The sequence below is a fragment of the Phodopus roborovskii genome, unplaced genomic scaffold (assembly GCF_943737965.1).
Source record: "Phodopus roborovskii unplaced genomic scaffold, PHOROB, whole genome shotgun sequence".
NCBI classification, from domain to species: domain Eukaryota; kingdom Metazoa; phylum Chordata; class Mammalia; order Rodentia; family Cricetidae; genus Phodopus; species Phodopus roborovskii.
In genome coordinates, this window is record NW_026126588.1 from 3,233,575 (window position 1) to 3,374,438 (window position 140,864).

Below are 140,864 nucleotides of genomic sequence, written 5' to 3' on the forward strand. Positions count from 1 at the left end.
CAGCCTCCCACCCCAGTGCTCTGTACACAAAACACAGCCTCGAGGCTGCAGAGATGGCTGCAGAGGACCTAGATTCAATTTCCAGGACACAACAGCTTAAAACTCCAGCTTCAAGGGATCTGATGCCCACTTCCCCTGGCCTCTGTGGGTACCCGCAGATATGTGGTGCAAATACATACACACTCAGGCGTGCGCGCACGCATGCACGCACGCACGCACACACACACAAAATAAGTAAATTAAAATTATAAAGTAAAAGGGAGACTAGATGAGAAGGGCTCCAGAGAGGTGGAAATGACTAAAATGCATCTGGATAAACATATGAACTTATCAAACAATTAATCTTTTTTTAAGTAGAGAGGGAAATGCAAATGTTAAGGCCCCAAATAAACATGCTGAATCAGAGGCTGGGAGTAGTCAGTGTTTTAACAAATTTTCCAGGTAATTCTGACTCACTGGCCTACATAAGTGATACATCATACAGGATTCATGGATTAGAAGGGCTAAATATTACAAAGATGTTCATTCTTTCAAATGTCCACTGGTAGATGAATGAATAACAAAATGTAATGCATTCAAAACTCCCCACTGCCAGGACACACTCTTTTTTCTTGCTCTCCTCATAGGAAACCAGTTCTGGTGAATCCTAGATACTCCAAGACAGAATAGCCAAGAGGCTATTTTTGATTTGTGCTTCCTACTAGTACTTCTCAAACACACATTACACATAAAGCCTGTTACAACAGGATAAGCTAGATCCCAGGGTTCCTGGTCCCGAAATCTGGAGTGGCACATTGTACTGAATGTCTTTCTGTCACCCCCTCCATCCCATAAAGCTGGGTCCCTTCACTAAGCTGCGCACTCTGCAACAAGCTGCCCGTCACAGTTATCCAGGACCCAAACAAGCTGCCCATCACAGTTTTCCAGGGACACTAACAAGCTGTCCATCACAGTTATCCAGGACCCTCCTGATGCGTTTGATGTTGCTTCCAGGTTTTCAAGTTTAGAAATAAAATTATGACAACCCACTTAAACATACACCTACTAGGATGCTTCTGGCACTTCAGGGACTGGGAAGGATTGTTTATGTGTTTATTTTAACACAGGGCTTCTCCAACTCTTCACAATCCTCCTGCCTCAGCCTCCTGAGCGCTAGTGTTACAGGCATGTGCGTCCTCGCCGAGCTTCAACCACACTTCTGTACAACCCTGATTCACACCTCTATTCTTGGTGTGGATCCTCTGAGCTGTCCATGAATTGTCATTTTTGTTACCAGTCTCTTCGAGGCACAATTGCCTTCGTCCTTCCAAGGATGCCTGTGTTCACACAGCGAGCAGCTGCCCTTTTCGTTATGGCCAGTCACGTGAGCAGAAAGAGAGCCTCACTATCTCCAGGTTTTGATGCAAGAGGATTTGGGCGGGGCGAGCATTTTCTCCTTGTCAGTCATTTGTCACTCCTTTTCTGTCCCCAGCTCAGTCCAGTTTTCTGTTCCTTTTCTTTGTTGACTTAGAAGAACCCACATTGAAAAAGAAAAAAATGCCACTTGGCTATTTGCGTTTAGATTTTAGGGCCTGGGCTGAGGGTGCAGCTCAGAACATAGGGTGTTTGCCTAGCACACGCGGAGCCCTGGGCTCGGTCCCTAGCACCTCGTGAACTGAGTGTGGTGATGTACACCTGGACCGAAGAAAAACAACCAGAGGGTCAAGGTCACTTTCCACGTGAATTCCAGGGTAGCCCAGGCTAGAGACCCTGTCTCAAAACTGGGGGTGGTGGAGGGGTACGGTAGAAATAGGGTATTACATTTAAAGCTGGCTGGGTTTTGTTGTCGTTGTTTTAACTCCTTCTGTGACTCTCCTGTTTGTCATACTGCCAAAGGTTCTTTTTTTTTTTTTTTTTTTCCTAATATTTTCTTCTAGTAATTCTATGGTTTCCTTTCTGCATTTATATCTTTGCTCCATCTGGGGCTCACTTCAGAAGTGGGGAAGCCACTTTAGTATTTTTCCTAAACAGCTAGCCAATTATCTGATTTGATTGACTCATGCATCCTTTCTCCTCTGATCCAAATGTCATCCTCTCCTTTATTACATTTGAAGCTGTCTGTGGGTGTGTGTCTGGACCGACTGTCACTTTGATCTGCCTGTGATGGGAGATGTCATTCTGTATATGTTTCTCATACTGGATAATAATAAAGCACTGTTGGCCAATAGGAAAGGAAGATAGGAGGGACTAGGAGACAAGGAGGAAATAGGAAGTAGTAAGGAGGAGTCAAGATGGAGAGTCTGGAGAAAGCAGTATGCCGCCGGCTCCCCGGTAAGAGAAAAACATAGATCAGCAGAAATGGGTTAATACTTAAGACAGAGCTAGCCGATAAGAAACAAGTAGCTGGGCCAACAGTGTTGTATCAAATACAGAGTCTCTGTGTATTATTTGGGGCTGGCGGCGCAGCAGCAGGACAAGACCAGCGGTGGCGGGCGGAAAAAACCATACACGTTACATGCCTGCTTGTTCTCATGTTAGTGCCCAGCTCTTTCATTATCTGAGCTTTGGATGGCACGCTTGTCACCTGGAATACGCCTTCAGTCCCAAGTTCTTTTTGCTTGTTTACTTCTCCAGATGAACCTTAACACAATTTGTCAAACTCTAAAGATCGTGCTCTTCACATCTAACAGATATGATTTTTCTGCTTTTTCAGTCAAATTGAAACAAGCCGAGAAGGATGGGGTGGGTAGGAGGGTCTGCTGGAGGCCCCAAAATGAAGGCTGTAAACTGGCATATCCGAGTTTTCAAGATTAGAATTAAAATTATGACAACCCACTTACACACATACCTACTATGAATGCTTCTGACACTTGGGGGACTGGGAGGGGTTAGGGTTAGGGTTTTTTAACACAGGGCTCTGCAACTCAGAATCCTCCTGCCTCAGCTTCCTGAGTGCTAGTGTTACAGGCATGTGCCACCATGGGCAAACAGGGTGATAGAGTTAAGGAATCAATCAACAGATTAGTTTTTAATTTATCTATTTTTAGTGCACTGGTGTTTTGCCTGCATGTCTGTATTAGGGTGTCAGATCCGCTAGAATTAGTTACAGACAGCTGTGAGGGGCCATGTGGGTCTAGAACCTGGAATCTCTGGAAGAGGTACTCTTCACCACTGAGCTGTCTCTCCAGCCCAATGGGTGATTTTTTAAAGTGGACAGAAGAATAGTAGAAACAGAGATCAGCACTTGGGAGGCTGAGGTAGAAGACCACCAGTCCGAGGCCAGCTTGGGTGGCACAGACAGCCTGGGCTGCTCAGGCAGTTGAAGGCCAACCTGGAACCTTCTCTTCAAAGAACAAAAATAACTCCCTACCTGGACCCCCCCCCCAAATAAAAAGGCTGAAAGCATGAAATGGGTCTTCAGTGTGAAGCTCTGACTTTCATGGCTAGCACCAGGAAACTCTGGACACAACCACAGCCCAGGGTCACAAAGACTCAGATGTTCCGAGGCCTCTGATTAAGAAAGCTGGGAAGTGTAGTAATAGCCACTTCTGTTTCCAAAATCTCTTTTTAAGGTTTGAGATATTAATGTCTGGAAACTACTATGGAATGGCTCATTCTTGGATGATGACATAAACATGACAAGTAAGTAGGATCTACAGCTTTTCTGGAAACCCACCTCGAAATTCCAAGCTGTTGCCAGCACTGGCATTTTGAATTCACTCTGCCCGTGGAAATAAGAGTTGAGGGAAATGTTCCCAGCCCTTGAGCCAATGAAAATAGTGGGGGGGGGGGGGTAGGATTTACCTGTTTCTGATGGTCCCTGAAACAGAGGCTCAGAGAGGTCAAACAACTTAGGCACGGTCAAGTGTGTGTGTGACAAAGAGCCCTCGCACACCACTGATCAGCGTCCCTCCAAACTCATCTTACCCTCAAGAGGGCCAGAAGCAGTTTATTCAAATGTCCCTTTGTACGCACCCCACCTGCCTTGCCAAGTGCCCAGAGCTAGGCAAGCCCTCACAAAAGTGGCATGTGAAGGAAGCAGGGGGCGAGATGCCAACCTGGGCCACGTTGGGAAGGGACGTCTAGATTATTTTACCTGGCAGGTTCGGAGAGCAGGGATTCCGGAAGTGGGGAGGGTGCCCCTGGGACTGAGAGGGCGGCACGTTACAAACTCCCTGCTCTCCCAGAACAGACTCTGTGTTCACCCTAACACACCCTTGCCAGCAGTGTGGGCAGAGCCCAGCCAGATCCCGGACCCAAGGGAGTAGGAGCTGTGCAGGTGGCATACCAAGGGAGGAAGGGACTGGAGAAGGCAGGAGGGAGGCCAAAGCCCTCTGGGTTTGCATCCCCAGGCCCTTACAGGGGTCTTCAAGGAGCCTGCCTTAGACGCAGGCAACCGTAAGTGTGGGAGGACGAGCCCCTCCAAGATGAGCGCCGGAGGAACCGTGGCTGTCTCTTATGGCCAGGGACCAGTGATTTCAGCCCTCTTTCGGCTCCTGGTGCACTATAGGGCAGGGACCCTCTGGCCAAGGAAGACGAGCCAATCGAAGCATCCCAGCACCCACCCCCAGAAGGGCCTACTACGCGCCAGGGATAGTGCAATTGAGGCGGGAGATTTAAGGGGCCAGGGTAGAGGTGGCGCTGGCCGTGTGCGGAGAGAGCCTGGAAGAGGGGCTGGCGGCTACCGCTGAGCATCATCACCAGCCCCGCAGCCGCGCGGGGACAAACCGCGCGCTCCGGAGATTGGCGCGCGCGCGCGCTCCGGGCTGCGGCGCCGCGCACGCGCGCGCTCCTCCGCTCCCCCGCCCGCGCGGCCCCGGGCTCCCGCGCGCGCGCACTCGAGGCCTCCCTTGTGCGGCTCCTCCATTCGCTACGTGCAGAATGGGCCGTCGGCAGCAGCTGCAGCGCGGGGTGGGAGGGGGAGGAGGGGAGGGGGAGGCGGCGCTCGGCCTGGGGGGAGGGGCCGCGCCGCGCCAGCGGGGAAGGGGCTGGGAAGAGGGGCAGGACCCCCCCCCCGAGCGGGGCGACCAGGGGGACAGTCCGGGTGGGCTCCGCGCTCGGCCCGGGTCCCCCCTCCCCCTCCTTTCTGCAAGACCATTCCGGCCATCCTCCTGCTTCCTTCCGGGGATTCCTGGAAGGGAGTGGATCCAGAGGGTCCCCCCCACCCCCGGCTCGGTGTTGATCCCCTCCCAGAACCCAGAACCCCAGACTCAGGAAAGAACGGCCCCTGCTGCCCCCCACCCCCGCTCTCTGTCCCAACCACATTGTCAAGCTTTTGTGTGAATCGACCCAACTGGAACCCTTGGCCGCTCGGCCTACCACGAGGTAGAGTCCCTGAAAGGTGCTTCGGCCTCGCTCCCCTCCTCCCCCCCTACCCACCTGGAGGCAGAATGGACCCCAGGACATAGGTGCCAGCATTTCCGCGTGGGAAAGGCCAGCAAGCATCACCCTGCTCCCAAAAGCAGAGCCACAGAAATGTCTAGTGGAACCTGCTGCTGCCCAGCAATGTCAGGACGACCGAGGAGACAGAATTCGGTGGTGTTACAACTAAGTACCCTCTCAGCAGGTGTGTGCCTGTCTACATAGGGCTCCCCGGGAACGTAATGGTGAGGGACCACCAAGAGCTGAATCCTGTAACCCATGAGCTGTCTTGCCAGGATTCCAGATGTGGCCCAGATGTCCACAGCAGAACCTCCCATAGGGTGGGACACAGCTACTCTATGCAGCCCCTCCCAACCCTTCCAAGGTCAGGGAAGGAAAGCTGGCCACCTCCAGGGCACCCTCCCCATTCAAGAGGCAGGGAGAGAAGATGATGTTCCCTTCAAGTTCTTCCTGCCCAAAGCCACCTAGGTTCATCCTGTGGTCTAAGTTCAAACCCTATACTGGCAGGTTAAGTCTATATCTCCAGAAAGAACGGCAAACTTCCCAGGGTCCATTCATATCTCTCTCTCTCTCTCTCTCTCTCTCTCTCTCTCTCTCTCTCTCTCTCTCTCTCTCTCTCTCTCTCACACACACACACACACACACACACACACACACACAGAGACTGGACTTACTAGCCCTAAGCCCTACGCAAGGAAGGATTCTCGCCCATGTCCCTAGTGGCCTCGGTCCTTGGGCAGCGCCCTCTGCTGGCCAGTGCAAAGTGCAGGAAAGAACAAAGTCCTACACATGTACTTAAGGTCTGGGGAAGGGGACAAGGGGCAGAGAAACAAGTGAAAACTTTAAGCTCCGCTATCAACGGCCCAAGCACACATTAAGATGAGTCCCTAGATGTGAGGAAATCATGACCGGCTTTACTTTGGTTAGGGGATAAGCAAGCTGGCAAGCAGGGCCTTTGACGTCCTAGAAATGGCACTTCCTGCTCTCTGTCCCTGAAACCCTTGTACCTGCCAGAGGGCCTTCCCTGCCACCTCCTACCAGGGCAACATCTGGAAGGCCAGGTCTGACACCCTGAACCTAGGAGCTTAAAGAAAGGGGCACCCCCAGACAGAACCCTGAAACTGGCACTCCAGCTTCACAGACAAGAGCTCCAAGCCCAGATCCCTGCTACGGCAGGACTCGAGGTAGAATTAGGCCCTGAGTCACAGCCTGGCATGAGCTTGCCTGACCAAGACAGGCCAGCTTGTCCAGAGGTGAGACTTGGGTCACAAGCCATCGTCCTACCTCCAATGCCAGGTATCCTCACCCTCACGTACTGCACGTGGGGTCAGGGCGGGGCCTGGGATGGACTGGGCTGGGCTAGCGCTGAGGCCACTAAGGGGCGGAGCAGAAGAGAACTTAGAAGGGGTGGGAAGGAGCAAGGTTAATGAGAGGAGGGACATTTGGAGTGGCCGCCCCCGAGTGCTGGGTGAGGGAGGCCACAGTGTCCCCAGAAGACTGGTGGCTTCTGGGTTAGGCCCTGACGTTTGCTCCTCTGGCCCTCAGGCCCTTCACCCAGGTCTTACCTCTAGAGGTCGCCTCCACTCCTGACCTTCACCGGCCCATTAGGGCCTGCAGCCCAGGCCAGACTTCAACTCCAAGCCTGACCTAAGCAGAGGGCCAGGCTGTCTGCACCACTCCCCATGAAGCACAGGACGCCGAGGCTGCCTCCCTTAACCGAGTCACTGATCCACCTAAGTGGCCAGGTCCCCTTCCAGACCCAGGCAGCCTGGGAAGACTCCCAGGGGCGGGGTTGAGCCCAGGAGGAACAGAGCTAGGCGCTTTAATTGGAGGTAATTAGTTAATCTACTCTGAAAGCAGCGGGGGAGGGGAGGAGGCTTTGGGGAAAGAGGGCTCCGGACCGGCAATCTGGTGAGTCTTTCGGGGCACGTGCACCCACTTAAGAGGCCTCTCTCTTCAGCCCGGAACAGACCGGGGCAGCTTTGTACACAGAGAAAAACCAGGTGCCCTGGGGTGGGGGGAATCACCTTCGAGGGTAAGCCGAGGAGAAAACCAAAGAGAGCCAGGGAGATGCAGGGACTCTAGGATGTCACCTTTGCTCCCACCCTCCCAAGGTCACACGCAGACAGCCCTCCCTACAACTTAGGAGACAGTGCTCTCCCAACGCAAAGGCTAACTTTGCTAGTCCAACTGCAAGAAGCCATTCCCATAACGGGGAAAAGGGCGCGGGAGGACAGAGCCCCAATCGGGCCCCAGGGGGCGTGTCCTCGGCTCCAACGCGACGCCGGCAGGCAGCGTGGCGGGGACTCTGGCCGACAGGCTCCCGCGCCGACCGGAGCAGCTGACCCGCTGGCGGGCGGCCAAGGTGCGGCGGGCCTAGAGGCAGCAACGTGCGGCGCGGCATGTCGCGGGCTCCGAGACAGGGAGCTGTGGGGGCGGACCGGCGCGCCGCCTTCCCCCTCCCGGCCCGGGCCCATTCATAAAACCCAAAGGCATTGCCCGGGCCTGGCAAGCTTGGACTCCTAATTGCAAACTCATTAAGGAGTTTGCATCTCATTTGCATGGAAATCATTTCCTGGGCCCTCAACAGAGAACTGTCCTCTCTATCCATCAAGCATCCTGTGCTCAGTTCGACCCATCCACAGACTGGGACAGAAGGGGGCCTGTCTCTTGGCCAACACCCCCTCCTTATCCTGCCCACTGGGAGTCCGGGGAAAGGGGGTGGTTGGCAGCACCCACCAGCAAGGAATCCTGCCTGCGCCCCAGGTGATCTGGCTCTGTCCCAGTGGGTCCAAGGGAGGGAGGTGCTCGCCAAGTCATTTGCCCCCCGGCCTGGCCATGCCCAGAGAAGGGAGGAGGCGGTAGGCATTAAGTCCGAAGCAGCTGGTCGTACCTGGCAAGACTAGGGCTGGTGGGTGAGGCTGTTCGTGCCCAGCCTCACGTACCTCCCTGCTACAGGCTGTGTCCCCACCCCCACACCCCTTACCCCACAGAACAAGCGCTTAGTGACTCCAGACACAGACACCCAGTCACAACGCACAAAGGCACCCACAACTGGGCCAGCCATCATGACCACCATCCTGGCAGCCACTCTTGATGGCAGACAAATCCTTCAGAAGCCACTTTGTCCAGGGTTGGGGGAAAGAGTCTTGTACTGAGGAAGGGAGGGGGTCCCTTATGTACCTAAGATGTGACCTCCTGCCCCTTCTTTCCTGCAATCCCTTTTACAAGTCCCCAAGTGCTGGGTCTTGCAGAAGAACCTGCCCGGGCCATAGGGGCTCTCGAGGATGGTACTTTTGGACTCCATCAGAGCTGGTCTCTGTCTTGGCCCTTCATGTATGTAGTTGAGAGGGTGCTTCCAATATGCTCTGTGTGGGGAAGGGGTATACTTCACAGAATAGCATGTCTAAAGCCCATGAAACCTGGTTTAGATGTCCTGGACTGTATCACCTGGGACAGCAGAAATGAGATCCCTTTGTCCAGCATCCCACACAACCCCTTACCCCAAGATGCAGCCCTGCTCACACTTCCCGCCTGAGGTGCCTGAGGTGCCTCCCTTCAGCTGCCAAGACACAAAAGGTGGACAAGGCAGCCATCCTGAGTAAGTCCGAACTGCCCCTACTTCCTAGTTGCTGCAGGATTTAGGTTTCCAGTAGAGAATGTTTGTCTGCACACTGCAGGCACGCTGAAAGAAAGTACTAGAACACCCCTGCATTTTCTTATATTGCATGGAATCCCTATTTTCATTTAGCACGAGTATATTACAGGGAAAAAAAAAGAACAATGTAAAAATATTTAAGTTACTGGCCATGGTGGCTCACACTTTGATCCCAGCATTCAGGAAGCAGAGGCAGGTGGAGCTCTGAGTTTGAAGCCAGCCTGGTCTACAGATGGAGTTCCAGGACAGTCAGGACTACACAGAGAAACCCTGCCTCAAAAAAACAAAAACTTTAGTTGCAAGTATGCATGAAACTTGTTTTTCAATTGCTAGGACATGAACTCAAAAGCACCTTGAGAAGTCACTGGCCGAAACTTCAGGTGGGGTGACATGGGGGTGGCTTGTCTAGTCCATCTTCATATATGGCCTGGAAAGGAGCAGGTGTCAGGGACAGAGTGGAGAGGACAAAGTCCATCTGTAGAAGTGACATGAGGAAACTGAAATGACCCTAAGGTAGAGAGATTACTCAAAGGAGGGCGTGGGCGGGAGAGTCACCCACGAGCCTGCCTGTGCATGACACCTGGCACCCCCAAACCCACTCCAAGAAGCACAAAACCCTCTCCCACCTGCTGGGCTCACAACAGCAGAGCTGTAAAGGATGTCACTGACCATATCACTCCCAACCTACAGGAAGCCTGCCTCAACATGACATCCTGGAAAATGCCAGAAACCCACCTGTTGTGAGGAAAAGACTCTGGCTCCAGCCCTCCTTTAATTGGGTGACAGGTCTGATCCTGTTTTCTCACTTGTAATGTGGGACCAACCGCCATGCCTACTGTACAGCATTGCTGTGGATACTGGCTGACCTACTGTGTATACAGGATCTGGCACACAGGGGTTAGGGGTCATCCTGGAAGAGCCTTGCCTCTGTGTGAGCAGGTGCCACATAACAAACCTGTGTCTACCTAGGGAAAGAAAACATTACAAACTGTTCAGCCTCTCAGCCAGGTCATCTGGGTCCTGGGAAAGTGAGTCACGGCAGACATCTTCCTGCAGCAACTCCCTGCCCAGCCCAATGCCACCGCTCTAAATCCATCACCTCCCTAGGAGAGTCTAGCCATGAGCTACTGCACACTACTGCACAGCCTCACTTCAAGTACGAGCCGAGGCTGACACCTAGTGGACATTTCTATAACTGCCGGGCCCTCTGGCAAGTCCAGTTGGCCAGGAGCCTCTGGATAGCCACCACCCCCTCCTTGCTCCTTCAGATAGAGATGATCTAGAAGTTTCTGCACTACTGCCCCTGCTGTTATAGTGCCCATCCCAGACAAGAAACAGAACTAGTTAACCTCCCCCCCCCCCCCGTTTTACTTCTTACTAACTAATTGGGGAATTGAAGGCACAGAGAGGCAAGCGACATGCCAAGAGTCACACATGAAATGAGTAGAGATCACACTCAACACCCAGGACATCAGACAAGAGGACCTGCCCCGAGCTCGGAAACTTCAAGTTCCAGCTCGGGGTGACCTGCATCGCGCACGGGTCTGCCATTTACCCAGCCTGTCCCTTCAGCTGTGCTATAGGATGACCCACCCTACAGTTGGCCGCCTGTGCCATCCCTGTGCAGGGTTTCCGAGCAGCCATGCTTGCCCAGTCCTGACTAAGAGGGGTAGGGCTGAGGCAGGGCTATCATTCTGAATCTCTGTCAGTGATTCTCAGTGCAGCCAGCCTCAGAGCCCTGCCCTTCAGATGACGGCCCCGAGCATCTCCCTGCCCCTGGGCCTCTCCAGAGAAACCATTTAACCTGTTGGCCCAGACTCATAGGATAAGTGGTCTCCTCTTCGCCAGGGGCCCCAGGGGGATACCAGCAGATCCTTTCTAGAGGTGCCATGGTAGGCTTGAGCCTTCTTAGTCTCTGACCTTAGGCCTAGCCTCTCGGGTGGAGTGGGGGGGGGGGAGGCCACAGGGAGCTTAACCCCAACAGGATGAAGGCACCATAATTAGGGTCAGGCGGTTGGCTCAGCCTGCGGAAATCCCCGGCTTAGTAGGGATGGGGGCCTCAACCTGGGGGAGGGGGTCAGAGCAGATGCAAAGGGGCAGGCATGCAGAGATCCAAGGGCTTAGGCCCCAGACATCCCCTGAAAGAGCCCATTAGAGACACCTGCACGCCGTCCCTCCCTCTCCAAAGTTTCAACCCCCATGGAAGAAGGGTGACCCAGACTGCCCACGCCCCACCACCACCACGGAGGTCCTGATGCTGCCTCAGGCTGGTGCACCAGCGTCAATCATCCTTGCCCGTGCCTTTGGCAGGAGGAGGGGAGCATGTGAGAAAGGCTGGCCTCTGCGTTCCCAGGGCAGCCCAGGCCGGCTCTGTCAGTAACACTAGCAAGGATCACTTTCCACTGTGGAATGTGACACCCAGGAGATGAAACAGGACAGAGCAGACCTTCATGGTGCCCCTAGCTCCCCCAAAGGCTCTGAACTGCAGAAAAAGGCCCTTGATTCCCCATTACTGTCTGTGCCTATTGCTGGGGTACACCCTGGGGTAACGTCTCAGGCTGGCTTGGCCAGGTATCCCCAGAACATCCCCACCTGGGGCCACCAGACCGGTAGCCAGCCTGTGCCATCATCCAGTAGAAGAAACAGTTCCAGTGCGAGAAGTGGCTAAGGCCATGGGCCATGGGCAGGAGAGCCCCACACAGTGCTAGAATGAGGAACTGCGTGGAGTGGGGAATTGAGCACCCTCCTCTGGGACAGGGTCACAGTGGCCTGCTCCCACAGCTGCACGTGCAGGCACACACACACACACAGGCACGTGCACACACTCCAGGGCATGAGTCTCCGAACGTCCCAGGAGCTCAGAGTCCCAACCCCTTCACTCCCCTCTGATAACGTAGACGTTTCCAGCAGGGCAGACACGTCGCCTTCATGCTGGCCGCGTCAGGCATGTGCCAGGCCAGCTGCCAAGGCCCAGAGCTCCAGGCTTTCTGGGCCCTAGAGGATGTCCTGCTCCATGGGTTACCCTGCTGAGTCTCAGGGACGGGATGCCTCAGAGGACACCACACTGCAGGGTAGGGACTGCACAGGACCACCACTGGCTTTGTGTAGCAGCAGCCACTGCTGGCATCCCAGGGACACTGGGAACACTACGGGGAGGGGGAGGAAAAGAGAAGTTCTGTCAGGGCCACCAAGGCTGGGACAGAGAAGGGCTGGGGTGAGCAAGGAAAAGTGGAGGGTCCATACCCGCTTGTGGTTTGGGTTAGAGAAGTGTGAAGATCCAGCCGAAAGATGTTAAGGCTCCCTAAAGGAAGACTCCAGCAAGCAGAGCTGTGTGAGTTCGGATCTCTGTGCTGCTGCTGCTGTTTCGGGGCTAGGTGACTTGGTGAGTTGGCTTGGTGACTGGTGCTCACTGGGCCACACCCCCCCACACACACACACAGTGTCATTTGCAAGTGGGAAAATTAGGGAGGAAAGGGTTAGCAAGCCAAAGCTAACCACAGGGGACATAAGGAAAGGTTACACCTCTGAGAGGCCACAGAGCCAGGGACCCTGGGGACCCCTGTCCTAGTCACTTTCATCCTTGCATGGATGGCAGGGTGAATGAAGACTCTACTACCACCCTGGCATCTTTGCAGGGGCTTCCAGAGGGCCTTGCAGATCTCTCCAGGCCAAGCCCCACACTGTCCAGAAGAGGGGGTGAGGGCCCAGAGAGAAAGGACTCACCCAAGGTCACCCAGAGTGAAGGGAGAGGGGTGAGCTAAGCACCACACTTCCAGGCAGTCAGAAGACAGGGTACCAACTCCTGAAGCCTGAGGGGACAACGGCCTAGAAGCCACAGCTCCAGACATGATGGGGGAGGGCTCAATCCCGGTTGCCAGCCAGGTGTCCAATGCAGATGACTTCTCCCTGAGAAAGCCCACTCCGGCCAGTAAATCCTGCTGTGTGACCCAGCTGAGCCCTGGCCTAAAGAAATGAATTCTTCCCACACTAAAGAAGCTCTTAGAGATTTGCAACTAGATCTAGAGGCTTCCTTAAGTTGTAGACCCCAGATCTGACATAATGGCCCTACCTAGCATAGTCTGTAGGAGCAGCTCTGAGCTTGCTAGGCAAGAGACCCCCACCCCCAGGAAAAGAGCCAGGGCACTGAGCACTGTCTGCCACCCTGACCTGTTCTCCCCTAGGCCTGGGTCCATGTCAAGAGCAAGTTCCTGGTGCAGGCTGTACCTTGTCCCTGACACCTGGCATTTAGCAAAAGGGCAGAGACAGCGAGAAAGGCCTCTCGGAGCCATCCACTCCTGAGAAGCCTGCAGGAGGAAGAGGAGGCAGATTTCCAAGTGCCTGGAGATGACGGAATGACAGCGGATGCTCCAAGGGTCACAATGAATCCAGGGTAATGTCTAGACCGGACAACTAAGGAGGCTCTGCGGAGTAACAGGGGGACGGAGATCCTACCCTGAAAGTGAAGAAAGGGACAGGCAGGCAGATGAAGGAGACAAAACTCCAAAGCTAATTCACACAGAGAGGAATGCCAGCCAGCTATGACCTCTCACGTGTACGATCCCAACACTTAGCTAAGGCAGAACTGTCATGAGTTTGAGGCCAGCAAATTCTGGGCCAGCCTGGGCTACAGAGTGAGACTCTGCTGGGGGAGGAGGGACACAACACCTTAAGGCTAGCCCTTTACCTCTGATGGCTGTGACAAGTGAAGGAAGCCCAGCTTTGGTAGAGCCCAGGAGACGGAGGAGCCATGAGGCGGTGGGAGGCGGGGTAGCTGGGCCAGCCTTAGTCAGATTAAGTTTCCAAGGGTCCTGTGACCCAGCAATTCCACTGACTTTCCTTGCCAGGGAATTCAAAAACATTCAATAAAACTGGGATAGCCATCCTGGGGGTGCAGGCAGCAACTTGAAGCAGTAGAATGTGGGCCGATACGTAACAATGACGTTTACCACAGTATAAAAACTAGTAACTGGCGTTTGGAAAGTTGCCAGACCCGCACCGATACCGAAAGGTATCGGACGCGATGAGAGAGCAGGGAGGGTGTTAGAAAGGACGGGACGCGGAAATCCACTGGGGGGCAGGGTGGGGGCAGCTCAGTGGTTAAGAACACAGTCCCCAACACCCATGTCAGGTGCTCAAAACCCCCTGTGACTCCAGCTCTAGAGGATGTGACACCCTCTTCTGAACACCTGAAAACACACACACACACATAAATCTGAAAAAGTAATTAAAACTCAGCAGAACCAGCCAGGCGGTGGTGGCGCACGCCTTTAATCCCAGCACTTGGGAGGCAGAGGCAGGTGGATCTCTGTGAGTTCAAAACCAGCCTGGTCCACAGAGTGAGTTTTTAGGACAGCCTCCAGAACCACAGAGAAACCCTGTCTCAAAAAAAAAAAACAAAAACAAAAACCACTGCCCCTGAGACTCACACAGGATCGACAACCCCCAGGCTCTCAGCACAGGTTCAGGCAGAATCAAGAGCTACAGTCCCAAGCTGCCCACAGAGGTCCCTCTCCGTCTCCCTGCCTCTCCACAGGCTGAGGGGCAGGGGACCATCTTGGGCCAAGTCAACCCATCACACAGTGAACTATTCACTTCAGAGCCCCTGTTATGACCAGAAAAGGAAAAGGAAGAGCAAATGCGGGGTCGGGAGGGGGGATGGGAGGCGAGCCCGTCATGCCACAAGCTCCTTCCTGTAGCTGAGGTGATCTTTGTCTCCTTTCAGATGAGTCCTTACTACAGATAAGACTCTGAAATATCTGTGGAATACTAAGCTATCTCAGGCACATTTCAAAATAATCTATAGAGTCAAGCACTGGGTGGAGAGACCAAATTATCGTCAGAACAGAGCCCCCAGTCCCAACCCTGTCTGAGGAGAGGGCCCTGCCAAAGGTGTGGTCAAAGCTTCCTGCTTCGTTTTAGAGGGGACTCTTGAAGCCAGGGACCCGGTGCCTGAGACCTAGCCCTGTCACTGGACCCAAGAGACTGCAACAGGCCTCTAGGAGGTGAGGCCTTGTCATGGGCCTCACCCTGCATGTGGCCCAGGCTTCTCAAACAACAGCACCTGCCCGAAACAGGAAACGCCCCCGTGCACCATCCTCCAGAGAAGGCCGCCGCCCCAGCTGCCCACCCCAGCTCCTGACTCCAAGCACCAGGTGAGCCGAGGACCAGATGTAGCAAGTGAAGCACCATTTGTTTACTAAGAGCCCGTAAAGTCACCAGGACCAGGGAAAGGACCTGCCAAGGTCACTCAGGCAGGAAGCTCTGAGCTGGGTTCTGCACAGGTGTAGGGCAGCGGGCCAACAGTGCTCCGCCTACATAGAGCCCACAGGCTGGTGCACAGTGTCCTCATTTACTGTCCAGGGTGGTATCCCTGAGACCGCCCCCCCCAGTCCCTCTAGGTCCTGCTGCACAAGGGCCCAAGTCAGGAAGCACAAGGAGCCCTGTGTGGCACAGATGCAGCCAGGAAGGAGGGCTGGGCCGGAGGGTGGCGGGTGGCAGGACCTTTATCTTTTTCTTTCTCTCTTTCCTTGTTCCTTTCTTCCTTTCACTTTTTTACATTTGTGTTTATTTTGTCTGCGTGGGGATGGGGCAGTTTGTAGGGGACAATTTGGAAGACTCAGTTCTCTCCTTCCATGGCTCTCTAGCCATTCTATCTGTTCTGAATAGTATGTCTCCTAGTCCTCAAGTCCTGAGGCCAGTGACAGCATGTTCCCCATTCCGGACATGGTCTCCCCAAGGCAGGGAGGGCACACAACTTCCCCACAGTCACTCAACTTGGGAGGAACAGAGCTGTCTAGAAGTTTCCAGCAGGCTGCATTCAGTGCTCTAACCACCCGGACATACATGATCGCTCAGTAGCCTGGCGCCTGATAGATAACGCAGTGTAGGACTCCGCCCCAAAGGGTCTGGCTGGGACACCCTCACCTTGTCTGCCCTAGCTGCTGAGGCTGTTTCACTGTGAAACCTTGGAGACAGTCTTCCACAGGGGCCTGCCCTCCCCATTCTTGGGAGGCAGGGCCTTGGAGGTGCCCACAGGAGGCCGGAAGAGGGCGTTAGAGCCCCTGGTGCTGAATTACAGGCAGTTGTGAGCCTTCTGACACGGATGCTGGGAACCAAATAGAGCCTTTGGAAGAGCATAAGTGTTCTTAACTGCTGAGCCATCTCTCCAGCCCCCTTTCCTCGATATTATTATTACTATTACTATTATTGGTGGTGGTTTTTCGAGACAGGGTTTCTCTGCATAACTTTGGAGCCTTTGGAGCTTTGTAGACCATGCTGGCTTCAAACTCACAGAGATCCACCTGCCTCTGCTTCACGATTAAAGGCGTGCCCGACACCCCCTCCTCTTAACTTTAATTATTCACAGAGTTTGCTACTGGTGAAAGCCCTTTCTACCAGTCCTACCCACCCTGGCCTGGAGAGAGACCCTCTCCCTTGCGACATGCATCCGCTGGTGGATCTGTGCATGGCCCCTACCGAGAAGAGGCAGTATAAAGGGGCACTGGTGGTTGACCTCGCCCGACTTCAATTTTCTGTTAAAGCGCTGTTAGGTGGTTCATGCGCGCAGCGGCAGCAATGCGCAAACTGGTATTGCTGCTGCTTGAGATCAGCCTGAGCGCTGACACAGGAGGAATAGCAACCGTCCCAGCATTTGCACAAAGTTGGACACACGGTGAGTGCTCTACGTCTTGTGGCAGATCCTGGACAGAGAATGCTTGGCTTTGTGGTTTGGGGGTGCTCCTGGGAAAACCGGAAAGGATGTGGAGCAGCAGAGAAGGAAGGGAGGGGCCGGCAGGGTGCAGTTGCAGTGGATAGTTCTGACTGATTCCGTGGCAACCTTAAGGTGTAAGTTATGTCTCAGGGATGTCCCACTCCAAGCCCTGGAGAAGGGACCTCAGGGGACCTCCTGCAGCCCGGCCTGGGAAGGATGCACTTCCAAGACTACCCAGTATGTGGCAGTAGCTGGGTAGTCTAAAGAGCTCACAGGAGGGTGGATAGAACAGCTAAGGAGGCAAGAAATGTCAGCCCAAGCTCTGAATGCTGAAGCTCCCTGTGCCTCCCCACGTGCTCCTAGAAGAGGATGGGACCGCCAAGCAGAGGCGCTTCTGTAACTTAGGCTGCAGAATGCTTGCTGATCAGAGCCAGGAGGCACATGGAGCAGCCAGCCGCAGGACCTCACAAAAGCTAGGGCCTTTAAGCTTGTCTTGGGAGTCCCGCTGTGTGTCTGATGAGGAAACTGAGGCATGAGTGGAAGGCCTGCTTTGCTTAAGGGCAAGGATGATGGAGGATTAATCCCAAGGGCTAGCATGGTGACGAAGCAAGGATGATGGAGGTGACGAAGCCCTTCACCCCGGGACTTAGGAGGGAATGGCAGGTGAATCTTTGAGTCCTTGGTCAGCTTGGTCTACAGAGTGAGTTCCAGGACAGCTTGGACTGTGTAGAGACACAAAGAAGAGTAGGAGAAGGAAGAAGGATGGAGAAAAGAAGGAGGGGGGAGGGAGGCTAGGAAAAAGGGTATAGACACAAACAAAGCCTTGTGCCTTCTGGTTCCCTTTACATGAAATGGCCGGAAGAGGAAATCCAGAGACAGAAGGGAGACTGGTGGTTGCTGGGAGTGGAGCACTGGGGAGGGGGTAGAAGCTGAGTGCTTAGTGAGCCCTGGAATACTGCAGCAGTGCTGTCCGTCCACACTGGAATACTGCAGCAGTGCCGTCCGTCCACACTGGAATACTGCAGCAGTGCCGTCCGTCCACACTGGAATACTGCAGCAGTGCCGTCCGTCCACACTGGAATACTGCAGCAGTGCCATGCACACTGGAATACTGCAGCAGTGCCATCCACACTGGAATACTGCAGCAGTGCTGTCCGTCCACACTGGAATACTGCAGCAGTGCCGTCCGTCCACACTGGAATACTGCAGCAGTGCCGTCCGTCCACACTGGAATACTGCAGCAGTGCCGTCCGTCCACACTGGAATACTGCAGCAGTGCCGTCCGTCTACACTGGAATACTGCAGCAGTGCCGTCCGTCTACACTGGAATACTGCAACAGTGCCATGCACACTGGAATACTGCAGCAGTGATGTCCGTCCACAATGGAATACTGCAGCAGTGCTGTCCGTCCACAATGGAATACTGCAGCAGTGATGTCTACACTGGAATACTGCAGCAGTGCCATGCACACTGGAATTCTGCAGCAGTGCCATGCACACTGGAATACTGCAGCAGTGCTGTCCGTCCACAATGGAATACTGCAGCAGTGCCATGCACACTGGAATTCTGCAGCAGTGCCATGCACACTGGAATACTGCAGCAGTGCCATGCACACTGGAATTCTGCAGCAGTGCCATGCACACTGGAATTCTGCAGCAGTGCCATGCACACTGGAATTCTGCAACAGTGATGTCCACACACCACCACAAATGTACTAACTGCCATTGGATTGTCCATTTTGAAAATAATTAAGCAGCATGTTTTGTGTGGATTTTACAGGTGTTTTTAAGAATACGTGTTTGTGTGTATGTGTGTTTTGCCTATGTGTATGTATGTGCACCTCATGCCGAGAGCTGGTAGAGGCCAGAAGACAACGCTGTACGCCTCCACTTTTGTCCTCCACAAAAGCAACCAGTGCTCTTCACCTCTGAGCCATCTCACCAGCCTCTACAGAAAAAGTAAACAAATGAATAAATAAATAAAAGGGCTGAGGGCAGAGCCTCGTCATAGTCTTGGCCCTTTACTCTGAGGGCCCAGGAGCCCACACCCAGCCATCATTTGAGGGAAGCAGAATAAACCGTAAAGCAAGTCTGCGATGCCATGCTGTCAAGGAGACAGAGCTCAAGTTGTATTAAGCATTCTTATTTTTATGCCCTGGCTTACTGGAGAAGCAAAAGCATCGGCCTTGCTGCCAGGCAGATCTAGAGATAAAAGGCCGGTTCTGCCATTGCTGTGCAACCTCCAGCAAACCACCATGCCTTTCTGGGCCTCAATTTTCTTACCTGTCAGATGAAGCTGCTAAGAAGCAGTCTACTGTATGGGGAAAGTGAGTGAATTAACTCATGAGAAAGCCACAGGAAAAGTCCCTGACCTGCTTCTCTGGGGACCTGCCCATGGTAGAGTTCATTATCACAGGGTCCGGGGAAGTGCAAGACCTCTAGACCCAGGCAGGAAACATGCAGGATGAGCTCCGGCATCACTCCAGCTTCAGTGACCTTTCCTTTCCTTTGTTTGTATGTCCGTGTGTGGTGTGCATGCCTGTATGCATATTCACTTGTACGCGCATGTGTGTGCCCAAGGCTGCTGTGAGAAGTCTTCCTCCATTGCTTTCCCCCTTATTCACTGAGGCAGGCCCTTGCAGCTAAACTCAGAGCTTGAAAATCTGGCTAACCTAGCTAGCCACTTTGCTCCTGGGAGCCCCTGGCTCTGCTTTCCAGGGCTGGAACTGTGGGAGTGGTCTCCACACCTACTCAGCATTGGTGCAGTCCAGCCTTCATGGTTGGAGGCAAGTTCTTTACTCACTGGGCCGTCCAGCCATCACCCAGCATTTCTCCCCAGGCTGTCAACCCAGGCTGTCAACCCAGGCATGCACACCCAACCCCCCTAGACCTAGAGCTGGCCTCTCACCCTGTCCCCACCTGACCCCAGCCTAAAATCCTGAACTGTTAGTGAGTGTGTGTGTCTGTCTGTCTGTCTGTGTTGTTGTTGTGTGTGTGTGTGTTGTGTGTCTTTCTGTGTTGCTGTGTGTGTTGTGTGTGTGTGTGTGTCTGTCTGTGTGTGTACAGCTTGCAGGAGTTGGTTCTCTCCTCCCACCAGATGAGTTGACGGAACTCAGCTCAGGCTTGGCAGCTAAGCCCAAAAGGGTTTTTTGTTTTTTTGGTTTTTTTTTGTTTTTTTTGTAGGAAACTGATTTTTCAGTTTTCCCAAGGGCTGGGGAGCTGGCTCAGCACTGTGCAAGTGCAAAGAGCTCAGGTCCAATCCCAGCCCAGTGAAAAGCTGACAATTTCCTTCTGAACACCTGAGGCTTCACTAGACCTTGGACCCCACTCATCCTGGACCCCTCCCAGCCCATGTAGCCCCAGAGAAAGATCTACGGCTATTACTGCCCTCCTGGCCCTTCCCACGACTCTAGGGATTAACCCCAGATCGGGAGATGTGGAGAGCATGAGCACGATTTCAGGCTCCACTTCAAATCCTGTCTTATTGAAGCTGAAGGGAGGCAACTCGGTGCTTAAAGTTAAAGCTTGCCACATAGTTGTGAGGGCCAGAGTTTGAATCTCCTGGAAATCCATGGAAATGCCAGATAGGCTTGGCAGCCTGTGTGTAATGCCAGTCCTGGATTGGAAGAAGGGAACTGATCCACAGACTAGCCATATCAGAAAGCTCTGGGCTTGATTGAGAGAGTCTGCCTCAACAGATAGAGTGGAAGGTGCCTGGGGATGATCCTCAACATCCCCACCCATGGGTGCACACAAGTACAAATGGGAGGGCGGCTTCAGGGCTGCCATGGGCGAGGCCCAGGCTTAATGCCAAGAATATAAGCAGGAAACAGAAGACAGAAATCCCTGCATGATGGAGCTTAGAGAAACTGGCCAACCCAGGGGAGAGCAAGAGGTCAGTCCTAACACCAAGTCCATTCTCCTCCCAAGAGCCCCTGCTTTATAAGCAGCAGCTGAGCTGAAAGGTCCAGTTGCCATGAGGATGAGTTCTAGAGGAAATCAAACAGAACAGGGGACCCAGCACAGTTAAGCCCATCATTTGGAGTGGGCAGGTGGTCACAGAGGGCTCCTCCAAAGTGACATTGAAAAGGAGCTGGAGGACCCCAAGCAGAACACAGCAGCCTTGCAAGATGCCAGGAGGTGTCAGGAAGCCATGTGGTTGGAGCACAGGGAAAGGGGGAGCCGGGACAGAGTAGGCTGGCTCAGTAGGTCATGGCAAGGGCTCAGGGTGTGCAAAGTAGACTTTATCCCAGCTGGTGGGAGACAAAAAGGAGGCCCAGCAAAGTCAACCAAAGTCAACCATCATACAGCTACCAAGTGACCAAGCCAGAGTTCTGCCAGGTCTACTGACAAGGACCACAGGACGGGTTTTCATCGCTCGACCTATGGATCAGGTCAAATTACTGATGGCAATCATTGGTCTCTATTTTATTTTTGAGTCTTATGTATTGGAGAATGCACGCCACAGCACACATGTAGAGATCAGAGGTCAGAGGGAATCAGTTCTTTCCTTCTACCACATGGGTCCTGGGGATCGAACTCAAATCCACAGCCTTCGCACCCTTTGCCCACTGAGCCATCTCCCTGGCCCTGTTTATTTATTTTGGGGCCTAGAATCTTAATATGTCTCAGTCTGGCCTCAAACTTGCTAGACAGCTGAGGATGATCTGAGCTCAAAATCTTTCTGTCTCCACCTCCTGGGTGCTGGGATTCCAGCTGTGCACCGCCACATCTGGTTCATACAATGCAGAGGACGGAGGTCAGAGATTCACGCACGCTAGACATGCACTCTTCTGATGAGGCCACATCCTCCACCTCTAACAACCACACACGCGCGCGCGCGCGCACACACACACACGCACACACACACGCACACACACACGCACACACACACGCACACACACGCACGCACACACACACGCACACATACACACATGCACACACACGCATGAACACACATGCACACATACACACACGCGTGCGCATGCGCACACACACACACGCACGCACACACACGCGCGTGCGCACACACACGCGCGTGCGCACACACACGCACGCACACACGCACACACGCGCGCGCGCACACACGCACACATACACACACGCACGCGCGCACACACACACACGCACACACACACACGCATGCACATGTAATATTTTTATTTTAGAAACAAGATTCTGTTGAATCTTCTGTAACAGGTGAGGGGACAGAATTTGGGACAAGGAGGTAGGTACCTTACTTAGGATTACTAAGCTGTGGTGAAACACGGTGACCAGCAGCAAGCTGGAGAGAAAATATTTGTTTGGCTTACACTTCCACACCATGGTCCATCACAGGAGGAAGTCAGGACAGGAACTCAAGCAGAGCAGGAACCTGGAGGCAGGAGCTGATGCACGGGCCCCGGGTGGGTGCTGCTCACTGTCTTTATGGCTTGCTCAGCCTGCTTTTTTACAGAGCCTAGGACCACACCCTAAGAGTGGGATGGCCCCAGCATTGGACCCCACCCTTCTGCATTCCTCACCTGGGTCTGTGCGCAGAGCCCATTCCCAGCCATCCATCCCTAACCCTTTGTCCAAGTCTTTTCCAGGACGCCAGCAGTCTACAATTTCCTGCTCAAACCCACAGCCCCCATAACCACTGTCCTCTCCGGCACGGCACCCACAGTCCCATTCTTTAGAGGGACATAAGGGGCGGTGGCACTCACAGAATGACAGTCCCTTCCTCATTTGTTTTGTGTTTTGAGACAGGGTTTTCTGTGCAGCCCTGGCTGTTCTGGAACTTGATCTGTAGACCAGGCTGGGCTTAAATTCAGAGATCCTCCTACCTCTGCCTCCCCAAGTGCTGGGATTAAAGATATGCACCACCACTGCCCATCTAGATAACTTTGCCTCTCAAGGGGGCGTTCTTTTATTTTTCTAATATTTATTTTATTTATCTTTTACCCCACGTGCATTGGTGTTTTGCCTGCACCCATGTCTGTGTGAAGGGATTCCTGGAACTGGAGTTATAGTTGGGAGCTGCCATGTGGGTGCTGAGAATTGAACCCAGGTCCTCTGGAAGAGTAGTCAGTGCTATTAACCACTTAACCAGCCCTCCAGCCCAAATCTTTTTTTATTTTTCTTAGAGTGGATTCCTATAGTCCAGGCTGTCTTCAAAGTCACTACATAGCCAAGGATGACTTTGAACCTGGGAATCTGCCGCCTCTCCCTAAATGCTGGGATCACAGGCATGCACCTCTGTGCTGGGTTTGTGTGGTTGTGGGATCTGACCCAGGCCTCATGCGTGCAGGCTGGCACTCTGCCAGGAGTGTCACAGCCAAAGTGCCTTCCTTTTACCACATCCCTCAGAGGGGGGACACTGAGACGTGACAGACTTGTCCGCTTTGGGCATTTGTAGTCTGTCATCAGGATCCATAGTCTCCTCCTTTCGGGCCTACATCCACACCTGGTGCCTTCTCCCTCTTTTTTATTCTTTTCTCCTTCAGAGATTCTGCCAGGTGTTTCGTTTCCTGCCAGAATAGAGGGCTTCGTGTGCAGATGTGGAATCTGGGTCCCAGCTTCCTTCCCTTCGGAGCCCGTGCCAGCTCCCAACTGGGCTTCAGGGGCCCACTGTGGAGGTCAATCAGGCCAACTTGTGGAACCCTCCGTGACTCTGCAAGAGGCAGCCGCAGCCCTGCTGGCCAGGTGCTGAAAGCTGTCTTTGCTGGGCTGCAACTGGAACCAGCTGAGCTGCCCCAAGTCCGTACCTGAGTGGGGGTATGTGGATGAGGGAAAGGCTAGCCACAGACAATAAAGAAAAAACAGACACAGAATAAAAGTCAGGAGGGCAGATCAGTCAATACTGAAATGACAGGAGTTTATTTTCACCACTCTTATTCGCCTTATCCAAAAAGGGGAACACGGTATCATGAATACGAAACAAACAGACTCTCCTTCCTCACTTATTCTAAGAGTTCAGTAACCACACCTCAGATTCAACTTCTTGTTCCCTAGCCTTGAGGATCAGGGGTCTGTTGTTATTTAGAATAAGACAGCCAAACACCCTACTTTAGCCACACCTTTGACCTATAGGTCTTATGACTTGCTGGGGACAGCTTTGAACTCGCTGTCCTTGTGCCAAGATAGAGTGCGGCCATCTTTATGGGCACCCACAGCCAGTCACCTCAGACTGCCCTGTTCCCCTCACCCTGCTCTGGCTCTTGCTCTGAATCCTCTACTGGGAAAATAGGGGTGCGGGTGGGGCATCCCACACACTGTTACATCAGGGTGCACACCCAAGGTCACACTTGAGTTTCAAGACCTTGGTGGGAGCTTGCTGGGAACACTTACAGCCAATAGAGGGCGCAATATGCACAGAAATGTGGCTCCTGGCTGGCCCTCCCCTCCAGCCTGGAAGAGGACGGCATGCTCATTCTTATCTTCTATCTCAGTCCCTCATCTACTACTCAGGTCCATCTGTCTACTCAGCCATCATATATGTTCAGCATTCAAGGGCATTCAAGGTGCTTCCTCTTCCACTCTTATTTTTTAAGGCATAGCCACACTGCCTCACATTTGTGCACACTCTCTACCAGGTACCCAGGCCCCCTCCAGCCCTATGTATCTTCACACAGCCCTCATCACACAGTTTGAATAGGACGAAGTGCTAACTGTTGGATTGCAGGACATTCATTAACATTAACTACCCAGGATGGCCATCGACTCTTCTACCTGCCTGATTCTGGAAGGGCCACTGGTCTCCGCCGGCTGCTCTTGTTGGTACCCTCTTACCACCTGGCTGACATCCTCTTGGCTCGAGCCTTGGGGAGATGCAGAGTCCCTGGCCCAGAGGGCTCTGTTAAGATAATCTTACATTGTAAAGCAGACCCCTGCCCTCTCGTGAGCCTTCTGGTACACAGCAGTTGAGTACTCATCGAACTAGTGATGGCCAGGGAATTGCACAGGCCTCAGAAGGGGGCTTCCCCTGAAGACCCTTCCCTCTTCTATAGAGCTAACCCCAGCCCTTCTGAATTTTCCCACAGCTCTTCCTCAGCCCACGCTTTTCAAGTGATCTGTGCTTCCCAGTTCTGTCTGGGGACAGATTAAATAGACCCCTAACCCCAGTGAAGTAAGTAGCATCCCTCCCAGCCTCTGCCAATAGGGTCCCTCCCACTTAGCCAGCCCAGCTTCCCTGCAGAAGTCCTTGGCTAGAGCCAGACACAGTCTCAAAGTCCTTAGCTCACCTGCCACTCAAGGAGAGCTCAAATATTTGGGAGGTAAAAACTGAAAGAGAAAAAAATGGCTTCTTTTTTTTTTTTTTTGAAACAGGGTTTTTTTGTTTTGTTTTGTTTTTAGAGACAGGGTTTCTCTAGGTCGCTTTGGAGGTTGTCCAGGAACTAGCTCTTGTAGACCAGGCTGGTCTGGAATTCACAGAGATCCACCTGCCTCTGCCTCCCGAGTGCTAGGATTAAAGGCGTGCGCCACCATCACCCAACAAGAGCTAGAACGGGTATGAGAGACTAAACACCCACTTTGTGCTGATCTTCATTCTAACCCGCCTTGTCACCAGGGCCCTCGAGATCATCATTGCCATCTCTACTTCACAAATAAGTGGCTAGGGGCTTGGAGAGTTAAGGAACCGAGGTTGTCGGTGGATCATTGTCAAGGTCAGATCTTGAACACAGGCTTGTGGGAGAGAAAAGCTGTCTTCCACTCTGCACTGTCCCCTTCAAATCCTGTCCTCTTCCTTCTCTCAAGCCCTCCGGGTGAACATCGAGTTTTTTAAATCAGTTGTAAGTTCATAAATACTACAGGAATGCATTCTCCTTCTTAAAAACTTAAAGTACTCAGGGGCCTGAGAGATGGCTCAGCAGCTAAGAGCACTGACTGCTCTTCCAGAAAAACTGGGTTCAAGTCCCAGTAGCTCACAACTGTCTGTAACTCCAGTTCAAGGGGATCCGGGGCCTTCACACAGAGATACATGCAGGCAAAACAACAATGCATATGTGTTTATGTGCCATACTGAGGGATCTGGGGGGAGGGGGAGGTTCAAGACAGGGTTTCACTGTATTCCTGGCTGTTCTGGAGCTCACGCTGTAGGCCATGCTGGCCTTAAAACTCATAAAGATCTGCTTGCCTCTGCCTCCTGAGTTTAAGGCTAAAGGCGTGTGCCACCACTTCCTGAAGAAAATAAATCAATTTTTAAAAATAAAAATAAAAGCTAAGAGGCCAGACATGGAATTCCAGCAATCAGGAAGCAGAGGCAGGTGGGTTTCTGAGTTCAAGGCCAGCCTGATCTACATAGTGAGTTCTAGAACAGCCAGAGCTACTCAGTGAGACCCTGTCTTAAACAAACAAACAAACAAACAGAAGTAAATAGACAAACCATAAGATTTAGTGGGATAGGGTGATGCAATCCCAACACTCAGGAGGCAGAAGCAGGCAGATCTCTGTATGTGAGTTGGAGGTCAGACTAATCTATGTAGTAAGTTCTAGGCCAGCCAGGGCTGCATAGGGAGACCCTGTTTACAAAACTTAAAAAATAAGGTCTTGGGAAGTGGCTCAGTAGAGTATTTGCCTAGAATCTGCAAGACCCTGTGTCCTATCGCCTCTAGAGCGGCTATTGACACGACTATCTTATCTAAGGCCAGGCCCTCCTCTCCCTAAGGAATCCCTGCTCCTAGCAGTTTGAGGGCCACAGGCTTTTTATATGCCTATTTACAGCTTTTCTATAACAAGAATGAAGTAAGCCCTGCACTGCTGGCCTTGGTGGGTGGAAGACACCCACAGGCCCGTCTGGTGTCTCAAGTAGACACCATTACAATGAGAGCAAATTAATGGTGGAGGAATGGGAGAGAGAAGTTGAGAAGTTTATGTGCTGTGGACAGAGACAGCTGCAGAAGCAAAGGCTGTAAGGAACAGCAAAGGCTGATGTGGGTGGCCTGTGTTGCCACCAGGGACCATGGTGACATCTGGGCCTGGATAGCTGCCAGGACCATGTCTGGGTCCACGGTTCTACAACTACTGGCATTTGTAATGTCCATGGCCCATGTTTCCACCAAAGGCCACACAGATGCCTGGGTGCTGGGCCACCATTTGTGGCCATGTTGGTATCCAAAGGCTGTGCAGCCACTGGGACCATGCAGATCTGGGTGGCCTGCACTGCCCCCTGGGGCCATGATGCTAAGGGCCACATCTGGGTGCATGGCCCTGCCAAGATTGAAGTCTGTGTTGATGTTCATGGCCTGTGTTGCAGCTACCAAAGGCCACACAGATGCCCAGGGTCTAGACTAACACCTGTGGCCATGTTGGTGATCAAGGGCTGTGTGGCCACCAGGCCCATGTTACCCACCAGGGACCATGTGATTCATGCATGTTGAAATCCAATGGCCACATGCTATGCTCTGGCCCTGCCCCTCGATGCCGGCTGCAACAAGAGAGCTGGTCCCACCCCTCATGGGAGGACTGACCTGCTCTTGATTTGTTTCTGTTTGTTTGTTTGGGGGTTTTGTTTTATTTTGGTTTCATTTTTTTGTTTTTCAAGACAGGGTTTCTCTGTAGCTGTCCTAGAACTCGGCTCTGTAGACCAGACTGGCCTCGAACTCACAGACATCTGCCTGCCTCTGCTTCCAGAGTGCTGGGATTAAAGGTGTGTACTGGGTTGCTGACCTGCACTTGGGAGAGCTAGCCCCACCCCTCACCGCTGGCCTGGGAGAGCTGAGCCTGCCTCTCGCCTGCCTGAGAGGGGCAGTCCAGACGGAGGCCCAGACTGACCATAGCTACCACTCAGGCCCACTTCTATGACCTGCTGGAACATAAAGGGACTGGTCCTGTAGAACTGTAGCTGCAGGATCTCCATGACTCGGGGCAACAGCAGCCTATCTAAGAGGTGTTTTGGAGAGGGTCCAGTATTGATGGTGTAGCAGAAGGCAGAGGCCTTGAACCAGACCAATGACTCACTATACAATGGACATTTGCAAGTTAAGCCATTTGACACACAGAAACTTCCAGTGTCACTAAGACAAAGGAAGAGGTGATGGACAGGCGGGAAACATGGCAGAACAAAGTATTTTTTGTCTGTTTGGTTTTTGTTGTTTAATTAATATTTTTATTTTCTTTTGGGGAGGAACACTGCATGGGTGAAGGAGAATACGGAGCACCTGGGAAGAGAGTGGGATTGCGGGGCAAGGTGTGAAATTCCCCAAGAATCAATAAAAAATATGTTAAAAAATTAAGTAAACCAAAAAACATAATTTTTTTCTAATTAAGTAAACCAGGCAATGGTGGCCCATGACTTTAATTCCCACACTGGAAAAGCTGAGGCAGGTAGATTTCTGAGAGTTGGAGGCCAGCCTGGACTACAAAGGCCAGAGTAAGTTCCAGCCAGGGCTACATAGAGAAACCCTGTCTTTTATTTTTTTTTTTTTTTAAGATTTATTTATGATGTATACAACTTTCTGCTTCCATGTATTTCTGCATGTCAGAAGAGGGCACAAATCTCATTATGGATGGTTTTGAGCCACTATGTGGGTGCTGGGAATTGAACTCAGGACCTCTGGAAGAGCAGCCAGTGCTCTTAACCTCTGAGCCATCTCTCCAGCCCCGAGAAACCCTGTCTTAGAAGAAAAAAAAAAAAATTAAGTAACTAATACTGCTGAGTGATTCTTTTTGGTTCATTCTATGTAAGCAATGAGCAAACAACGTGTCGATTCTAAGAAGTTCCCTCAGTCAGATGTCTTGGGAGTTATGCCTGTGTGTGATTATGCCATCCTTTCTCAGAAGGGCTGCACAGTCTTCCATGAACAAGAGGGCCTGACCTATTTACCCAGCCTCCTATTGATGGCTCCTTAACACATTCCTAATTCTCACTATTAAAAATGGGGCCAGCCTGGTCTACAAAGCATATTCCAAGGACAACCAGGAATACACAGAGAAACTCTGTCTTAAAAACAAAAGTGAGGGCTGATAGAGACAGAGAAAGAACGTGAAAGGTGAGTTGGTAAGAAGGTGGAGAGGATCTGGGAGGAGTTGTGGAAGGAAAGGAATATTACAAAAATATATTTGATGAAAAAAATTAATAAGTAACTTGCTGGGAGGTGACGACACTCACCACTAATCCCAGCACGAGGCAGAGGCAGGTGGATCTCTGGAGTCCAGCCTGGTCTACAGAGTGAGTTCCAGGACAGCCAGGACTACACAGACAAGCCTTGTATCAAAAAACCAGAACAAATAAATAAATAGATAAATAAATAAAATAACTTGTTTTTAACTGGAGCTGACGAAGCCAGGTCTGGTGGTGCGTCCTTGGGATCCCAACACTCATGTCGCTGAGGCAGGAGAATCATGAGCGTCAGGCTAGCCTGACTACATACCAAGACCCTGTTATTGTTTTGTGTTCTTGTTTTAAAAATAGGTTTGATGCTGAGACAAACACATGCAGGCAGGGAGTGTACTGTGGTGCGTGTTCTAAGTGTTCCTACCACTTCCCATCACCCATCATGCTAATAGACATCTCTCACAGTTGTTTACATCAGGAGCCTGGGGGTGGGAGGTTTCCTAGCCACTGACGTCACACCTAAAGTTACCTATGTGTGCTCTGCAAGTATTAACAATGCTAGGGGCAGTGCTCATAACCACCCCAGGTTTGTTTCAAGCTCTTGGTGGCCTCATGGAAGCCAAGAGAAAGGACCTGTGCTGGCTCCCGTCCCCTCGTGTTCCAGCCGGACCGTGCTATATGCTCAGGGTGATGGAAAGCATGGCGGTTCAGCCTCCAGCTCTTCAGTGTGCAGTATGCAAAGGACCCAGGGGCTCTCCACCGGGAGGCTCTGCTCCTCCAGGGAAGCCTTTGGACAACTAATTAACACTGGTACCTTGGTTTCCATGAAAGGAGCCGTTGTGGAGAGCTGTCAAACTTGGTGCTAATTCCATCGCGTACTATCTGCAGTACCTGACCTCAGACATGGGTAGGCAACTGTTTTAAGGGAAGTCTAGGCCAAAATCTGTCAGGGATTAATTAGAGCACCAAAGCCAAGTATTGGTGATACACATCTAGAACTTGGGAGGTGAAGCAGGAGGATTGAGAGTTCTAGGTCATCCTATGCTACCTGGGACCCTGTCTCAAAAAAAAAGAAGAAAACAAAGGTTGTAGCTCGGCTGGCAGAGAACTGGAACTCCAGCACCATAGGAACCTACAGTGCACATCTGTAACCCAACATTTAGGAGGTAAAAGCAGGAATATCAGGCATCTTTGGCTATATAATGAGTTCCAGGCCAGCCTGCACTACATGACACTCTGTCTAAAGATGAAAGGAAGAGAGAAAGATAGAAAGAGAGATCGAACAGGAAAAAAAAAAAAAGGACCTAGGACACCAGGCAAACTACAACAGTGTGTGGCTGCAGGGCCCACCCTGGGCCTGGACAGGGTTTCAGGAACAGCCCTGACCAGAGCAGTGTGTGCGGGTACCATGCGTGTGCACCGGGAGGTGGTCACAGTCTGTAATTGTGTGTGCTGATACGTGTGTGTGAACACCAAAGGCAGACACGCGGGAGGGCAGAGGGCCCCAAGAGGCAGCAACGCCTCCCCCATGGAGCATTTCCAGGCTCGTGGGCATTGTTTGGTCAGCGCTGAGTGCCCACTCTGCCAGCCCTGGAGGAGCTCACAGGGGACAAAAACAAGACAGCTGCATTCAAGCAGGAGATGCAAGCACTGACATTTGTACTAAGTGCCACGGACACCAAAGGACATGCTTGCTTGAGTCGGGCATGCAGTTCAGTGTAACCCATGTGAGGCACACAGGGACAGAAGTATGTTGAAGACTCAGAAAGCCATGGCTGGAGATGCAACCCAGTTGGTAGAGTGGTTGCTTAGCATAGACAAAACCCTGGGTTAGAGTCCCAGCATTGCAAACACCAACACGGGATGAACACCGCCACAAGAAAGATAAAGCAGGAGCACCAGTTCAAGACCATCCTCCTACATGCAGTGAGTTCAAGGCCAACCTGGGCTATGACTCAGCCCTGGACATTGAATACTAAGGGAGATGAAATGTGACCCCTGCTGCCTGCTCTCCTATTCTGTCCCACACACATGGTCACAGAGCTCAACTGGACAAACTCTTGCTCTGGGAAACGGGAAGTCACAGGGACCTGCTGTCTCTACTTCTTCCCTTTTGGCAGCTGGTCCTCATCTCTCCCACCCCACCTCCCCTCTACCGCTGCAGCCTCCTGAACCCCCTCCCACTAACATATATCTGTTCTAAACATGTGTGGGTGCTTCACCTGCATGTATGTCTGTGTATTTGCAGTCCTGGTGCCCATGGGGGCAAGAGGGGGCGTTGTATTCCCCTGGGGCTGGAGTAGCAGACAGTTGTGAGCCACTGTATGGACGCTGAGTTCAAACCTGGGTCCTCTGGAAGAGCAGCCAGTGCTCTTACTTGCTGAACTGTCTCTCCAGCCTTCCGGGGTTTGGGTTTTTGTGTTTGTTTGTTTGTTTGTTTGTTTGTTTGTTTTTGTTTTGAGGAAGGGACTTTCTATGCAGCCCAGGTTAGTCTTGAGTTTACAGTGTAGTCCAGACTGGCCCCAAATTTATTTCAATCCTCCTGCCTCAGCCTCCTGTGTTCTGTGATTACAGACATACCAGCAACATGCTTACCTGACTCCTGTCAGGCCTCCTGCCTCCCCAGCTCAAGGAATAGAGCACCTTTCACCTTCTCACGGTCCCTCAAGGCTCCCCTCAGCTGGGTCTTGCCACACCCATGTCCTTCATCTCCCTTCGTCCAGCTTCATCGGTCCACTTTGGTATGGCCACCCTGCAGTGTCTCAGCTGGCCATCTTACACGTCATCCCACCTCTACCTCAGACTCTGAGGCCTAGCACAGGACACAGCCTGCCTTAGCAGGCCCCTGGGGCATGAAAGACAAGGGTTACATGCTTAGAGGGGACCACAGGTAGGGACAGTCACCAAACATGACCAGTGCTGCTGCGGCCTTTGGCCACACTAGCGTCTCAGAGGACACAGAGCCACCGACAGCGGACAGAGATAGCCAGTCCTAGGACAGCGGGGGACGGTTTCATGGTCCCCACTGAAGCATCCTCCTGGGTTGACAAAGTGGCTCAGCCACTTTGCCATGCAAACCTGGTGGCTTGAGTTTGATCACCAGAACCCACAGTGGGAGGGGAGAATTGAATCTAGAAAGTTGTTCTCTGACCTCTGCTCATGCCCCATGGTACATGCGTGCATACAGTAACGGTGATGATGATGACTTTTGTTGTTTTTTGAGACAGGGTTTCTCTGCATGGCCTTGGCTGTCCTGGAAACTCCCTCTGTAGACCAGGCTGGCCTTGTGCACCACCAGTGATTGGCAGTAATACTTTTAAAGCATCCCTCAGTCTAAGTCAATAAGCCCTTGATTCTACTCCTCCTGGGTGCCCAGCACCTTGGCTCTCCATCTCTGCCAAGGAGACATGTTTCACCAAGTGGATATTTTACCTGAAAGTATTAGGAATGTGCCCATGGTGGCTCGCGCCTTTAATCCCAGCACTCAGGAGGCAGAGGCAGATGGATCTCTGTGAGTTTGAGGCCCAGGTGAATTTCAGGACAGCCAGAGATACACAGAGAAATCAATCCTGTCTGTAAAAGCCAAGTCAAAAAAAAAAAAAAAAAAAAAAAAAAAAAAAAAAAGTGTTGGGAATGAAACGCAGACTATCAGTGGGACTTCCCTGACTAAACAGGCAGACTTCTAGCACTTCCTGTGTTTAACCAATTACCAAGGGCCCTCAGGAGTCTGTATGTGAGTCTGTGTATGTGTGTCTCTCTGTGCTTGTATGTATGTGTATCTGTGTGTGCGGTATGTGGTGCATGTGTGTGTATGTCTATATGTGTCTCTCTGTGTATGTATGTGTCTCTGTGTGTGTGTGCCTATGGTATTTGGTATGTCTATATCTGTGTGTGTGCATGTGTGGTATGTGTGTGCCTGTGGTATGTGTATGTGTGTGCCTGTGTGGGGTGTGTGTGTGATACTAAGAGGGGGACAGAGGTCAATGTCTGATGTTATTCTCAAGATGACATTCATTCACCTTGTTTTTGGACACAAGTGTTTTCCCTGGTACTTGGAACTCAGTGACTAGGGTTAGACCGTGGCCTTCAAGCCCCAGGGATTCGCCTGTCCCTGAGTCTCCAGCTCATGCACATGACACCAGGCCAGGCTTTGTAACGTGCGTGTGTGCATACAAGGGATCACTTCAGGTCTGGAGTTAAGGCCAGGCCTTTACAAAGTGAGCTTCCACCCGGCACCCCCTCAGGAGAGCCCACCCACCCACGGGAAGTTGCTCTGTCTCCTCTACTCTGTCTTTTGTTGACTGCTCCCCACAGCTCGCCTTTCCTGCCCTTACCTAATCTCAGGCAGCTGTGCAGGCCATGCTGACCCCCTCCCCTCCCCACACACCACAGCTGCCTGGACCCAGCTCTCTCACCAGTCACGGGCCTTCTCTGTGCCTCTGCAGGCTTCTCTGTGTCCGGTGCGGTTGCCCACTTCCTCGGTTTTTTATTCCTTAATGAGTCATTTATTTTTATTATGTGCCTTCATTGGGGTTTTTACGGCACGCATGTTTTCGTGAGGGTGACAGATCCCCTGGACCTGGAGTTACGGACTGTTGTAAGCTGCCTCGTGGGTGCTGGGAATTGAGCCCAGGTCCTCTGGGAAAGCAGTCAGTGTAACCACTGAGCCACCCTCTCCAGCTCCAGCCCACTTCCTCGGCCCTCCTCCTCCTTCCTGACTGCTCCCCTCCCTCACTCATCCCCGCCCTGGGCTCACTGCCCCTCTCCTCCCCTTCTTAGGCACTCCTTGAGTACCACCTGCGTCCCGACTCCTCCGAAACCTCTCACTCACATCTCTCAGGCCTTGGGTGAAGTACACCTCACTGCCCCTGATTCTCAAGCCAGTACCAGTTACGACTTCCTTCCTCCATCTCTCTCCACTCCCAGGATCCTAGATTCCATGGAGTCTGTCCCTAACCCCAAGCAGGGCCAAACAGACCCAAACCAACTACTACCCCCAGCCATTCTTTTTAAAAGTAAGATTTATATATTTTATGCATTTTGCCTGCATGTATGTCTGTGGCATCACGTGCGTGCTTGACCCCCATGGAGGCCAGAACTGGGCATCAGGTCCCCTGGCACTGAAGTTATAGGTGGTTGTGAGCCACCATGTGGGCGCTGAGAATCCACTCTGGGTCCTCTGCAAGAGCAGCCAATGCTCTAAAGCACTGAGCTGTCTACAGCCACCTCCTGCCATTCTTGAAGTCCTGCCCATTCCAGCCTTGGGAAGGCAGGAAGCCCTGTGGGTTGAAGGCTGCAGTATGGACAGGCCCAGGGATGTATTTGATTTAGAGTCCACAGCCCGAAAGGGGGGCTGCTCGAGTGGAAGGGTCCCAGCAGGCAGCCAGCTCCATGGCCCAGATCACACGGCAAGCAGACCAGCCCTCTCCACGCACTGCAGAGCAGAAGAGTAGCCAGAGACAACCTGTCCACCTCCCCGTCATTCACTGAGCTGGCCACACTTTCCCGATAGGCCTGTCCTGTCCCAGCTCCATTCCAGTGATGTCCCTCACATTCTCCTGTCCTATGCATAGAGGGCTTCTGGACACAAACTCAGCTCTTCACTAGCTTGTGCTGCCTTCAGCCTTTGGATGCCTGGCGCGACTCCACAGTGACAAGTTTCCACGGCTAAACACCTCTTCCCACCCCCATCGCTTTTCCCCCTTGGTTTTTTGAGACATGGTTTCTCTGTGTAGCACCTCAAACTCAGAGGCCACCTGAGTTCTGCCTCCTGAGTGCTGGGAGGATTAAAGGCATGTGCCACCAATGTCTGGCCCGTCTTGCTTTCTTTTGAGACAAGGTCTCCCATGGTCCAGGCTGTCCTTGAACATCCTATGGGATGGAGGATGACCTTGAACCCTGGGTCTTCTTGCCTCCACCTTCTGCAGTGCTGGGACCCACAGGTGTGGGCCATGATAAGGAGCATAACCCTGGGCAGCAATGGGTCAAAGCTGTGGCTCTCACACAGCCCACAGGCCTGCCTCAGCCAGCTCAGGGTCACCACTCTGAACCACAAACTAAGGTGGCTCTCAATACAGTCTACTCGCTATCTATCTATGGCCATCTGTGGCTTTGGCTGGGATAGAGGAGGCTGCCACCTAACCCTGTCCCCCCCCCTCGTACTCTGCAGATTGATGGCTGCTGCGGACAGGTGTCTTGACACCATCACAGAATGGAATGTTGGGGGGGGCACCCTCCCAGGAGCCCACTGACAGCACATAATGAACGTTCAAATCAGGCAAGAGCAGGGCAGGCAACAGGTGGAACCCTCTGGGACAAACTTGGAGCATCTGTGGGCAGCTTAGCAAAGGGAGTGTTTTCAAAGGGGTGGCCGGTGTGGATAGTGCATGGCCCTGGGTCCCAGTCGCTGAGCAACGTAGACACTTGACTGTACAATACTGTGACATGGCCAGGACGGTGGCCATCCCTGAAGGGGACCAGAAGTCGGTGGCAAATATCTCAGCCTTCTCTGCTCTTGTCCTCCAAGCTCCTGCTCAGCCTCCCCAGTGCGGAGCAGTGTGGAGAGGGACGGGATAGCCCTGAGGGGCTATTTAAGACACCCAGGCTGGACTTCATATCTGTCTGTTGAACAGAACTTCATTGATGAGAAATCTGAGCAGGACCCCATAGGGCGACCGGACACCTCTTCAGACAGGAAGGGACCCAGAACCACCTGTGAGCTTATGCTGCACGTATGCTGGGAACTAAAGGCAGAAATCCAAGGGATGGAGCAGGAGGGACGAATAAGAAGTCCCTGAGTAGGGCTGACCTCCACCTCGGTGCTACAGGACCACTGAGCAGAACCACTCATCATCCAGCACCTAACCTATCGCTGGTGTAGGGAAGGCTCACACTCTTCACTCGGTTGTTCATTTAACAAACATGGAGACCCCTTCCCTTGCTGGGTCCTGAGAGCACGGTGATGAGCAGACACAGGGCCCGTCTCCTTGGCCACAGTGGATGGCCAAGGGAGAGATCACAAGAAGTAGAGCTAGTAAAGGTGGCAGGCAGGCAACCTCCAACGGGGAGCATGGTCTTCAGCTTCAACTAGGAGATAACCTAAGAGGCAACCAGAAGAATCACAAACATCCAAAGGATACTTCTGCAAGATGATCTTAATACCCGGGGAGGGAACCTCACCAATAAATATTTCAACACAGGTCAGGTCAGCTCAAAGGGCAGGAGTTACAAGGTCAGATGGTTCAGGCTTGGAAATTCCAGCCTGCCACTAGCCAGGGAGTCCCTGAGCTCTGGTCAGCCTGGGTACAAAAATCAGAGTCCTGATTTGAGGACCACTTGGAAGACAAGATGTGATGTGCCAAAACAGCACAGGATAACCCCTCCATCCAGTAGACTGCTTTCTCCTCTCTGCTCCTGTTTAGTATATGCTAGTGTGTGTGTGTGTGTGTGTGTGTGTGTGTGTGTGTGTGTGCTTAGTATACATCAGTAGTATGATATGTACTACAGAGTCCCAAGAACTGGTGATACAGGATGCTGCTATGTTCTTATAAAACTTTTATCACATGCAAAGATGGAGCAGCCCTAGGAGGGAGGAACAGGTGTGTAGAGTTGTAGAAGGCAGAGTAGCTCCTTCTACAGAACAGCAGAACATGGGTTGGTTCTGAGCATACTTGCCTAGCATACCTGAAGCCCTGGGTTCTATCCCTAGCACCACAGAAACCAGGCATGGGGCGTAACCCAGCACTTGGGAGTTATAGGCAGGGTGATCAGAAGTTGGGCAACACAGCCAAATTGAAGGCCAGCCTGGTATACATAAGACCCTGTCCCTGATTTTTTTTCATTCATCCCTTAGTTCATTTTTAAGACAGGGTCTCACTGTGCAGCCCTGGCTACCACAGAAATCACTTTGTAGAGCAGGCTGGATCTGAACTCAGAAATTTGACTGCCTCTGCCTGCCTTCCAAGTGCTGGGATTAAAGGCATGCCCCACCAACCACCAGCTGATAAGTATCCTTTTTTTTTTTTTTTTTTTTTTTTTTTTGAGACAGGGTTTCTCTGTGTAGCTTTGGAGCCTGTCCTGGAATTTGCTTTGTAGATCAGAATGGCCTGGAACTCACAGAATACTGCCTGCCTTTGCCTCCTGAGTGCTGGGACTAAAGGCATGTTATTACCACCACATGGCCCAACAAGTATCTTTTAAAAGATGAAAAAAGCCAACTTTAGTCTGTCAGTAAACTTGTTTGTGGGGGCTAGAGAGATAGATGGCTCAGTGTTTAAGAGCAGCTCTTCTGGAGGACCTCTGTTTAATTCCCAGCTCACAAGTGTCTGAAACTCCAGTTCTAGGGGATCCAACACTCAAACAGACATACATGCAGGTAAAATACCAATGCTCATTAAAAAAAAAAAAAGAAAACAAAACAAACTTGTTTATTCCACAGCCTTCTGGGTGGAGACAAGGGGGAGGAGAGTGTGAATCCTTGTCCATATGCAGCATCCTACAGCCAGGCATCTGGCACCAGCTGAGGCAGGAAGATTAGAGCAATTTCAGGGCCAGTTTGCTTTATATACGAAGTCCTAGGCCAGCCAGGGGTATTTATCAAAACCCTGATGCCAGTGAAAACATACATACATACATACACACACACACACACACACACACACACACACACACACACATACACACACCTACTTTTCTGGGAACAGAACACTGAATCCAATTTGTCATTTCCTTCAGTGTAACTTCTTTATTTCTGTTTTCTATATGCCCCTTGCCTGAGCCTGGCACTGTTGATTACTTCCAAGATACCATATAAACAGTCAGTTTGAGTACCCCTCCCCTTCCATCCAGACCCTGACCCAGCCTGAGGCGATGGCTGCCCCAAAGCAGGTGCCCCGTGGGCCAATCTTGTAACCTTTTCCCCTCACTGTGAACACTCCATCATAGTAACTTATGTGTAACTAGGAGCAGTGGAGGCTAGGAAATAATATTTCAATTTGGAGAAGGATGTAAGCAGTTATAGTAGAATGTAGCGGTAGACTCCTATGGTCCAGCACTTAGGAGGTAGATGCAGCAGAAGATTAGGAGTTCAAGATTAGCTACATAACAAGTTTGCTGGCGTGGCCTACATGAGACCCTGTCTCAAAAGACCAAAAGGGCCAGAAAGATGACTCGAGGGAAATAGGCACTTGTCTGAATGCTGCTGTCTTGAATTCAGTCCCTGGACACACATGGTAAGTGGAGAGAACCAACTTCTAAAACTTGTCCTCTTGCACATGTGTGGTGGAATGTATTGGCACTCACACACACACACAAACACACGTGTACAGTTTTTTAAGACAGTATAAGTTGGTGGTACACATCTTTAACCCTAGGCCTCAGGAAGCAGATCAGGCAGATTTCTGTAGGTTCCAGGTCAGCCTGGTCTATTAAATGACCCAGCTAGGGCCACACAGTAAGAAAGACCATATATGTCTCAAAAGGGAGAGAGAAGGGAGCAGGGGAAGTAGCTTTCAGTTAAGTCTCCCTTTTCATACCTCGTCTGTCCTAGAATAGACATCAAAGTTAATGCCAAAATGTCACATTACCGACGGTTCTCTCCAAGAAACACATCGATTCTCTGCATATAAATGCAGACTCGGTTTAAGTGGGTTATCAATCTAGACTTGGCACAGAAAACCACCCTGTGAGTAGGAAGCCCAAGGCACCCAGCCAGTGTGGGCAAAGTCTGTGAGGGCAAGATCTATCTAGAACTGCCTAGCACAGGTACTTGTTAGCACTCTGCAAATGTCTAAATGCCAACGCTATGCTAGACTCTTGCATGAGGACTTCTAAATCCAGAGTCCAAGAGCCAGTTATGGATACAAACTTATGACCCCAGCCCTTGGGAACTGGAAGCAAGAGGATCTCCTGGCCTGTACAGGATGTTTGGAGCCAGCCTGGGCTGCACAAGACTGCATCTCAACAAACAAATAAATAAAATACATACAAATTCAGAGCCCTGATCTTTTTTCTTTTTTAAGATTTATTTTGTGTGTAAGTGCTTTGCTTGCATGTGTGCATACCACATACACTCCTGGTGCTCTCAAGAGTTACAAGAGGGTACTGGACAGCCTCCAAAATCAAAATCACAGAGAAACCCTGTCTCAAAAAACCAAAAAAAAAAAAAAAAAAAAAAAAAAAAAAAGAGGGTACTGGATCCCCTGGAACTAGAGTTACCAACAGGTGCAAGCCACCATGTGTTAGGAACTGAAACCCTGGTGGGTTTTTTTCTTTTCTTTTCTTTCATGAGTTCAAAATTGTAACTGTTTATTGGGAGTAAGATAACAAAAATGTATATTTTATTGCAGCTTATGGCATAGTCTCAGCTATTAATCTTTATTTAATATATATAATATTATTTTTTCCTGGAATTGATATGAAACTGTGTCTTTTACAAGAGCAGCAAATGCTCTTAGACACTGAGCCACCTCTCCAGCCGAGAGATATGGAGCCCCAACCTTAACACAGTGCTCTTGTGCTTTGACTATCGATAGAGCAGTAGTGAACAGGACAGACTGACCTTGCACTCAGGGGTCTTGTCAAACTCCACAGGATGTAAGAAGCACCATGCAGTAAGGCGAGGCTTGGAGCCAGAGATATAGCTGGTTGTGAACCACACAACCTGGACGCTGGGAACTGAACTCAGGACCTCTGGAAAAGCAACAAGAGCTCTTAACTGATGATCCATCTCTCTAGCCCTCTTTAATTTTCTTCTATACTTATTTATTTATCGAGTGCATGTTAGTGCGCAAGTCAAAGGACAACTTCCAGGATTCTCCTACCATTCACACGTCTTAATCCCAGCACTCAGGAGGCAGAGGCAGGTGGATTTCTGAGTTGGAGAACAGCTTGTTCTACAGGGAGAGTTCTAGGACAGCCAGGACTACACACACACACACACACACACACACACACACACACACACACACACACACACACACACACAAAACACAAACCTTATCTCAAAAATGGAAAAAAAGAAAGAGAATAATGAATGAAGGTTTATGCTCCGCTCACCTCTCTCAACAGTCTAGGTGCCCAGAAACCGCTTCACCTACAGTGGGCAGTCCTCTTACTTCAACTAACCTAATTAAAACAATCTCCTACCCAGGCATGCCCAAGCCGCCCATCTCCCAGATGAGCTCAGATCTCAACAAGTTGACACGTGAGATTAATCATTACAACCCCCTAGACAAAAGCATTGTGGGATGTGGGCAGTGCAAGGCAGGACCTGCAAGGCTTCTAACAATCCTAACAATCTTTGTTGAGAAGCCAGGAAGCCTCCTGTGCTGGCCCATGCTGTGGGGAACAAAGGACACAGGGAGGGGGTGGCCACACAGCCTCCCGCACACTCAGCCTGGCCTCTCTGTGCCCCAGGCACAGCTCTCACCAGCTTACTAGAAGCTTTGGTTTGCTAGGTTTTTAACCAGTTCAGCTTTTTAGGCAGTCCTATCCACAGGGTTTTGTTACTTGTTTTGGGAGAGTTTTTTTGCTGTCTTGAGACTTCAGTTCTGAAATGAACTGTCCTTAAGGTCCACAGGTCAGATAACTGTAACAAATCCTTGACTTGGAGAAAGGTCCCCTTTGCATATGAGCATTGGATTTAAAAGGAAAATCAAACAAACAAACAAACACGAAGACAGGGTCTCATGTAGCACAAACTGGCTCCAAACTCACCGCGTGACCAGGGACGACCTTAAACTCCTGATCTCTTGCCTCCACCTCCTGAGAGGCAGGGTTATAGGCTAGCAGCTGGGGATCGAACCCAGGACTTCATGCTAGGTGAGCAGTCTGTCAACTGAGCCCCATCCCAGACCCCAAGCACAGAAAACTCCAATCTTCATAGACTAACAGACTCCTGTAAAAGCTTGGTTCCCAGCTGTTGGCACTGTGTGGGAGAGCCTAGTGTGAGGAAGTCAAGTCACATGGGAGGCATGCACTTGAAGCTAACTAACCCTGTCCTCTCTGCTCTGGGCCACTGTGAAGTGAGCAGCCTCCTCCACACACCCCTGCTGTGCCTCAGCATAGGCCTCAAAGCAGTGGAGCATCTGACCATGGCCTGAAGGGATCTCACAAAGGACCCGAGTTCGGTTCCCAACACCCATGGCTCATAACCACCTGTATCTCCAGCTCCAAGGGCTCAGATACCTCTTTTGGCCTCCAATAAAATAAGCATATAACCCTATGAAGAGAATATGACTAAAACTAATTTTTATGCATAACAAAATAAATATATGCACACACAAACTCTGCAAAAAAGAAAAAAAAAATGCCTATTGGCTGGGAGGTCTGCAACAAAGGTTGTTTGGGGTAATTGAGGAACCACAAGACTATCTATAATTACAGGGACCCGTCCTGGAGAAAGTTCTACAAAGAACCCGAAAACCTTATTTTAAGCATTCTTTCCCCACACCCTTGGACCAGAGCTAGTAGCAAATCCAGTTGTTGTTTGTTACAAGCATGACACTGGTGATGTTTATGGACATATGAGTGCTCAGCTCCCTGGCTCCGTTGTGCCCGCCCCTTCTGGACATCAGCTGTGGCTAGCCTAGAACGTACTAGGTTAACTCAGAAAGGGCAGTACAGTTCACTCCCAGGCTGCAGTCCCACTGGAGGCCGGATGTGGCAGCCAGCACTAAAGCTAGCATGGGAGAGAAGCCCCTTCTTTTCCTGTGCCAGGCAGCTGGGGGGAGGGGGCAAGGGGAAAGCAGCAGGAAGTCTGCAGGAGCGGTGGGCAGGACATGATGATAAATGGCCAGCTGGACCCTGCAGCCTGGGCGAGCAAGGGCTGCCTCTGTTTGGCATGTAAATATTGGGCCTCAATCACTCCCCACTCTAGGTTTCATAATACCCAAGGGTATCCATCCCACTAACGCAATAGCGCTTGTGAAATTCTCAAGATCAGTTTTTCATTTTTCAAAAGGAGACAGAGGCCTGTCATACTGTCAAGCAAATGCAAGGGGTCATCACTGCCCTGAATGTGCTAAGCAAACCCATGACCACTTTCATCTCAGGAAAGCCAGATACACTGGAAATGAATCCTAGTTGATAAAACAGTTCAGCAAAATGTGGCGGTACACAGCTGAACAGGTAAAAAAGAAACAAAATGCCAGTTTCCTTCTTGAAGACTGAATCACAAACTTCAGCTATAATTTCAGCTATGCATTTGACTCCAATACAGTACAATCTCCACTAAAAGCTGTTCTCTGCCTGAGCCAGGCAGAGACCACACATCTATAATCTTTGCATTTGGGGTGCTGGGGCAGAGACTACCACGAGATCAAGGACAGCCTAGTCCACATAGGGAGCTCCAGGACAGCTTGTACTAAGAGACACTCTAAAGGTCTCTAACCAAGGACCATGAGGCAACATAAAAGGGAGGTTAAGGGGCAGAAGACAGGGTTGGTGACGCTAGGGGTGTCGGGAAAATCACCTGACACCCTGCCAGAGAGAGACAACTTAAGTATTAGGGTTAGGCAGCCTCTGCAGTGCTTGGGCCAGGTTCCTGTCTGTGGCCACGGGCACACCCTTCAAGGTGGCTGGGGTTAAGGGCTTATAGTGTCAGGCCTCCTGAGCACCAAGCCACCATCTAAGCTGCATGCCCCCTTCAGCCTGAGCCTGCGGCTTGCGCAGAGACGCTCAGCTAGCTTGTGACAGGTTTCCAACCACAGATGCCAATCTAGGAGTCTTTCCCTCCACAGTGGTCCTGTAGCAAGGGTGCAGGGTCACACTGTGGGTGGGCAGGACACCAGCAAAGGACACTGCAGGGAAGTCCACAGTGACTCTGAAGGGTGAGTGAAGCTGCAACCCAACGGGTGGCTTCTCAGGGGCACAGAAGGGGAGTAAACAAGAGCAAGCTTATACTCCCGAGGAAACATAATCTGTGATTATAAATATTTCATGGGCAAAGAAAGTACTGGCTGTGGGCATGGGGTTGAGGGGGGGGAGAGGCAACAATTTAGATCTCCCTTTGCAAAGCTGGAAGGGCAACAAGGCTGGGCTATTCTGGGCAGTGTGCTACAAGGGCCTGCGTCACAGGCACTGGCCACTCGGCTGTCCCGAAACCACAGGCTTCTAGTGGTCAGCACAGAGCACCTTGGGAGAGTGCTTAAGTCCAGAGGGGGCAGCAAGGATAGAGCCACTCAGAGGACACCGGTGAGCCTCAGCAGCCAGGATGCAGGTGAGGGGGCGCAGCAGAGCAGCCAGAACCCTGAAAACACATGACAGAGCGGGGGGGGGGGGCAGCTGCAGCTCAGCAAATGGCCAGAGCTGGCCCATCAAGAGCAAAGGTCCAGGTGAAAGCTGGCTGTGTCAAGCTGAGGACAATCACTGCTTTCCTTTGCTCCAAGACAGAGGCCTCATCCACCCCACCCCCACCCCGCCAGTCCACCTTCCAAGCTGCAGAGACAGCAGGGAATTAAGAGCCCACTAAGTCCCAGCTGCCCTGCCGGGCTGCAAACACACCAGCAGAACAGCAAGGTGTTGGTGAGTGCCCTACCCCAGCTGCTCCACCCCCTACAGCTCACCACAGCGGTCATACTGCACGGGTTCCTGGAAAGATTAGGAGGGATGGGTATTCTCCCCAAATACCCAGAATCCCTTCCAGCAAACTTAACCAGAGGCGCTCTGTGAGCAGGACACACTTGGGCTGAAAGACACAAACTGAGTTCCTACCTCCTGATATTCAGGCAGGCAGGCCCCCCACCCTCCACCACCACCAAGGTCTGCCCTGCAGCAGAATCAGAATGGCAGCCTATAGGATCACAGCTGGTAGGAGTCAAGATAGAATCCTCAGCAATAGTAAAAATGAGAGCTGGAGACGCTAGGGGAAGACTGAATGGGAAGTCACAGATCTGCCTGAGACCCATGTGGCCTTCAAACCGTCCTTACCTGCAATGGGACCAATGCTTGCAAACTCAAGGGCGTTGAGAAGCAGCAGGAATATGCACGTGCCTGGATGTCTCCCCACAGCCCACTACTGCTATAACGTAGGACGATGCCCACTGACATACTTGGCACCTCAGAGGCACAGCCACACGCCCTCCCTCCTACCACCACTTCCTTCTTGACCCTCAGGCCTCTCCACTAGCACCCTAGCTTAAGTGATCTTCATGAGTAGAATCCAGAAACCCCAGATCTTTAGCCTTCTGCACCCTATCAGTCCATTGCCAAACTTACCTATTCAAGGCATCTACTCCTGACTGCATCCCAGTTCATGGTAGCATCCTACAGGACTATTGTCATCTGTCCTCTTCAAACTCTCTTCCCCAAGAAAAAGCCAACTCCTTTCCTAAATACCCATCACATGCATCTCAATGTATCTGGGTAAGAAAGCCTCCTTCCCATGGCTATGGACTGATGAGTAAATGGAGGTCCACTCCTCTCCTGACCTGCAGTAGCCAGATCTGACGTGGGCTCCAAAGGCTCACAAGTTAAAGGCCCTGGTACTTACCCAGCCAGGGCCTGTGCACAAGCTTCTTTCTCCCCAGCAAATCCCCACTCCTTTAAAAGGACATAAGTGTATCATTAATTATTCACAGATATAAACACTCATCAGCTGCTGAGTCTAACCCAACTCAATGCTCGGAGACTCCCTCCTGCCCCTCCCTAGTCCACACCATAGTCAGCCCCTCAAGTAACCCTTCTTTGGGCTTCTGCCACAATGCGGGTTTAGATGCAGCTGAGGCAACCCCTTCTCCGGGACAACACCCACGCTACTGAAGGCCCAACCCTTCGTGATAAGCCCTGTTACACCTGGGCATGCATTTGTTAGAGGAATTCCTGGGTCCCCATGGACTCCCTCTGGAATACTGACTGCCAGGAGGGCGAGAGCCACACCTACTCTCACTCACCTTTGTGCCGCAGGATTGGCACATGCAGTCACAATACAGGAAACAACAGTCAATACCAAGTGCTTCCTGCTGCCAGGGACTGCCCTGGGCATTCAGACACTGGCTCTTCTAATCTTCGTATCAATGGCATCGAGTGTGCACCATTATCAAGCACCATGTGGGGACAGAGGCTCAGAAAAATAAACCAGCTTGCCCAACATCACGAGATGGTGAAGGGGTGGAGTTGTGACTCAAATCCAGGCAGCCTAAGAACCCCACCCCTGGCCTCTCAGAGGCCAAGGAGACACTTTAATAAGTGGCTATCATACCTGTTCACTGCTTTTAATTTTACGTGTAGGAGTGTCCTACCAGCATGCATGTCTGTGCACATGGATGCAGTCCCCACTGAGGCCAGAAGAGGGCATCACATCCATCGGAACTGGAGTGACAGAAGGTGTAACCCTTCACAGGGATGCCGGGAATAGAACCTGGCCCTCTAGAAGAGCAGCCATCTCTTCAACCCCACAGTATCTTTACCAAAACACTTTGTGAGCTGGTAAAATTCTATTAGAGAAACTAAGGGGGCCCTTGCTCCCCACAAGGGGACCAACAAGTGAAGGAACAGTCGTTCAATCACTGCATGGACCCATAGCTGGGCGCTGTAAGAGCCCAGGCCTCTCCTAGGGTCTAGGGAGGAAGCTAGAGTTCAACTGTTGTTACCCACCTCACAACTACAGCTCAGACAGCACAGAAGGAAACACACATTAAAACATTTATTCTGCTCCAGGACACTGTCACCAGTGTGAAGGAAATGGCGGCACAGCTCTGAGCTGCTCTGCTCACACGAAGTTCTGCGCTATGGCCAACACCTTGGAATACTCGCCTTCCTTCCTACGAAGGCTGGTTGGGATAGGTGTTTTAATTCGAGTCCCCACCGGGTTCCCATTGTCCTCAATGAGGACCACGTTGTTGGAGTCAAACTTTGGGGTCATTCGGGAGCCAGGCATGCGATGTCCCACAATGAGAGCTTTCTTCTTCTGTCCTCTGATGGCCAGCAGAATCTGGTCGCCTACCTTGCCCACTCCACTCTTGTTATAGACATGGATGCATCGAGGAGGCCGATGGTATGGGGTGTTCCCCAGGGCACTATTATCCACTACACGCACCCGAGTCATCTTCTGGATTGCATCGAGGCTCCCAGAGGTGCTGGTGGAAGGGAAAAGAGTCTGTGACACAGACCTCTCTAGACCATAAGACACAGGTCTCAGAAAGTCAGAAGGTGAATGTCAGTCACACGCATATACATATATGTACATGCTGAGCAGAGTATGACCCAGAAACCAACAAAGAGTCATCAGGAGTTTGTGAAGCCTTAACCATCTATTTCCTTACATTTGAGAGCTTCTGAGACCACCGGTGTGTTGGCTTTAATCCCAACACTTGGGAAGCTGAGGCAGGAGGATCACAGGCTTGGCCAGCCTGTGTACCTCAGTAAGAGCCTCTCATAAAACCAAGAGCTTCAACTGGTATCAAGATTCCAGTTTTTCTGGGACAACAAACTTCATGGCATACGTCATACACAGCTTTTGCTTTCTGAAAGTCGAGGAGGGCTAAAGGAATCTCCACAGGCAGCCTCACCCCAGCCAACCCTGCAGAACCTGCTTCCCCGGGTGCAGCCCTTCCCTGCTCTAATGGAGTCTGGGACAGAAACTCGACACCATCCGGGCAACAACTTCTTATTGCTACCAAAGGGGCTTGGCTTTTGGAGGTGGGTCTTTCCAGATTGCCCAAAGTCCTGAGATTAGTGGTCCTCCTGCTTTAGCCTCCACAGGCGGGAAGACGGAACTACAGCTTGAAGCACACTAACCCCCGGATCCGTTCCTTTTCAGAAACTAGCAGACCTGTGTCCTGACCTTCACCCTAAGTGTGGGTTTTCCCTAGCACCATCCCAGGGTCTCCCAGACCATTCCTCTACTGGCCTATCCCCATGGCTACAGCTATTGATTCCCTCTACACGCACTCACGCGCGCGCGCGCGCACACACACACACACACACACACACACACATGCACGCACGTGCGCGCGCACACACACACGCACCTCAAAGTCACGAGGTCCCAAGTTTGCAATCCACTGCTGCTGGGAAGAGCTTCCACCAAACTCCTTTCTAGGGGCCCGCATCTCCTTCCTTGGACAGCTCTACTCAGATCTGACAAGCACTCACCAAGCCCGCACACGAGTAGAGGTGAGAGGACAACTCAGAGGAGTTGGTACTCTCCTTCCATTATATGGGTCCTAAGGATGGAACTCAGTGAGGTCACCAGGCTTGGTGGCCGCCACCATCACTGCTGAAGCCACTTTCCCAGCTCTCACCAAGTCTTCTCAGTTAGTTGCTTCATAGTTCATTTCTGAGGCCCTGCCTTGAGGACTGTTCTGCACAAGAAGCAATCCTCACTCACGCCTGCAGGACGCAGTAAAGACAGGCAGCAGCATGGGATCTCAAAGGGGAAGGCACTGTGGCTGGGGCAGGCCATCCTGGCTTGGTAAGAAGCATGTGCTGACAAGAACTGCACAATTTTGTAATTAAAGGACAATTTTGCTGGGCTTCCTGGTGCAAGAAAACAATCCTGGCTACATAGGAGATTAGGCAGGACGATGGCAAGTTCAAAGTCAGTGTGAGCTACAGAGTGAGCTCAAGGTCAGCTTGTCTCAAAAGGTAAAGCAGATGGCTAGAAACATACACTTGCAACCCAGGAGGCAGAAGAGGGAAGATGGCCAGCCTCGTCTACATGGAAATATCAAGCCCTGCTATAGGTCTGGTGAAATTCTATTATATAAAGCAAACGAAAACAGCAAAAGTCAAACTAAATGTAAAAAGAGGATTGGCTGGAAACCCTGGATTCAATCTGGTCTTGAAAAAAATCATTCTTAAAAAAGTTTGGGGTGATGCAATCCCAGCACTCAGGAGGCAGACACAGGTGGATCTCTGTGAGTTCAAGGCCAGCCTGGTCTAACAGAGCTAGTTCTGGGACAGCCAGACCTACACAGAGAAACTCATTCAAAAAGCAAAAAACAAAAAACAAAACTTTGGAATCAGCAAGTTGGCTCAGCAGATAAAATTGCTTGCCACCAAGCCCAACAACCTGAGTTTGATCCCTGAGACCCACACTGGAGAGAAACAACCTATGCAAGCTGTCCTCTGACTTCCAAATGTGTACCATGACACACCCGCATGCCCCCCCCCTCTCTCTCTCTCTCTCTCACACACACACACACACACACACACACACACACACACAGAGTAAGGGGTTTTAAAGCCAGATAGGGTCAGAGCTGTGACATAAGTAACTGGCAGGGACTGTTGGGCAGGCAGCGTCCATCAAAGGCCACCCTTTGCTGCATGTCTGTCCTATTCCTCCCCCATGCTGACTAAATCCAGATCCCACTGGCCCATGACACCTCCGAGTTTCCTCTGCTATTCTAGTCACCACAGGATCCAGCAGGGTGACAGGCTTGCCCAAGGACACTTCTTAAGGACAAGATGTCCAGCATTACCTGAAGCAGCGAGGGCCGAAGGCTCTGCTGACACTGGCAAAGGGGCCCCAGAGCCCAGTAAGGACAGCCATGGGATCCCAAGATGGCAAACCTGCAGGAAAGAAGACAGCCTGCTTTATATGGGGACTTGTGTGGGAAAGGACACTGAAGCACACCTTCATTAGTCACTAAGAATCTTAGTGCTTGAACGATACATGATGATTAGACAGAGCTCCAGCTCCCATTTCTGCTGAGTCAAAGCTGACAGCCCTACAGCTTCCCCAGGCAACAGAAAACAGGAGCCCTTTAGCACCTGGAGCAGGAGCGACAGGCAGTTGTGAGCTGCCATGAGGGTGCTGGGAACTGAACCTTGGCTCTTGGGAAGGAAAGAGCAGCCAACACTCTGAACCACTGAGCCATCTCTCCAGCACCCCCCAATACTATTTTTTTTTTTTTTTTTTTTTTTTTTTTTTTTTTTTTGGTTTTTCAAGACAGGGTTTCTCTGTAGCTTTAGAGCCTGTCCTGGAACTCACCCCGTAGACCAGGCTGGCCTTGAACTCACAGAGATTCAATTGCCTCTGCCTCCTGAGTGCTGGGATGACAGGCGTGTGACATCACCACCCAGCTCCCCTGAACACCTTTTTGACACCCGTGTGCCTTCTGAAACCCACATCAGCACCCTGGGAAAAAGTAGATTAGCCAGGCCTGGTAGCCCAGGCCTGCATTCCCAGGTGTTGTGAGTAAGAGGATCCACATTCCACACCTGGCCGCACTACAGACTGAGTTCTAGGTTGGCTGGGCAACTCATCCAGATCCTGTATTAAAACCGATTAAGGCAGGTATGGTGGCTCACACTGGTAATCCCAGCATACTGAAGGCTGAAGTTAGGCTGGAAGATGAAAAGTTCAAGACCTGTGTTACGTAGTGAGCTCTAGGTCAGCCTGGGCTACACGAGACCCTGCCTGAAAGAAACTATTAAAAGATAAAACAAGCCAGGTGGTGGTGGCACACACCGTTAGCCCCAGCACTCAAGAGGCAGAGACAGATGCAGAGACAGATGGCTCTCCATGAGTTCAAGGCCAGCCTGATCCACAGAGTGAGTTCCAAGACAGCCAGCTATGTAGTGAGACTCTGTAAAGACAAAAACAAAAACAAACAAAAGACAAAACAAAATACGGAGCTGGAGAGATGGCTCAGTGAGTAAGAGCACTTGATGCTCTTGCAGAGGACCACCCACATGGTGGCTCACAACTGTAACTCCAGTTCCAGGGGTCAGGCATCCCTTCTGGCTTTCTTGTGTACCAGGCACACATGTTGTATATGAAACAAAAATAATATTTAAAGGGTTGAGAATATAGCTCAGTGATAGTAGTGTGCTTGCACACATCATGGGTCCAATCCCTACTCTGAAGTCACCTGTCACATAGCACCCTTTCCCCAAATGTGCATGTCAGGACACCTGTAGAGCCCAAGGTCAGCAAAGTAGAGCCAAAGCCATCATTGCCAAGGCACTGACCACAGTCTATATTTGGGCGAGTCTCCCCCACAGCACTGTGGCATGGAAAAACTCCCACAGAGAGCAGACAGAGCTACAGCGCCTAGGTCACAGAACGTGGACACACAAACACACAAGTGGAAAGGACCTTCAGGGCACGAGCCTTGCTGCGCCATGGCTAGGAAAAGCCTGCCACCCACCAGACGGGGATCCCAGCTGTAAGCAGGCCAGCTCTTTCACCCAGACAGCAAGCTGCAGAGAGTACTGCTGGAGAGCCCCAGAGCTGTGCCCATGCACTGGAGTATTTACACACAGCTTTGCCTAGTGAGGCTTCAACACGCCTGCCTCCGATAATACTATTTAATAAGGGTGGGAGAGTATTCGCCAGTCACTTCCACAGAAATACCTGGGCATTCCACAGATGCCTGTCACTTAGCACCTTGCCTCAAATCCCTTCACCCAGGGTTCTCCTTGGGGCCCCTGTGAAGTGCTGGCCCACTCCACAATCAGAAAACTTGCAGCAGATGGCAGCTAACCAGGCAACTCTCAGCACCGGACACAGAGGCCGACAGAAGGGCCCAGCTTTACTAACCAAAGACCCTGGGCGAGTGAGCTGTGCAGAGCGTCCCATGCCTGTCGCTCTTCTCCCCATCTCACTTCCCAGATGAGGAGACAGAGCCCTCTACAGAGCCCCACAACCAGGCAAGGGCAGAACCAGAACAGTCCAAGCCTCAGGCTCGGGATCCCAGCTCAGAGTTGTCGGGTGAGGTTTCCTGATGAACCTTTGCTGTGGCACTTAAAGCTAAACGCTTTGCACTGCCATCTCTCTTAACACAGACACCACTGTGCAGTGTATACTTTACTGACCTCCCTGTTACACGAGCTCGCGCGCGCGCACACACACACACACACACACACACGAGGCTAGAAAAGTAACCTGACCAAGGAGAGGCAGTGAGGAGTAACAAGCCTGCTTATGAAATCTTAAGTATTTCTCCAACTGCTGACACTCTAGTTCCATCAGGAATGCTGACATTTTCCAGGTGTGGTGGTGTGTGCCTTAATCCCAGCACCCAGGAGGCCGAGGCAGGGGCTCGAGACCTGTCTACATAGCAACAGGTCAGTCAGGGCACTACAGATAGGCCTCCATCTAAACAAAACAAAACATTTCGTGTCCACTTTCTTGGAAGGCGCTTCACTGCCTGCTGAATGACCAGACGTACCAGGAGAGGATTCTCTTCCATCCAACCCAAGGCTTCGGCTGTGTCCTGCGATGCTGGGGTTGCACACAGCACCTTGAGCCTGTCTGTCGAGTACTCCACAAGCTGAGTGTCTTCCGCCCCCATCTAAGCCCTGAAGACAGTGCGGAGGGCAGGTGGCAAGGGCTCATGCATGCTGTACACATAACTAAAAATGGGTACACAACCACTACAGCTCTGAAGGGCACCTGCACCCCCAACCCCAGCCAAGCCGTGCCATCTGAAGCCAGCCGGCCTGCAGGATCGCTCCCAGAGGAAAGGAACTCCTTGGGGATTCAAAATTAATCGAATGCAGCTGACTTGGTGGATCCTGAGATCACAGAGACCTCATCTCGGCACTGGGCTCTTAGAATGCTAGACCAAGGACTGTAGAAGTGCTGAGGGGTTCCTAGAAGCTCCTGGTGGGGTACCACCATAAATCCCAGTACTCAAGGAACCTTCTAACTACTAAAGAACAGGCCCAGACCCCCACTTGGTGCCTTTCAGCTGGCTCCGTGGCCCATGCCCCCTCTGCTTCCTGAGTCTGAACTATTTCTTCAAGTGAGCTGCAGCCCCATCTACACAGGGACAGCCCTGCACTCTGTTCTGATGGAAATGACACTGAGGCAATGTTCAGTATGCTGAGGGATTGAACCCTGCCTATGCTAGGACAGTAATGTACCACTGAGCTACATCTCGACTCTAGTTTGATTTTACCAAGCTAGAAATTGAACCTAGGGCCTCAAAAATGCTAGACAAGCCCTGTACCACAGAGATGAGATATAGCCTCACCCAATTGCCTAGACATGCCTTGAACTTGGCATCCTTCAACCTCAGCCTCCCAGGTCCCTGGGATCACAGCAGGCCTGTGACACCAGGCCACTAAGTCCAGTTTCTGGTAGTTCTGGATGCCTCTTCACATTCTCCTTGCTACTTACTCCCCCCATTCAGAAACTTACAAGGACATCTCAAGGCCACAGGAACTGGTAGGTCAGGGACTCTGCACCCTACCCTCAAGCACAAGGGTCATGCCTCCAGGGAAGACAGACTTTCCTAAAAGGCTCAAGTTACTCTCACTGTTTCTAAAGCATCTGACAGTGACTGTAACCTCTGACCTCGACCTCAGTTGACTTAGCAGTTTCCTAAGGCCCGAAGGCACAGTTACAGACCTCACTTTGTACCTTATTCCTCAAAAGACAACTGATTCTCCCATACTGGCAAAAGATCTCAGGTCCCAAAAAACAGCAGGAGTGCAATAAATAAATTAGGTGCCATCCCTCCCTCCCCCATGTGACCCCGGAACTTCACAGGCAACCCCTCTAGGAGTTTCCTGCGCCAAGACGGTGCTAGCAGTGGGGGAAGTCCATGCTTTGCCTGCAGACCCCTGGAAGCATCTCCCAGTCTAGTATGGGCAATGCCCACATCAGTAAATAACCGCTCCAGAGCTACAGGACAGCAATGGATGTCAAAGAAACTCTTGATAGGCCTTTACATTCTCCCCTAGCTTGAGTCCATCCTGCAGACACAGGACCTGAGGCTTGGCAGACCTGGGCACACAGAATGCTGTGTCTCTTCTGAAGCCTTGCGTTTGCCCAGACAGCCCTCAATATTTCTTCCTTCACAACACTCTCATGTAGATGGAGCTGGGTTATTTGGAAGATTCCAGTGCCAGAAACGGCCTTTCATGTGATTTTCTGGTCAGCTCAGAGCACTATCCTCCCATTTCAGAATGTGAATCGCAACCTCTCTCTCCTTCATGGGGCAGGGTGGAGATGATTTCACGTGTCTGAGAGGCACGCCCCTTTCCCAGCTCTGTTAAACTCTCCACTGCGCTGCAGAAGGGTAGAGGGGAGACTTCAGAGACACATCGGTGGTGTTCACTAGCTTTTCACATGCAGTCCCACTGGAATACATGCATGGAGACAGGGCCCAGGACCTGCTCTGCTTAGTATTCTAGGGTAGAGAGCAGCTATTGACACCAGGCTACAGCTCAGGAACTGTCAAGCGGACAGAACTGATTTGCAGTTCAATGTGGATCCCAGAGTTGCCATATTCTGTGTGCCTGTGTGTTTTGACTTTTTTGTGCGCCCACCCAGACTTCTGATGTTTAAGAGCAATGTTTCCCAACCTAAGGGTCTCAACCCCTGGTGGGGGTGTGGGATGACCTCACAGGGGTTACCTAAGACCATTGGAAAAACAGATATTTATAACAGTAGCAGAATTACAGTTATGAAGTAGCAACAAAAATAATTTTAAGGTTAAGGGGGTCACAGAACTAGAAATGTTGAAAACACTGATTTAGAGGATTCATTTTTAGCTAGCTTTCTTTTCTTTTAGGGGTTGGTTAGCTAATTTTCATACTAAGGACTAGAAGAGCAATCTACGCTTGGTATGCTTTGTGAGAAAAATCATTATTATTACTGTGTGTCACAGTGCACATGCAGAGGTCAGAGGGAAATTATGGGGTCAGGTCTCTCCTTCCACCTTTAAAATGGGTTCTGGGTAGCAGAATTAGCATCTCAGACTGTGCACAAGCCTGTTGCTGCCTTGCCAAGCCATCTTTTCCCAGGTATCACTTAGGTGTTGAATTTCAATACAATGTAACCAGCAGAGCCGCTGTCTACACATTGCCAGTACACTGAATACCACAGACCTATACATTGTTTCCCAACCAGGTCTGGTGGCATACACCTTTAACCCCAGCACTCTGAAGCGAGAGGCACTTGTCTGGCACATATGATGTTCTGGGTTCAATCTCTAGTACCAGAGGCAGGAGGACCCAGACACAGGGGTCACCTGTGTTCAAGGCCAGCCTGAGAATTCCAGGGCAGCTTCACCTAGAGAGACCCTGTCTCCAAAAGTAAAACAAAGCAAATGTTAAGCAGGAAAGAGCAAAGGCCTGGCACTATGGGAATGGAAAAAAGACGCTTCCCATCATTCTGGACCAACAAATACTTGCATTTATTGCTTGACACTTGTTACTGTTTCTCTATCACCCATTCTCTTTCAGGAAGTTTATTTTGTGTATACAGTTTAACCTCACACAAGTCTAATATGTTGCAATTCTCAAGTATCCACACCAGAGCACTTTCTTTGATGATTTCATTCCTAGGCACCCAATGGAAACAGAAAAACAAATAAGAACAGGCAACTGTGAGAGGCTGGACCAGTTGAGGACTTGCATCATTTTGCAGGTGGAGGAATGAAGTCAGAAATGGTACTACTGCTTGCCACTCCTCCCAGGTTATAAGGCAACCAAGTCCAGACCAGAGCTCAAACTTGTTCCTACCCAGTACACCCCACAGGACAGGGGCATGGCTCAGATGCAGCCCTACCCACTAAAATACTTCACCAAAAACAAATACAACACATCGTGTGTGTGTGACTGTGAAGGCTAGCACACGTTTTTTAAAAACTCAAAAAATAAAAAACTACCTTTGTTGTGGCGTATACAATACTGGGGAGGTAGGGTAGGTAGATCAAGAGTTCAAGGCCAACATCAGCTACATAGAAGTTCAAGGCCAGCCTGACTTAAATTAGACTGTCTCAAAAACAAAACAAAACAACCAAGACCAGGCAGGGTGGTGGTACATGCCTGTAATCCCAGCACTTAGAAGGCAGAGACAAGTAGATCTCTGTAAATTCAAGACCAGCCTGGTCTACATACTGAAGTCCAAGCTAGCCAGGGCTACACAGTAAGATCCTGTCAATAATAACAACAACAGCAATACTAGTAGTAATACACCACACCCAGCACAGCTGCCCAGGTCGATTTCAACTACAGTGGCCACTGAGCAACCCACCCCTCAACTTGGTCCACAGTTTTTATTTTATGCTTAACTTTCTATGAGGACTCCACTGAGCCAGTGGCAAGGAGCCAGGGAGGGTTAAGAAGTCAGGTGGCCAGAGGAATGTGGGGCAGCAAGGTTGGAACCAAAGAGGAAATGCTCCTGGCGGGACTCATCCCTGAGATGTCCGTGACCTTTAAATCACGTCTCCAGGTCTCAGCGAATTTTGGACAAGCGGGGGCCATAGGGTAGAGAAGAGCCACACGGATCTGAAAGTGCTTTAGCTTCATTTAGGCGAGGGACCACTTTGACTGGGGAACCCTTCTGGTCCACACAGAAGGCAACTTGTTTCCTGGTCTCACTCCTCCATCACAAGGCAGCATCCATTCCTCCATCTTAAATCACAGCCCTCAAAGTGCTTCTCGGCTTAGAGGAGACACAGAAAGTTCTTTCTGACTTTCCAAGGACAGACATGATTTTTAAGAGTTTTCTGATTGGGGACCTCCCACCCTGACTCCCTAATAAGCTACTGACCTCTCTTTCTGGGTCAACACATTTCGTGACTCAGAACACCACCATGAGCCCTGAATCACAGCCCTCTCTTAAACACTGACTATCATTGTTAACATACCTGTAAAATTATATCAACCTCTAAAATGGAAGACTGAACGTGGGGTGTGGTAGTGCATCCATTCAATCCTAGTACTTGGGAGGCAGAGGCTGAAGGACCACGAGTCTGAGACCAGTCGGGGCTACGTGAGCCAAGGTCTCACATAAACAGACAAACACAAATAAAAACAGTTAAACTATAACCTGACATCTTGAGGCCTCCCCAAACTCCCACAGAACCAAGTAACATGAACAATGTGAAAACACATTTGGGCAAATCCACACAAGGCAGCAGACAACACCAGGACAAAAGAGGTCAAGATAATCTTTTTTTTTTTTTTTTTTTTTTTTTTTTTGGTAGACCAGGCTGGCCTTGAACTCAGAGATCTGCCTGCCTCTACCTCTTGAGTGTTGAGACTAAAGGCATGAGCCACCACTGCCCAGCAGATAAAGGTAATATTTAAAGGATTTTTGCTTTAATCCCTGCACTCAGGAGGCAGAGGCAGGTGGATCTCTGAGTTCTGGGCCAGCCTGGTCTACAGAGCAAGTTTCAGCACAGCCAGGGCTACAGAGAAGGGGGGGCAGTGGGTTTTTACATAATCTAAGATTCTAGGCACTGTGTTCAGGTAACAACCACTTGAGAAATGGAATCAGGAAACCAGAGGTTCAGATTCACACTTGCAATATGTTTTATATTAAAACATAGTAGAATTCCAGAAACATCTTCCAGTGATCTCCAGAAGTCCCCACACCAGGTTACCATGACTTCCATTTCCATCTTCTAATACCCACTATCAGTGATGTCTGGCCTCAAAGTGAGTTTTATTGTTCCAGGGGGTGGGTCAGGCTAGTTTCACACACACACACACTCACACGCCAATATCATATTAAAAAGTCCCACAGGAAATACACATCTGAGAACCCCTGTGGGTAAAATGGATAACCCAAAAACATCAGAACAGATCCTTCTTCAGAACCCAGACCTACGCTGTCTACGGTCACCTCCATCTTCTTTCCCCTAGCTCCAACAAAATCCCCAGTTTGGGAGGGTTTGGGTTTTTGTATGTTGGTTTGGTTTTGTCGAGACAGGGTCTCAGGCGATCTCAAACTGGCCTTAAACTCCAGTAGAGGATGGCCTTGAACATGTGCCTATGTCTAGGGTTACAGGCAAGCCCACTGCTAGTTCACTCACCAACTGCAACTTCAGAAAGCTCAAGCCAAGGAAATCGAGAGGAATACAGGAGAGCAACACCTTTCTACACTTTTCTATGACACACAGACACCTAATGCACTTCCATGCCCTTGTGTCCCAAGACACAATACCTACTGTAAGTGCAATGCCTGTATATATAGGTGCAAAAATATGTGTGTTTGTGTGTATGTATAAACGTATATATTAATTAGCTGGACCTCAAGTGATAGGGAGCACATGCATAAAGTCCATTGCTGCAGGGAATATATATTACATACATATATATATTATACATACACACATAAATATATATTATGGCCATGGTCTACTAAACTGGTTTCCAAGTCACTCATGGGAGTGTTTGACACTTCAACAGACCAAACCTTCCAGCTATAACGGGCAGCTGAATATCCAAATACGGCACACACACTGAGCAGGATTGGCAGAGTCCAGCTGTGACTCCAAGCAGCCCAAGGTGACTCAGTCTCAGCTCTTGTGACCGCTACCCAATCAGTCCCTTAACGTCTCAGCGTGGCAAAGCTCATTTAATGCGCACAGTGGAAAGCGGTATTTCCTTCTGTCCCCTTTAAAAACCCGAAATTAAACAGGTGGTGTTTGCCCTGTCTTTGCAATCGTGATCTGTGTGGTGACATACAGAAAAGGGGCGGTCCGCCTCTCCATAGTCCCAGTCTTCACCCCCACTAGGTGAGGTGAACTGAGAAAGCAGGGAATCCCCTGGACCTGACAGAAGAGAAAGCAAGGACTCCTCCCTCTTTACATCGAAGGAGGTTCTAGCAAATTTATCTCCAGACCCAGTGGGAGGAGGAGAAGCAGATAAACTACAGGAGACAGGCCGGAGCAACCTGCCTAAGTTACTTGGCCCAGGCTTAGACCGCAGCCCCGATTCCCCGAGGCTCCACTTCCCAGACCGGGGTAAGCAAACGAGCGCACCGAGGGGGCGAGGGAGGCGCGGAAGCGGCGTGACCATGCAGCCGTGGGCAAAAAGTGGGTCCAGATCTGAGGCCTGGCGAAGGGTGGGGTCCCCTCTCATTGACCCAGTGTGACCTGTCCCCCCCCTCCCCGACAGCGCCTCCCCTGCTGTAGAGAAGAGAGGGAGAGGAGAAGCATGGCGAGGAGACCAAGGTAGCTCCTTAAGCCCCCATCATACCGAGTTGGCTCCCAGGCAATCTCCCGCCACGAACCCCGCTGGCCAGGCCCCGCCCCGCCCCCTGCGCCTGCGCGCCGGCCGTGCTCCGTGAGTGCGCGCGCGCCCTTTCTACGTGTGCGGCGTGGGGGGCGGGCTCCCGCTGGAGCCCCGCCCCCGGCTCCCCTCCCTCCCTCCCTCCCTCCGCTCCCCCTCCCCCACGCGCTGCCGCGGCCGCCGCAGGAGCCCTGAGCTCAAGCCGCCCCGCGCCTCCCCCTCCCCCTCCCCAGCCCCGCCCCGCCCGGAGCCGGGGCTCCCGAGCCGGAGCCGAGTCTGCGCCAGGGGGTGAGTACGCGGACCCCTCCCCAGCACCCCTTACTTGGATCACAGGATCCCACTGCCACCCCAAGGAAGGAAAAAAAAAAAACAAAACCAAAAAAAAAAAAAAAAAAACACCCGGACTCAGCTGCGCGCCTCCTCCCTTCCACCTCCTGCGGGACCCAGAGGTGCCCGGGCCCCGCGGGACCCAACGGAGGCACGCTTTGTCCCCAAACCCGCATCGTCCCTGGCCAGATGTGAGTCCTTCCACCCCTGCCGGGGCTCCAGATGTGCGCCGTCTTCTGCCCCCGCCCCGCTGGGCTATCCCAAGGGGTGGGACCCCCTCTGTCCCGACCCTTGAGTGCTACTCTTATTTCCACCTGCCCCGTCCAGGTGCGCGGCCCCGGCGCGGCCCTCGTCGGGTCCCAGCTGTTCCCCAGCCGCTGGCGCTGAAGGGAACCACCCGCCTCCGCCCCCGAGTTTTGCATTCTGGGGTCGCCAAGTCCACTGCCCTCGGTCTCTTGTTGCCGGGAATGAAGCTGGCCGCGAACAAGGGGTCCAGGCTTGGGCAAAGGGCAGGGCTCGAGGGTGCTGGCACCAGACGGGTGGCTGTGCCCGGACCTGGTGGGGACTGATCTGCCGGCTGGAAGAGGGCGGCTGGCCCCGGGAGCATGTCCTCTCCTGCGCCCCACACAGAGCGGTTCATTCATGAGGCGCCCGGGCCTGCGTCGGAGGGTGCGGTGGGGAGAAGAGTCAGACGCGAATCCGGAGTAGGCAAAGGCCCTGGTGAGGGGGAGGGGGCGCGCTTTGTCCCTGCCTGCTGCCTTGACCGCCTGGTGCGGACTGTCCCAAAGCTTGTCGTTGTGTTACCCAGAAAAAATAAGGACGCTTGGGAAGTGGGGAGGAGAGGTCAGAGGGGCTGGCTGCCCGCCCTTGGGGCTTTGTGCTGCCACACCATCCTTGGTCCCCTGGTCTGACAGAGGTTTGGCGGCCCATTGCCCAGGGGGGCTTGGGTCTCTGCTTCCTTCGGAGTACCACTCCCTGACCCTGTAGCCTCCTCTCGGGTCTGTGGTAGAGCCGGGTGAATGACACTGCCCAACATCTCCAGAAGTCCTCTGCCTTCCAGATTCGAGAGAGGAGGGAAAGGAGGAGAGTGGCTGCCAGGCTCAGGTGGGGGGTATGCTGGCAGCACCTTTGTCCCCCGAGGTGGGGTATCAGAGGGTCTGTGTCCTGGCATGCCCCGGGTAGCACATGCTGGGACCTGCTGTCGGTTCATTAGTGCAGTCTTGGCCAATGAGTGAGTGAGTAGGTGGGTGGGGATGTTTCGAGGCAGAAGATGGGTGATAAGTAGCTAAGAACCCCTTTTGGGGACATCATACAAGTTCCTTTCAAGTACAACAGTAACAGAAACCTGGGTTCAAATCCTAGCTCTGCTGTTCTTGAGCCTCGTGACCTTGACAAATTACTTAACCATCTGAACCTATTTAAAAGTGTTATTAGTTACTGCCGCCTCCTTCCAAGGTGTATCTTCGAGATCCAATAGTGTAATTCAGCTAAAGAGCCTGGCACCCTGCCTGAGAGTTGATCAATAGTAATGGGTTCACGTCTCTGAACTTCCTGACCTACCAGTCACCTCTGGTGCCCCACCTTGCCTACTGCAGGTGGATGGGTACATTCTGGGACTTACTGACAGTGTCCCTAACCTAAAGGAAGCACACGCACACACTAACTAGTTCTAGTCTATTCCTACCATGAAATTACATGTTTTATTTTGGTCTTAACCAGCCTTCCTCCATTAAAGCAACCTTCTGGACTCTATATCTTATTAATAGCAGCTGTTTTGTGTTTTGTTTTATTTGAGATGTGATGGCATTTAGCCCAGGCTGGCCTTGAACTCCTGATCTTCCTGCCTCCACCTCCTAGGTATACAGCAATGTGCTTGACTTCAACAGCTGGTCTTGTGATTTTTGTTTGTTTGTTTGTTTTTAAAAGAGCTTTGGACTCTTTCGTTTTTTTTAATCTTATTTCATCTTCCAAGCGACCACAGGGCTGAGTTGTTGTCCCCATTTTATAGGTGAAGGATCTGAGACCTGAGCTGTTTAAGCACTTTTTCCAGAATAGAAGCCAAGTGCATTCCATCCTAGAGCCCTTGTCCTCTACCCCTGCCTCAGAACTTGAACCCACAAACTCCTGAGTCAAGGATCAGGAGCTGCAAGCAAGAAGAAAGGCACGCCTATAGATCTAGGGTGTGGCATTCCAGAGCTGGTGCTAACAACCCTCAGCCTCAGAGCCCTGCTAGTGGCCTCCCCTATTTGCAGGAGCAGCGAAATCCCTGGGCCATCTGTGGATCTATCAGACTAGCTGTGTGACTTCCCCAAGTTATTTTCTGTCTATGTGTCTCAGTGGCCTGTTGGAGTTGCAAATAATAACATTTACAAAGTGCTTAAAGTAGTAATGCCTTGCACAAAATAAAAATAAAATAAGCCAGTGTAGTAGCATGTATCCCCAGCATTCAGGAACAGCTTGACTTGGAGCAAAGCCTAAAATATATAGCTAGACTCTGGAGAGAGATGGGGAGTGGGGTGGCTCGCCTATGGATAGGTACATTTTTGCCTGTCTGAGTTCCACTCAGGCTAGCCAAAGCCATTAATGCTACTTCATTACAAATTGGAAGAGTGAGGCCCAGATTCCATATTAAGAGTTAATCTCTTCTCAGTGGCTGTATAAGGCTCCCAAGCCCTACATTAAGTCTTTCCCAGAAACTCTACAAGGAAAAAAAAAACAAACAAAACAAAAAAGTAACTTCTACCTTTGTGACATACTGTTTTTATTAGTGAAATGACAATCTTAACTTAGTCTAGAATACCCTGCTACAAAACCAGCTTCTTTGACTCCTACTACTGTCCCCAAGTAGTAGTCTGTCCCCTCAGTTTCCCAGCCCTAGGCTGGATTTGAAAGCAGTTGCTCTGGATGACACAGCCCAACAGCCCCACCCCTTACCTACCCTGTGAATGTGTCTGGTTCCATTCCCTTCCCTGGTCCCTATTTCCTCCCTATGGATGGGTGATCTGGGTGTGCCCTGCTAGCCTTGTGTGTGGGGGGGGGGGGGAGGATCTGTTTAGTTGGGGAGCATAGGTGCTCTGTGACAGTAAAAAGACTGGCAATGAAAAGATCTGGTAACTTCGGTTACCAAGCATCCTGAGGAAATCTCGCCCATCCTAGCAGAGCCATACCATGTAGAAGCTTCCAGAATGTCCCATCTTTATTCAGAGTAGAGAAGATAGGAATGGGAGAATGGCACTAACAGTTTAGAAATAAGGGTTGGGGATAGGCACTGAGGTCCCTGGAGTTCAGAGAGGTCAATACTGGGCATGTGGTGTGTGGTTGGTAGAGCAGCTGCTTAGCATGAATGAAACCTTGGGGAAGTAGAGGCAGGAGCATCAGGAAAGACTGAAGCCAGTCTAGAATATACGAGACCTCTCTAGAAGGGGGGATGCTAATCTGCTAATCGGAGTCTCTATACTCACCTTCAGCCTGTCCTGTGGCCTCAGCATCTGTGTATCTTATATTTGCACACCCAGGCTCCCAGCACACTCACGCATTCTCAGGGGTCACGAGTCCCTTTACTTGTGCACATTGTCATATAATCAGTCACCTAGCTCCCTATGCAAACAGACACATGTATGAGCACATTTACACATATGAACATATGCCTCAACTGCCCTTGTAGTCTCTGGTCCAAGAACAAATAATTAACCCTGTATTTGTGAAGCAGACATACATGCAGAGGATCTCCAGTTGGAGATGAGCATCGGCTGCCTAGAGACCTTGGGAAGAGCAGATGCGGACCCACCCCCATCCCAGACTGTGGATACATTTTTACCTTTCTGTGAGAGCCTTGCTGATACTTCTTTGTTACAGTCCAGGTCTACTTTCACCTGCCCTAGGCCTATCAGCAGAGCACCCGTGTGTTATGACAAAGGCCCAGCTTGGGTAGAAATTGACTTAGGTTTGAATTTTGAGCTTTTATCGTTTTGTTTGCAGTGAGACCTAGTGGGAAAGTACTGAACTTTTCTGAGCCCTCTACTCACAACTTCAAATGACAGTGATACAACTCACAGGATGCTTGAGGATTAAATGCAGTCATGTATGCTATTATTATTTTGTTGTAAAAAGATGTATTGTTTATGTGTGGGGTGCTTGTCTGCATGTCTATGTACCATGTGGGTGCAGTACCAGCAGAGGCCAGAAGGGGAGTATCATCTCCTGGAACTGGAGTTAACAGACAGCTGCCTTGTGGATGCAAGAGCAGCCAGTGCTCTCAATTGCCGAGCCATCACTGGAGCCCCATATGTTGTTATTCTTGAAACAGTGGACGCTAGATAAATAGCGCTTGCTACAATGATTGAACTCGTGTGTTTTTAAAGGCAGCTTGGGCCAGAAAAGGAGCCAGTATAACACATGCAGGGCAGCTGTTGCCTGCTCCATCCTTACCCAGGCTTTGCAAAGATTGATTCCCTTGGACCAAGTGAAACGCATAGCATTGCTCGTGTTCTCATCCTTGAAAGCCTCTGGCTCCTGCCCTGTGTGGCTGGATGTTTGAATGGGAAAGGGGAGACCCCAGAGCTGCTAGGTCACCTCAGGGAGGCTAAGGAACAGGCAGTTCTAGATTTGTTATTCTCTCTCTTTGTCTGGTTGCCTTTCTTCCCTCGGGACCCTCCTCCAAGCAGATCTTCCATGTTGTCAGCAGAAGGGGCCCCCAGGGGCCCCTGAGTAGGACCGGGTGTGGCTGTGCTGCTGTGGTAGCTGCCTCAGCTGCAGCCACACTTCTCCAGCCTGGGAACCTCCCCAGGGCCCTGCTTAGCTTTGTCCCCCAAGCATCTCCAGTGCCTGGGGCTCCAATTGGCTTCCCGTTCCCTCCTCTCTTGCTCCTCATCCACTTGGAGCACAAAGGACTGTGTCAGGGCACCAGGCAGGCACCAGGCAAGACCGTGGTTGCTGGGGACCTTTAGAGGCCTCCGCCCACTCTTCCCCCTCTTTTGCCAATGGAAAAGCTGGCTAGAGAGCACAGCATTCCCAGCCTGCTCTGCTCCGGAGGCAGAAGCACAGCATTCTGGGAGTTGTAGTCCTCACACCCCTCTGTCTTTCCCCCTGCACAGCTAGTTGGAGGGAGGGGAAGGAAGGGAAGCAGGCGAGGAGAAAAGGTGTCACAGACTCTGAAGTCTGGTGCTTTTACCTGCCTTCCAGCCCAGTGCTCTGCTCTGAGGACACAGGAGCAGCTCTGAGGCTGAACATCTGGAAGAGGTTGACAGAATTAAAAACTAAGCACATTTGAGCCTTTCTTTTCACTTTCCACTTGATCTCAACCAAAAGGCTGATAAGTTCTTTTTCTTTTAATTTTTCGCTTATTTATTGTGGTCCTAAAGATTGAACTTCGAGGTTCTGAGAAGAAAGGAATGAAGCCGTTGACTCTGGATTCTTACTCTCTGGCACTGAGACAGGCCTCTACCCAGCTTTACATTTTTTTGTTGTTGTTTATATTGCTTTACATATATGAGTGGTGTGTGTGTGTGTGCGCGCGCGCTCCACACACATTCCTGGTGCCTGCAGAGATCAGAAAAGAGCATCTTGTCTCCTAGAACTAAAGTTATGATGGTTGTAAGCCCCATGTGGTGCTGGGGACCTAACCCAGCACCTCTGGAAGAGCCGCAAAGCTCTTAACCACTGAGCCATCTCCAGTCTCCGCCCCTCTTCATTTCTCCTGCCTAAAGGAGATGCTCTGTGAGTTGGGGGTAGTGGAGGTAGACATTGAGCTTACAGATACTTCTGAGTTTGTAGTAAAACCAGTCGCCCCGCCCCCATTAGGATGGGGCTCAACGCCAGAAGGCCATGAAGTGAATCTATGTGATACACACCTCTTTTCCCTGGGCCCTTATTTCTCATGAGCAGAGGTGTCCACCCACTGAGCCATCTGGTCTACCCGCCTTGCAAGGCCAGGATGGTGGGGAAGGAACCCAGCTGACTGACCTGTCCTCTGCTCAGGAGGACCATGCGGCAGTAGCAGCCATGCTGCCTTTCTTGCTGGCCACACTGGGCACCGCAGGCCTCAACAGCAGCAACTCCAAGGACTACTGCTACAGCGCCCGTATCCGCAGCACTGTCCTACAGGGCTTGCCCTTTGGGGGTGTCCCCACCGTGCTGGCTCTGGACTTCATGTGCTTCCTTGTGAGTGTCCTCATACTGTCCCCACCCTTGACACCTGGGTCAGGACATCTCCTGCAAACATCTTACATCTCTGACCCATGTCCCACCTTCCCAAACCTAACCAAGAAAAGGGTCCTCACTGTCCAACTTCTGTGCATTCTCCCGCCAGCCCTCCCCCCCTTTAAGTTAAGGTGCTGTATCCCCTGACTATAGACAGCTGCTCACTTGCCTCCCCTCTGCCCTCAGGCCCTGCTGTTCTTATTCTCTATCCTCCGGAAGGTGGCCTGGGACTATGGACGGCTAGCCTTGGTGACAGATGCAGACAGGTAAGAAAGCCTGGGACTGTCCGTCTACTGCACACAAACGCCGTGCTCCGTGTGGCTTGGGAGTAGGGAAGAGGCAGCCTTCTCTCATCCCCTGCTTCGGGAGATAGAAAGGGACTAGTCCCTGGGCCAGCATGGGATGGTCTGAGGACCTTGAGTTGGACGCCTGTCCCTCGCCAGCCCCCAGGGACTCTACGCTGCCCCTGCTAACCTGTCTGTTCTCTGTCCCCAGGCTTCGCCAGCGGGAGAGGGAGCAAGTGGAACAGGAATAGTATGTGGGGTACCAGCCCCGTCATCCACACTAAACCAGCTTTCCTTTTTCTCCTTTCCACGCTGCTCTTCTGTCTGCACCAGTTGCTGGTTCTCTCTCTCTCTCTCTCTCTCTCTCTCTCTCTCTCTCTCTCTGCAGCTTTCTCCTCTGCAGGCTCAGGTTGCAGATTAACGCAGGCGGTGTGCTTTGCAGAACGGTGGCCTCCACAGCTTGTCTCTGCCTTCCTGGTTTTGTTCCTCCTCGTGGGCTCCCTGCCTAAGAAAACCCCCTCTGTGTGCACCCCTGCATTCTTAGCCTCCACTGGCTGGGCTGAGGGACCATCCTCTGGGAACTCCCCAGAAGTTCTCCAGCACAATCATGCAGAGACAAGATTGGGTGTCGCCAACAGTTCCCTGCCCCTAACAGCTAGCTCTTCATATTCCAGGGTTTTCTGCTCCTCTGGAGGCCTAGGATGGGCCCTGCCCAAGGAGCCCCCATTGTGGCTTTTATGTCTCCTTTTGGTCTCTGTCCTTAGGACTGAATTGGAGCTGTGGCAGCTGATGGCTCAGGGAAAGGGAGGGTTGGGCCCTGCCCAAGGGACGCCTTCCATTCTTGACACCCTTTGGGCCCTTCACCTCCCCTTTGCTTTTGGGGTAATGTCGGCTCTGTTGCCTACCTCCCACTCCCCCTGCTGGTCACCTCTAGAACTGCAGGGACCTCTAACATTTCTTGCTTCGCCCTCCATTCTGGTCAATAATGAAAACAATCCTTTCCCATAGGCCCACTCGCTGTCCATCACCAGTGGCCCCGGAGGGAGGCAGGATGGGGGAGGCCACTCTTGCTTGAGCCTCTGCACTATCTGTACCTTCTTTAGCTCCTTTGGGTGCTTACATCTGCCCCTCTGAGGCTCGTGCTCCCCCTCACCTTCCTCTGCTCTGTCTCCTCACCCCAGTGTGGCATCAGCTATGCATGGGGACAGTCATGACCGGTATGAGCGTCTCACCTCCGTCTCCAGCTCCGTCGACTTTGACCAAAGGGACAACGTGAGTGTCCTCCTCCCAGTTTCCTTGAGTGCGCCGCTGTGAGCTCAGGGACTCCATTGTGGCCTTGTCTCAGCGGAAGTGACATGCTAAGACTCAGGGGACAGCAGCAGGCCCAGAGCTCCTGTGACACGGGATGAGGTCCTCTGAGTGGCAGCCCTAACATTTGTCAGTTCTGAATTTGTTGGCCATGGTAGAATTTGATACCCACCTCTACTACTGAGTAAAACCTCCTTTTCTTTGAAGACGGTTTTAGAAACCATAATAAGCCCTGAGCCCATTGTGTTACACTGCAGCTGAGGCCTGCTGGCCCTGACCATAGGGACCGACTGTCTTGCTGGGTCTTGGTGCTGAATGAGCAGCACCCTCAGACCTGACAGGTCACAGCAGGCCCCTGACCTCCTTCGCACTAGATCAGGTGAACAGCTGTCCCCTGCCTGGTCCTCTTGTCATTTTGATGGCAGAACCTCTAGGGTGGGCCTGGTCAGCCACACTTGGGCTGGGTCTCTTGCAGCAGCCTTAGCAGAGATGTCAGCTCCCAGAGACTCACAGGGTAAGTGGCGAGCTACTGAGATCACCCCTGCTAGCCAGCGGTGTCCAGATGGTCCCCAGACTTGAATGGAGTTCAGATAACCAGACCTGCATCGTGGCCGGAAGCCACACTCTCCCCACCCTGCAGTAGACATAGAACTTCTCTTGGTAGAAGGTGATGGGGGGTGGCTCTCTTTCTATTTGTCCACTCTCTACCTGAAGGCAGGACTGAAAGGAAGAGATGGAGATAGTGCAGCCTTGCTAAACCCTAGAGTTTGATGCTTCAAGGTGGACTAGGAGATGGAGGCAGATCAGGCAGCATGGTACCCCTCTGCTTTTGGTAGCCATGTTTGTTTGAATTTTATAGAGAGACTTTTTGCATAATGTGGGGCCGGGGAGGATGATGTGGCGTGTGTGAGGTCAAAGGACGACTCATATCCTCTACCATATTGGATCTGGTCATAGCCTTGGCAGCAGATGCCTTAATCTTTACTCAGGGAGCTATCTTGTCCGCCCTGGTTTTTTGTTTTGTTTTTTAATTATTTAATTCATTTGTGTAAGTGTGTGGGCATGCTTACCGCTATGTACCTTGTATGTATGGAGGTCAGAGGGCGACTTCTGGAAATTGGCTCTCACTCAGGTCATCGGGTTTGGTGGCAAGCACCTTTACCTTCTGAGTCATATTGCTAGCCTGCAAACTCTTCTTAGTAACTGGAGATAGGGATCCCACTACATTACTTGAACTCCAAAGTGCACTCATTCCCATCCTGGCCCACAGAAACCTAAGGTTTGCGGTTATTTGCGCTTCTGGACCTGGGATCCAACAGTGAGCTGTTGGGCCTTTCCTCCTCCTCCTCCTATTCTTCTTCCTCTTTTGTTTTTGTTTTTCTGTTTGTTTGTTATTGATTTGTTTTTTGCTTTTCCAGGCAGGATTTCTCTGTATTGCTTTGGAGCCTGTCCTGGAACTCGCTCTGTAGACCAGGCTGGCCTCAAACTGGCAGAGATCTGCCTGCCTCTGCCTCCCGAGTGCTGGGACTAAAGGTGTGCGCCACCAATACCTGGTGGGCCTTTTCTTCAGTGAGGGCAGGCATTCCTAGGTCTTTGTGGAGTTTTTCTTGTATACTTGTGTGTGTGTGTGTGTGTGTGTGTGTGTGTGTGTGTGTGTGTGTGTGAGTATACAGGTGTGTTTGCACAGCTGCACAGGTACATGGGGTTTATTTTGCGTCTGGTTTTTTTTGGGGGGGAGGTTGTATTTAGTTATCTATCATGTACACACACATGCACATACTAAGCCATGTATATGGAGGTCAGACACTGCTTAGGGAAGTCGGTCCTCTCCTTCCACCATGGGAGATCCCAGAGATCAAACAAGCCATCTTGCCAGGCCCACTGGTTTTTTTGTTTGTTTGTTTGTTTTGTTTTTTCTGAGACAGGGTCTCTAACTGGGACCTAGGGCTCCCTATTAGGACACCTGTCTGGCCAGTGAACCCCAGAGGTCCATGTGTCTATGCCTTCCCAGTGCCGGGGAGCGTGTACCACCATGCCCTGCTTTTTTGTTTTTGTTTTTTTTTTGGGGGGGGGGGTTGGTTTTTTGGTTTTTTTTTTTTTTTTTTTTTTTTTTTTGGTGTTTTTTTTCCTGTAGGGTCTGGGGATTGAACTCAGGTCCTTGTGCTTGCACGGTGAGCACTTTACTGGCTGAGCCGTCCCCCTCACCCCCACTTAAATGTTGTCATTGTTCAGTACTAGAGATAGGAGCCAGGGCCTCAGTCATACCAGGCAGCCTCTCCTGGTCCTGTGTGGGTGGGGTTTTTCTTCAGGTGCAGGGGAGGGGTGGGTGTAGGAGCTGTTTCCTGGGTGGGGCTTAAGGGAAAGGGAAGTGGGTGGTAGACTGGGATCTCCAGTGTGTCCCCTCTGTTCCCCCAGGGTTTCTGTTCCTGGCTGACAGCCATCTTCAGGATAAAGTAAGTGAATGGTCTGCGCACTCTAAAGAGAAACAGAAAGAGCCCTCAGAGCCTGCCATCTCTCTCCAAATCCAAGGCCAGCAGCTTTGAGGCCTTAGTGCTCCTAGCCATCGCAGTACCCTGCACCCCACTCCAAGAGGCCAGGCAATGGGGGCCAGCCTGGGCTGACCCCCTTATTCTGACCCAACATCTCCTGTGTGACACTCTGCACGAGATCAGCCATGCCCTGATCTCTCAGCTCTGGCCACAGCTTGAGAGCAGAGGCTGGAGCCCCCACCTCAACATGCTGCAGCCAGCGGGTAGGGGCAGCAGGCAGGCTGGAAGCTTCCAGCCAGCCAGCCACAGGCAGGAGCCAGCAGCCAGCAAGCAGGCAGAACTCAGGAGATCCAGCCAGAGTCCACAGGCAGGCAGAGAGCCCTGAGAAAGGCAGGAAGCTGGGACAGGTCAGCACTGGGCCCCTCCCCGTGCTCTGGGCCCCTCCCCTAGTGTGGCCCTTGGCCATGGGCGCTCAGCCCTGGTACCCTTAAGGCCCTAGAAGGAGCTGCTGCTGCCCACTTCCCAGCCTCCCTCCCGCAGCATCCCTCCTGGTCCCCTTCCCATTCCCTCCTTCCCTCTTCTTGCCTCTGCCTCTCCATCCCTGACCTTGCTTTCTCTCTCTCTTACCTCTCTCTCTGTAGCCCCGTCCAGGCTCTGTGCGTTCCTCCTCCCCTCCTTCCTTCCCTCCCAGGAAATCAGGATGAGGAGTGCATCTCAACCCTATTGCTGTCCCATCAGCAGGGGGGGCTGTGGGGGTGGGCGGGCCGGGCAGGTTCCAGCCTTCCTTTGCTGCCCCTGACCGGCATCTGCTGTCTGCCTCCTGTGGCCCGCAGGGACGATGAGATCCGGGACAAGTGTGGGGGCGATGCTGTGCACTACCTGTCCTTCCAGAGACACATCATTGGGTTGCTGGTTGTCGTGGGCGTCCTCTCCGTAGGCATCGTCTTGCCTGTCAACTTCTCAGGGGACTTACTAGGTCAGTGTGGGCCAGGTGACTGGAGTGGAAGGGGACAGAAGGACATCTGTGCTGACCCCACCACCATCCCCGTCTCCTTCCTGCCTTCCAGAGAACAATGCCTACAGCTTCGGGAGAACCACCATTGCCAACTTGAAATCAGGGTGAGGTTACAGAGCTCTGCACTAGGATGGGGTCGAGGATGGAAGCCAGAGGTGGGAGGCGTCAGAGATGGCTGACCCCATGACCCCGTGTGACCCTCTGCCCCCACAGGAATAATCTCCTCTGGCTGCATACCTCCTTTGCTTTCCTGTACCTGCTGCTCACAGTCTACAGCATGCGGAGACACACCTCCAAGATGCGCTACAAGGAAGATGACCTGGTGAGAGAATACGGCTCCCTCCTCCAGTGTGGGATGAGGGCTCCTCCCCCTCCAGGGCCCTGCGAAGGCTGTGCCTGGGCTTCCCCATGGCTGTGACTGGTAATGCTATCAGGTGGTTGTATTGTTATCTTGCTTAATATGGATGGTGGCATTATTCCTTCGCCTTCTACAGCTGCCCACCCAGCCTGGGCCAAATGTTTGTTCTTTGCTAGTCGCTGTGCTGGGCCCTCAGGGATCTAAGCGTTCACCCATCTGATAACAAGGCACCCCATGGCCCTTCCATTGGGCTTCTATTACTAACACTCCACTGAGACCTGACAGATTTCTGAGGCTAACTCCCGCCCACCTGCCCCTCTGCTCACCACACCCACAACCCCTCCCTGCATCCTCCTGGAAGCCACCCGCAGGAAGACAGGCATGCTGTCCTCTTCCACAGGTCAAGCGGACTCTCTTCATCAATGGAATCTCCAAATACGCAGAGTCAGAAAAAATCAAGAAGCATTTTGAGTGAGTAAGCAGCCCACATCCACCTCAGGCATGTGGGCCCTTGCTTGCCCATTGGCCCCAAAAGCATCTCTGCACCCTTGAACTCCACTCAGCGGTCTGCAGCCCAGGCTAAGTAGAGTAGATCGGGGTGAGACCTCACGTCCCAAGCTGGGCTGCTGGTCTCCCACTTTCCTGAATGACAGCCCCTTCAGAACTAGACAGAACGAGGGGGTCACCCATGGCCTTGGGTTTGATTCCCAGCCCTTCAAAAAAAAAAAAAAAAAAAGTAAATGAGAGAAACCGAATGGAATCTCGAAGAGCAGCCTGCGACACTTGTTTCCTCCACCCCTACCTCCCGGCTTGGACTGGGTCATGGGTGGTTGGCCCAGGGTCCTGAGGTGCTGGCTTCCTCAAAATTATTAGCACCACTTACCTGGCGCATGTGCAGACATTGTGGGAAAGTTCGTGGGTTATGGGCGGCTTCTGAAGGAGTCTAAAGGTTGGCCTGTGTCCCCTCAGCTTCTCTGTCTCTTCAGTTACGTCAGTTAAGGCACCTTGGTGCTGAGTCAAGGGTTGCGAATCTCGGTGGCGTACACCTTTAATCCCAGCACTTGGGAGGCAGAGGAAGTCGGATCTCTGTGTTCAAGGCCAGCCTGGTCTACAAGAGAATTCCAGGACAGCCAAGGCTACACAGAGAAACCCTGTCTCAAAATACAAAAAAAGATTAAGAGCCCAGCTATAGGGATATAGAGGGACAATCTACATATAGGATTAGAATTAGTCTCACTCTTATTTCACTTTTTGCCAAACATTCTTTACTATAGCAGAAGACAAATGACAAGTCATCCAGCTCAAGAGTCACTCATGGAGATTAGCTGTAGGGGTTGGTCAAGGGAGTAAACTGAGTTTGCTCCAAGTCAACCCAAATCAGGAGCCAGCCATGACAAGGGACAGTCAGTCTGTGACCCAGATTAGGAGCTGGCAGGCGACTGTGACAAGGGACAAGTCAGTCTGTGACTCAGATTAGGAGCTGGCAGGCGACTGTGACAAGGGACAAGTCAGTCTGTGACTCAGATTAGGAGCTGGCAGGTGACCGTGACAAGGGATGTAACTGATCAGAGTCCCAGCTCAGGCTTCAGGCAGATTCCTTTTATTTTTTAAATTTTGCTTATTTTTATTCTATGAGTATGGGTGTTTTGACTGTGTATGTCTGTGAATTTTGCTTTATTTTATGTGTATGGGTGTTTTGACTGTGTATGTCTGAATTTTGCTTTATTTTATGTGTATGGGTGTTTTGACTGTGTATGTCTGTGAATTTTGCTTTATTTTATGTGTATGGGTGTTTTGACTGTGTATGTGTGTGTATCACGTGAACACAGTGCCCGTGAAGCCAGAGAGGGACACAGATCCCCTAGGACGAGAGTTAAAGATGGTTTTGAGTAGCCGTGTGGATACTGAGGATGTGCTCTGGTCCTCTGGAAGAGCACCAGTGCCCTTGAACCCAGGCCATCCCTCCAGTCCCTCCAGGTTTTTTCTTGAGGTCCAGATCTGCTGCCATTGGTCCAAATCACTGTCCTGAAGCCGGTCAGCATGTCATCCCATTCACACACTGTGAACGGGAACAGAGGCAATATCTGGTCAGGTCACATTCCAGAGCCTGTGTACAGGGATCCCAGGCTGGGCTCATGCATGCAGCACCATATATTGAACACCTATGTGCAGGCATAGGGATATTAGAAGCAAGCCCTGCCCTCCTACAGCTTACAAAACAGGGTGAGAAAATTATTTGGGGTTCAGCCTTTTATCAGCATAGGGGCACTCGTGTTTGTTCAGTGTCAAGTGACATTTTGTCCAGTTGGACAATTGTCAGCTTGCATTGATATGTCCTGATGCAAACCACTAGTGACCCGTGGGCCTGCCCTGAGTGAGGGCTCGGTATATAGCAATGAATAAAACTGTGAATTTTCCTTTCCTTAGTCCTAGGAGTCGGGGAGCCAGTGTAGACACAGTCACATGCAGGTGCTGCGGAGCCATCCTGAGCAGGGGAGGGACACATGTGAAGGTGACCCTCGCTGGGTGCATTTGAGCAGAGTCCTAAGCACAACAAAGGAGTTTACCGTCCTGGTCAACTCTCTGCTGTCCTACTATGTGCTGTGGGAGGCTGAAAGCCAGACTAGATTGACGGGTCCTGGCTGGACTGCTTCAGGGCTGGTCTCTAATTTTGTGAAGGAAACAGCTCACACTCACTCACAAAGGAGGGGTGAAGGGAACCTGGCCTCTGTTGGACCCTGGGGCTTTCACCCGCCTGTCCACCCAGCCTGCTTTGTTGAGCACGTACTGTGGGGAAGCTGTTGGATGGAACTCTGTACTCGGTGATTAGGAGACAGCCTTCATCCACACTGGGCTGCCCAGGAAGTAGACAACATCCCTTGGCAGAATCGCCACGCTTGTGTAGCTAGTTTTAAGAGTTTGCTGTTAGTCTGGCTTGCTCTCCCAAAGAGGAAGCCTATGGCAGCTCAGAGCCATGAAGGAGAGGGCTATGTCCACCTGGCAAGGTAATTTTCAAAGACCTAAGCCAGATGTGAGTTTCTAAATTCTCATGGGTTTATGAAGTTCATCTTGCTGCTGTGGAACTCTATCACACATGTCTCCAACGCTTGGTGGCCCTTCACTTAATTTTAATGAGACATCGAAAAAGATGGAAACGGGCAGGGTCAGTTTGCAGTCAGGTGGGAGGGGCACTGCTCGGTGGGTCAGCAAGCATTTTGTGAATGCCACGGTGTCAGTGAGTAGGGGCAGCCCTGGGCCTGGGTCACGGCCAGGGTTAGAGATCACACTCAGGATCAGCTTCCTGTTGGTCTTGGGCCCGAGATTGGTTGGAGTAAATCCAAAGTCAAGGCCAAGTGTTGGATGAGGGCCAGGTCTCCCCAGAACGGGCTCAGAGAACAGCCTGTAACTAGAAACTGTTTCTCTGAACCTCAGGTTCACAGCCCTGGGCAAGCAGCAGCCCACAGGCCTGGCCTCCCCAGCGCCTCACAGCAGCCCACAGGCCTGGCCTCCCCAGCTCCCGGACCCAGTCTCCACTCACATAGCACAAGGAAGGACTTCAAAGTTCTGTTCTTGTGTTTGTTTTCAAGATCCCTGGCTGTCCTGGAACTGCCTCTGTGGGCCAGGCTGGCCTCGAACTCAGAGATCCGCCTGCCTCTGCCTCTGCCTCCCAAGTGCTGGGATTAAAGGTGTGCGCCACCACCACCACCACCACCCAGCAGTTTCTCTTCTTTTGTTTCGTTTTTAAGTTCTGTTCTTGACTGAGATGGGGTAAGCTGGGATGTGTGGATGTCCCGGCACCCGGGACAGTAGCAAGGGTGGCGGTGGATGGGGACGTGTAGCCTGACAGCTGGACTGTGTTACAGGGAGGCCTACCCCAACTGCACGGTTCTGGAAGCCCGGCCCTGTTACAACGTGGCTCGTCTTATGTTCCTTGATGCTGAGAGGTACCGGGTTGGGGTCTGGGAGGATCATGGAGAGAATCTTCGCCACTTTGTGGGAACCTGACTCCTTTTTCAGGGGTTTCTTTATTCGTTTTAATATGACTTAGCCCTGGGAGTCTGTTACTTCCCAGGCCTGGGGCTTAGACTGTGTTACAAGACGAACTCACCCTCTTCAGCAACAGTGTGAGAAGTCCATGGCAGACTAGCAGAAGAATTGGCCCTCCAGAAATGGGCAGGGAGGTCCTTGGGTGGGACTATTGCTGAGCCACGTGGGCTAAACAAACCCAAGAACAGGACAGCCTCTTGGGAACCTGAATCTTGTCCACTCCCAACCCCTTTCCATCTGAGAAAAGGGTACATGACCTCAAGTTTGTAGGGATATTGATAGGATTACAAGTCAGACATTCACTGAGAGTAAGACATAATGAAATTTATTTTAGCTGGTAGTGGTAGCACACCCTTTTAATCCCAGCACTTGGGAGGCAGAGGCAGGTGGATCTCTGCGTCTGGGCCAGCCTGTTCTACAGGGCAAAACCCTGTTTTGGAAAAAGAAAAAGAAAATGAAGGAAGGAAAAGAAAGGAAAAGAAAAGGAAGAAATATTTGTTTTAAGACAATTCTGAGGACTGGAGAACTAGCTCAGGTTGGCAAAGAACTTACCTTGCAGGAAGTTGAATCCCCAGAACCCATGTAAAAATGTCATGTGTCAGCACAGCACACACTTGTAACCCCAGTATTGGTGAGGCAAAGACCAGAGACCCTGCCTCAAAGGAGATGGATGGCTGGAGTGACGATGGTGCCTGAGTTACCCTCTGACCTCCATGTATGTGTGTGTTTGTGTGGTGCATACACACTCATTAAAAGAATTCCCTGGTCCTTATATAATCTTATATGGGTCGGTGGGTAAAGCACTTGTCATACGTGAGCAGGACCTGTGCCAGGATCCTCACCACTCATGTAAAAGCCAAGCCCTGGGCTCTGGTACCATGAGTGCAGACATAGGCCCTTCCAGAAACTCACTGGCCCTCCAGCCTGACCAAATTTATGAGCTCCAAGTTCAGTAAGAGCCCTTGCCTCAAAATAACTAAGCTGTAAGCCTGGCACCATGGTAGCACACTCAGGAGAGGGAGGCAGGCAAGTGGCTCTGAGTTCAAGTGGGTCCAGGACAGTCGAGGCTATATAATAGAGGGAACCTGTTGCCCCCCCCCAAAAAAAAGCAAAGGAAAATCTAAGTTATAGAACAATGGAGGAATACACCCAATGTACCCAATGTCAGTGTCTTGTTTCTGTGTGTACACACATGCATTTACACACATACATGTGAGCATGCATACACACACACACACACACACACAGAGCACAAGATGAAAGCACATTCCTGAGATGGGTGTGTTGGTGTGTCTAACACAGTACCAAAGAGATGAGGAATAGCGCCGGGTACATTTAATCTTTGTTTTCCATAATTAGACCACTATCCTTCTACAAGAGCAAAAGGTTTTGTGTGTATGTACAGTGAAATCACTAAAACTCATTAACACAGTCTGCGGGGCCAGGATGTTTTGGGGATGGTCACAGGCAAGCTGTGCATTCAGAACCTAGGCTGCAGGGACCACGATGTGCTGGGACACAGGACACGCTCACTTGAAATCAGTCTCTGCTTGTTTCACGATCAGAAACCTTTGGCTGCTGCCCGATTTTCCATAACCCTCAAGTTCCATTATGTGCCCCACCTCAGGGCCCACAGTAGCTTTGGGTTTTGCCAGGTATTGGTGGCATACCCCTTTAATCAAAATCCCAGCACTCAGGAGACAGAGGCAGGTAGATCTCTGTGAGTTCGAGGCCAGCCTGGTCTACAGAGCAAGTTCCAGGATGACCAAGGCTAGACAGAGAAACCCTGTCTCCAAAAATCAAAACCAGACAGAAAAATAACCCTTTGAGTTTCTTGATGGTCCCCAAGTCCCACTCTCCACCCCCGGATACGCAGCAGTGGGTGACTGGCCCTGGGTCCCACAGGAAGAAGGCTGAGCGGGGAAAACTCTACTTCACGAACCTGCAGAACAGGGAGAATGTTCCTACCATGATCAACCCCAAGCCGTGTGGCCACCTCTGCTGCTGTGTGGTTCGAGGCTGCGAGCAGGTACTGTGCAGGCTACCTCAGGGGCCCAGGGCCCTGACAAGGCCGGGGAGAGCTGGACAGGTCTCAGTAGACATGGATGCCCGTGGGTAGGCCCAAGCCACCACCGCAGGACAAACAGGTGTGGTGGACAGTAAGACACAAATGTAAACAGACGCCCAGAGGAAGAGGGCCTGGGCCCGACCCCAGACAAGCCTCTACCTCCCTCCAGAGTTCATGAAAGCCCCGATCCTTTCTTTAAATATTTATGTATTTATCTTGGGAGGGTATACCATGGTGCATGTGTGGCAGTCAGAGAACAATTTGTGAGAGTCATTTCTCTACACCATAGAGATTCTGTAGCTCAAACTCTGGTCCTCAGGCTTGGTGGCAAGCTCCTTTTACTCACTGAGCCATCTTGCCTGCCCTCGAAGCCCCTGTTCTTACTATTGGGTTTGTCCTGTTTGTGATAACTTTTAAAACCATAGATTAGGCAAACACAGCAATGTCTTTTCCGTGCTAGCCTAGGGTCACATAAATCAGGTGTGGCACATGCATGTGATCGCAACATTCAGGAGGTGTAGGCAGCAGTTTCAGAAGTTCAGGATCATACTCAGCTACACAAGAGAGTTTGAGGCCAGCCTGGGAGACAGGAGACCTGTTTTGTTTTGTTTTGTTTTTAAACAGGCAGCTGAGAAGCCAATAAAATAGCTCATACTTGTAATCCAGTGCTTGGGATGCTGAGGCAGGAGGATCTTGGATTTAAAACTGCATAGCAGTTTCCAAAAAAGAAAATGAAGTGGACTGATGGAAGAGAGGGGGGCAACGAAACTTTTTAACAAGTTCCTCAATTACCCCATTACCCCTTAGACTGGGCTCATTGCAGGGTTAGGGCAAGGACAGAGTGACTCCAGGCATACCAGAAAGCCTCGGGGAGCGTGGGGTGATGCTAGCTGATGCTGTGGGTGCCTCCCAGCTCTGACAGCTCCCTGGCTTTCCTGCATTCAGGTGGAGGCCATTGAGTACTACACAAAACTGGAGCAGAGGCTGAAGGAAGACTACAGGCGGGAGAAGGAGAAGGTGAACGAGAAGCCCCTTGGCATGGCCTTTGTCACCTTCCACAATGAGACCATCACAGCCATGTGAGTCGCCGTCATTGTCACGTGCCTGCGCGAGCATGCACGCATGCACACACGCACGCGCACACACATACACATGCACGCGCGCATGCACACAACACATGCGCGCGCGCACACATACACACACACACGCACACACACGCGCGCGCGTTGCCCATTGCCCCGGCCCTCTCTTTGCCACAACTGTGATCCCTAGTCTCTGCTGTAGTAACTAGTATCCACCCCACCCAGCATCCTAAAGGACTTCAACGTGTGCAAATGCCAGGGCTGTGCCTGCCGTGGAGAGCCGCGTGCCTCTTCCTGCAGCGAGGCCCTGCATATCTCCAACTGGACCGTGACCTATGCTCCAGACCCCCAGAACATCTACTGGTGAGCCACAGCAGGTGGAGTGGGGCTTCTTACAGCCGGAGGAGGATGGGCGGGCGGGGGTAGATGATGCCAGACTCCTCAAAGTGGCCCTCCCCCTTCCCAGGGAGCACCTCTCCATCCGAGGGTTCATCTGGTGGCTGCGCTGCCTCGTAATCAATGTGGTCCTCTTCATCCTGCTCTTCTTCCTCACCACCCCGGCCATCATCATCACCACCATGGACAAATTCAACGTCACCAAGCCTGTGGAATACCTCAATGTGAGGCCCATGTGCACCCAGCCCGCCATGGTGTTCCCCTCATCCCTAGCGTAGTTCTGGCTCCGGTTCTCCTAACCGAGCCCTGCCATGAGGGCTGCTACCTCCTCCCCAGCATACCTGCCCCTGGGTTCCACCACACCCTGCCCTCAGGAGATACCCCAGGAGGGCATGGGACCCTGGGTAAGGCCCCTTTTCTCCTCTCTCTCCCTCTGAAAAATGGGAGGTTTAGACTGGCCCCTTGGCATTCATGTGTACGCTCAGACCCTCCTGTCAGATGACAGGGAACACCCATGGCTGCCTGGCCTCCTCCCGCGCACTCGCTGGCCGAGACGCAGGCCCCAGTCCAAGCCCACTCCCCACTGCTCGCTAGCTGGCCGAGCCATGGAGTCTCTTGTAGCCTAGGTTGGCTCACTGGGAAAATGGGCCAGTTTCGTGGTCCTGTGGTTTACTATGTAATTCGTGCACAACTGCTCAGCACACAGTAGGCTTTCAGCAGATATTCGCCATTAATGTCCTTCACCCTGGGGTGGCTTTCTCGTCTCTACCCTCACCCCAGCCATCCAAGTGTCCCTGCCTGACACCCCCGTGCCCCCCTCCCCCCACAGAACCCCATCATCACTCAGTTCTTCCCAACGCTACTGCTGTGGTGTTTCTCAGCCCTGCTCCCCACCATCGTCTACTACTCTGCCTTCTTCGAAGCACACTGGACACGGTGAGCTGTCCGCACTCCGCCTACCATGCCTCTGGGCAGCCAGCCCCGTGCCCTGAAGGGTCCCTGCCCTGGGCCCTGTACTTCACCTAAGGAAGCCCCACCACCCACGGGAGCCTCCTGGGGCAGCGTCCCGCTGTGGGCTGGGCTGGGCTGGCCTGCCCTGACCCTGCGTGTGCTCTGCCGCCTCCTGCCCTCCTAGCTCTGGGGAGAACAGGACCACCATGCACAAATGCTATACCTTCCTCATCTTCATGGTGCTGCTTCTGCCCTCGCTGGGGCTCAGCAGGTGAGTGTCGGAGCCGGGCTGGAGCGAATCATAGGGAAAGAGCTACAGAGAGGACGGGCCTGTCTCCAGGTACCCCGGACGCTCCTGGGGGACCCTCTGCCCCCGTGTTCTGTGCCACTCCAGCTCCCGTCCTTCTCTCCTCTCCTCCCGGCAGCCTAGACCTCTTCTTCCGCTGGCTCTTTGACAAGAAATTCCTGGCCGAGGCAGCTATTCGGTTTGAGTGAGTGACCTGAACACTTGGGGAGAGAGACGGATAACGGGTGGCTGTGGCTGAGAGACACTTCTAGCCTTTATAGGAGGGTGTCACCAAGCTTCCAGCTCTAAGGGGTGGGATTAGCATCACCAGTCTACTGGGTTATCTGAAAGAAGGCACCCGTAGGTGTTGGGTATGTACTCGGATGGAGCGGGTGGGGGTTCGTGCTCAGGAGTGCACCCGAACGGCTGAGCACATGCTCAAGGTAGATTTAAGTCTTCCAAGCTCACATTTGGGAGGGTTCTTTGGGAGACGCAGGTTCTTATTCTAAGACTGATGTAGGAATCTTCGATTTCAGCAAGCATGTTGGGGAGGTGTCTATGGTGGGAGCGTGGGCATGATCTGGGGGTATTCCTGAGCGTCTCTAGAACCCATGCCTTTATCTGTTGAGGTCTCTCAGATTCACAACTCTAGTCTCTGGCTCTGGGGCACGGGGCTGAGGGTGCTTCTGTAGCGTGTTTACCTCTAAAGTGTATCACACTCATTCAGTGACTGTGGGGTTTCATCTCCGAGTACCCCATCTGGGCTTATCTCGGATGCATACTGTGTCTGTCTCGTGTGCGCACAAACTCCAGGGACTTGCTGAGTCTTCTGTGACCATCTTGGACATGGGGACTTTCTGGCTCTTATCACACACACACACACACACACACACACACACACACACACACACACACACCAAAGACATCTGAGGGAGGGTTCTGAAGCTGATTAGTGAAGGAGTCTGAGACTTACTGTGGGAATACCAGCTTGGGAAAACTTTACGGGCTTTCTGGGGCTCACGTTCTTGGAGGGCTCTGAAGGTGCCGTTGAGATTTTCTGTGGTGGCCTCAGCAGTTATATACCACACATGCTGCTGGCCTTTGTTCTTGAACTCTCCTGGGATATTTATGGGGCACACCGCCTAGGTAGGTCTCTGGGCTGGTTTTCAGGGTGCATCCGGGCTTGCTTTGTTGTGTTGACATTCTGCGGAAGGACTAGAGCACAGGTATTATGGGTCGAGGATGGGGGTGTACTCGTAGAGGGAGCACTGAGGGCCAGGGCATGGTGTGCTGTCCTGCTAGCAGTAGCCACCAGGTCAGCCCGAGGGTACAGTGCTGGAGCGCCTGCTGCCTGCAGGTGTGTGTTCCTGCCGGACAACGGCGCTTTCTTCGTGAACTACGTCATTGCCTCAGCCTTTATCGGTAACGCCATGGACCTGCTGCGCATCCCAGGCCTACTCATGTACATGATCCGGCTCTGCCTGGCGCGCTCCGCCGCAGAAAGACGCAACGTGAAGCGGGTATGGCCGCCTAGGGCAGCGGCAACGTGCACAGCGCCCTCTGGTGGCCCAACCAGAAACAGCAGCAGTCAGGCTCGGGTGGTGGGCACACTGGGACTTAGGGACTTTAGTTCCCATATGAAGCCTCAGTTTCCCCACACATATAGCTATGGGTGGGCATAGATGTCCCCAGGTCGTCCCTGAGTTCTGAGAGCATAGTGTTATATGTTTGGAGTTGGGAGAGGTCTAGCTCCCTTGGTGTAGGGTTCCTTCTGCACTCCTTCCACAAGAGGGCGCTGGATAGCTTGTCCCTCGTCCTCAACTTTTGCCCCTACCTGCCCATGCCCCATCACTGCCCCTGCCTGGCCTCCCTCTCAGCCACAGCCCCTGCCTCCCACCTGCTTTGCTGTCCCCTGCACCATCCCCACATTGAGGTCCCTCACTCTCCCATGGCTTTATTCCCAACCCCACAGTTCCTGGCCGCCTCCAACCTGCCTTGCCCCGCTATAGTCTGTCCCCTCCACTCTGAGCCACCCTCCTGCCCATGTCCCCCCCAGCATCAGGCCTACGAGTTCCAGTTTGGCGCAGCCTACGCTTGGATGATGTGCGTCTTCACGGTGGTCATGACCTACAGTATCACCTGCCCCATCATCGTGCCCTTCGGTAGGCACCGCCGCGCCGGGACCTGGGCCCTGCTCGGGGGAACCCAGGGCCTCACCCGCTCCACTCTAGTAAGGCAGGCCGCCCCGGCTGGACAGGGCCCCGGCTGGGAGACCGGCCCCTCCGGCCTCCCGCCTGGTTCCTGGCTCAGTCTGGGGCCAGGCCTTGGGCAGAGGGGGAGAGCAGCTCTACTGAGGCTTGGCCCACCTGGCATGCCCAGTTCCTGGGCCAGGCCATCCACCTCAGCCATATTTACTGGTAGGCACTGAAGCCTTCCATTGGGTATACATCGAATACTTCCCTCTGAGTGGTTTCACACATATACATACATTTGTACTGCCAACATCTACACTTACACACAGACCTCAGAATTCAAGAACACCCCTCCGATTCCAGAGTGGCCTAGGTTCTTGTACCTCTGGACATGTCCTGATGCAGGCAAGCCTTGTAACTTGGGCAGATCCCTCTTCCTCTTTGAAGGTGTCTAGCTAAGTTTCTCATTGAACGTGACCCCACCAATAGCCTCTACCTTCCCCATGACACCCTAACTCGCTCCCTACTCTCTGTGTCTATAGAAGGCTCCAGATTCTCAAATTAACCTCCTAGCCCTTGTTTACCAGTCCCTGGGCGTCGCGAAATAGAACCAGCCCATAGTTTGTTTGCATTCAACTGTTCAGGGTAGAAAGAGTGAGAAGGGTCTCCACGGCCTGCTGCTTGTCTAAAAGGGTGATCCCTGGTGGTGGTGGTTCCGGGAGGATGAAGGGACTCCAGTGGGAGAAGCTGTGGCTACAGTTTGTGGCAGGACAGGGAACTCAGGCTCAGCCATCTCAGAAGGCCAGGACAGCCTGTGGCTGACACGAAAGGTCCGTGGGCGCTGGTTCCGAGGTCAGGGCCGCTGGCTTTCCTCAGGGCTCATGTACATGCTGCTGAAGCACCTGGTAGACAGGTACAATCTCTACTACGCCTACCTGCCGGCCAAGCTGGACAAGAAGATCCACTCGGGGGCTGTGAACCAGGTGGTGGCGGCACCCATCCTCTGCCTCTTCTGGCTACTCTTCTTCTCTACCATGCGTGCGGGTGAGGGTCAGCATCCCATGGGGGGGGGGCGGGCGTGGCAAGGACAGAGAGGGCGGCAAGGGCAGAAGGGACTTTTGAAGATAGAACTTGCCTCATGCTAGAGAATGGCGGGTCTCAGTGACCTTGTGTGGATGGGAGTGAAGGAGTCAGAGGCTGTGGTCGTGGATCCCTCAGAAGAGGGCCGGATGACAGGTCCGGAGGTAGCCCTTACTTTATTCTTCCCAACTCCAGGGTTCCTAGCCCCCACGTCTATGTTCACCTTCGTCGTTCTGGTCATCACCATCGTCATCTGTCTCTGCCATGTCTGCTTCGGACACTTCAAATACCTCAGCGCCCACAACTACAAGGTGTGAGGCGGGAAAGGCTGTGGTGCAGTTATGGCTGGGCAAAAGTTTCCTGTGGCAGTGGCATACGGGGCCAAAGGGTGCTGAGAGGGTGTTGGGTCACGACTGGGACTAAAGACAAGGATGTTTCTTCCCCCTTCCTGGACCCCTTAAGATTGAACACACAGAGACAGATGCCGTGAGCTCCAGAAGTAACGGACGGCCCCCCACTACTGCCGCTGTCCCCAAATCTGCGGTGAGTGCCCTCGTCTCCACAGCCATGGGAGCTTTGGGGGGGCCCTTTGTGGAACTCAAACCCAAATCTGGGTAGACCATTAGTCCCCCACAAAAGTCAGCCTGCCAGACCTCAGGGCTGTGGACACCAGCGTGAGAAAGACCTTCCCCTGCTCCACTCAGTCCCCTAGGGCATGTGCTGCCCACAGACCCTAAGATACCTGCCCCCACCTTCCCACCCACGAGGGGCAGCTGGCCACCTTACCCCTGTTTCTTTTCCCTTCAGAAATACATCGCTCAGGTGCTGCAGGACTCAGAGGGGGACGGGGACGGGGACGGGGCTCCTGGGAGCTCAGGAGACGAGCCCCCATCCTCCTCCTCCCAAGATGAGGAGTTGCTGATGCCGCCTGATGGCCTCACGGACACAGATTTCCAGTCATGCGAGGACAGCCTCATAGAGAATGAGATTCACCAGTAAGGGGAGGGAGGGCCCTGGAGGCCACACCCTGCCCCTCCACCACCCCCCCACGGACACTAAAAACAAACAAACAAACAAAACGCTAATAATTTATTAGAACTAAAGCCCCCTCCTCCTCCCCATCCCCTGCTTTCATTAAGGTATTTAAACCTGGGGATTTCACTGCTCTCCCCTACCATGGAGGGAGGGAGGGAGCCCCCCAACCTCAGTGAGGACAGCCCCGAGCAGGCCCCGGGGCAAAGAGGGGTGTGGAGGGAGTCCCCCCCCCCAGATCAGCCTCACTGCTCAGTAGTGTGGCCAGGAAAAGGTTAATGAGAGCCAAGGTGGGCACCTGGTACCATGGCTGGAGGGCCTGGGGAGAGCAAGCACAGCTGTGGCTGCCCCAGCTCTTTCCTCCCCTTCACTGCCCTGGATCTGGGCCTCCAGGGAATGGAACCCGCAGCCCTCTGGGATGCAGGAGAAGGGAGGGTTGCAGAGTGGGAGGAAGACTCAGGTCTGAGCCAGGGGTGACCTGGGGACATGACTGACACTGGAAAATGGGGTTTTGCACTGGGTTTGTTTTTTGTTTTTGTTTTCCTTTAAAATAAAAACAAAAGCTCCAAGCTTGTGTCTGATTGGCCAGCCTGCAGCCCCCGGAAGCTCATCCTCTGGCCTCCGGTGAGGTCCTATTTGCAGTCCTGGGATGAGCTCCTAAAGAGGGACCATCGGTCTGGAAGAGCCTCTGGGCTCAGGTCGCCTCACACCAGCCCTATGCTCTGAGAACCCCAAGAATTCCTAGAAGACAAGGTCTTGAGAGGAAAAACTGTGAAATCATTGCTCCAAGTGAGACCAGGAAGAGGGCAGAGCCCTCTCCAGCACCTCAGGGTGGCCTGCCTCAACCCCCATGTCCCCAGGACTCCCCATTCTCCAGCCACCTTTTCTCAAGACCCCCCCAACTCCCCTCCCCTGCGGGCTTTTCTTTAGATCACTCAACAAGGACGCAGCCATGTGTGTACCCACAGTGCATTGTGTGTGGCAAGAGCCAGTGAACCTCTGTCCCGGCTTGGTTCTGTCAACTCAGCAGCTGGCTGTGTGTCTCTGAGAAAGCCTACATGCCTCTCTGAACTCGGTTTCTCAGTGAAATCAAGATATGCGGTCAGGTTACCTCACATGCCACTCTCCAGCCTCAGCCTCCATTGACTGGAGTTTTCCATCCTGTTTGCTCGCTCGCTCGCTTGCTTGTCTTTATAGAAACAGGATATCTCTATGTAGCCCTGACTGTCCTGGAACTCACTCTGAAGACCAGGCTGGCCTTGAACTCACAGATCCACGTGCCTCTGCCTCCCGAGTGCTGGGATTAAAGGTGTGCCCCGCCGCCGCCTGGTGAGTTTTCCATCCTTCAACAGAAAATGAGAAAGTGAGTTGAGGACTTCTCAGAGACAAGAGGCCCAGGAGAGGGAGGGAAAGCAGGCCCTACAGGCCTGCCGGGGCCCCAAGAGGACAGGCGGTGAAGAACGCAAAGACCCTGACGAAAATGGCATCAGGAGCTAGGCCTCTCCCGGGCAGTTGGTGATGCCATCTGCAGCACAATCCCGCGCCCCCCCCCACACACACACACACAGAGCCAGTGTGACTGGGTGCAGGACCAGGCTAGTCACCATGATAAAAGCAGTGGCCTTGGTCCTAGTCTGCAGCCTTCATGGAGTATGAACTCCCAGGTGGAGCCCCTCAAAGTGCTGGCCTGTGACAGCTGTCAGACCAAGGTGTAGAGCGTGCCAGCTGCTGGGGGACAGAGACCAAGGAGACGGAAGCAAGCATCTTGGTTGCAGGGAGCTCCAGGGCCCCTAAGCACAATCTGTGTGGGTAAGCAGGCACACCACATCTTACCTGGACAACCCTGATGTCTGCCCAGTGTGTCCCGGACAGACCTTAACCCTCACCTCAGTCACCTGTATAGTGAACCTCCCTGCCCTAAGTTGCAGGATGGAAATGGGGTTCTCTCGGTTCTGCCGTGGGGGAGTGTCCTGCTGGGCCTCAAGCTCTTTCCCCCCACCCCCATGACAGGGTTTCTCTGTGTTGCTTTGGAGCCTGTCCTGGAACTAGCTCTATAGACCAGGCTGGCCTCGAACTCACAGAGATCCACCTGTCTCTGCCTCCCGAGTGCTGAGCTTAAAGGCATGCGGCACCAACACCTGGCAGGTCTTAAGTTCTAAGCCAAATTCAAGTGCTTAGGGATGGGAAATGCTCACAGCAGGGGTACTGAGGAGAGTCTCAGGATGCAAGACTGTGATGGAGAAGGTTCAAGCCCACCCACTCCTTGCTCCTGGCCTTCAAGCAGAACTCAGGTCAGCCAGGAAGAGACAGTAGTAGTATTTGGCAAACGGTGCTTAGCTCTGGTCCTTCAAGGAACCCAAGGGTCTCCATGACATTTTATCCTCCTGCTTGCAGGTATGGGAGGAGGGAGGAAGTGGTTCTGGGAGCCTCCCCATCCCCTCCTTCTGTGGGACAATAGGTTCAAATCCTGGCCCAGCCTCTGAGTGACCCTGAGCAAATAGCATCACACCCTGGACCTCACTTATGAAATGGGAATGGAACGGGAGCCGGGATGTCACTCAGTTGATGGAGAGCTTGCCTGGCACAGAGAAGGACTTGGTCCCCAGCAAGGCATGAACCAGGAGTGGTGAAGCGGAGGCACTGGAGGGCAGGGCAGGACCCAGGGGATGGTGCAGCAGGTACAAGTGTTGGCCGAAACGACCTGAGTTCAAGCCCTGGAGCCCCCAGTGGGAGAGAACAGCTGTCAAAAAGCTGTCCCCTGATGCCCACATGCACATGGCATATGGAGGAAGAAGGAAGGGCTGGGATCATATGTCCACGATCTCAGCACGATAGTGACAAGGAGGACCTGGGGTTCAAGGTCTTCGCTCTGAAGCAAGTTTAAAGCTACATGTCTTCGGAAGGAAGGGAGGGAGGAAGGGAGGGAGGGAGGGAGGAAGGAAGGGAAAGGGAGGTAATAAGGCACGAAGACCTGACTCGGGAACACCTGAGATCGTGGCTTTTTGTGTGACCTGACAAGGAGGGACTTGCCTTGGGGTGGCCGCCACAGTTAGGTGCTTGTTCCCCTGTCCCACTGGAGGTCCAGGTCCAGGCTTTGGACCTGGCAGACCAGAAGGGTCAGGGTAAAAGGAACAAATGGACAGGGAGAGAAGGCAGCAGTTAGACCAGTGCCCCTGATGAGGCTCCCCCTGCACTGGAGAGTTCTGGGTGGGGGAGGGGCGCGCTCTGCTCCCTCCGCCCCCACCGCCACCACCAAGAACCTTCAACTGCCAAGCAGTGTGCTAGGCGTTCACCCAATAGCCTTCGGCATGCTGTACTCCCCAGGTAGGCACTCATGGGACCGGCCCCTTCTATGTACTATGACTTTACTGCAGAAATGGAGCTGTTCTCTGAGACCTCAGACAGGATAGACATGGACCTCTCCGCAGGCTGGATGCTCAGAGGGTAAAAGCTGGGCTTCCTCCTCTTACGTAGGGGAAGAATAGGCAGATAGCTCTACTGATGCATTGGCATGGGTAGAGCTATGGCCCACATCCCTCTGCAAAGGGGTTTGCACAAGGGGGCCCCCCCATCAGCCATTAGAGATACAATAAACCCGAGGGAACAGAGAAAATCTCTCCCAAGCCTAGAGCCTTTCTTAGTCTAAGACGGCAGGAGTGAGCTGCTTGGATGGAGCCTGAGCTCTCCCCTCAGATGCAGGGCAGACTGGGCTGGTAGCGGAGCAGGAAGGGGAGGCTGAGAAGCGGTTCCTTTGGGGAATCCAGCCTTACCAGCACCAGAGGAGTGACTCGAGGCTCTGCCCCTCCCCCTCAGACAGTGAGCAGAGTCTAGGGACTCTGCCCCCGGCTTCTGTAACAGGCTAGTGATGTTTAGACTTGAAGGAGACCCCTCCAGTTTTCTGAAGCAACATGTTTCCTCCAAGCTCTGGAGAGCAAACTATGCATAAAACCATTGGTTCCCTGGTTGTGATGTAATCGTTTATAAACTCCCCAGGGCTGAGAGATGGCCCTTGGTGCTCTTGCAGAGGGGCCAAGTTTGGTTCCCAGCACCCATGTTGGGTGATTAATAACCACCTGTAACTGCAGCTCACAGAAGACACAACACCTCTACCCCGTGTGCATTTGCGTTCGTGTACATGTACACATGATTAAAAAGCCTTATTTTAACCATTTACAGTAGGGATTGGTATGTAGCTAAGGTGGCAGGATGCTCGAATGCCTGAATCGTGAGTTCCGTCCCCAGGATCATATAAAACCGGATGTGAAGACACAGACCTGTCCTCTACACACACAGGAAGCAGAAGTGAGAGGGTCTGGAATTCAAGGTCTCAGCTACACGCAGAGGCAGTTCTGTATGAGACCCTGTCAACAAAACAAAACCAAAAAACCAAAACAAACGAAAACCATATTCAGAAAGTGTGTGAGGTATGTGAGATAGTGTATATATATTAACTAGCTCAACAGACATCCCAAATAAATATATTTAGGGGGTTGGGGGGCAGTATTCTTGTCACTATGTGACTTAGGGCTCAGAAGCAGGGTCCTTGCCAGCAAGATGGCTTAGCAGGTACAGGTGCTTGCCACAAAGCTTGGTGAGTCGAGTTCAATCCCCAAGGCCCACAAGGTGGAGGCCCCAGATACATATGCTCTGGCACATGTATGCCATGTAAAAAACAAATAAATAAATAGATGTAGTAAGCAGGATCCTCCTGACTCAGCCACCAAATGCCAGGTTACAGTAATGTACTACTACATTCTTCTTAGATTTAATTTTTCAAGAATCTACAGGTCTTGTTGGGCACTGGTGAGTTCGAAGCCAGCCTGGTCTACAGAGCTAGTTTCAGGACAGGCTCCAAAGCAATATAGAGAAACTCTGTCTCAAAAAACCAACCAAACAAACAAAATCTACGGGTCCCTAGTCTGATGGGGGGTTGCTCCCTACCTTGACTTTTAGTCTGATGGAGACAACAGTTTCATATGTCGTGATATCTCTTCCTTTCTTTTGGGAGGGAGGGGTGTTTTTTTCAGATCTGGGTTTCCATGTATAGTTCTAGCTATCCTGGATCTCTGTAGACCAGGCTGGCCTCAACCCTGAGATCTGCCTGCCTCCTGAATACTGAATACTGCCGAGCATAGTCATATCTCAGCACCCTCCCATAGCCATCTGCCTGAGCTTCTGCCTGCCTCATTTATCTGTCTGTCTGTCTGTCTGTCTCAGCTTGGCCCCCTCCCAACCAAGTCATGTGTTGCATGAGCTTTTCAAGTTCATGATATCAACAAACATCTACTCACCCCAGATAAGAAAGACTTGGTGAACCACTGAGTTTATTGGGCTTACAGTACATTCTTTGGTGAGGAGTTACACACAGGAGCGTGGGCGACCCCAAAAACAAATGTACCACCGAAAAGTCTCATCCTAGCATGGAAGACAACTTCCTGGCAGCTACACAGATAAGCCTCCCCTTTAACTAACCTTCCTCGCTTTACACACTCTGGTACGTCCCAAGACCCCATGCAGTTGGCACAGAATTACAATTAGCTGGCTAGGAAATGTAAGAGGGAGGGACCGGGACCTAGGTGAGATCCAGTGACCCTGCAATGTCAACAGGCGCCATCTTGAGAGCCCATTGTTAGTAATCCCAGTTACTCTGATGAAGATTGCAGTGGTTGCTGTACTTGTGGCACAGTGCCCCACAACACCCTGTGACAGGACTCGGGGCAGCTGTCTTCTCTAGAGATGCATGCCACAGCAATGGCAATGGGCACACAAGTGTACGGCGGGGTGGGCCGTACAACTCCCTGCTGTCAGCACTAAATAACAAGCTCAGGCACTGGGGACCTGCATGGGGATTCTAAGCAGGATTTGCAGTCTGTGTGATGAGAAATGACTCTGAGCTGGACAATGATCCTGGCCAGAGCTTCCAGGCTGCACCTTCACTGGGCTGGTCTGCTCCTGGTGATATCTAGCTCTTGGATGCCAGCACCTTCTGGAACCCTCCAAGGCCTCCAACAGAGACTGAGCACCCTCAGTCTCAGTGAAGCTATGGCAGAGGCTTCCCTGGATGGCACCAAGCAGCTCGCTTTCCTGTGTACTTGGCCTGGGATTTGCTCCAGATTTCACAGCCTCCGCAGAGCCACTGACATGTCAGGCTGAGTGACCTGTTGTCCACATGGAGGCAATGCTGTCCCAAGAGTTGTAAGGCAGTTAGCTCATCTGTAGCCTCCATCTGCTAGATGTCAATAGCAACCAGATGTGGCAAACGAAAGCGTCTCTAGACACAGCCAAGAGTCCTTAGACTGGATGAAGCATAGTCTGTCTCCCTTGCTGAGAACTTCCTTCCCTCCCTCCCTCCTTTCTTCCCTCCCTCCCTCCCTTCCTTCCTTCCTTTGCAGAAGGTCTCACTAAGTAGCTCTGACCTGGCATTTGCTTTGTAGATCAGACTCGAGCACACAGAGATCCACCTGTCTCTGCCTCCCCAGTGCTATATTTTTTGCTGTTGTTTTGTTGTTGAATATGGACGGGTGTTTTGCAGGCATGTACCTCTGTGCATCATATGTGTTCCTGGTGCCCTCAGAGGTCAGAAGAGAGAATCAGATCCCTTGGAACTAAAGTTACAGATGGTTGTGAGCGGCCCTGTGGGTGCTGGGAACTGAACCTGAATTCTCTGGAAGAGAAGCCAGTGCTGTTAGCCATGGCGTAATATGTCCAGCCCCTGGTTTTTTATTTTGTTATGTGTCTGCGTGTGGGTGTGTGCACATGGGTACAGGTATCAAGAAGGGTAGAAGTGGTTTCAGGTCCTCTGAAACTGGAGTGATTTATAAGCTCCCTTGTGGGTGCTGGGAACCAAGCCTGAGTCCTCAAAAGAACTTTACTACTCAGTCTTTACTACTGAGCCATCTCTTCAGGCCCTGTGTCTCATTTGAGACACGGCCGCCAGACGATGCTCTCCAAAGAACCTGTCTATGTCCCTGGCCATGCTTAAGGGCTCCAATATATTCCCTTCCTCCCTTCCGTGAGTAGCAAGGGGTGTCTCTTCATGGTCTTCATCTTCTGAAGAATAGCCTCGCCACTTTTATTTGTTTTCTGAGGCGGGGTGTCATTTAACCAAGGCTCTCTGCAAACATGATGTTTGCACTTTGTTTGGTCCTGGAGAAACGACTCTGCTGCACAATAATGAGGCCCAGATTGGATCCCAGTACCCATGGGAGAAGTCGGACATTCTGCAAATGTCTGTAACCCTAGCTCCCAGGGATCTGACACCTTCCGCTGCTCCTCCCAACACACATGCACATACACTCATCCCGACACAGACAGGTGCACATATAAATAAAATAAGTCTTTTCGATTTACGGAGCTGGAGAGATGGCTCAGCAGGTAGGGTCACTGGCTGAGCTTCCAGAGCACTCTGGGTCAGTTCCCAGCACCCACATTAGGTAGCTCACACCTATCACTGATTCCAGTCCCAGGGGATCTGATGCCTCTTCTGACCACCGTGAGCTCCTGCATGTGGTATGCACACAGACATACTCAGGCACACGTGCAAATGCACATACAAGTAAATAAGTATTGTCAGCCAGGTGGTGGTGGTGCATGGCTTTGATCCCAGCACTCAGGAGGCAGAGGCAGGTGGATCTCTGTGAGTTTGAGTCCAGCCTAGTCTACAGAAAAGTTCCAGGACAGGCTGCAAAGCCACAGGGAAGCCCTATCTCTAAAAACAAAAAACAAACAAACAAACAATATTGTCTTAATGAGGGTATCTATTGCTGCAACAAAACACCATAACCAAAGAGAAAGTTGGGGAGGGAAGGGTTTATTTGGCTTAACACATCCAAATTGCTGTTCATCACTGAAGGAAGTCAGGACAGGAACTCAAACACAGCAGGATCCTGGAGGCAGGAGCTGATGCAGAGGCCATGGAAGGTGCTGCTCACTGGCTTGCTCCCGATGGCTCACTCAGTTGCTCTCTAGGACCACCTGCCCAGGGATGGCACTATCCACCACGGGCTGGGCCCTCCCCCATCAATCACTAATTGAGAAAATGCCTCCCAACTCCTTGCTCTCTGATGACTCTAGCTTGTGTCAAGTTGGCACACAAAACCAGCCAGGACTGTATTAAAAGCTAAAAACTTCTGTAGCTGAAGATAATCAGCTCCTGAATCCCGCTTCCACCCCCCAACAGCTGCTATTCCCACCCGCCCAGCTTCAGTACCATTTCAAATTGGGTTATTTCTCTTTTTTTATCGAACAGAGTCCATTTGTGTCGACAAGGGAATGGTGGCTTCCATAAACAACAGCCGACTCAAGGCCATGGGCGTGGGCCAACACCAAAACGCCCACAACTACAAGAATCAGAACTTTGAGGAGCTTCGAGCAGCATGTCTAAGGAAGGGGGAACTGTTTGAGGACCCCCTTTTCCCTGCTGAACCCAAGTCTATAGGCTTCAAGGATCTGGGCCCCAGATCCAAACAGGTGCAGAACATCTACTGGCAAAGGCCCAAGGTGGGCACTGGGGCTGGGGAGGGTCCTGGCCACGCCCCAATGCCATCAGAGCTGGGGATAGTTCTGAACAGGCTCTGTTAGTTTAATCATGGGCTGGCACCCAAACCTGGCTATCATAGCCAAGCTGTGGTCAGATGGCTCAGCATCCTCTCTACTGTTCACCCTACTCTCTGAGGCGCAAGGGAGGTAGGGATGGGGCCCTTCACCCCTTGACGTTCTTATTCCTTCACCACAGGATATCACGACTAACCCCCAATTCATTATGAATGAGCTCTCTCCCACAGACATCTGCCAAGGGGTCCTCGGTGAGTCGGGGACAAGGAGATGGCTTCCTTGGGGAAAGTAGGGACAAAGGGAGCGGGGTGGGGGCTAAGGAATGGCTCTCCAGCCTGGAAGACTAGGACTCCCTACACTCAACCTACCTCTGTCACCTGTGTCCTCTATGTCCCTTCTGTTCCTACTGCAGTCTGGTTCGGGAGTTAAGTTGGGGTGATATTGCAAATGCATGTTGCCGCATAATATATTACCCAAGGCTTAGCAACAGGAGACGGGTGGAGAGATGGATGGCCCAGCAGTTGAGAGCACTTGGTACAACACAATGAAGACCAGGGTTCAGACCCCAGCACCCAAGTACCATTATCCAAAACACCTGAAGCTTCAGCCCCAAGGAATTCAGCCACCCCTGCTGGACTCCGTGTGCACAGGAGCACCCCTTCACATGCCACCACATGTGCACCCACACTCAGACACACACAGACAAAATAAATTTTTTGTTTATTTGTTTTAAGCTTCAAACCAGGCATGTTGGCACATACAACTTCCTAGGGGAAAAGGGCCAAAAGGGACAGGAGTTCAAGGCCAACCTGGGGTCACATGAGACTTATCCCCAAGAACCAGCAAGCAATTCTCACCTCCCAGATTTTTTTTGAGGCACCTCAGAAGGCGAGGGACAGACAGGGCTGACCCGTAGTGTCTCATATCTGCTGAGGTCAGCTGCACTGTGGGACCCTGGTCCTCTGAAGGCTTGGCTGGATGGGGGCTACACTGCTGTCCTGTGGATGAAACCTCAGGGTCTAGCTAGCTGAGTGTCCACACAGCATGGTAGCTGAGACTCCTACTGAGGAGCCCAAGAGAAAACAAGGGGAAAGCCCCAAGGGCTTTTCATTGATTTGTTTCATTTGCTTGCTTCTTATTTATATACTGAGACAAGGTCTCACTATGTAGCCTTTAACTGGCCACAAGCTAACAATGTAGACCAGGCTAGGCTGGCCTTGAACTCATAGAGATCCATCTGCCTCTGCCCCCCCCCCAAGTGCTAGGATTAAAGGTCTATGCCACCATAGCTGGCTTATTTATTTACTTTTTACTTAGGATGGAACCCAGAGCCTTCAGATAGGCAAGCATTGCATTGGGCTATACCCCACATCCCTGGGCCCCCCTGATCTCAAGGTCTCACACACACACATAGTAATCTCCACCATGTTTTATTAGGAACAAGCCCTGAATGACCCATATTTAAGAGGCAAAGGATTATGGGGCTGGGTGTAGCTCATTTGGCAAATTGTTTGGTTAGCAGCAAGAATTCCTTGGTTCAATCCTTAGCATTACAGAAAACTGGGTATGGTGGGGCTAGAGAGATGACTCAGAGGTTAAGAGCACTGGCTGCTCTCCCAGACTCCCAGAGGTCCTGAATTCGATCCTCAGCAACCACATGATGACTCACAACCATCTACAATGAGATCTAGTACCCTCTTCTGGTGTGCAGGCATACATACAGGCAGAACACTGTATACATATAAATAAATAAACCTTTAAAAAATGACATGTGCCTGTAATCCTAAAATCTAGAAGAGGCAAGAGAATTATTCACAAGTTCAAGGCCAGCCTGATCTACATAGTGAGTTCCAGGCTAGCTAAGAGCCTAGAGACCTTGCCAAAAAAAAAAAAGGGGGGGTGTGGGGAATTTAAGGTTCACCCTTGGTCGTACAATGAGTGCCCTGAGAGCCAGGTCTAGGAGACCCCGTCTTTAAAGAAAAAAAAAAAAAAAAAAAGAGAGCACAGGGATTGGTTTCTATCTTTTAAGGAGACAAAACTGAGATATTTGTCACTTGTCACAGGTGGTAGGACTTCTTTAGTCTGGGCCATCAAATATAGAACAATGGAGTCACATGACACTGTGCCAGACACCAGGTTGCCCCCCACCACCACCACCACCACACTTGCCTCTGTGGCTCAGTGGGCCTCTGAGGGATGCTGGGCATAGGAGGAAAAAAATCAGTGTTTGCCTTTGTGTGGATGATGGCTGTGGAGTCTTTACTGTTTCCTCCTGCCTGTGCCCTCCCTCCAAAGCCCAGAGCCCGCTAGTCATCACAGAAACTTCCAGTGCCCAAAAGCTTGGCCAGACCCTGGAGCTCACACAGCACCACCTACTACCTGGCAAACAGGTGGCATTTAGATGGCTGATACATGGCACTGTGCTCCCATGCCTCTGGACAGGGACAGTGTCCTGGGCTCCGTCTTCAGCTAGCTCCAGGGTGTAACACAAAACATAACACCCAGAGATTGATATTGGGGTTCAAGCTTCAGGCTGAAGATCAGAGAAGCAAAGCAGCTGGCCACTAGCACTTAGATCTACCTCAGGCCAGAATCAAAATCCTGTCTCCACCAAGCCTCAGACTCCAGTCCCAGACGGCTGCCCTCTCCTCAACATGGCTGGAGACTAATCTCAGAATGTAGCCTCAGACACCAGGCTCCTGACGTTTATATAGCTCTCTAGAGCTAGGATTAAAGGTGTGAACTCTAATTCTCCATTAGACAGATTTAATCTTGTGTAGATCTGGATGGCCTTGGACTCACAGAGATTCGTCTAACCCTGTCTCCTCAGTCCTGGCATTAAAGGTGTTTGCCACCACTGCCCAGCTTCTATGGCTGTCTCTTGTGGCTTTGGGGATTAAAGGTGTGTGCCACCATTGCCTAACCCCTATAGCTTGTGGCTGGCTTCATTTTGATCCGCAGTGGTTTTATTAGATCATAAACAATACATCACCAGGGCTCACAGTGGGACAGAGGCAGAACCCAGCTTCTCTAGTAGAATGTGGGTGATGGGGCAGAGATCTTTCCTTTTTTAAATTTAAATTTTTAAAAGGTCTTTTAAAGATTTATTTATTATGCACAGTCTTCTGTCTGTATATACACCTAAAGGCCAGAAGTGGGCACCAGATCTCATTACAGGTGGTTGTGAGCCACCATGTGGTTGCTGGGAATTGAACTCTGGATCTCTGGAAGAGCAGCTGAGCCCATCTCTCCAACCCATTATTTGTTTAAATTATTAATGTTTGTGTGTCATAGTATGCACACATGTGTGTCTGGTGCTCTTGGAGTTCAGAAAAGGATGCCTAATCCTTTGAAAATGGAATTACAAGTGTTTGTGAGATAGGTGACATCTGGTATGGATGCTGGGATCTGAACTTTGGTCCTTATGGTCGAGTAGCAAGTTTTTTGTTTTGCAATTTTTCTTTTTAAGTTTGTATATATGTGTTTCTGCATATGGGTTTGTGTGTGTGAGTGCAGTGTCTGTAGAGGCCAGAAGAGGGCATTGTAGGATTCCCTGGATCTACAACAACAGGTGGTTGCAAACTCCCTGATGTGGATGCTGGCTGAACTCGAGTCCCTTGAAAGGGCCAGAAGTTCTCTTAACTGCTGAGCATCTCTCTGGCTCTTCATTTTTTTTTATTTTATTTTTAAGACAAGGTCTCACTTTGTAGACCAGGAGACCAGGTTGGTGACACATGAACTTAAAATCCTTGTGTCCTTCACCACCCAAATGCTGATATTACAGAAGTTTTCTGGAGAGATATCTTGGGCCTTTGGCCACTACTCCAGCATGGGAGTCACAGAGAAAGGTTCCTGGATGTGTTCGACAGATAGAAAGTCTGCCTGAGAGAAAGCAGGACGCTATGCAGCCTTTCCAAATTCCCCAGTGTTACCCAGATTTGTGACTCCCTTGATTGAGGTCACTGTCCCAGAGCCTACTCTCCACCCCTTTTCCAACACTTCTCAGGGAAAAGGCAGAGGGATCTTTGCTGGGGAGATCGTGGGGCTGCTTCTCTGACTAGGGATCTGGGACCCCGGGAGCTGCTCAAGGACAACCCCTGCCTGTCTGCCTTTAAGGGGACTGCTGGCTGCTGGCTGCCATCGGCTCCCTTACCACTTGCCCCAAACTGCTGTACCGTGTGGTGCCCAGGGGCCAGAACTTCAAGAAAAACTATGCTGGCATCTTCTATTTCCAGGTGAAAAGAAGAGGGGAAGGGGAGGGGGATGGGAGGGGGAAAGAGAGAGGGAAGGAGAGAGGGAGGGAGGGAGGGAGAGAAAGAGACACAGAGAGGGACTGAGTCACTGTTCTATTGCTGTAAAAACACAACATGACCGTGGTAACTCATGAAAGAAAGCATTTAACTGGGGGCTGGCTTATGGCTTCAGAGGTTAGCCCATTACCATCATGGCAGGGAGCATGACAGCACCTAGGCACGGTACGGAAGAAATAGCTGGGAGCTACATCCTGGTCCACAGGCAGAGGAGGAGAGAGACCCTGGGCCTGGTGTGGGCTTTTGAACCCTCAAAGTCCAGCTCCGGTGGGTGACACACTTCCTCCCGCAAGGCTACTCCTCCTGATCCTTATAGTCTTTCAAACAGTGGCACTCCCTGGGGAATAACATTCAAATACAGAGCCTATGGGGGCCACCAGAGAGAGAGGGAGATTGTGTATGTACTTACTTCGTTTTTCAAATGTAACACTGGTTGAGAAGACTTTTCAATTAATTTTCAGAAATACCTGCTAATGAAAGAAATGATGTAAGCTCATTCCTTTAAAGTTCCAAAGAAAATAATTAGTTGTTTGAGGCTCCCTTCCCATTCTCAGTGTGTGTGTGTGTGTGTGTGTGTGTGTGTGTGTGTGTGTGTGTGTGTCTGTACCAGTACCCAGGAATGCACATAGTTATCATGACACTGAAAATCTCCACTATATAATTTGTGTGACAGGGCCTTTAACTGATATAGGATCAATTCTGAATGTCATAAACAGGGAGAGGATTTTAAGACCTGAAAGCTCAATCTCCAGCAGCCTTTTTTTTTTTTTTTCCCCCAGAATAGGGCCTCAGTCTAAAGGTGGGTGGGGTTTTCTTTCTTTCTCTCTTTGTCAATGATTTGTTTATTTTTTTTATTTTATGTTCATTGCTGTTTTGCCTGCATATATGTCTGTGTGAGTGTCTTGGATCCCTTGGAACTGGAGCTACAGAGTGAGCCCCCATGTGGGTGCTGGGAATTGAACCTTGGTCCTTTGGAAGAGCAGCCGGTGCTCTTAACCACTGAGACAAATCTCCAGCCCCACGAGTAGGGTTTTTTTGATGCTGGGGAAGGACCTTGGTTTGGTGTGGAGGTGGGGGTAGTGAGACATTTTAGGGAATTTCTCGGTCTTCCCTCACGGATTCTAAGGAGTGACAGGATCTTGGTCAAGATGACTTAGTGACAAGTACACTTATCCCAACCCGATGACCTGAATCCCATCCCTGAAATTCACATGGTAAAAGGGGAGAAAACACACACACACATACACACACACACACACACACACACACACACACAACCAAATGTTTACAAAAATCCCAGTATGTTCTTGGTCAGGCCACCAGGAGGCGCTCTGAGGACAGAGTTAACCTGTATGCAGACAAATGTCCCCTTGCCACCCACAGCTTTGGCAGTTTGGGCAGTGGATGAACGTGGTGGTGGACGACCGACTGCCCACTAAGAATAACAAGCTGGTGTTTGTGCACGCCGCCCAGCGCCAGGAATTCTGGAGCGCTCTGCTGGAGAAGGCCTACGCCAAGTAAGTTGCCCAGGCCAGGAACCAGACTGGCCTTCTGGAGTCTGGCCTTGGCTCCCAAGGACCTTGGGCCAGGCCGCTAACTGAACTCGGGGAGGAGTCAGGGCACGATAAGGCATGTCTCACTTCCCTCACCATTCCCTGCAGGGTGAATGGGTCCTACGAAGCGCTGGCCGGAGGCAGCACTATGGAGGGTTTCGAGGACTTCACAGGTGGCGTGGCCCAGAGCATTCGGCTCCTGAAGCCCCCTCCCAACATGCTAAGGCTCCTCAGAAAAGCCGTGGAGAAGTCTTCCCTTCTGGGCTGTTCCATTGAAGTAAGCCAAGCTGGGCCTTGCCCCAGGGCCTTATAGCTATTTGTTCTAGCTAGGAGTTCTAGCTCCTCCACCCTACCCCATGGCTCTTTTCCTAAACATTTTCTCATACCCCTTTCTTTTTCTTTCTTTCTTTTTTTCTTTTTGTTTTTGTTTGTTTTGGGTTTTTTGTTTTGTTTTGCTGTTGTGTTTTTTGTTTTGTTTTTGTTTTTTTTTTGTTTGTTTGTTTGTTTTTTTGTTTTTGGTTTTTTTGCTTTTCAAGAGAGGGTTTCTCTGTGTAGCTTCGGAGCCTGTCCTGGAACTCGCTCTATAGACCAGGCCTGCGTCTGTCTTGTCTCCTGAGTGCCCCAAACACCTGGCTCTTCACCGTTCCTTTGTTGAACAAATTTTTGTCTGCCTCTGGTCCAGAGTGCCTGTCCCCACCTGGCATATCTTCTGCTTTGTGAGACTTTCTTCTCAGTATTTTCTGTGACCCAGTGAGAAGGGAGATGATTCCAGGGGGCAGGGACCTATATTGGGTTCACTCACCACTGGACCCTGACACTTAGATGATACCCAGCATGCAATAAGCACCCAACAAATACTTATTCAAATAAATAAATGTACTCAGAATGGGGGGGGGATTGAAAAGAAGGAGGAGAGGAAGGACTTAGTCTCCCACAAAGCCTGCACAAAATGCTTATGGCAGCTCTACTCATAATAGTGGAAACAGCAACGTACTTGTCTTCCTGTAGGTGAATCAAAAGAAACGATTACACACCACAAGATACAAACAGCAGCAGCCCCAATAAGCTGTAATCTGCCTCTATATGACCTCCTGGTGATGGCAGCATTGTCCTGGACAGATTAGTGATGGTCAGGTCAAGGGAGGAGGGAAAGGAAGGAGGAGAGATAAGCCTGGCTACAGAGGCCACTTGTAGTAAAGAACACATTCCTTACTTTGACTTTGGTGATGGATCTATGAAACTACATATGTGATAAAATTGTGCAACCAACCACAAATGACCAAGCTAAGAAGAAGGGTTTGGAGAGGTGTCTCAGTGGTTAAGAGCGTTGGCTGCTTTTCCAGAGGACCAGGGTTCAGTTCCCAGCACCCACATGGCAGCTCACAACCATGTGTAACTCCAGTTCCAGAGGATCCAATGCCCTCTTCTGGCCACCATGGGCACTGCACACATGTAGTGTACAGACCTGTGTCAGCAACAACACCCATACATATAACAACACACATACATATACCAACACCCACATACACACCATACAGATAACAACACCCATACATACAATAACGCTCATACCTTCAACAACACCCATACATTTGGGGGAGTAGTTCAAGACAGGGATTCTCTGTGCATTAGCCCTGGCTGACCTGAAACTCTCTCTGTAGACCAGGCTGGCCTCGAACTCACAGAGATCCTCCTGCCTCTGCCTCCAAAGTGCTGGGACTAAAGGTGTGCACCTCCACTACCTGGCAAGAAGTTTTTAAGTTAGGGAGAGATGTACAGTTGCATCAAGAGCAATATCCTGGCTCTGCCTTTGTGTTACAGTTTTGTTTTGTCCTCTTTTCAGTTCTTTTAGATTTTAGTTTTGGGGTTTTATTTTATTTTGTTTTGAGACAGGGTCCCACTATGTAACTCTGGCTGTCCTCAAACTCACAGAGATCCACCTGCCTCTGTCCCCCAAGTGCTGAGATTATAGGCGTGCCCCATCACACTCAGCTTGTCGTATATTTTTTCAGTGAGCAGAGGGAATGTGTATTAGGGAGCATAGGTTCTCCCTGTTCCACTGCATGGGAATCTGCAGTTGCTTCAAAATCTAAAGGACGGGAACTGGGGAGATGGCTCACTAGGTAAGGGTATTCGTGCTCAACATCAGAAGACCTGAGTTCAAATCCCCCAAAACCCATGGAAAGAAAAAAAAAAGCCACATGTGGTCATATGTGCCTGTAAAGACAGGTGGATCCTGGGAACTTGCTGGCCAGGATTCCAAAGCAGTGGACTTCCAGTTCAGACAGAGATGATGTCTCAAAATGTGAGCTCAAGGAGCTGGAGGGATGGCTCAGGAGTTGAGATGCTGACTACGCTTGTAAAGGATGTGGGTTCAATTCCCAGTACCCACCTTGTGGCTCACACACACACACACCTGTAACTCAGTTCCAAAGGACCCAATGGCTTCTTCTGGCTTCCTAGGGCATCAGTTTCACATGTAATACACAGAGAAAGGTGTAAGTAAAACATTCAACACACATAAGATAAACATTAAATATCCATTTTAAAAACATCAAGAGCCTGGCGGTGGTGGTGCACACCTTTAGTCCCAGCACTCAGGAGGCAGAGGCAGGTGGATCTCTGTGAATTCAAGAACAGTCTGGTCTACAAGAGCAAATTCTGGGGCAGGCTCCAAAGCTACACAGAGAAACCCTGTCTCGAAAAACAAAACAAAACAAAAAACAATTAGGGCAGTAGAGGGAGGTACTCAGTGGCCTGTGCACATACACAGGTGACTGCTATGGTCTGTGTGTGCATGTGTGTGTGTCTATACTATATGTGTAAAGTATAAGCAATGTGTGATGACTCATGTCTATAACCCCTCCAGAGGCTGAGGCAGGAGGATCAGGAGTTTAAGGATGGTTGGATAGTCATGGCTACATAGGGAATTTGAGAGCCTTGATGCCATATTTAACACCCCCACATGTATGCTAAAATGTGAATTATGAGTCACACGAAAACAGTGGTTTTCTGGGGATCTCCAGGCCAGACCTCAGACGCCTTCCCTTCCTCCTTTTCTGTAGGTTACCAACAACAGTGACTTGGAAACGATGACCCGTAATATGCTGGTGAGAGGGCATGCTTACGCAGTGACTGGCCTTGAGGATGTGAGTGCAGGCAAACAGCATCCCCTGAGACCCACAGGTGCGTGAGCGCCACCACCAGCCCACACCCTGAACTTCCACGCCTCTCCCCCAGGTCTCCTACAGGGGCAAGGTGGAAACCCTGATTCGGATCCAGAATCCCTGGGGCCGGATTGAGTGGAATGGAGCCTGGAGTGACAGGTAGATGCCCTGACCCAAGGGAGGGGAACAAAGCCATAGAGGGGCCCATGAGGACACCGTTGTCACAGTGGGGCCCATCCTTGTCCCCGGTGCTGCTCCATTTAAAAAGGACTCTGGAGGTGGCCTTCGGAAAGTCCCTCAGGGAGGAAGGGTGGCTGTCCTTCCCTCCCGCTGTTTTCTCTCTGCAGAGGCAAGGAGTGGGAAGAGTTGAGTGTGGACGTCCAGATACAGCTGCTACGAAAGAAGGAGGATGGGGAGTTCTGGTCAGTGTGGCTTGGGGGAGCATCGGACTCGCCTTTCACATCCCTCATCTCCCATCCTCTGCACTGAGCTTTGAATGGGGAGGCCCCTCCACAGGCGGGCCTGTAGGTGTGCAGGTGGAGTGTGCTGACCGAGCTGTGTGCACTCCCACCCCAGGATGTCCTATGAGGACTTCGTGAGCAACTTCACCCTCCTGGAGATCTGCAACCTCACTCCGGATGCACTGTCGCCCTGGGAATACAAGAGCTGCTGGCACACAACCTTCTACGAGGGCAGCTGGAGAAAGGGAAGCACCGCTGGCGGCTGCAGGAACAACCCGGGTGGGTGTGGGCTCGAGGGCAGAGTCAGTCGGATGCCTGCCGCGGTCTTCGGGATGTGAGGCAGACCTAAGGCTGGAATCTCAGCGCACGCACCCCACCCGGAAAGGGCACAAGGCCCCGCCCCTGCGTAACCACCTCGATCTGCATCTTCCACAGAGACGTTCTGGAGCAACCCTCAGTTTAAGATCTCTCTCCCGGAGGAGGACGACCCAGAGAAGGACTCTGAGCAAAGCGAGGTGGTCTGTACCTGCCTGGTGGCCCTGATGCAGAAAAATTGGAGGCACGCCCGGCCTGACGGGGCCCAGCTGCTGACCATAGGCTTCGTCGTCTTTTCGGTGTGTCCCCTGCCTCAAACTCAGAGCGTCACGTGCCCCTGCCTCCCCAGCACCTCGCCTCTTAAAACCCTTCTTCCGCAGGACCCCTGTGACACCTGCCTCCAGCCCAGCCCCAACGGCCCCAGTGTGCTGGAGTGGTGGCCTTTGTTCTTTTCCTGAGCCTCTGTGTGAGCGCTCTCTCTGTGTCTCTCTGTCTCTGTCTCTCTCCGTGTCTCTGTCTCTGTCTCTCTCTCTCTCTTGTTTTGCTTGCATTTAAGTTTGTTTGCCACATATATGCCTGATACCTGCAGAGATCAGAAAACGGTCTCAGATCCACATGAACTGGTGTTATAGGCAGTGGTGAGTCACCATGTGGGTGCTGGGATTCAAACCCAGGCCCTCTGCAAGAGTAGTAAGTGCTAATCACTGAGCAACCTCTTCAGTCCAGCCTGCAACTCTGTTCCCTTTTCACAGATTTATTTGGTTAGGATTTTTTGTTTGTTTGTTTGCTTGGTTTTTGGGTTTGTTTTTGTTTTGTTTTGTGTTTTGTTATTTTTTTTTTTCAAGACAGGGTTTCCCTGTGTAGCCTTGGCTGTTCTAGAACTAGCTCTGTAGATCAGGTTGGTCTCAGATTCACAGATACCCATCTGCCTCTGCTTCCTGAGTGCTGGGATTAAAGGCATGTGCCACCACCACCTGGCTAGATTTCTTTTTAACCTGCCATACCAACTACCTTTTCCTTTATGACGGACATCACCCCGAAGACCAAATCCATCACACTTATTACTGCCCTTAAGGAAGAGACTGGAGGCAGGAGAGATGAGGTGATTACATAAGCTCGCTATACAAGAGACTGTCCTGATTCCTGAGCCACAGAGACTTCAGCAACACACCCTCCCAAATGTGGCGCCAGCCACTCCATCACAACTCACTGCAGAAGCCAAAAAAGGCGTTCCCAGTCTGTGTTTCTCAAGACCAGTCATGGTTTGCAAGATCCCATTTTGCCCATTTAGTCATTCACTTACATATTCAGCAAGTATGAAACACTGTACACGTCCCTGGCTAGTCTCCGGGCACTCAGGAATGAACAGAGCTAGTGCTTGCCCGGTGTGCGGGGCAGCCGAGGCTTCACGGCAAGGGGAGATGAAAAGGCAGTAGGCAAGGGCTGCTTTTCCTATGCAGTTAATACCCTCTGCCAAGACACGAAGGCCAGGGTGTGGGGCCAGCAGGAAGGCTCAGTGAGTGAAGGCGTTCGCCTCTAAGCCTGACATGTTGCTCTTACTCCCCCAGCCCACATGGTGGAAGGAGAAACCCTGTCCCCTCTGGCTGTCCTCTGACCTCCATATGCTTGTCACAGCAAGCATAGGCTCACAAAATAGGGGCCTTGGTATTGTCTAAGCTTTAGAGTGATACCCAAACCTTGGCAATCTCCTATTTTATTTGATCTGATTTAATTCATCTTATGAAAATACTATTTTATTTTTTTGAGACAGAGTCTCAATGTAGCCCTAGATGGCCTGGAACTGTCTATGTAGACCTGGATGGCCTCAAACTCACAGAGACATGCCTGCCTCTACCCTTCATGTGAGGGGTATCAAAGGGATGCACCACCACACATGTAAGGTTTTTTGTTTGTTTTTTGTTTTTTTCCAGACAGGGTTTCTCTATGGTTCTGGAGGCTGTCCTTGAACGAGCTCTTGTTGACCAGGCTGGTCTTGAACTCACAGAGATCCACCTGCCTCTGCCTCCCGAGTACTGGGACTAAAGGCGTGTATCACCACATGTAAGATTTTTAACTTTTAATTATGTGTATGTGTCTCTGTGCGGGGATGTGCACACAAAGGAAGGTGCCTGCAGAAGCCGGAAGGATCAGGAGTTCAAGGCCAGCTTCAGCTACATAGTTAGAGAGCAGCCTGGCCTGCACAATTTCCTGTCTCCAAAAATCAAAACAAAACAAGAAGCCTTGGGTTCTCTCCCCAGCAATGCATAAAACTGGGCACGGTGGCACATGTCTGTTATCCCAGCATTTGGGAGGTAGAAGCAGGAGGTTTAAAAGTTCAAGACCATCCTCAACTACATGGCAAATTCAAAGCCTGGGCTACGAGGGAAGGAGGAAAAGGCAAACATGCAAATGTAATTGCGCTCTATCCTCCATTTTGATAGTGGCCTGTTCTAGACCTGTAGGTGACATCCCACACTAGGAACACACCCTTGGCCTCACATCCCAGCTCTCTTTCCCTTTTAGCAAATCATCCCTCTCTCTCTAGAGCTCAGTCTCCTGTCCTTAACAAAAACCTGCCTTTGTAAACTTTTCAAAAACTGGAATTGAAATAAAAAAACGGACAAATTCTTAATACCAACAGCCTACACCCTACCCACCACCTTGTGCCAGTGCCCTAACAGACGCCCTCAGGCTCACACGCACAGTGCACACTCCTAGTGGAAGGCCAGAACCCTCTTCTCTCTTTTTCTTTGCAGGTCCCAAAGGAGGTACAAAAGGCTGACTCCTGGGCAGGCGCCCAGCCCACCCCTGGCCGCAAGTGGGTTGGCAAGGGGAGGGATCTGGAGGAAAGGTCTGGGGAACCCTGAGTTAGAACCCCAACTGCTGTGACCCAATGGTGGGAGTCAGGGAAGGCTAAGACCAAACTGTGGGTTTTGACCGCATGGGAGGATTCCAGGCCACAGCAGTGGTGCTGGTACCCACCGCTAATCCTGCCCAAAAGATGGCTCGCCTCGGGAGATGCACTCTCTTGGCTCTCCTGTGCTAGTCCTGTACCCACCTCCAGGGTACATACAGTTTCAGAACCTCCAGGACATCCATCTGAAGAAAGAGTTCTTCGTAAAATATCAGGACCATGGCTTTTCAGAGATCTTCTCCAACTCACGGGAAGTGAACAGCCATCTTCGGCTGCCTCCGGGGGAATACATCATTATCCCCTCCACCTTTGAACCCCATAAAGATGCTGACTTCTTGCTTCGGGTCTTCACGGAGAAACACAGTGAGACCTGGTGAGGTGCCTGTCTCACTGCAGAAAGGTCCCCTGCCCAAGAGATGCAGGGTGTCAGATGCTGGCCCTCCTCCACGTCAATCCTAATGTATACTCGTGCAAACTGAGGCTTGAGGTCTAAATTGGTAATAGAAACAGTAAAACTAGAGGCGATATTTGATAGAGTATTTGATACTGCCCCATTTACAATGACAGGACCCCTCCAAGGTCACTCCATGGAGAGCCTCATCTCTCTGGCTCCCAGTTACCCTAAACCTTCACTTTCTTCTGCCCAGGTTGCTGGATGAAGTCAACTGGGCCGAGCATTTTGAAGAGGTAATAGAAAACTTGGGGCTTTGGGGGTATGACAGATATTTTCAAGACTGGCTCCCTCCCTCCTGGCTTCTTTTCCCCAGGAGTCCATCTCTGAGAAGGAGCTCGATTGGGATTCCATCCACTTGTTTGAGATAGTGGCAAATGGGGTAAAAAGGCCAGGGGAAGAGACTGAAGGGGGGAGGCTGCCCGGGCCAAAGGGGCAGAGCAGATGACTGCAGTCTCTCCCCCTAGGACAAGGAAGTAGATATGTACGAGCTACAAAAACTCCTCAACAAGTTGTCAAGTAAATGTGAGTGGTCCACGCTGCCCTCCCAACCTGTCCCTACAAAGCTATACCATCTTATCCCACACGGAATTCATCTTTGTCTCTTTCCTACACCTTGCCTCCCCCACAGTCAAGAGCTTCAAGACTATAGGCTTTAGCTTGGATGTCTGTCGCCGTATGGTCAACCTCATGGATGTATCTTTCTGCCCTGTGGCAATCCTAACCAGTATTTCCCCTGCTCTCCAAGGCTGACTCAGAAGTAGCCATCTCTCCAGCCAGTCCCAGTGCCCTCCCTCTTTTGTGATAGGAATTAGATTTGGGGTAACCGAAGACCCCAGTTCTGGCTGTTAGCATTCAGGAACCCCAAGCCTGTGTCAAGGCCTTCTGTTCCCTCATCCCCAGGATGCCCTCTCCACTCTTATCCTTGACTAACCCCCCTAGAAAGATGGCACTGGCAAGCTGGGTCTTCAGGAGTTTCAGATCCTGTGGAAAAAGATCAAGAAGTGGACGGTAAGGAACCCAAAAGAGAGAGCCAAGAAGGATGGGAACTAGCAAAGAAGCCATTAGAACAGAAAACACACAGAGATACACAACACACACACACACACACAGAGAGAGAGAGAGAGAGATGGTTAGTAACCATATAGCCTGGTATCGCCATGATGGATGCCTGCAGAAAGCATTGGGCAGGGTACCAACATTTCCGTGCTATGCTTGGAATTAACCCCTCAACTATCAGAAAGTAGGAACATTAGAGATCCAGGTGGTTGGTGAGAGTAGTGGATCCCCAGGGTCTCAGGCAGCTATTGTAAGTCAGTCATTCTGCAATATTCTGTTATGCCAACCACTACGCTACACACAGTCCTGACGACATCTGTCTGTCTTCAGGACATCTTCAAAGAGTGTGATGAGGACCGCTCCGGGACCTTGAACTCCTACGAGATGCGCTTGGCAATAGAGAAAGCAGGTGTCCAGGGAGCAGGAGGCTGCCAGAGGCAGGGAGCTGGGAAGTGAGGTCCAGAGGCCTGAATTCTATCCTCTGCCCCATCTGTCTCCTAGGCATTAAGATGACCAATAAAGTGACTGAGGTGGTAGTGGCTAGATACGCCGATGACAACATGGTCGTGGACTTTGACAGTTTCATCAACTGTTTCCTAAGGCTAAAGGCTATGTTTGGTGAGTGAGGTTAGACCAGGAAGGCTGGAGTGTTCCTGTACTCATTTGCCCACCCCAAGTCCTTTCTGTTGACCCACTCCCACACAGAAAATACACCTGACTCACTTTCAAATCTACCGCTTGCTGGGGCTATGCATATTGTCTGTACACCAATACCTTTCTCTAGAAAATATAGTACAAATGGTAACAGTTCTGCCCCAGGGGCCAAAGCTGTATTTCAGTTTTCAGAGTGTTTGCTCAGCACGCACCAAGCCCTGGTGTGGTGATGCACACTTTTAATCCAAACACCCCGGAGATGGGGACGGAAAAAAATCAGGAATTCAAGGTCATCCTGGGCTACAGAGTGGGTTTGAGGTCAGCCTAGGTCAGTCAAAAGACCCTGTCTCAAAAAGTGAATAAATCAAAATAAAACTATTATCCCAAGGATGGATCTGGTAGCTCATATTTATTTATTTATTTTGGGTTTTCCGAGACAGGGTTTCTCTGTATTGCTTTGGAGCCTGTTCTGGAACTCGCTCTATAGAGCAGGCTGGCCTTGAACTCACAGAGATCCGCCTGCCTCTGCCTCCCAAGTGCTGGGATTAAAGACGTGTGCTGCCATCGCCCAGCTGGTAGCCCATATCTGTAGTAGTTGAAATTTGGGAAGCTGAGACCTGAGACAGGAGGATAACAAGTTTGGGGCAACCCGTAGACTTAGTGAGACTTTTCGAGTTAAAACAGACAATAGGGAGAGGGCGGGGCGGCTCAGCACGTGAAAGTGCCTGCTACAAGCCTGAAGAGTTCAATTCCCTGGGCTCCAGAGGAAGCAAAGAACAAGCTGTGACGCGTGTGCACTTGCATATCCAGTCAGTCAGTCAATGTAAAACCATTAACAAGCCAGCACTGACCCCATCCCCCCACACTCTCGTACAGAGCAAGTAAATGAGTCTAGAGCAAGTGCTCCTAACCCAGCCTGGCTCCTAACCAGTTGTCACGGGCAAGGAGTAGCGTCCCACCTTCCTGAGTTTATCCTTTTTGGGGGAGTGGATCCTTTAGACCATCATCTCAGCGCTAACTCCCCCCCCCACCTTCTCCTTCTAACAGGGTTCTTCTTATCCATGGACCCCAAGAGAACTGGTTCTATTTGCTTGAATATGGAGCAGGTATGAGGGAAGGGGTAGGGAGATTGGTCCGGCCTCCTAAACGGTCCCCTCGGCTCGAGCCCACGCTCCATCCTCTGCAGATGGCCTTCTGTTCTCTGCTCTCTTTGCAGTGGCTGCAGATAACCATGTGGGGGTAGGGAGATCAGAAGCCTGGCCCCCTCCTGCCGCTGCGGGGCTCTGGCCAGGACAGTTGGTGCTACTGGTTACCCTCGCTCTCCAGGGCCCTAGGCGCAGTGTTCATTCTGTGCCCAGCTCCGGGCTCACGGAAGCTCTAGCCCCTAACCCCACCCCACCTTCCCCTGAGTGCTCTCATGTCCTGAGTGTTCTGACTAAAAATTAGGAGGACTCTTCCCCAGTTGTCCGTGGGGAAGGCAGCCTTGCAGCCAGCTTAGTGTATCCACATGCTGTCAACTCACACCTGTCTTCTAGCCAGCGCCCTCTTGCCAGAAATTCCGTCGTTCTCTGCCCCTCCCCACCCACCATGGACATTATTCTAATAAATAGGGCATGGCTTGCCACTTCCTCAACACCAAAGAGGGGGGTCCACTGTGTTTCTGGGAAGTACCTACAATTACTAGGGGGTGTGGCACCATCCCAGGATGCTAACCGTGCCCCAGTCCCACGCCTATGAGAAAGGAACAATGAGATGGGTAAAGTAAGTATTGCGGGATGAGGGGCCACTACTGAACCAGCTGCCAGCGAAGCCTGAGCTTGGGCCGGCAGAGCCAGAGGCTGCAGGGCCCTGAGCCGCCTCCGTCCTCCCTTCCTTCAAATTGGAGCCATTCCAAAGACGGGACTGCCGGGCAAGAGCCAACCACCAACAAGCCACACAAGGAAGGGCCCCTTCTGGTGTGAAGCTGGAGGTCTCTCTTCCTGCTATTTCTGTTGTCTCCACACCCCCATTTCAGCACCAAGGAGTACTTGGCATGTAGACGTGTGCAGCCTTATCAGAGTTTTAAGTGAGTTCTTGGGAACAAACTCAGGTCATCACTGAGCGACAAGCACTTTCTCTGATAAGCCATCTCCCTGCTCCTCTCTGCCATCACAGAATATATCTCTCATGACCCCAGCCTCCTACATAAAGCTACCCCACTCCACAAAGCAATCAGAATCATCGGAACCGTCTCGGGTCCAAAGGAAAGTCCCTTTTCCCAAATGTCGGTGGACAGACCAAAGCCAGCATTCCTCAGGAACTCGTGAAGCAGGTTCCCATCTACCACAAGGAGCCAGTTCCCTCCTCACTGGCACCAGGGACAAATGGCTTATCTGTGGTGCCTATCAGCTACCAGAGCACATGCTGGCTCCAAGCTCCCTCCGCATCACACATTTCAGAGTCCATGCTGGCATCCTGGCTCCTCTCAGTTCTTGGTACCCCCCACCCCTCTTGGCCACACCCCAAACATGCTCCAGCTTTCCTGTTACCTTAGCTGCTCATTCTCCTTATAACACTGCTATTTTGGCTTTCCCCCCCCCCTCATTTGCCCACACTCTCTTGGTCTTCCTCTCGGTCTCCCATCTCCCTCCTCTGCCTCTCTCTGCTGGCCACGTTCAATCTACTACTTTCTCTGCTCTGGGCTGCTCAGATTCCTCTAGCTGTTTTCTCCCTCATATCTGCAATAAAAAAAAAAAAAAAAAAAAAAAAAATCCCCTCAACCATACCATGGAGCAATCATGTGGTCCTTTTATAGTTTCCAGTTTCCTCCCACAGTAGGGCCGGGTACTTCCTACTGGTATTGACCAGGCCCACCCTTGCATGCTGTGGGGGCAACAGGAGTTCCCATCCATTCAGAGCTCCTCCTGGTTTTCCAGCCCCTTACCCCTCTGTCACTTCATCTAGTCAGCCTGCACAGAGCTTCCTCTTCCCTCCTTCTAGGCCACGCCCGACTGTCTCCTGAGGAATTGTTTCCAGTCCTACCATCTCCTCATCTTCCTCTCTGTGTCCTTTCCCATGTGACAGGTCACACTCTGAAGGGGGCCTCTGAAAGCACTTTGGCTGTGCCTACCTCCCCCCTGAGATGGGCAGATACCTCACTGAAAGGCTCCTCTCCCTGGGGACGGCAGGGCAGCAGGCAGCTCAGTGATGCTCTAAAGCTAGCAGGTCATCTATGAACTTTCAAGAAGTCTCCACCAAAGCAGGGCATGGCTGTGCACCCCTTTAATCCAAGCACTTGGGTAGCCAGAGGCAGTTGGATCTCTGTAAGTTTGAAACCAGCCTGTTCTGCAGAGGGAGTTCCAGGTCAGCCAGGACTACACAGAGAAACCCTGTCTCAAAAACAAAACAAAACAACAGAACAAACAAAAGAACAAACCAAAGCAAACATCCCAACTGTCCCAGAACCCAGAAGACGATGACACCCACCCGGTGTCCCGCTCCCTGGGGTGAAATACTGCTAAGTTTTACGTCGGACTAGAGAGGGAAGCAGGGAGCCCCCAAAGCAGGACTCAAACTAATGTGATTTTTTTGTTTGTTTGTTTTCAAGACAGGGTTTCCCTGTGTAGGCCTGGCTGTCCTGTAACTCACTCTGTAGACCAGGCTGGCTTTGAACTCACAAAGCTCCAAGCGCCTCTGCCTCAGTAGTGCTGGGATCCTAGGCGTGCGCCACCACCTCTCGACTTGTATTTGTTTTTTAATCTGAAGGGGCTAGAGATGTAACACAGCTGGCAGGAGACTTAACTAGCATGGGAACCCCAGATTCCATCCCCAGCACACATAAGCCAGGCATGGCAGGACCCTTTCACAAGCCCAACACTTGGGAGATAGAGGCAGGAAGAGTAGAAGTTAACGGTCATCCTTGAACATAGCTAGTTTGAGGCCAGCCTGGGCTACTGGAGACCTGTTGGGGACCATCACCATCCTCACAACTTCAGGTATCTGAGACAGAAAATTACTGCCTCCTAAGAAATAAACAGGATGTTCAGCAGACTATTCCAAGGTACAGGCTTGCGATTTCAGCCAGCTAAAGAATAGCTTAGGGCTGTCTCTCCTGTGGTAATTTACAGCAGGGGTTAGCTAAACAACTTAGGGCATTCCTTCTACTGGCCTTCTCACTCTGCCTACCTGCCAGTGCCCATGCCCTGGCTACGTGCAAACCCTGCTCACATCCTGCCCACGGTCCTATGTGCGCTTCCCCTGAGAAAATAAAACTTGTCAGCTCGATCAGAATACTGTCTTGCTGTCCATTCTTCGTATCCCTTGCCCCCCATTTTCTTCTAGGTGTTCTCCAGTTCATCGTTGACTGCCCCGAGGGTCGGGGCAGAGACCCTGTTTCAAAAATACATTACAGATCCAATTGGAGGGAGGCCTTTAGACATGTGCGGGAGTGTACACATGTGTGGGGGTATATACATGCGTTGGTATGTGCACATGCATGGGTGTGCTTGTGTGTGGTGCAAGTGTGCAGGACGGAGGATTTGTGGAGATGGTTCTTTCCTCCCACCATGTGGGTTCTAGACGCTGAACCAAGCCATCTCGATGGTGCTAAATGTATTTTCATGAACACAGTAATTGTATGTGTTTCTGGGGTACAGTGTGGCATGTCGATATATGTGTACAACATTAAATTAGGATAACTGGCGTATGCACCATTTGAGACTTTTATCACCTCTTTGTGCTGGGAACATTTCAAATCTTCTCTACGAGCTGTTTTGAAATATTATATTAAATGTTGTGAGCCAGGACTATCACTTCTGGCTTGGAACAAAACTGAAGTGACTCATAAATGTACTTCAAATAAAGGTGCTGAGACTGTTAATCATGAGTATCAACTTGATGGGGCCTAGAGTCTCCATGGAAACAGATCTAGATGAGGTGGGAAGACACACCCTAAATGTGGGCGGCACCATCCCCATGGACCCTAGAGTTAGTAAGAAGAGGTGAGTCCCAGCATCCACCCCTTGCTTCCTGAGCGCGAGCGCTCGCTGTCAGCCGCCTCATCCTCTTGCTCTCACTTTTGGACCTATCCATTCACCCTCCAACTGTGAGCCAAAGGAAACCCTCCCTTCTGAAAGCTGTTTTTGTCCAGTATTTTGCCACAGCAGTGAGAGCAGCAGCTAATCCAGGCTGCAGGGCAGAATCGCTGGCGCTCTTCGTCTTGGGCGTGAGCATCACTGTCTCCTTCCAGTCAGGAGTCACAGCGTCTGTCTTAAAAGAATGTAGATCAACAGCTGGAGCTATGAATATGAAGCTCTTGAGCCAGGTGTGGGCTGTACGTTCGCCTGTGATCCCAGCACTAGGGAGGTAGAGGCCGGAGGATCAAGACCAGCCTAGATTACATAGTAAGTTGAAAGCCAGCCTGGGCTACATGAGACCCTGCTTAAAAAAAAAAAAAAAAAAAAAAAAAAAGACCCTGTGTACATGACTATTTCCTCACTTAACATTGTCTATATATCTATAACAGTAGAAAGGCGGTATCGATGAGTCCGTATTTAAAGCCACATTGCTCTTGTAAAGGACCCAAATAATTCAGTTCCCAGGATCTACTTTGGGATGTTCACAACCACTTGTAACCCCTGCTCCAAGACCCTCTCTGACCTCTGATGCTCTCTCTCTCTCTCTCTGACACACACACATATACACACACTCTCTCTCCCTCTCTCTCTTTCTGACAATCTCTCTCTCCCTCTATCTCTCTGTCTCTTTCTCTCTTGAAAATAAAATCTTTTACAAAGAAGAAAAAACTTGGGGCTGAGAGACAGCTCAGCAGTAACTAGTTCCAAGGGATCTGTACAAAGCCACACACAGGCATACACAAATAATTTTTAAAATAAAATAGATTTTTTTGGTTTGTTTTTCCAGACAGGGTTCTCTGTGTAGCCCTGGATGTTATGGAATTCACTCTATAGACCAGGATAACCTTGAACTCACAGATCCTCCTGCCTCTGTCTCCCCAGTGCTGGGATTAAAGGTGTGTGCCAGCATGGCCCAGCTAAAATAAATCTTTTCAAAGAGGAAAACAAAAAACATTAGATTATAAATATAATAGATGTTGCACATAAAAGAATATTAAGCCCTTGAACTCAACATCTCGGACAGCATGAAGTCTGTAGTATAAATTTAAACAAGATGTTTAAACTTAGAATACCGGACCCCTGACATCAGCAAGTATTTACTTTATAAACAATAGCTGTATGTAATGTGTGTTAAAATACAGAAACAACACACTGTTCTTCCAGCCCCATTGACACCCACCACACTGGATTTCACCTGTGGCCTTATATACCTCACAGCCCTGGGAGGCCATTGCCACCGTGCCTTCCCACCGATGCGTTCCCAAAGATAGGTAGCCTACATGTCTGATCTCCCCCCCCCCACCCCCGAGTCCCAGGCATGTGAGCCGCCTTCGGCTGGTCCCCTCACAGTCTAGATTTCATCTCTTGATGACCAACTGCCGGTTTCCACAGATGCTGCCCCTCCCCCACACCCTTTTCCTGACTGCAAAGTCTTTGATGTCAGACAAACAGCCCTGCCCTGCCTCTCAGCCCACTCAGTATCCCCTCCATCCATCTTTTGGCCTCTGAGAAAGCGGGGTCTGGAATGTTATGGAAAACCACATAATACTATGCAGTAGTTTAGAAGCAATGAGCTAAAATGCCATCCACTATCGGAACATACACAGTGTAAGGCACATTAAATTGAAATTTTATTTATTCTGCAGTATGGCAAAATGCACAGAAGATAAAGTTTCTTGTTTCATATAAGCCAGCCAGTTGGGCTCAGCAGTGGCTGAAGACAGGTGCTGCCAAGCCGGACAAGCTGCACAGAGAAAGCCTGTCTCAAAAAAAAAAAAAAAAAAAAAAAAAAAAAACCAAAACCAAAACCAAAAAAGGAATTCACTTTTTCTATGCACCAAAGGGAAGGTGGGCCAGTTTAACAACTCTAGTTTACATGAGCGCTTACAAGTCAGTTTGGCCTAGAGTAAATGACCAAAGACAAGCACATTCTACGTTGCACACATACATAAATACATACACACACACACACACACACACACACACACATACATACACACAAAGAGGTTCTGGGGTTTTGTTTCTTTTTTTTTAAACCAAAATTGTGACTGTTACTGCTTGTTGAAGTTATATCTTCTAGCCAGGTGTGGTTCCGTCACAGGTCTCCCAGGACTTGGGAGGCAGAGGCAGGCAGATCTCTGAATTTGAGGCCAGTCTGGTCTACAAAATGAATTCCAGGACAGCCAGAGCTACACAGAGAATCCCTGTCTTTAAAAAAGCCAAAAAGTAAGACTCAGGGTTAGAGAGTGTGGAGTTGGTTGTCCTAGTGCTCTGCGCGGGGGAAGTAGTTCTGCACTGTGCCTTGGGATGCTCCGGGCAGGCAAGACTGGCGTTGGACATCTGTGGGTCAGCTCTTGGGCCCACACCTCCTCTCCTGAAAACGCCATGTGTTACTCCATCTAACCCAGGAACCCAGCATGAATGAGTCTAGGAGGTAGAAATATAACAAACACTACCTACCCAGCACTTAGATTTCAGGCAAACACTGCCTGGCTTTTTTATTTGAGGGCTAGGCTCAAACCAGTCTCCATGCTGGGCGAGCAGCTCCACAGCGCCTTGAACTATTTTAAGAAAATTAGACGTTTGTCAGTCAGACCTGTTGGTGTTGTGTACCCCTGTGATTTCAGGAGTTGCGTATTATAATTAGAGGATGGAGTGCTTGTCTAGTTTACACAGGGCTCTGATTCTCCAATCCTACACAAAACACAATACAACTAGAGTATTTTCGGTAACACAGAAAACTAACTTCCTCTAACTCTCTCTGCCTCCCACGGACTCCACTTCCTGTTCCGACCTTCCGGATGCTTCTGTGTGTCTGTGCATATATTTACTTCGCGGGCCTCTGCAAGGCACACAGCTCATTTTCCTCTCACGGTGTGCTGACTCCGCCTCCTCGGGCAGGGAACACCGTGGCTCATCCCGCCTGGCTCGCCCCCACGGCGGCCCTATCGTCTCTCCTTGACACCTCTCCCGGTGACCCCAGACTCCGGGTCTCATGGGGCCTCGGTCACCTTCCCGTGTGAGTCCACCTGCCACCTCCCCAAGGGCCCCGGGCACTCTTTTTGGTGCTGTCACTTCCCCGGAGGGATGTCCAAGACTCCCTCGGGCTTTGCTTCTGGCCCAGGACTTGAGTCCATTAGGCACTTCTTGAATTCAGTCTGTTCACTACTTGGCTTCTAGTCTTGGCTACGATTCTTTTGTCCCTGAACTCCCTCTTAGAGCACGGGAGGGAGGCTTTAGTTTACATCCTAGCCACCCACCTCCGTTCCCAAGGCATTGCCACGCCTGCTTCCTCCCGGGGACTGCCTCGCTGAGGCCCGCCCCCTTCTCTGGCCACGCCCCCTTTCCTCCCAGTATCCTTGCTCCTCCCTCCCTTCTCTGACCTGCATAGACCATTTACATCCCTTCTCCCTGGGCTATCTTCCTGTCTCTCCTGGTGTCCCCCATCCTGACTGTATTGAGAGCAGGCTTTTCGTGGACATTTGCACTTCGCTGGCTTTCAGAGTCTGTGCCCAGTGAATACGGAATGAGTCTGTGGCCTAGAGGAATGAATGGCTTCATAGTTCTGCATGTCCCAACTCCCCGGCTGGGGCCCTAGGCTCCACCCAGGTTGATGTGCAAACCTCTGCACCACATCTGCCTTGCTTCCAACCACTTCTGTTACCAAGGTTCTCGCTGAACTCAATAATTTGTCAAAGAAGAGAACACAGCACTGGGGGAAATTATAAAGGCCAAGAGCACCACGAACCTGCACAGTAATTCCATAAACAATCTTGAGGAAATACCTTTTTTCCCAGACAGGGTTTGTGTGTGCACAGGCATGTGTATAGCCCTGGCTGTCCTAGAACTAGCTCTGTAGAACAAGCTGGACTTGAACTCACAGAGATCTGCCTACCTCTGCCTTCCAAGTGCTGGGATTAAAGGTGTGTGCCACCACCACCCAGCAAATGCATATTTTTAAATTTTATTTTGATTTTACTATTATGGGCACGGGAACGTGCTACGGTGGTTGTGTTGTGCCACCACACCAATCCGTTATAAGAAGAATGTTCCCAGCACTTGGGAGGCAGAGGCAGGAGGATCTCTGTGAGTTTGAGGCCAGCCTGGTCTACAGAGGGAGTTCCAGGAGAGCCAGGGCTACACAGAGAAACCCTGTCTTGAAAAACCACACACACACACACACACACACACACACACACTATATACGTCCTATCTACCTGTCTGCTTAAGGGTTACACTGTTTTGGTGTGTGTGTATATGTTTTTGGTTTTTTTTTTGGTTTTTTTTTTTTTTCAAGAAAGGGATTGTTTGTGGTACCCTGGCTGTCCTGGAACTCATCCCATAGACCAGGCTGACCTCGAACTCAGAGATCCACCTGCCTCTGCCTCCCGAGGGCTGGGATCAAAGGCGTGTGCCACCCCGAACCCCCATCCTCCCCACCCTGCCTGGCCTGGTTCATATTCTTAACTAATGATTGACTTGGGAGGGCCCAGCCCACGGCAGGTTGGTCAGTGCCATCCTTGGTCAGGTGGTCCCGGGTGGTGCTGTAAGAAAGCAGGCTGAACAAGCCAGTGAGCAGCGCTCCTCTGTGGCGTTTGTTTCAGCTCCTGCCTCCAGGTTCTGGCCTTGAGCTCTTGCCCTGACTTCCTTCAGTGATGGTCTGAGATGTAGAACCATAAACCCTCTCCTCCCCAAGTTGCTTTGGTCACGGTGTTCGGCACAGCAACAGAAACCTAGCTAAGACAGGAGGCCAGAGGACACTTGTGGGGCTTGGCTCTCCTACTCAGGTCGTCAGGCTTGCTGGTGCCTTTACCTGCTGAGCCACGTAGCCAATGACATTTTGTGCATTCTGGAAATAGGACCTCTGTTGCTCCTGTCTCTACCTCCCAAATTCTGGGTTGTAAGCATTCCGCCACCGTACCCGGACCTCCATAACACATTTTTATGACCAGCTTACTCAGATCCGGAAAGAAAAGAAAACATAAGTCACTGTTTGGTACTTGGCTAGAATTGCATCAACTTTTTTTTTTCTTAATGTGGCAGGTTTTTTTTTTTCCCTCATGTGATTTTAATTTGGAAAAAAAAGTGCCTTGACTATCTAGATGAATATGGAGGAGAGCAAACATCTTTGTATCATTTGTAAAATGGCACTTTCCTGACCATTTTAAGTCCCCTCTTTTGGTCTCTGTAGTAATGTATTTACATTTCCCATTAGAGTCTTGCCCAACCATTCTTAATTTCCTTTCCCTAAGCCCTGTGGTTTGTGCTGTTCTCTCCCTCATGGAATATGTTCGGCATGTCTTTCCTCACCTCCTCTCACAAGCTCCGACCTCTCACCCTCTCCCTCCTCCTGTCTGAGAAGCAGCTGTCTAGAGCAGCTGATGTAGGGTGTCGGACCCACACCTCATCCTTAGGCTGTCAGCTGAGTATGAGTGGATAACAGCTGGCTCTGTGGGCACAATGGTTACATTCTGTGCATGACTCCCTGGCCTCATCCCTCTCTGCACCAGAGCAACTGTTCCCAATGACAGTCCAGCCCCACCTGTCTGCTCTCCACATCCCTTCTGGCAACCTCTGCCTCCTGCGGTCCTGTTTACTCATGTCCTACCTCACTTCTAGCACATCCTGCCACCACCTGTTGTGAGCTTGTTTTGGTCTCGAAGGGAGACATCTCTCACCTTGGAGGAAGCGCAGTTTATGGAACATCCACTCAGTTGTCCTGTCCAGACATAGGCTCCACTTAGGGAGATGGTGACAGATCTATCAGTCCAAACAGAAAACTGCGGTGTTAAGGGACAGGGCCAGTGTTCTGTCTTGTGTCTGCCCACACTTCTTAGACTTGGCATAAAAGTCTCCATTCCTTCTCCTTGGACACAGTACCCTGATACCCCAGGCCAAGGCTGCCCTGGCTGTTTTTCCGAGCTTTTTCTGTGAAGGTTGGAGAGACTGCTCAGTGGGTAGAATGCTTGCCTGCCGTGCACGGAACCCTGTGTTTGATCCCCAGTGTCACATAAACAAGTGTGGTGGCACATGCTTGCCATCTGGCACTCAGGTAGAGGCAAGGGGATTGGAAGTCCAAGGCTGTCAACCGTCTACACGCTGAGTTTGAGACCCTGTCTCGAAAATGAAAACGAAGCCTGATCCGGACTGTATAGCAGGAAGGGTGTTCTGGATAAGTCAACGAAGCAAAAATACATGGGTTTGTTTATGTATTCGTTAGTTTTGTGTTTTTGAGAGAGCCTTTCTACATCGTCCTGGTTGTTCTGGAACTCGCTCTGTAGACCTTCAACTCACAAAGATCCCCCTGCCTCTGCCTCCCAAGTGCTGGGACTAATGGTGTGCGGCGCCACTGCCCAGCAGCATATGAGTTTATTATATAAAGATTTAGGTACAGTCATCTACAGAAAAAGGAGTCTGCACCCAAGATATGGGTGCGGGAGTCAAGAGAGAGAGAGAGAGAGAGTCATACTTAGATGTCTTTACGGGGCCTACATCTATGATTCTGAGGCTTCTGTGTGACATTGCTCAATGAATGCCATTACAGCAGGTTTAAAGATTGACTTTTTTTTTTTTTTTTTTTTTTTTTTTTTTTTTTGCTTTGTTTGTTTTGTGAGACAGGGTCTCTCTGTGTAGCCCTGGCCATCCCGGACCTCACTCTGTAGACCAGGCTGGCCTTGAACTCACAGAGATCTGCCTGCCTCTACCTCCCAAGTGCTGGGAGTCAAGATGTGTGCCACCGTTGTTGGCAAGATTAACTAATGTGTTTTTGTTGTTGTTGTTGCAGCTGTTGTTGTTTTCAAGACCGGCTTTCTCTGTGTAGCAGCTCTGGCAGTCCCGGAACTGGATTTGTAGACCAGGCTGGCCTCAAACTCACTGCCTGCTTCTGCCTCCCGAATGCGGGGATTAAAGCATGTGCCACCACTCCCTGGCAAGATTAACAAATGTTTAAAGGTCAACATATCCTCTCCCCACTCTTTTCAGACTAGTCCCAGGTAGCCCAGGCAATTTGATCATCCTGTTTCTGCATCCTGATTGCTGGGGTTACAGGCTTGTGCTACACTGGGTTTGTGAAGCGCTAGGAAACAAACCCAGAACTTCATGCATGGTGTATAAACATTCCGCTAACTAGGTCCAGCACTAGCCCTGGGTTAATTCTCTTCTCTTAAAGAATTTCCTTCCCTGCACATAAAACTATAAGGCGCCTTTTATGGAGTAGCTTGTTTAACGGTGAGAGGGAAGTGCTAAGACAGCAACACTCAACATCAGAAATGTTAGAAGTAAGCTGGTCAGTGGTGGCGCACGCCTTTAGTTCCAGCATTGGGGAGGCAGAGGCAGGCGGATCTCTGTGAGTTTGAGGCCAGCTAGTGCCAGGACAGGTTCCAAAGCTACAGAAAAACCCTGTCTCAAAAAAAAATCAGAAAAAAAAAAAGAACTATTAGAGGTAAACATCATTTATTTGTAACCTGAAACTTGCTCTGTAGAGCATGTTGGCCTTGAACTCATAGAGATCTGCCTGCCTCTGCCTTCTGAGTGCTGGGATTAAGGGTAAGTTTTAACCCTTTTGGAGGTTGAGAAGTTGCATATCAGATATTTACATTCATAACAGTAGCAACATTACAGTTATGACAAGTAACCATGAAAATAATTGTATGGTTGGAGGGTCACATTATGAGTAACGGTATTAAAAGGTCCCAGCATTAGGAAGCTTGAGGACCACTATGCTAGGCTTTGAACACTCTGCCTACAGACCCCAGTCCAGCCCGGAGACACATTTTGAACTGCAGGTCTTGGTAGAAGCAGAATGCTCTGGAGCCCTTGAGTAGAGAGATACAGACTCAGTGCTCCCAAGCCCATTAGCTCTATTAAACTCACCAAGGCGTCCCAGCTTTGCCTGTATAGTGTCCATGACCCTTCTTGACCCCTAGTGTGTCCAGCCACTTTTCCATGTGTTGCAGCGCCTTGCATGGAACTGGGATGCAATATGCACACAAATGCTTGTTTGCAACAGCGGCCCAGTTAACTTGCCGCTTTGATTGCGGAAGGCTGCAAGGGTTTCCAGAGAGCTGAGATGGGACATGTTTTTGGAAAATTGACCTCGAGGAAACAGAAGGTCAGACTGATCTCAAAGCAGTCTGATCTCCCTGCCCCCCACCCCCCCAAGATTATGGGAAACACAGGTCAGGAAGTACAGGCTGTTAATGTTGTTAGGGTGAGAGCCTGTGCCCTGGGAGCCCCAACAGCCAGCCTCAGCCACCAGTCTCCAGGAGGCCAAGTAAAAACATGATTCATAAGCAATGAAAGGCTGAGTAAAGAAGGGTTGTGTTCAGTGTGGCCACATTGTTATAATAAAGCGAGTGGGAGACCTTGGCGGATTCCATGACAGGTAAGGGACAAACATGCCAGGCAGACAGAGCTTAAGTGAGTTTTATTAGGAAGAGAAGGGAGGGGGAAGGAAAGAGAAAAGAGGTAAAGAGACACAGAGACAGAGAGAGGACAGAAGAGAAGAGGGAGACAGGGAAAGCCCTGTCGGCCCCGCCCCGGGGCCACAGCAGGGGCAGTGGGTGGATTTTTTTCTTTTAAAGAGCCAGGGTACATATACCTGCAGGTGGGTGAGAGGCGGGGCCCGGACTACCTGGGTCACAAACCACTCGTATTGAAGGAGAAGAGAGAAATTCAGAGGTCCAGTTAGTTCCCACGTCCATGGTCTTGGCATGAATTTAGGTTTAAATAGAAAGTGTTCTAGTTTGCTTTCTATTGCTGTGATAAATTCTAGGACCAAAAATAACTTGCAGAGGAGATAATACTGTCTTTCAGCTCCTTCTCCATCGTAGAAGGAAGTCAGGGCAGGGCCTGGAGGCAGAAGTTGAGGCCATGGAAAACGGCTTACTGGCTCCTGCTTCAGGCTCCACCATCCACTTTTCTTGCCTGGAAGTGCGACCACCCACAGTGAGCTGGGCCCTCCCGCCAATCATTAATAAAGAAAATGCTCCACTGACTTGCTTACAGATCCCTGTGACAGAGGCATTTTCTTAATCAAGTTCCCTCCTCACAGATACGTCTACATTTGTGTTATTACCCAAAGCCAGTCAGACTGGGCAGAGGTGGCGCACGACTTTAATCCCAGCACTCGGGAGGCAGGATTGGAAGATCTCTGTGAGTTTGAAGCTAGCCTGGTCTACAGAGCTAGTTCCAGGACAGTTGAGGCTGTTACACAGAGAAATCCTGTCTTGGAAAACAAAAAACAAAAGCAAAAACAAAACAAAACAAAAAAAAACAAAAAACAAAAAAAACCAAACAAACAAACAAAACAACAACAACAACAAAAAAAAAAAAAAACCACCAACCAACCAAAACACCCCAAACCAATTGGCACAGAAGAGCGAGAGGTATGCTCAGGTAAGCGGCCCTGGTTAAGATGCACCATGGACCTATCTTTGTCTGAGCTCCATTCTTTTGTTCTGGGTGGTCTGAGGGATTGTCAGAACTGGGTGAAACTTATTTTGACGGAGAAAAGCCTCCTGTTTGGAAAGTATCAGTGAGCCATGGGGAAATCCCATGCTTGGGGTCTATTGTCTCAATAGTCTGATAGCTGAAGGGTGGGTCTCTTTAGAATATCTTCTCTCCTGCCAGGAAGATTACACCATTGTATGAGGCTCAGCCAGGAACTGGAAGAAACTGCTCTCTGGTAGCTTTGCTGCTAGGAAGGAAAATGCTCAAGGCAGGCTAAGGACAGCATGGGAAGTGGACAGAGGAGTAATGCCAGGAAGGGGGGGAGAGGGACAGAGGATGAAGGTTATAGGCATCCCTTGGACCCGGCCCTCACCAAGGCTTGATTCCCTCATTGTTTCCCACATAATAGCCTGTTTCCTCTCTGGGTCTTCCTAGCTTAGGTACTTGAGCTGCTTGCTCCCTGGCTGCTTGAGATGGGAACGGATACGGAATGTATCTGAGGCCAGCTGGAAAAGACGCACTGTGGCATACTCTGTGGTTGCGGGTAGGTGTGGGTGTAGGGTGGTATCACAACAATCATAGATTAAACTAGGCTCTGGTGGGACCTTCAGAGCTCTTCTGCGGTGTGGAGGTTCCCGGAAGGAGCCATCCAAGCCTGCTTTTCTTGCCTTTGTGCTGCTGTGGTTATTAACTGACCAGGCAGAAATGAGACACTTGTGTTTCTCAATCTACGAGACTGCTAAAGAAATGAGAATTTCACCCCACAGTCTGTGAGCCCCCATGTCCAACTTGGAGCTTTCTAACTTTCCTGCCTTTCTGGCTTGCATCACCCAAACAAGGAACGTCTCTCCCAGCAAGATGAAGCTGGGGGACTTGAGAGCAGCTTTGGAGAACTAACGAAGCACACATCATCGAGCCTGGTACCACGTATACATAATAAATAAATGTAAAATTAAAAAACAAAACAAATTCATACATGTATATAGTGTATTTTGATCATATATACCTCCAACAACTCCTTCCTACTCTCCCAGACACCCTCAACACATCTACCTTCAAGTCACCCCATTTTTTTGTAATGTGTGGAGGCTAAGTAGTATTGCCTGTTGCAGTGTTGACTAATGGGAAATGTCATTCTGTAAATATGTTTCTCTTATTGGCTAATGAATAAAGCACTGTTGGCAAATAGGAAGGCAAGATAGGTGGAACTAGGAGACAAAGAGGATTCTGGGAGATGTAGTAGCGGGAGAGTCAAGATGTAGGGACTGGAGGGAAGAGGTCCAGACCTTCTCTCCAGTAAGGTAAGACCACGTGGAAACACTTAGATTAATAGAAATGGGTTAATGATTAAGACAGAACTAGCCAATAAGAAACGCTAGTAACAGGCCAACAGCTTTATATCTAATACAGCGGCTCTGTGTGTTATTTGGGGTGATGGGGTGATGTGGCTCTGGGACCAGGCTGGAAAACTGCACGTAACAGCTTGGATTGGTGCAGGTCTTTGATGACTTGTGAGCTCAGGAGTGCAATGCTATGCTTTGTCCAGAAGATAGTGTTTCACAGGACTGTTCCTCACCCTCCAACCTAACATTCTTTCCGCCTCCTCCTCTGTGACAGTCCCTGAGTTTTGAAGGGGGTAAATATAAAAGTCCCACATAAGGCTGAGCTGTCACTTACAGCATGTTGATGAGTTGAGTCTCTGTATTAACCGTAAGGGGGGGGGTGCTTCTTTGACTAATCACTAATGTATGGGCATAAAGATATGTATTCATAAGATGGTTTGACAGCATGTCCATTTAGTAAAATAACAATAGCGAGTTTCCCACTAGGGCCCATGACCTCCAGAATGGGCTTTTGACTAAGTTTGCAGTACCAAGCATGAATTTCCTCTTGTGAAGCAATCCTCAAGTCCAATGAAATAGTGGTTGGTTGCTCCTGCAGCATTCATTCACACCACTACTGCGCCGATGGGCCCACTCTGCCGGGCAAGTTAGTGCCCAGCAGCCACCTCCGAATAGGACCACTGATGACTGTCCTTCCTCAGCATTCGAAGAGTCTTCTGTTACTGTGAAAGCTAGCCAGCAGGGAAGAAGTTGGGGCTCAGGAGACCCGACTGCCTACCCCAAAACTTGCTTCTTTGGCATGTCGGTTATTTCAACTGGCTATTCGGAAACACTGTAGGCACAGAGGTCTCTCTGGAGAGCTGCCCTTTTGTGAGGGAAATTTTCACAAAGGAAATGTTCACTTGTAAAGTCTTCCATACTAGGAAGACAGCTGTTCTCAAGTAACTTTTACCACAAAGGGTTCTTTCTTCCTGTTTTTTTTTTTTTTTTTTTTCTTTCTTTTTTTGCAGCGGGAGAAGTCCTGTGCAAGGTCAGCAGTCTTCCGCTGAGCTGCACCCCCAGCCTGAGACTTTTATCTACTTAACAAGACAGCAATGCCTTTCTGAGTCTCAGCCTCCAGGAAGCCTCGCGCTGCTGTTCCTTTCTCAGGATGGTACTTAGGCCTCAATGCTTGCACAGGCACCCGTGCGCGCACACGCACTCACACACACACACCATTTAGAACTCTTATTAGTACATACACAATTAAAATTTGTTTCACCTATCAATTTGCTTTCAGGTCAATTTAATACATACATGGTCAAAGAACTTAGAAAAGTCAAGAGATACAGCAAATTTTTTTCTTCCCCTTAGTGAAAAGCCTTAGGCAGAACTTAACTGTTCTCTGAGGCACAATTAAGGAATAGTCCTGCCTGGAGAAGACAGTAAGAGAGGCCAGAATTGGAGGCTAGGGGCTGGAGAGATGGCTCAGCAGTTCAGTGCTGTGGAATATTATTTTAGGATGTGTAACGTTCGTTTATGCTGTGGAACATTTGTTTAATGATGCAAAGATGTGTTGCTTTTTTTTTTTATGTTGCATTTGTTTAACTGTGTTACTTTGCCTGCCTAGAACACCTGATTGGTCTAATAAAGAGCTGAATGGCCAATAATGAGGCAGGAGAAAGGATAGGCGGGGCTGGCAGGTAGAATAAACAGGAGAAATCTGGGAAGAGAGATCAAGGAAAGGAAGACTCTAGGGGCCAGTAAGGCAGGCAGCCAGCTATTTACAGACTAAGAGTGAAAGTAAGATAGGAGTAAGAAAAGGAAAAAGTCCAGAGACAAATGGCAGATTGGATGATGTAAGTTAAGGAAAGCTGGCAAGAAACAAGCCAAGCCAAAGCTGGGCATCATAAGAAAGAATAAGGCTCCATATGAGATTTATTTGGGAGCTAGGTGGTGGCAGACCCCAAAGAGTAAGTAGTAAAAAACAGCACTTAACTGCTCTTGCAGAGGAACCAGGTTCAGTTCCCAGCATCCACATGATGGGTTCACACAGGCAATGCCTGTGTGTGGTTCATAAATATAGATACAGGCAAGAACACTCATATACATAAATTAAGATAAATAAATAGGACTTAGCAGCCATCAGAGCAATCACTGTAGGGCTGGAAAGATGGCTCAGGGGTTACACTGGCTGTTCTTCCAGAGGTCCTGAGTTCAATTCCCAGCAACCACATGGTGGCTCACAACCATCTGTAATGAGATCTGATGCCCTCCTCTGCCCTTCAGGCAAACATGCAGACAGAACCAGTATATATAATAAGTAAATAAATCTTAAAAAAAAGAGCACTGGCTGCTCTTCCAGAGAACCCGAGATTTGGTTCCTAGCACCCACATGGTGGTTCATAACCACCCAGGGGATCTGATGCCTTTTTTGGGCCTCCATGGGCATTCCTGTGGTTTACAGACATACTTGCAGACATAAAAAAAATACATAAATATATATAACACAATACATTTTTAAAGGAAAAGAAATTATGAACATACTTACAAATCCATAAAATAGTTTTAAAGAATTTGAAACTAAGCCAAGAAGCCAAGGGAGGTCACATTACCCAGGACCCTTGGGGGTGATGGCTAGACCCTGTGGTCTTTTTGTTGTTGTTGTTTTGATTTTTTTGAGACATGGTTTCTCTATCCTTGAACTTGCTTTGTAGACCAGGCTGTCCTGGAACTTAGAGATCCACCTGAGACGTGCACCACCCCGAACTGGTTTCACTTTGGGGTGTGTGTGTGTGTGTGTGTGTGTGTGTGTGTGTGTGTGTGTGTGGTGTTTGTTTCTGTTTTGGTGTTTTGGTTTGCCTGTTTCAGAGCTTGGAGTAAAACGTGGGGCCTCAGATCTTGTAGGCAAGAGGCTTGTTACTGAATGGCACACCCTGCAGCCATGGCCTTAACTGTTAAGGCCTTTAACTTGCCTAAAGATGTGGGGACCAGGGGCAGTTGGCACAGAAAAAGGGCAGATGTGATTCATGCTTTATGAAGGCTGTTTGGGTCACAAAAGATAAGTAGGAAACATCAGTCTAATGGCTACAGCAGTAATCCTAGAGAGAGCCAGGAGGCTCACGTGAGAGTAATTATCGTAGCATCAGGGACTGCCGCAGGCTAGATAAAGCAATCAGCAATAGAGGGGTGGAGATGCGCACTGTTCCTCGTCTGTAGGCAGTAAGGGGTTCCCTTTATCCCCAGAATCTAGAGACTTCTGCCGCTCAGGGAAAGCCTTTGACACAGAAGAGTTTCAGGACAAAGAGTATGAAGCAGAGTTGAAGTTTATTAAAGGACATTGTTTTAGCAGATTGAAGAGCAGGGGTTAATAGAAAAGTACTCGGGAAAAGTGAGACATAAGTATGGGTATGATTTTTGATTTTCCCAAAGGAGGCCTCACACACATGCATGCATATGTGCGCACGTGCACACACACACACACACACACACACACACACACACACTCACACAGAGAGATAAACACACACAGACACACACACTATTTAAACCCTTACTAAGAATTTAAATGAGGGCTGCAGAGGTTAAGAGCACTGAGTTCAATTCCCAGAAACTGCATGGTGACTCATAACCATCTGTAATGAGATCTGGTGCCCTCTTCTGGTATGCAGGTAGAACACTGTATACATAATAAAGAAATAAATCTTTAAAAACAAGAAAAGAAAGAAAGAAAGGATTTAAATGAGATCCCAGGACAGTTCCTGAAATAAGATAACACTAGATCAGGATGGAGTCTATAGCTCACCTGGTAGAGTGAATCCCTGTGTTTGAGCCCTAGCATAAACCAGGCGCTGGTGCAGCCCTGTAATCCTAGCACATTGGAGGTAGAGACAGGAGGATAAGAAGTTCAAAGTCATCCTTGCTAAAAGTAAGTTCAAGACTGTGGTGGACTGGATAGGAATGGTCCCACAGACTCATGCCTATGAAGTCTGAGAGGCCCCTTTCTATCCTCATGTTCCCATAATTTTCGCTGTCTTTTTATCAGGCCTAGGCTCTCTATCACTGAGCTACATCCCCAGCTCCAGATTTTTTTATTTTCCAACTTCAAACAGGGTTTCATAAAATCAGACTGACCTCAAAGTCCAGACGAACCTCAGGCTCTAAGGAGCCAAGGATAGCCTTGAACTGTTCATCTGTCTCCACCTCGCAAATGTTGGGATTGTAAGTCTAAGCCACCATGCCTTGGCCATAGGTTCCCTTTTTTTCCCAAAGATCTGATTTGACATTTTTTTCCCCCAAAGACAGATTTCTCTGTATGGCACTGACTGTCCTGGGATTTGCTCTGTAGACCAACCAGACTGGCTTTCAATTTAGAGATGGGACTGTTTCTGCCTCCTGAGTGCTGGGATTAAAAGCCTGGCACCAGCATTCTCCAGCCACTTTTTCTTTTTTTTTTTTTTAAAGCAGAATGTGTAGTGGTGAGTGATTTTCACCCTAGTACTTGGTAGGCAGACGCAGGCAGAGCTCTGTGAGTCAGTCTGCTCTACACAGTGAGTTCCAGGACAGCAAGGGCTACACAGAGACAATAACGATGATGATGATGACGACGATGACCACGATGATTTTACACAAACTGTGTGCGCAGTGCCAGTGGCAGTCAGACAGAAGATGTCCGAGCCCCTGAAGCTGGAGTTACGGTGGTTGTGAGACACTGGACATGAGCGCTGGTAACAAAACTCAGGACCTCTGGAGGAGCTATACTTGCTTTTAACTATCGAGCCATCCCTTCGTCTCCCCAAATTCCATTTTTAACATAAAGCCATGTAGATTTGCTATTGAGTGGAAGCAAGCAAAGTACCCCCAAGTCACTGGGGGGAAAATGGAAATTGCAGTTATAGATGATAGGGGAAGGCAGGCCTGTTCACTCATCCTGTGTGACCATGACCCTGGATCTCAGGTCGCTCACTTTTGAAATGGCTGTAACCGCTGCTTCCCTGCAAGGCGGAGGTGAGAAACTGAACAGGATCATGAACTCAAGACTCACCTGCTTTTGCTAGGTAACCAAACAGCAGCTGGCTGACAGGGGTGGGGATATGCTGGAGGGATGTGAGGGGCAGGAAAGATGTCGGGGGTGAGGAGGGTGGGACAAGCTCGTGACTACTGAACCTGATCACAGCGAGTAGGAGAGAAACTGGATGCTTGTAGATCCACATTCGTCCCTCTCTCCATGTTTTCCTTCTTAACCTTAAAACATTTTCTTCCTCTAGGGTCTTTGATGCTGATGGGGACAGCTAATAATGGCAGATGGTAAGTGACCATATACCCACGGTTTTGAAGTTTGGGTCTGTATTATTCTGGGTTCTCTTGAAGAATAGAACCAACGGGATGAACATATCAAAATTAAAGATTCCTTTTTTAATTCTTTTATGGGCATCGACTCGTGTTTGGCTGCACGTATGTCCATGTGAGGAGGTCAGATCCCCTGGAACTGGAGTTACAGACAGTTGTGAGCTGCCATGTGGGTGCTGGGAATTGAAACTGGGTCCTCTGGAAGAGCAGCCAATGTTCTTAACCCCTGAGCCACCTCTCAAGCCCCCAAATTAAATAATTTAATTAAATTAAGGGCAAGAGGGATGCCAACCCAGCAAAAGTCAGATCATTTTCTTTCTGCCATGTTCTTTTGATCTAGACTGCTTCTAAAAGCTGCTGCCTACCACCAGGGTGGCTCCTGCTGCATCAATTAGGGCAATCAGGACACTCCTCAGTGGAGGCCCCCTACTTGGGTAATTTTAATCTATGGCAAACTGATATTAAAACCAACCATAATAGTGGTATCCGCACTGAATCCAGCCTTGAATTACAGCTGCTTTCTGAAGGAGAATGAAATTCGTTTTTAAGACTTATTTATTCATGTATTTTATGTGTATGAGTGCTCTGTCTTCATGCACACCAGAAGAAGGAATCTGATCCCATTACAGATCAGATGGTTGTGAGACACCATGTGGGTGCTGGGAATTAAACTCAGAACATCTGGAAGAACACCCAAGTGGTCACAGCTGCTGAGCCATCTCTCCAGCCCCAAGAATGAAATTTTTTTTTTTTTTTTTTATCTTTGGAGCCTGCCCTGACACTCAGGCTGTAGATCAGGCTAGGCTGGAACTCGAAGAGATCCACTGCCTCTGCCTCCCGAGTGCTGGGATTAAAGGCGTGAGCCACTACTGCCTGTGAAGAATGAAATTCTTAAAAACAAAAAATACAAAACCAAGAAAAACTGCACACCCTTCCGTCTGTCCTTCACAGGCATGTCACCCAGCTGTACGGGTCTGTTGTCAACTAGGACAGAAGCTGTGCATCCCATCCTTTTCCCCTGAAGATGGCCTATGAGAGAGACCCTTCTGGCCCTCGATGGCTTAGCCCTCCCATAGCATGGACGGACTTCGGAGGTGTGTCTGCACACAGCTTTACTGCACCTGAGGTATCAACCACATGCCATCCTCTTCTGTGGTCCCTCCAGTTCTTCCTCCGCTTCTGGAACTGACTGAAGCCCAGAAGATTCTGGGCTGACGCTGACGCCTGTCCGCCCAAGGGGGATTCCTGCATGTGTCGCCTCCTTTCTTCTCCTCAGATGGCAAGAGGCAGCAGCTGGACTCAACATGCCAGGTGCCAGAACCCAGCTGTTCCCTCATGGTACCCCTCCACGCCCGAGTGAGCAGAGCCGGGTGGAGGTTGAGGGGGGTGGGGCCGCCTCGTGCTGTCCAGTGATGCTGTACCCACCGCAGGCAAATGCATCCAGAAATTGATTCCGAGCAGCGCTTCTGACTGGTGAGAGCCGCCGCTGACCGGTTAGTGGTGGTGGTGGATGGGAGGGTAAGGAGTGCAGGCCTCGGGTCAGAGTATGCAAAGGTGGTGGTGGTGTGATGACAGGAAGTGGGTACAGGACAGTAGCAGTGGTAGTAGAGGCCAGAACAGCAAGCTGTAGCTCCAGCTCCACACTCCGCACCCCGGGCCCTGCTCCCATCTGGGCTAACAGGGAGTGCACCCCCCAAGTCAGCTGTCTTGGTAGGAGAAAGGGCTGCTCCGACGCAAAAGGCTAGGGAGCAGAGGGGAATAAGCTGAAGGGAGAAGGACCCCTGTCCACCCGTGGGTTTTGCCAGATGAGGTGGCCCAGAACCTGGGTTCCCTTTGCAGGTCCAAGCTCTGCCATGCCTGCTCCTCTTCTCCCGCTGCTGCTTCGGTCCCTGCTATCCCGCCTGCTGCTGCCAGTTGGCCGCCTGGCCCGCCAGCACCTCCTGCCCCTGCTGCGCCGCCTGGCCCGCCGCCTCAGCTCCCAAGACTTTAGAGAAGCTTTGCTGGGCTGTCTGCTGTTTGTCCTCAGCCAGCAACAGCCACCGGACGCTGCAGAGGCCTCCCGAGTGGACCACTCCCAGAGGAAGGAGAGATTGGGCCCCCAGAAGTGAGGCCGTGAGTCGTGGAAGCTGCAATGTCCATCGAAGTACTTTCTTTTGAAGTGGCTTGGTCCTGGCATCTTGTACTGACTGCAGAATGCTCAGTGGCAGAAGCAGTGGGGGCTGATTATAAGAGGATTCTGGCCTGAACAGCTCCCCGGTTCTCCCCCCCCCCGTCCCCGTCCCCGCCCCCCCCTCCCAGCCTGCCTGTGGCTCCCTTTGCCACCTCTGGCCTCCAGGGTAGACCTGCAAATGAGGGCATCGAGGTCAGTTAAGAGACAATGTGTAACTTAGACTCAGGGCAGTTTAGCAAAGAGGTGGTATTTAAATCCCAAATGACCAGTCTTGCAGATGTAAAATCTACCTTAAAATACTAAGACCTTGGTTCCCTTTTGAGGCGGTTGTATTCTCAAAGCTCAGCATGCAGCGTGTACGCAATAAACAGCAGTGTATTATGTTGTTGTTTGTGAGACCTGATTTTGTGTAGGCCAGGCTGGCCACAGACTCCCGAGGATGATCTTTCTGTATTGTTCTGTTTTTTCAAGACAGGGTTTTTCTGTGTAGCTTTGGAGCTTGTCCTGGAACTCACTCTGTAGACCAGACTGGCCTCGCACTCACAGAGATCTGACAGCCTCTGCCTCAAGAGTGCCAGGATTAAAGGTGTGTGTCAGCACCACGGCCTGGCTCTGAGAATGATCGTGAACTAACTTCTGATCCTCCTGCCTTTACTTCATGAGTGCTGCTGGCATTATGGGCATACAGCCACATCTAGGCCCAGTTTGCGTGACATTGTTAAACCCGGAGTTTTGCATGCCAGGCGGGCACTCTATGTGTGTTGGACGACTGGGGCCATCTGAAAGTCTCAGCATCCCCGCTCTTGCCCATCAACCCTTATCTGCGGGAAGCTGGAGAAGGGGTAGGAGAAGACGATGGCAAGACCTCCTTTGGGTAACCTGTTCCATCTGTCTTCACAAGCTACAGTTGTTTGTAGTTGTGTAACTTCGTTCAGAGTGTCCCACTGTGGCCCAGTATTCTTAGATCTTTGTTACAGGAAGGCTAGCTGGCAGACAGGAAAAGGAAAATCCATCCCTGGCAGGTTTTGGAGACATCTCAGCCAGAGGTGGTGGGAAATGGAAGACTGGCCAGCTGGGCGGTGGACAGGTAAGTGGGGACATGCATGCCTGTGACCGAAGTCATACTACCTTGGAAGAAATAGGAAGTCCCTTAAGATTTTTCACATCATAGGGCTGCAGAAATGACTCAGCAGTTGAGTCCCTGAGTTCAATTCCCAGCACCCACATGGTAGCTCACAACCCTCTATAACCTTGGTTCCACAATCTCTTCTGGCCTCTGAGGGCAACAGGCACAGACCTAGTGCACAGACACACACTCAGGGGAAACACCCATACACGTAAAATAGTAATTTTTAAAAACCTTATTTCCTGCTCCCCAGCAGAGGCCCTAGGAGCCTTTGTGTGTATGTGCATGCATGGGCGGTCATTGTGTAGTAAGGTCCTCAGATAACTGATGATTCCCACACAATAATCCTTCCAGGTTAAAAGGAGTATAGTGAACACAGGCATCTGCCGTGATCCCTGATCAAGTGGGGGGTCCCCCTACAGGTTCCTATAGACACTAGAGGCTAGGAAAGGAGTGACATCTAAACTGAGCTGCAACTTCCCACTCCCATTTATCTCCCAGGCCCTACGAACTTTTCCATCCTCTCCTTTTCCTCCTTGGGGGAGGGGGGCGGGCCCTGGGGCTTCCTAGAGTCCTCAGAAATTACAGCACGTGCGACCTGTGGGGACAAGCGATTAAGGGCAGTCCTACCTCCCCTAACTCGTCCCTTCTAAGCCCCACGGCCCCTCCCACTGGGCCTCCTCCCGGCCACCTGGTGTCCTCGGATGTCCACACCTAGAGCGGCTCAGGGCGGGGCAGGCAGCCGCTGCTGAGCTGCTGGCCTAGCGTCGGTGACCGTTCCTTTTGTTCCAGAGACCGGCTAGTTCCGGCCTTGGCAGCGACCCCCACCCCGAGGTGAGGAGGTCGGGAGGAGGCTGGGGTTCCCGCCCAGTTCCTCTACCTGTCCGGATGTGGGTACCCTAGTCTCAGCAGGTGCATAGGGGCGGGGAATGGGAGGAGGGGCGCTGCTGGCCAGGACTGCACGGGACTGCACGGTTCTGTCCCTGTCGCGTCCCACAGGCCCTCCGAGGAGGATGTGGCTCAGCAGAATCCAAATCTGCTGTCTCTTGAGGCCTTCAAGGATCTCTTTTTTCAGGGAATTTGTAGGCCCACAATTCAATGATTGTCAAGGTCTGGGCCACCTAAAATTGTCCCCTGCCCACCTGCCAACCCAGGGGTTAGGAGACACATGTGAGAAATTTGGCTGGAAGCCCAGGCTCAGAGGAATGAAAAAAGTCACTTCTTGAACCCTGACCTAGTATCTGCCCCATGTACAGCCAGCTCTGTCTTAGTTTGAAAATTTGATATTGGGCATGGGGAGACTTGCTCAACCCTCAGAACCCAAGTTAGAAGGAAAAAAAATGCTTTGTTTTGTTTTGTTTCCAAGCTGTGATGCCACTTGTAACCCCAGCACTGGGGAGGCAAGGGAGAGGGCCTATGGTTAGAAGTGCTGCGTCACTGGCAGTACACGCCTTTAATCCCAGCAGCTGCTAAGGCAGGGGCAAGCAGATCTCTGTGTGTTCAAGGCCAGCCAGAGTACTTAGTGAGACCCTGTCTATAAACACAAAGCAAGGTGGCTGGAGAAATGGCTCAGTGGTTGAAGAGCGATTACTGTTCCTATAGAGGACCTGGGTTTAGTTCCCATGCCCAATTGGGTAGCTCACACTGCCTGGGACTCCGGTTCTCAGAGAGCCAAAGCCTTCACCCCCCCCCCCCCCCCCCCCGTGCAAACACAAGTGATAATCTTGATAATGTGGATGTGGGTGGTCCCTGCGGCACAGCAGGGTGTTCCCGGCCCTCCTCAGTTTGCTAATGTATTCATTATGCAGGCTTCCCACTAATTTACGGTTTTGTTTTAGCAGTGGCATTAGGGCTGAGGAGCTAGCTCTGTGGCTGAATGTGTCACTAACATGTGTTTAGGTCCTGAACTTGACCCCCACCCCAGCATCACAAAACAAAACAACAAAACCCACATTGCCTTAAAATTCCTCTTCATTAGCGGGGTGGTGGTGGCCACACCTGGAATCCCAGCACTTGGGAGGCAGAGACAGGCCGATCTCTGAGTTCAGGGACAGCCTGGTCTACAAAGTGTGTTCCAGGACAGCCAGACCTGTTACACAGAGAAACCCTGTCATGAGAAACAAAAAAAAAAAAAAAAAAAAAAAAAAAAAAAAAAAAACAACAAACGAAAAATTCCTTTTCATTGCTGGATCTTTTTGGTAGCCCCTATATTTATTTAGCATGTTGGTGTTTCACTGGGCTTTCCTATTTCCTTTTCTGCCACAAGGCCACAGGGATTTAATCACAAACAACAGAGAACTTGAGACAGCTTGTGACAACCGACACCCCACCCCACCCCGGCCCAGGCCGACAAACCCGGATGGCTGCTGCTAACAGCCAGCGAACACAGGCCTGGGGAGAGGGCTGTGAGTGTGGTATGAAGGGGGAGGTGGAGAAGTAGAGTGCCAGGCACAGTCCCAACTGGGGTGCTCAACAGGACACAAAAGTGAGCATCAGGCCAGGCGGACAGAGAGGACGACGAGAGAAGGAGAAACTGGTCTGGTACCTAAGAACCTGTCTGTGGGAGCTGGGTGCCTAGGGCTGTCCGGCAGAGGGCCCTGGCACCAGTGGCCAGCCGAGGCTGCCTGGTGTGTGGGTGCTGGATGGAACCCAGGCAAGGAGCTTGACAGATGGGCTGCTCTCCAACAACAACAGGCCTGCCTGTGGCCATCTGCATAGATGGCCAGGTCCCAGTGGGCATGAGGAAAAGGACCAGCCTTCCTCAGGCTGGCCAGGACCCTCACCACCTCCCTCCTGTCCTTTGTATACAAGGACAGGCCACTGGCCCCCAGCCTGGCCATGCCTAGTGGATCTTTCTGACGGCTGTGCCAGCTACTGGTACAGGACCAGAGCTGGGAAAGGAAATTGGGTGTTGGGCAGCGGGCCAAGAAAGGAGGCAGAGGCAGTGGAGAGACAGAGACCAGACAAACACAGGGCAGGGATCCGGAGTTGCGGACAGACACAACTTCTCTCAAGCCGTGGGACAGTGCCCAGAAAAATACCACCCAAGCCCGACTTCCGGCCTTGTTTGCTTAGTGCTAGAGGGGAGATGTGTCATTTCTGGGATCCGGAAGGCTGGATACACCCCACCAGAATGGCCTGGGACAGCCACCTCCTCAGGGCCCAGTCTTTCTGTAGGGAGAATGACCGCACCTTTCCCCTGTGAAGTTTAGTACTGGAAATTGTTAATTAGTTCCAATGACTTCTGGGGTGGAGGTGGGGCAGGCCCCTCGGGAAGGATTAGGCCTGGGTGGAATGATCCCTCCTCAGGACCCTCCCCAGCCTCTGGGTCACCCGACAGTGGGGGTATTGTATTGTAGGGACAGTGGATAAATCCTTTCCTCTTTGCTGCCAACTGGAAATAAGGAAGACATCCTTGCCCGCCTCTAGAGGCATGTGATGGCCTACCCCACCCCACCCCCAAGCCACCGGAGGATTAGGAGACTCAGCAAGCTTCTAGTCCTAACCGTTATCGTGTTGGATTGGGACAGAGAGATACCGGCTAGGACAAAGGGATGTGGAGGATGTGAGGCTTTTCCTGGCTCCCCCTTCCCCGGTGTCCAGCTGTGTTAGTTTTCCTTGAGGCCTCGGGGGCTGTCCCCTAAGCAAACAGCCTTCAAGGCAAAGTTGGTGGGGGTGGGGGCAACGTTGTTTGTGGTGTGTGTACGTGCGTGCGTGTGCCAGTCTGTGAAGGCTGGAGAGAATACAAAACACACCCCTGCGTCAAGTCAATTAAGTATCCCACCAGGGGAGGGGGAGGGAAGTCTTCTTGAAGGGAAAAGGAGGGGTGGAAAGGAAGAAGGCTGCAATGGAAGGGCGCGTGTGGGGGTTGCAAGGTAAAACGGTGGAATGTGAGTGATGGCGTGGGCGGGGTTCGGTGAGGGATAACGGAACACCTGAGGTGGAGTGGGGGGGCGTCTGGGCCTGTGTGAACAGAGGGCTTGTCTGTGCAAGAGTCCCGCCGTGGAATGTGTAGGAGTTAGGAACACGGGCTCAGCGCCGAAATTAGGGCTACCCAGTGTGGGATCGAGCGCCCTGCCAGGCTCGCATGCATGGGTGACGGTTGGGAAGGATCCCCAAGATGTGCTCGTCACCAAAGCAAGCCTCCCAGGCGGCCCTAGGCGCAGGGTCTCGGGGGCTGGGAGCCCACGACCGCGGAGGGGGCGGCGGGGAGCTCAGGGGCGGGGCCAGGGAGGCGGCTGTCGCCGGAGGAGGTGGCCCGCACGGCCCGGGGCGGGCCCAGCAGAGGGCGGGTTTGAAAACGCTCGGCGGGCGCGGGAAGCGCGGGCCGAGCGCGCAGATTTCGGCGCAGGAGGTGTCCTTCTCCATCAGGTGCTCGCGGGGCCCGGGTAGGTCGTGCCGGCGACTCCGGGGCAGCGAGTGGCGTGCCCGGCCTGCCCGAGGGGAAGGGCGGCCTGGCCTGCCAGCTCCTCGGCCGCGTCGGGGACTCGGGCTGCGGCCCCCACCCGGCGCGTGCGGAGCAGCGCAGCACGTGGCGCGCATGGGACTGGCTCTGGCTTTGGGGGTGGTCCCTGTGTGCGGACCCCGGGGAAGCGGGGCCCAGGGCAGCCTGGCTTCGGGGCCTGAAGGCCACTGTCGCTATACTGACCGCAGAGGGTCGGCGAGTGACCGCCCCTGTAAGAACCCGAGAGGAGCCGCGCCGCCTTCTGCCCCGAGGCAAGGAGGATGGGGATTCGGGTATTGATATGAAGGCGGGGGTGCTGCGCCTTCGCAGGCTAAACTCCTGCCCTTGACCTCCCTTTCCTGGGCGCGACCTCATTTACTCAACACGGAGAGTGAGTGACACGCGCACACCCAGGCTCCCGGGGGATGAAGGCTTATTCAACCCCCGCACCCCACCCCACTAGGGCCCTCCTTCCAACCTGGTGCGGATAGTCAGCCCTCTCTTGACCACCCGCGCATTCTGTTCGTCTTGTCCCGCCTGTGTGACCTTTGCATGCGATAATGTATGTGTCATGGGATGGCTGTGAGGTGCCTTGAACCTGAACCTAATGTTACTTGGGGCTGAGAATGACCTGAATCGCCCAACTTGTTTTAACCCTTTAGTTGGAGCAGAGTTCCCCTCCTCGAAGTCTACAGGGCTAGCTGGGGAGCCGTTTTAATTTCTCCTTCTCCACCCCGAGAAGAAATCTAGAATAAGCCATACATTGAGTATTAATGCTGGTTCCCCCTCCCACTGTCTCTGCATCTTCTGTCAAGTGATGCAGCCACTCTGAACCTCAGTTGGCCTTGTCTAGTAGAAACTGTCTAGTACTAGCTCTGGGCAGCTGGAAGAGGCGGCATCTGCATATTGCATGCAAAGACTCAGACGTAGCACAAGTTTCGTGGAGAAACCCATATGTGAGAGATGTTGGGACCCTGGGACGAAGAAGGGCTCAGATTGGTGGTGGCTTTCAGGGTGCCACATGTGCAGGTCAAGGCATGGTTGAACTGCTATCAAATCACTGGCAGACAAAAACAAAGCACGGAGATGGTGAATGGAATGTTAGGATGTGGGCAGGGCCCAAGAGCTGTCCATGGCTTTAATTGGTGCCCAGGAGTGGGGTGGGGATTGCTGCAAAGGAGGGTGTGTGAGTGTGTGTGTGTGCATGTGCATGCGCTTTTGCTGCAAAGGAGGGTGTGTGAGTGTGTGTGTGTGCATGTGCATGCGCGCGCGTGTGCACGCCCAGAAATAAATACTTCTCCAAGCTCCAAGCCTAGGCCAGTTTCAGAAGGAAGAGTGTTTCCCCTGTCCTGGCTGGCTTGAGGCTACACTCTGCTGGTATGTGGGCGAGGTCGAGTGCTGTGCTGAGGAGGGCTGGCTGAATGTGATGGGGGTCCCTTTCTAATCTAATGGACACCTGAGTTCTCTGGCTTTCCCAGCCCCGGCAGAGCCTTCTTGTCCTAGAAAAAAGTAGTCATACCGCTGCGAACCGCTCTTTCCCATGCCTAGGACCGTACCTGGCTGACACACAGACCTTCAGGAACTGCTTCTTGAAACCATTGGAAGGAGTCGTCTGCCTCCATCAGGAGGTGCTGCCCAGGACTGAGAAGATCTTTGGACAGTCCGGGGTTTATCAATAGAAGGGTAAAAGCCAATGCAAGGCCTCGGTGGTCGGCTGTGACTCTTTGTTTGGGTGGGCGGGCCTGGAGTGCTGGCTGCACCTAGGAGCAAACCTGGTGCCACATGCTTAGCTCCCCCCCCCCCAGTCTTCTGCCTCTGCTGTCTATCTCGAAGCTTCAGGGTGACCCTTTATCTCTCCCAGCTTTGTGGCTGCTTCCAGCTTCTCAGCTTGTGTGACTGCACGGATGGGGCCCCTCGAGGCCTGAGGCATCTCCCTTGACAAGCCGTGGCCACTTTTTCACTCTGGACCCTCACCCAGGACCCAGCCTTCTGCCCGAGCCTGAGCTAGGACCCCCTCCTGGGGACTACCTGGGTTCCTTTGGCTCCCACCCTACCGCCCAGGACCAGTCTACGAGTCTGGTGAGTGATGAAACCTGCAACAGGAGCAGCCTGCCCTAGACAAGAAATAGCAGTCTGGAGCCTGGTCCAATCGAGGGTGTGTCTTGTATATTCTGGTCCTGTTTCCCTGCTGCAGAACTGCCTAGCTGGCTGGTCTGTGTGTCTGCTCTATGTGAGCGGCCACTCAGAGGGATGCAGAGGGGGTGGCCAGAAGCTTGGGAACACCCTGTTAGGGCCCGTGCACCACTTTGCCCTTCAAGGCCACTGTCACAGAGGAGAACAGGATAGTGGCCTGGGACTGGGAAAGGAACTGAGGCCCTGGGGCCAGGTCTTGGGGTCAAAGAAAGGAACGTCCATGCTAGGCTATGGAAGAGTCTGTGTCCCTCCCATCATCGTGAAATGCATTCTTGGAAAACTGGTTGAGAACTCAGAAAGCCCCTGGGCTGTGGTTGCAAAGAAAAGCTTAGACGCTACCAGCAGAATCTTGACTCCTGGTTACTCTAGGGAATGGAATGGGAAGGTCTATCGCCACCACCCAGCCGTCATTGGGTGGGGGTGGGGCCCCTGGAGAGTGAGCAGGCCCTGGGGGACTTGCTTTCCTGCAGGACTGTGTGCAGTTTCATACTTCACCTCTTCCCTCTGGGTCCTCCCCTTTGCCCCCTGTCCCCTGTCTCCCATCCATTGTCATCAGTGTTCCTGTCCTTCATCTCTCTTCTGTCCTGGACAGTCTTCCCCCCTGCCTCTCAATCATGCCTCCTCCTCTCCTGATCCCCACCCTTTGGTTTCCAAGCTTATAAACTGCCTCTGCTGCTGGATAAAAATAGCGGTGGCAGCGGCCAGGCCGGCAGCCAGGTGCGGCCCAATCAGGCAGAGACCACAGAGCAGGCTTACTGGGGCCAAAGTTGAGTGGTCCTGAGCCTACAGAGGCTCATACAGGGCCTTCCCTTGCCTGTGCTGTGTGCCCCAGCCCCTACCCCCAAGAGTCTGAGAAGGACCCAGGGCAGTGTGGAATCGAGCCGGACAGGGCCTCAATATTCCTTTGACCCCCCCCCCCCAGCAAGAGCCAGAGGGAGGGAGCTGCCAGCCAGGCACAGCCGAGGACGCTGGAACGATGACAACCGGTCACCAGCCTCAGGACAGGTACTGGGGAGGGGGCAGGGAGGGAAGCTGGGAATCTAGGGAATGGGTCTCTAGGGTAGGGGTTGGGCTAGGTGAATTATCTGGGACTTGAAGTTATCTCAATGTTAACTACTTCCCGGGCTGGTGATTCTGAGTCGGGTCTGGATCCATCGGGTGTGGCCGGGAATTTGCATACCTTGGCCAGGAGCCGGCTAGTTAGCGTGCCTGCAGGACTAGGTGGGCAGCGGTCCCTGCTGGATTCTCTCAGTGTTTCCACTGTGGCTCTGTAGCTACACGCAGCTGCTGGCTCCTCCCGCCACCACGGTGGGGAGACACTTGGCTGCCTCCCTCTTTCCAGAACACATCTGGAAGGACTGCCCTGTCCCTGGGGGTTGCCCTGGGGCCTCTGCCTTGTGATCTTAGCCCACCCTGCTCTTTGGCCTGACCCTTCTAGCCTCCTCTCTCAGGAGCCTGTGAACTTCCTCAAGCTGCTTAGGATTGGGAATGTGTGTTATGAGGGAAGAGGCCCTTGAGTTCTCCAGAGGTGCTGAGGCTTGTGAAAGTTGCTTGCCTTGTCCTTTGGGTCTCTGACCCGCCCAGTGCCTCTGCCCACCACTTTCCTCCTGTGCCAAAGGCTATGTAACTAGGCCTGTTCTGACTGGTTAGCTTCATCTTTCTGGGACCATGAGTGTCCGGCTTCTGCCACTTTTCCTGACTCCTTTCCTGGTACCCGGACCAGCCCCTTAACATTCTGCCCATTATATTACACTGCTGCCTAGATCCCTCGTCCTTTCTCTGCCCTCCTGTCCTACATAGCCTTCCCTTGGAATTTTGCCTTCTTCTGAACCTCTGGACAAAGCTTTGAGCATCTTGACCTCCAGGGGTTAGTTTGAAGGCAACGGTGGTCATGGCTCAGACCTGCCCACTTGAGTTATTCCCGTTGCAAAGAGCTAAGCTCCTGTTTTCCTGGCCAGACCTGTCTCACTGTGTTAGGCTTCCTCGACACCATCTCTGAAGCACATGGGTGTTGGCTAAGAGCAGGGACTGGGATTGCTAAGCTTATAGGCAAGGACTATCCAGAGTCACTGGCTCTGCTCAGGACCAGATGGCATCCATAGGCCTTAGTCGGCCTGCCCTGTCCTGGGTAGTTTGGCCTACAAAACTGGTTCTGTCTGCTGAGGGAGAAAGAAGATCTATAGCTCCCTATTTCTCAGGCACCCAGCCCATCTGTCCCACTGGGTCCAGAATGATCTGGGTGTTTCTTGACCTTGGAGTCCTTCAGAGAACTACTGAGTTCCTGCTTAGACAGCCTAATTACTTCCAGCCTATGTGGTGGGATGGGAGAGGCTTGTTTGTGTTCGCTCTTTTATATACCCACCAACCCTTTAGCAAAGTTCCAAAACCACTGCTTCCTAGCCTGAAGGCTTCTGTTATCCATGCCGCTCAGAACTGTCTCCCTTGACCCATCTAACATCCTGCCTTGCACCATAGGACTACACATCACCACATACCTCCATAGAAGGGCACACAGAACTAGGACCCCTGGGAAGACTGGGAAGGTGGGCTGATAGGTTACTTTGCCTTTTTCCTATCCAGGTATAAGGCAGTATGGCTCATCTTCTTCGTGCTGGGCCTGGGGACATTGCTCCCCTGGAATTTTTTCATGACAGCAACTCAGGTGCGTCTGGGGGCGGGGAGGCACTAGGTTCCAGAGGACATGTCCCCTAGGCTTGCAAGGCCTGACTGTGTGCCGCCGGGCACAGGGGAACAGGTTCCAGCACTGAACCTCTGAAAACCCCACAGTATTTCACAAACCGCCTGGACCTGTCCCAGAATGTGTCCTCAGTCACTGACAAATCAGGCAAGGGCACCGGGGCCCTGCCTGCCTCCACAGTGTCCTCGCCAGAGCGGAGCTCTCTCAGTGCCATCTTCAACAATGTCATGACCTTGTGTGCCATGTTGCCCCTGCTGCTCTTCACCTGCCTCAACTCTTTCCTGCATCAGAGGTGAGCCTCCCCATCCCGGGGGCCCCAGGCTGCCCGCCTCCATTCAGTCCCTTCCCAACCCCGACCCCTGCCTCCCTTACAGGATCTCTCAGTCTGTTCGGATCCTGGGCAGCCTGGTGGCCATCCTGCTGGTGTTCCTCGTCACTGCCATCTTGGTGAAAGTGGAGATGGATGCCCTGACCTTCTTCAGCATCACCATGGTCAAGATCGTGCTCATTAACTGTAATTGAGGGACAGAGTATGGGCAGCTCTGGGCCCGGGTTGGGAGTTGGGCAGTTCGAATTAAGGCTCCCTGGGAGCCCCAACTGCCGGGCCCTTATCCTTGCTGACATGCTGTCTACACTGTTCCCCAGCATTTGGTGCCGTCTTGCAAGCCAGCCTTTTTGGTCTGGCGGGTGTCCTGCCAGCCAACTACACAGCCCCCATCATGAGTGGCCAGGGCCTGGCTGGGTTCTTCACGTCTGTG

At 51.3% G+C, this 140,864-nt stretch overlaps 5 protein-coding genes across 7 annotated transcripts in view; 4 read left to right on the forward strand and 1 right to left on the reverse strand.

Annotated features, from left to right (window-relative positions):
• Positions 1-45,388: 45,388 nt before the first annotated feature.
• On the reverse strand, positions 45,389-57,718 carry Mrpl14 (mitochondrial ribosomal protein L14). The gene is made up of 3 exons (XM_051204598.1): positions 57,658-57,718; positions 48,189-48,279; positions 45,389-45,839 (listed from the first exon to the last, which is right to left on the reverse strand). Exons 2-3 carry the CDS (start codon positions 48,257-48,259, stop codon positions 45,473-45,475), a joined length of 438 nt encoding a protein of 145 aa, XP_051060555.1. The 5' UTR covers positions 48,260-48,279; positions 57,658-57,718; the 3' UTR covers positions 45,389-45,472.
• A 116-nt stretch (positions 57,719-57,834) lies between these two features.
• Tmem63b (transmembrane protein 63B) lies at positions 57,835-83,372 on the forward strand. 3 transcript variants are annotated; one of them, XM_051204596.1, is made up of 24 exons: positions 57,835-57,978; positions 63,994-64,176; positions 64,402-64,481; positions 64,711-64,749; positions 65,681-65,771; positions 68,223-68,260; positions 69,130-69,272; positions 69,364-69,415; positions 69,525-69,633; positions 70,070-70,140; positions 73,533-73,613; positions 75,622-75,745; positions 76,730-76,863; positions 77,092-77,229; positions 77,333-77,486; positions 78,092-78,198; positions 78,398-78,484; positions 78,639-78,704; positions 79,857-80,019; positions 80,556-80,661; positions 81,568-81,735; positions 81,967-82,082; positions 82,234-82,314; positions 82,579-83,372. In XM_051204596.1, the coding sequence occupies exons 2-24, from the start codon at positions 64,018-64,020 to the stop codon at positions 82,768-82,770; spliced, it is 2,499 nt and encodes an 832-aa protein (XP_051060553.1). In that variant the 5' UTR covers positions 57,835-57,978; positions 63,994-64,017; the 3' UTR covers positions 82,771-83,372. The 3 variants fall into 3 exon arrangements, with proteins under 3 accessions (XP_051060553.1, XP_051060552.1, XP_051060554.1); XM_051204595.1 differs by lacking the exon at positions 57,835-57,978 and adding an exon at positions 60,054-60,178; XM_051204597.1 differs by lacking the exons at positions 57,835-57,978; positions 64,711-64,749 and adding an exon at positions 60,054-60,178.
• A 7,699-nt stretch (positions 83,373-91,071) lies between these two features.
• On the forward strand, positions 91,072-107,547 carry Capn11 (calpain 11). Its single transcript, XM_051204514.1, has 21 exons — positions 91,072-91,302; positions 91,538-91,607; positions 95,473-95,591; positions 97,050-97,183; positions 97,328-97,496; positions 100,285-100,368; positions 100,460-100,545; positions 100,734-100,808; positions 100,963-101,126; positions 101,283-101,461; positions 103,919-103,930; positions 104,238-104,449; positions 104,724-104,763; positions 104,844-104,909; positions 104,995-105,052; positions 105,159-105,223; positions 105,470-105,538; positions 105,917-105,995; positions 106,088-106,204; positions 107,288-107,346; positions 107,457-107,547. Exons 1-21 carry the CDS (start codon positions 91,075-91,077, stop codon positions 107,481-107,483), a joined length of 2,112 nt encoding a protein of 703 aa, XP_051060471.1. The 5' UTR covers positions 91,072-91,074; the 3' UTR covers positions 107,484-107,547.
• A 21,752-nt stretch (positions 107,548-129,299) lies between these two features.
• On the forward strand, positions 129,300-129,583 carry Mymx (myomixer, myoblast fusion factor). The gene has a single exon (XM_051204474.1). The coding sequence runs from the start codon at positions 129,329-129,331 to the stop codon at positions 129,581-129,583; it is 255 nt and encodes an 84-aa protein (XP_051060431.1). The 5' UTR covers positions 129,300-129,328.
• An 8,747-nt stretch (positions 129,584-138,330) lies between these two features.
• The window catches only part of Slc29a1 (solute carrier family 29 member 1 (Augustine blood group)), a 5,944-nt gene continuing 3,410 nt past the window's right edge, over positions 138,331-140,864 (forward strand). Inside the window, exons 1-5 of the mRNA XM_051204438.1 lie at positions 138,331-138,413; positions 139,989-140,070; positions 140,196-140,398; positions 140,481-140,620; positions 140,752-140,864. The exon at positions 140,752-140,864 is cut by the window's right edge and continues 22 nt beyond it. Of these exons, the coding sequence (XP_051060395.1) occupies positions 138,385-138,413; positions 139,989-140,070; positions 140,196-140,398; positions 140,481-140,620; positions 140,752-140,864 (567 nt within the window). The 5' untranslated portion in view covers positions 138,331-138,384. The remainder of the gene's footprint in view (positions 138,414-139,988; positions 140,071-140,195; positions 140,399-140,480; positions 140,621-140,751) is intronic.

Coding starts and splice junctions, on each gene's coding strand:
- Mrpl14 (XM_051204598.1), bottom strand. CDS start 48,259: ATGGCTGTCCTTACTGGGCTCTGGGGCCCCTTTGCCAGTGTCAGCAGA. Junction 45,840..48,188: donor TTCGGCCCTCGCTGCTTCAG/GTAATGCTGGAC, acceptor CCCTTCCACCAG/CACCTCTGGGAGCCTCGATG.
- Mymx (XM_051204474.1), top strand. CDS start 129,329: ATGCCTGCTCCTCTTCTCCCGCTGCTGCTTCGGTCCCTGCTATCCCGC.
- Capn11 (XM_051204514.1), top strand. CDS start 91,075: ATGGTGGCTTCCATAAACAACAGCCGACTCAAGGCCATGGGCGTGGGC. Junction 100,809..100,962: donor AAGGAGGATGGGGAGTTCTG/GTCAGTGTGGCT, acceptor CTCCCACCCCAG/GATGTCCTATGAGGACTTCG. Junction 105,224..105,469: donor GTATGGTCAACCTCATGGAT/GTATCTTTCTGC, acceptor TAACCCCCCTAG/AAAGATGGCACTGGCAAGCT.
- Tmem63b (XM_051204596.1), top strand. CDS start 64,018: ATGCTGCCTTTCTTGCTGGCCACACTGGGCACCGCAGGCCTCAACAGC. Junction 64,750..65,680: donor GAGCAAGTGGAACAGGAATA/GTATGTGGGGTA, acceptor TCCTCACCCCAG/TGTGGCATCAGCTATGCATG. Junction 77,487..78,091: donor AGCCTGTGGAATACCTCAAT/GTGAGGCCCATG, acceptor CTCCCCCCACAG/AACCCCATCATCACTCAGTT.